The sequence below is a fragment of the Nuphar pumila genome, chromosome 4, assembly GCF_984573655.1.
Source record: "Nuphar pumila chromosome 4, dmNupPumi1.hap1.1, whole genome shotgun sequence".
Taxonomy (NCBI): Eukaryota; Viridiplantae; Streptophyta; class Magnoliopsida; order Nymphaeales; family Nymphaeaceae; genus Nuphar; species Nuphar pumila.
Window position 1 is genome coordinate 142,016,003 of NC_143252.1, and position 141,659 is coordinate 142,157,661.

Below are 141,659 nucleotides of genomic sequence, written 5' to 3' on the forward strand. Positions count from 1 at the left end.
AAAATTGTGTTGGGAAGACGTCCCATAGAATGTGTAGCAGCTGTAGTTGCTCAATAATTCAAACAATTGGCCTTATTAGTATCTTTGTGGAATTAAAAATTAGCAAGTTGGTAGTAATTAAGCATAGTTAGTGCTTATTAAAGCTACTCTAGGGATGTCAATGGGTTGGATGTAACCCTATGTGTCACACTAATCCAATTAGTCAAATTCAGTTGCATCAAAATCCGACTTCAAATCTGATTAAAATCCGATTAAGTGTAAATATTGGGTTTAAGATTAGTTGGATCCGGATTTGGTTTTATTTCTGTCTTTTTGTCCTCCGACTCTGAGTCTAAGTCCAAATCTGATTAAGTCAGATTCGGTAATGCCTATATCTCCAAATCTTCGTCGGTCTCTGCTGCTTGGTGTCCCATTTTTGGGATGAGAAAGGGAGATTGAAGGAGAGATGGCATTGTAAAAAGTGCGGATTTCAAAAAACTTCCTTGAAAGGCCTTCATTGAACTCAGGGATGTCAACGGGTTGGAAGCAACCCGATCTCAAACCAAATCCAATTAGTCGAATCTGGATCGGATTAAAAATCAGGTTCAGATTTGGTATTAATTTTGCATTGAATCCAAATCTAAATCCAACTAAGATCAGAATCTGATTAAGTGTAAATATCGAGCTTTACACTAATCGGATTCAGATTAAGATTTATCTTTTTTCATCCCACTCGGAATCCAAATCTGATTAAATGTAAATATCGGGCTTTACACTAATCGGATTCAGATTAAGATTTATCTTTTTTCATCCAACTCGGAATCAGATTAGGTCAGATCCAATTAAGTGAAATTCCGTAATGCCTATATATATATAGTGAAGAGGGATTGTCCTTAATATTCTTTTTGATAGGTCCCATTAGGATCATTCAAATATTGTACTTTCAAGTATAGTTTGTCTGATCTGAACTATTGGATGTGTTTTTCATTGTTTAATGTATTTTATTATGATTTTTTATGCGCATATGTGTATTTTAAAGAAATAAAAAAGTTAATGGTTGATATTATACTAAAATTTGATGGTAAAAAATTGTGATTTTTACATCAAATCAATTTGAAGGCCTTAGTAAATAAGCAATGATAAACACATCTGACGGTTCAAAACTAACAAAAAATTCTCCAAAGTACAATTTTTAAAGGCTCCTAACCGAACCTAATAAAAAAAGGAGCAGGACCATATCTCTCTCTCTCTCTCTCTCTCTCTATATATATATATATAGAGAGAGAGAGAGAGAGAGAGAAGAACATATTCAACATTACCAAAATACATCCAACCGAATATTGGATGAGAGAGGAACATAAGAGTAAGACAGCCACCATCTAGATGGTGACTGTGCACAGTTCAGAGTACAAGTAGATCCAAATCCCCGTCTCTACTATGTAATTTAAGAGTCAGATACACATCAAACATAACCCGCTGACGTAGCCTTCCAAAATTGAATTTGATGCCCCTGAAAAAGATATTGTTTCTTTCGGTCCATATCACCCATCATGCTGAAAACAACCATAGCCGCCACAATAATCTCCCTTTTTTTTGTTTCGTAAACTCATGGGACCAAACAAGAGGTCCCGAATAACAGAACTTGAACGCGTTTGAACCGGCGGTGCACCCCAAGTTTGAAAGAATAGGTCTAATACTACCGGGCAAAACCAAAATAGGTGAGTCGTGTCCTCTACCGCCTTCTCGCAAAGAACACACATGCTTGGAAACTGAAGCCCTCGTTTCCTGACATTAATCTGGGTTTGAACACGATCCAGAGCCACTGACCACGCCAATGCCTTTGCCCTTGGAGCGGGCCCCTTACCCCATATACAATCAATGGAAAACCAATCCATCCCGGATGGCAGCAAGGAATAGTAAACTTGCTTAATTGAGAACCTATCTCCGTTTGCGAAGTGTTTTCCGCCACTCCAACCAGATGGACGAATGACACACTGAACTGGTCGTCGAAAGAAGGGAGTCAGGTAAACTACCATATTTTTCCCTAACAAACGTAGCCCAAGAAGATGAAGATGTGGAAGCGACCCAAGCCCACTTCAAGACTAACACGATGCTCCTCTTTCTCAGAGCCGGAATCTCCAAGCCGCCTCGCTGCTTCGGGAGAACGATCTGTTGCCAAGAAACAAGTGGGTACTTTTTTTGAGACGCATTCCCAGACCAAAAAAAGTGCGAAAGCAAACGGTTAATCGTTCGTTCTACTGTCGTCGGTATAATGGACATGCTCATACGAAAATCTGGTAATCTGGCCAAAACATAGCGAATGAGCGTCAATCGTCCCGCAAAGGATAAATATCGAGCCTTCCAAGACTGCAATCTCCCTTGCACCCGCTCTATAGTAGACATCCAAGACGAAGTTCTCGACGGCTGCAGTGAGTGCAATGATAGACCCAAGAAATTAACAGGAAGGTCGGATATCGGGCAATTGAAGATCCTTGCAGCAACCGATTGGAGGAGCGGGTCAGCATTGAGTAAGACCAGAGCGCACTTGCTCTCGTTCAGGCGAAGGCCAGAAATTGCAGCGAATATTTTAATAATGAAGCACAACCTAGACATTTGATTAACATTCACATGACCAAATATTAAAGTATCATCTGCATATTGAATTATGTGACCAACAAAACCAGGAATGCCCAACAGATTCAAGAAACCAGTTTGTTCTGCCCTTTTCATGAGAATAGGTAAACCCTCTGCCGCGATATTAAAAAGGATGGGGGCTAGGGGACAACCCTGTCGCACGCCTCTAGCCAACTTGAATTTTTTTCCTCTCATTCCGTTGATGCACACCGACGACACTGATTTCGTGACCAGCTCCTTAACCCATGCAATAAACCGGTTGCCGAACCCCATATTTGTTAGAGATTCAAACAAAAAATCCCATGCCAGACTATCATAAGCCTTGTGAAAATCCAATTTTAACAAGAAGTATGGTGCTTCAGTCGACTGTAAAGAGTGAATAAGCTCAGTTGCACAAATAAATGACCCTTGCACACTTCGACCTGGAATAAAAGCCCTTGATTCGGAGAGACGAGTTGATCAATGACAGCGCGCAACCGGTTAGCCAACACCTTAGATATAATGCGATACAAAGCGCCCATCACCGAAATCGGCCTGAAGTTGGATATGTCTGACACCCCTTGCCTTTTAGGAATCAAAGAAATGACTGCCACATGGTATGGTTTAGGCAGCCTGGCATTACGATAAAATTCATCGAACAACTGGACCAGGTCGGCTTTAACAATTGGCCAAAAAGCTTTGAAGAAGTCTACGTGAAAACCATCAATGTCTGGGGCCTTCCATCCTGAGAGGCTGCTAATAGCATCTGAAATCTCAGCTTCGGTGAATCTAGACTGCAGAGGAACAGATTGGTTTGCCGCCAACCGCTTATACCCCATATCGCCGATGACCCCCCCAACGCCTACGTCAGTCGAATACAGCCTGGAGAAATAAGAAGTAATAGCTGGCAGGCAATTATGCTGATCAAACTGGCATCCATCGATCTCGATCGAGAGGAACCTGTTCTTTCTGTACTTATTTGATGCATTCATATGAAAAAAATCGTGTATTATCATCACCATTTGCCAACCATGCAACTCTGGCCCTCAATTTCCATCTAAGCTCATCTCGCGCTCTCCATTCTGCAACGAGGGCAGAGAGGGCAACGATACGCTCCTGCAATTGAAGCACTTGACCCTCCGTCACACCAACAAGATCGACCTGACGTTGGGCTAAGGAGGAGAGCTCAGCTTCCCACTGACCGATGAACCTAAACTTGTTCAGGTTGTTAACGCTGAGTCATTCCTTAATACAATGCCGAAGACGAAGAAGCTTTGCATGGATGCGGATGGCCACCCAAGATCCTAAAACCGGTTGAGCCCACGATTGACCAACCAGCTGCTGAAATTCTGGCACACGAACCCATCATTCCTCAAAGGAGAACTTGCGACATGCTTTAAAGCCTGCGTCCCAAGAAACAATTAGTTGTCCATGATCGGACATGGTCCGCGGCATCAGGCAGGCAGTGACATCCGGTACTGCGTGAAATAGATCTGGCGAGAGAAAAACATGATCTAGTATCCGTAAGCAAGGGCGAGACCTCATATTTGACCACGAGAATTGCTCCCCCACATGAAGTACCGAGTACAGCTGGTTTCGCTGAACAAACTCCTGAAACCCCCTAATAGAGGAGTTGAGAAGAACCGGTAGACTAGAATCCTGCGTAGACAATAGGCAATTGAAATCTCCTCCTAAGCACTGAAGAGCTCCAAAGGTAACCAAAACTCAGTCCAATTCAGCCCAGAAAGTTGGTTGCGAGGACGACACAACAGGACCATACACAAAGGTGAAGACGACATCTTGTAGCGACGGCAACACGTTTGCACAAAGAGAGATGGAATAGAGACCAATATCCACTATTGTCGCCTTAAGAGAAGCTTTCCAAAGAAGCAAGATGCCTCCAGCAAACCCAACGGCCGGTTTAAAAGCATAAGCTGCACCTCTCCATAAGTAAGACGCCACTGATAACGAAATATCTTCCATTTTGGTTTCACAAATTGCAACGATGTCCGGACTTTCATATCTAATCCAGTTTGCTAAAAACAATCGCTTACGAGAGCAATTCATGCCCCTAATATTCCAAATACACATCTTCATGATAAGAAATCAGGGAGCACCCTAGTGCGCCTTTGCCTAACTGAACATCGCACTGAGCTTGATCCATCTTCTTGAAACTGGGCTTGCGAACGGGCCAATGATTTTGCTCTACGAAGGCTATTTGCAACCCTGTCCGCCGATTGTACTCGGGGAACAATCTGCTGCTGGATCGAAGAAAGCTGCCCAGGTGAAATCTGCACTCCTAATGCCCGCGCAGCCTCGGCGAAGGACATACCCCAAATGACGAACCTGTCCTCGACCCCCTGTGCCCCACACTCCGAACGAAACAAATTTGGGCAAAGTTGTGGATGCACAGGTTGCGAGCAAGAGACCTCTCAGACCCCCTGAATAGGTGCTCCGAGAACCTCCACGGGACAACCCCCGTCTTGATCGGGCAGGCAGTCCGTTGAAAATAAAAATTGAGTTGGTTGCGACATGCAAGGAGAAATCGAGACCACGCAGGTAAAACCAAAATAATACATCGGGGTAGACCCCATGCAAACCAGAATGCCTTTATGGGGTAGGAATCTCAACAAGATACGACGGGTAGAATCGGCAGAACAAAAGATTCCACGATCATCAAAAAAAGAACGATCCTCGGATCCATCATGGTCGATAGATGCAGCACACCTCTCGGAAGCAAGATTGTGCTGGCGACTCAATAATCGAGGAGGCAAACCAGATGAACGTACGATGGATGTACGAACAGAGACCAAAAGTTTCTCCATGCAAGTTGACCCACACTCCATCCCGAGAACAGACGTTCTCATTAACTCGTTAGGGCGAATGTGACAGCTAGCCGACTGATAAGGACGCTTCTCGATGGTTGCTCTGATATACGAGCGAAAGAACTGCGGCGAACGATCGGCCTTGCGGAACGAACATACGGCATCAGAAATCTTCAACGGTACCCAGAGTGATCCGATCTTAACCGCCGAAAATGGAGAGGTGCTTGCCTCCAAAGCACACACTTGCGCCACATCACAGAAAGATACACCAGGTTTACAAGTAGCAGGTACCCGTTGCCTGGCCTGTGGTGAAGTTTTTGACATACGAGACTCACCGGCTAGACAAACAATACGTCAAATTCTCGAACTATCTGAGCCACACCTATGACAAAAAACTCTCGAACGAAAATTGCGATTGGAACACACATTACACCACCAGTCTCCCGGCTTTGCCCGACCCACATCGGCCCGTCGCCTAAGGTTACAGCAAGATGGTTGCCACGACGGCCTAACCAACTTCCACCCCTCTAGCACATCCTTGTTAGAGCACGGTCGAAAAAATGGAGCACTGAGCGACCCCTGAATCCCATTGTCTTCAAGAGCTTCTCTGCGAAGGGACTTAACAAACCCCCGAACGTCAGCTAAATCAAACGCTCGTCGACGCACGCCGCGGACCAGGAACCCGGCTAATGATATGAAGAATCCCTGAGACAACCTGAAAGGGACCCTAACGGGAGCCCCCCACTTACGGAGCGACACCGCCAAGGCCCAAGCATTAATCCCATCCGCCAACTCTCGAAGAGCCTCTCTGTTGCGAGAAACCGAACGACGACACGAGATACTCCAAAAACGATCGTGCCCCCATGACTTGTCTCTCATCCTCAGCAAAAAGAGAGAGAGACTTACTGTCTCCTTCAACGAGACCTTTGCAGGGAAGGTGGAAGGCCAATCTGAAGGCTGGAGACGGGAAACTGCTCGCCCAGGACTAGAACGGGGAGTTCAGCTAGGCTGCGTGGGCTATCTCTGATCTCAGCGACAACCCGAATAGTTTGGGGAGTGCAGACCATGCAGAACGCGGGAGGGACTCAGTTGGCTGAGCTCTGCCACATATAGTAGGGGTTGTCGCAGATGACTACCGCTGGGGGGCCAACGTTGGAGATGGTGAAGGCTGCCGCTGGGGCCGACGACGGTCGAAAGAGGCTAAAGATGGGCGCTGACGGCGGAGGCCGCAGAATGCTGCCTGATGTCCGACGATGGAAAAAAATGGCAGACCTCAGACGCCGACGATGGCTCAACGGCCAGATTCTTCCGAGGGAGAGAGCGTTGGTGAGAGGCGCCGGTCGGAGAGAGGGGCAGGTCACGGAGGACGCCTGCCGAAGAGAGGAGCAGGTCACAGAAAACGCTGGCGGAGGAAAGGCAGGAAACTCAGGAGCGTCGTCCGGCCGTCGGATGGGCGAAGGGTTGAGACCGCAGAGAGCGGAGGCAAAGAGGAGGCTTCCAGAGCTATGGAGCTCAGATCAGAGAGAGAGAGATAGAGTGCCGATGGGAGGGGAAGGCCGACGACAACAATGGGGGTGCGACAGTGGCAGTTGTTGCGATTGTGGGAAAACCAAAGGGGGGGGGGGGGGGGGGGTTACATCGGCCGACGGTGAGGCTCGGGTAGTGGCTCTTGCAATCAGGTAGGTGGTGGGTGTTGAAGGCCAGGGAAGATTCAGGCGACTGGCATGACAGAAGGCATTAGAGAACTGGTCGGACCAAAAGTCGTCGCTCTCCTCGAGCTTGAGAGCAAAGGAGACAGGGTCAGGTTGCTTCAATAGCCGAGGAAGTAAATGGCGGAGAAGACAGGGTCGGGTTGCTTCAATAGCCCAAGGAAGCGAAGGCGGAGGAGTCGGGTTCGCCGGAGAGCCAGTCCGAGAAACAGAGATTCAAAAGAGCCCTGTTGAGACTGGTGGACGGCGGGAGTGGGAGGGGATCTGGAGAATTGACGGCGTGATGGAGGTGCTCGACGTCTCAGGGGAAGAACAGGCGGCGGCGTGGTGGTGCTTGATGTCTCAGGCGGCGGCGTGAGGAAGGAGAAGGTAAGCTCAAACACGGAGGACCGAACCAGGGCTTAGGGATGGGAGTGAGAGAGAGAGAGAGAGTTGCTGAGAGGAATCGGAAGACGGGAGTCTTTGGGAAGGGAGTGAGCGAGAGCGACGACGCAGAGCTGAGCGAATATGAGCCGACAGAGAGATTATGGGGAAGTTGAGCAAATTTTGCCCTCTGGTGTTGGCCGGAGTGAGATTTGGGGAGGTTCAGAGAGCCGGAGGGATGGGAGTGAGAAAGAGAGCAAGAGATTGCAGGGGATGGGAGAGAGAGAGAGAGAGAGAGAGAGACTTAGAGCTCCTTTCCTTCCAAAAGTGGGTTCTAGGGGGTTGATATAGCTCGAGAGAGAGAGAGAGAGAGAGGAATGTGTTCGTTAAGCAAAAACGTTTGGTCTTTTCTTACGACTTTCTATGAAACTTAATTATATGCAAAAATAGATGTGTTTATTATTAATTATTTACTAAAAAAAATGTTTTGAAGTAAATTGATTTATTAAAAAAATACCTAATTCAATACATGTTTTCTCCTTAATAAATTACGATAAACACATCTAACGGTTCATATCAAGCAAAAAGCAGGTGTAATTGTTTTCTTTTCTTTTGTTTTTTAAGCATCTTAAATAGGAACTTAATAAAAAGGGTCCATAATAATCGCATTATCATGGTAGAAAGCAGGTACAGTGGGTGTGGTTTAGTGTATGTAATATGAAAACCAATTGGATTAGATCCGAAATAGTTTGGGTCGATCTGCTTGGGCTGTAAGACCGGATATCTCATCCTCTGTTTGTGTCCATCTGTTAGAACCAACTAGACCTGACCCGTAAGTCTAGGGATGTCAACCAGTCAGATTCAGGTCGGATCTAGGCATTACCGAATTCAACTTAATCGGATCTGACTTAATTGGATTTGAGGTCAGATGGGAAAAAGATAGAACTGAGTGCAGATCCGACTAGACTAAAACCTGATATTTACACTTAATTGGATTCGGGTTTTAATCATATTCGGATTCAGATTTCAATGCAAAATTAATACCGAATCTGAATCCGATCTTTAATCAGATCTGAATTTGGCTACAGAATCTGACTAATCGAATTCGGATTCGAGTTGGATATCGGGTTACATCCGACCCGTTGACATCCCTACTTAAGTCCATGTAATGCCAAGCCCTAAGAGATCAATTCCTCGGGTGGGATTGGGTCCACTAGACCCATTTACACTTCCACCACCGACCAGCAGTGTAGCAGGTGGTGCTAGCTACGAAGTCCAAGCCAAAGTTTGGTGGAAAATATAAATAAGCACCGTTGTGGTTGGTGGTGCTTGCGTCTAAGTCCGAGTCCAAGTCTGTTGACAATATAAACCGTCTGACTATGTGGGCCGAGTGGGGTCCACTTTTGATGAAAATCTTACCATAATAAAAAAAAACATAAAAATTTACAAAAATAAGTAAGTAAAAATTTTATAAAAGAAGAAGTGAAATCTGAGGGAGGGTGTGTGAAGACGCTCGAGATGGACACTGGATCAAATCCCATTGCTTACAATTTTTTTTTTTTATATTTACATGAAGAAACCACCCCCAGGATCAGAGATCTAACCGTGTTGTCTCTGCCTGTCGTACTTACGATCATTGTCCTCTATGGGCTAACCCTTACCCAAGAGCTGTTTGGGATTTACATTTTAAGTAAATTTATTAGCCTATTTAGTGACTCATGTCTTCTTTAAAAAAAAATGGATCAGATAAATTCAGGAGAATAATTTTGAAAAATACGATAAAATTTTTGTTATTTTAACAAAATTATTTTTGTTTGTTGAATATATATTCAGAAAAAAACAAAAAAAATTCAAAATATCGGCCACACTTGTTACCCTATCTTAACTTGGCGTCAGGATGGATGAATGGGACAAGTCAAGTTGGAGTTTTCTTTGGTTGGTGTAGTAGGTGAGGAGGAATAGGGTACCCAAAGTGCGTTAGGACCTCCTCTACCTAGATTAGAGTGGGGTCCACGTTATCTCCAATTCCTTAGTTGAACTCAGTGGATTCAGATTCAAATCCAAATCCAACTAAAAAGTTGGCCTAATAAGACCTTGCATGCAACAGGTTGGATCCCAAATTTCTTACCTAACCAGCCAATTTGCGACTACTCAATGACTTTGAGACTTGGTAAGATCTGACCGTATATCTTATAAGACCAACTCCATGATGCCCAATGGATCTTACAGGAAACTCATCGGTTCAGGCTTTATTTTTTATCCGAAATACCGAGACCTCAAGCTCTCACCGAGCCCATCAGTTAAAGGCACCTGCACATCTAATGAGAGTCGAACCTGAGACTAAAGGGTCAGCACCTTCTCTCCAAGTCCGCTGCCACTCCCCACCTAGGTAGTATCTTGTTTTGGTTCACAGATCCCAAAACTAGGCCGCAACTTTCAGTGACCGACATATCCAGATCCACGACAAGTTTCTGGAACTCCCATTCTTGGAAACTAATACCCAAACAGATGAAATGACAAAGTGGATAAGATCTGTTCCATGCGGATCTGTGAGGGAGTGGCCCCACACGCATTAAGAGTGATATCTGCTCAGAATTAGCCTGCAATCATAATCGATCCAGATCTGAAACCAATAGTTGGAACAGGAGGGTCCCAATTCAGGCCAGATTGGGAAGCTCAAACTTATCTGCATCTAATTTTCATGTCGTATAGACGTAAAACGGATCTTGCAAAAAATTGGTTGAAGTACTCAACTTTCCCTGAGGAAATCAGGGAGTGGACTGGATCCAATTGACACTCGGCCCTAAATCCAGAATACCTAAGCCCCAAATAGCGATGTGAACTGTAGAAATTTCGGGTCGGATGTGGCCAATGCTAGATCTGACCGATCGGATGTTGGCTTCGAATTCAGATGGTGAAAAGCTAATACCAAATGTAGATTTTTTTACGTGTATTCAGATTTGGATATCATATCCATCAAAGCCGAATGTCCGGCTGATTTGGTAACAAAAAATTCAAAACCATATCCACATTTAATGACGATTGGATATGGTTTTTTTGGTTACCAAATCTGACTAAACAAAGTTGGATTTGGTCAAATATCCGATAAAATCCAACCCATTAACATCCCTAGGCCCAATGAGGATTCGATTGAGGAAATTTGAAACTTACCAGAACCAGAAAACGTATCGGATCCGAGTCTGATATCCTACAAAAACATGATCCGTTTCACTTCACCCCTAGACTCACGAATCATGCAACTAAACCACGTCCCGATACATTCCTTCACTCCGCGTTCCGTCAGCTATAAATCTCCCCGTTTCATCTACCTTCTGCCCGCCAATTACCTCTCTCTCTCTCTCTCTCTCTCTCTCTCTCTCTCTGTGTGTGTGTGTTCGACGTACGCCGGATATTCGGCCGGAGATGGTGGTGGAGGAAGGGAGAACAGAGAGGCAGAAGGAGGCGGTGGAGGATCTGATAGAGAGAGCGGGTGGCTGCGCGGTGGTGGACGGAGGGTTCGCCACCCGGCTGGAGCACCACGGCGCCGACATCAACGACCCTCTCTGGAGCGCCTCCTGCCTCATCTCCAACCCCAACCTCATCAAACAAGTACTCCTCCTACTACTACTACTGCTACTCTGTGTGTGTGTGTGTGTGCTGATTTGTGTTTCTTTGCGATTGGAACGAAGGTCCATTTGGAGTATCTGGAGGCCGGTGCGGACGTTCTTGTCACTTCCTCTTATCAGGTGACCGCCACCACTGTCGTCATTTTTCATCGCCATCTTCCACTCTTTGGCTTCTTTTTGATAAATTTGGTGCATTACCATCTTTCGTTGTTGGACTTCTTTCGTTGATTTGATGAGTTTGGTGCATTACCATCTTCCTCTCTTGGGTTCTTTTATTGATTGGATTAGCTTGGTGCAGGCAACGATTCCGGGGTTTGTGAACAGTGGGCTGTCAATGGAGGAGTCAGAGGCGCTGCTTCGGAAGAGCGTCGCTCTGGCTCGCGATGCGCGGGATTCGTTCTGGAGCGTGGTGCAGAAGATCCCTTCTCATGGTTACAATCGTGCTCTGGTCGCGGCTTCTATCGGAAGCTATGGGGCGTACCTTGCTGATGGCTCTGAGTACAGGTGATGGTGCTTCTACCTTTTAATTGGATTTGGTACATGACATTTTCTTGATATATTTGGGAATCGATGCAGTGAGCTGCCCTGAACTCTGTTGCTGTGTGTATTTGCCAATGTCGATTTCAGGGATATATGTTTCTTGATTCGCGGTATTTCAAAATTTCCCTTCTTTTCTTCTCTCTGTTCCTTTTCCTTTTCCTTTTCCTCTATGAATCTACATGTTCTTCGATTCATCGAATGGTGGTTCTACTGTGTCATTCCTCTATGGTTAAGGTTGATTATTCAAATTGATTTCTACTGTGTCATTCCTCTATGGTTAAGGTTGATTATTCAAATTGATTATGGTTGCAAATGAGGGGCTTAAATCTCATTACGTTTTCCCTTATGAGAATTTTATCTGAATTTGTAAAATTGGCTATGTGGCCAGCGGACTTTATGGGCCCGATGTGACATTGGACAAGCTCAAGGATTTTCACCGTCGGCGTCTGCAAGTACTTGTGGAGGCTGGACCGGATTTGCTTGCATTTGAGACGATTCCCAACAAGCTGGAAGCTCAGGTATGTCTATCCTTGATCTAGTTCCTTTGATCTAGGCGGTTGCTCGAACTTGTAAAACTTGGGGAAAACTGGGATTTGGACCATTTGGTATTGGGAAATTTGTGATTTATGTGACATGCTTTGTATCTTCAAGTAAAGCATCCCCTGTTTGTCGTTTGTTTATTTCAGAAATGCATTAGATTTTTTAGCGTGGTACTTACTCAATTGCAGTCAAGCACATTCTGGTTGTATTTTTTGCATACAACTTTGTCGTCAGTTATCATGGTGGAAGGAAGGACATGGGTGCCCATTTCAATTTTGAGTCTAAATTTGCGGTTATTTACTATTGTAAGAATATGTGGGCGGATATATTTTCCTTGCTTTGAAAAACAGTCTGTAGAAGTTAGAAAACTAAAGTCTTGAGTTACCTTTAAGTGGTTTTTTGACATAGTGCTGGGTTCTTCTTGAAGAAATTGATTTACCTTTGCTAAGAAGTTTAACAAAAGATATAGGTTTCTGCTTGAAGAAATTGCTTTACCTTTGCTAGCAACTTAAAGAAAAGATATAAGCAATTTTTGGCGGTTTTGGTTTGTAAGTGTGAACACTAAGCATGTGGTTCCTTGGCAAAAGGATGGGCCTTGGGTTTGTCAGCCATGTTGACTTTGCTATCCGTCTGTGTGCACATTACTAAGCTGGCAACTCAACTTGTTAATAAATAGATTGAAATAAAACATCGGTCACATGACAGCCTTTGCTTATCTGTTAACAGATCGTAAGCAATGGGATCCATTCATGCAAGGCATTAGGATCCCTGTAAAAAGTCATGGATGGCCTCAAGGATATGATGCTTGTCTAAAAAAATAGAAACAAAAGATCTTGGAAGTATATTTTGTGTAATAACCAATCAGTTGTAGCAAGCTCTGGGTATAATCTTATATCTTTCTTAAATACAGTAAGAAATAGACAATTTGAAAACTAGAGCTCTTTTAGCATGATAACAACGTTTACTTCAACATTCAAACTAAGAATAAATTTGTACCTAGAGGATTTTGACCAACAAATAGAACTACTGACTTAATGAAATTAAATTTGTAGGTGCATGAGCTCGTCTTGCATCAGATATTGTGAACTTGACTGCTTATGCTGAATCATTTTGATATTCTAGATAAGACATTCTCCACCTTTGTGCAGTCATACCTCAGATGTTAGAGTTTCTGTCTCCAAATCAAAAGCTGGTGTCATTTACATACCATGTATCTTCTAACTCTGGGGTTAGCTTAAGAGGTTCCATTGATCTTTTATGCAAGGGAGCCTTCTTTATTAATTTTTATCTAGATAAATATTTTCTTTGTTTGTCATATCAAGTTTGTTGGTTCTAAAAAAATTTGAACTTGTTGAAAATTTTGATGGACCATGTATAATGTGGCTAAAAACTCACGTGCACCTAACGAGGAAATAAATTAGTCCTTAAAAGTAAATTATTGATCACCCATTTTATATCTAGGAGGTTAGAACTTCTTTTGAAATCAAGTTGGTCAAAGCCTACTACTAAAAAGATCTGATATTCTTCAAGTTGCATAACCAATACTGGTCATTTAAACATTTATTTATTGTGAACAATGTAAGGTGAGGCCCTGAGGCTTTCTTGTTATGATGTGTTGATTAATAATCTAAAAAGTAGAATTTTATTGCTTTAGGAGCTACTGTTATACCTGTCAGAGTTCATTAAGTTACCTTTTGCAGGCTTGCGTTGAGCTGCTTCATGAACAAAATATTTCCATTCCTTCTTGGATTTGCTTCAGCTCCATCGATGGGGAGCATACTGCTTCTGGAGAAAGTTTTGAAGATTGCATTGATATAGTAAATAAGAGTGAGGAGGTGCATGCTGTTGGCATCAATTGCACACCACCTCATTTTATAGAAAACCTTATACACACCTTTCGGAAGGTAAGTATCTTATATTTCTCATCACCCATGGATCAGAAGGCTATATGTTATTTTTTCCATTTTGGTGCAGTTAACGGAAAAAGCAATAGTGATTTACCCAAACAGCGGCGAGGTCTGGGATGGGAAGGCCAAGAAATGGCTGGTAAGTCGGATATCTTGTATTAGATAATTTTGCTCTTAGGGTTACTTGTTGAATAAACTATGTGAATCTACAAGGCAATATGGTACCCTTTCTCAGAAAAACCATTACTACAGTAATATATGACTTTGTGAAATCCAGATATTGTTAACAATCTTACTGACAGTTCTGCTTTTAGAAATGGGAAGTACTGGAGGTCAAGTCTCTTTTGATTTTGTGAAAAAAAAAATTCATAAGCTTTGCGTGAGTCCTTAGGAGTACACTTTTCATTCATCAGGATCGAAGACTTTGATGATGTGCAGTATTTTTTATGCTGTTCCCATAGAAATAAGCCAATCACATCCATGAGGATCTGAAGCCTGATGTATGTTCTGGAACTTGGTGTAAAGGACTAGGATCACATCACCCCGGAGTTACTATTCAGAAATTGAAAAGTGTGAAGAACTATGTAGTATACCTTAATCTGAAGGGATTGAATGAGATTGTGGGATGGTTAGGTCACACTAACATAACCAAGGGGTCTCGGGTTTGAATCCCACTGGGGTTTAATCTGAAGGGATTGAATGAGATTGCAGGATGGTTATAGGTCGCACTAACATAACCAAGGGGTCTCAGGTTCTAATCCCACTGGGGTTTATCCCCATCTTGCATGTGAGAGGAAAAAGAAAATAAAGAAATAAAAGAAAAACATTCCAATTTTTAAGGCAAATATTGTAGAGATATTTGATATTCTGAGAATAGTCATGCACATTTGAAGAGAGGTCAGCTCTGTGCTATCACAACCATCTTCTAATCTGGAGAGTATTATGCACATTTGAAGAGAGTCGAAGTTAGCACTATCATGACCATTTATTAATCCGAGCATGTTTCAAAAGTGTCCTCGTGGTACTGTATTAGCATATTGTGCTCATGTTATGGTTAGCTCAGTATATTGATGAACATGGTTTCATGGCGGCTATAAAAAAGGTCAGCAGCGGTTAAGTTGTCTTTTAAATATAACCAGCCCTTTTGAATACAATGCATTTGTTTAAATTGAACTCTGACAATTTACCTCAGCTGTCTTCTTATGAAAAGTTTAATATGTATGCACTCTCAACTAACTAGTGTCATCCCTTAACTGTAATCAGTGAAGGGCATTACATAAGACCTGCTTAACTTGGCTTCAGCTTCCAATCATTACATAAGACCTGCGTCATGTTGCATACCATGTAGATGCACATTCATCATAAAATTATAAAATTGTGTCTTGCCTTCAGTGGACATTTGTATTCTACTTTGTTCAGCACCCATCCAAGTGCTTTGATGATGCACAATTCAAGTTATCTGTCAAAACATGGCGAGAAGCAGGAGCTAATCTCATTGGTGGATGTTGTCGGACTACCCCTTCCACAGTTCGAGCCATTTCAGAAGGTCTCAAGGAAGAGAATTTAGTTCATTAGTACTTGCACAATAATCATTGCCCTTACAATTCATCCCAAAAGTAGTGCCTTTCTCCATGCTCTTCATCACAGGTTTCTCAGGGAGAGATCCATGTTTGTGTGTACTCTGTGCCAATATGGTTGATTCATGCTGTGTCATTTGGGATTTGGTATTAGGGCGATCTGGAAAATTTTGTGGTCTCTTATTGTAATCAAAGGAAAGCATTGTTCCTTCTCATTGTGTAACTTTGTCTCTTACCAAGTAGGTTCAGCTTAGGTTGGAGTGAAGGCTAATCTCCATGAGACTATGTAATGAGAATTTTCTCTGGCCCAATCAAATGCAGCTTGGAAGCTTAGTCTTTTAGTTTAATCTCGTTTCTGGTTATCTCTTCGCATAATTCACCAATTTGATTGCCACTATCTGATGCTACAAACTTGACTTGGTGCGTGTAAATACACAAATGTAAGTTTCATATGCATTAAACATGATCAAGGGATGCCCACAAGGCCTCTGCACATCTGGTAGGAGAAATTTGTGAACGTCACCAAGTTGACAGGACATCACTAGTTGGAAATCCATGGGGGCATCACTTGCCCCAAGGTCGAAGCCGAGTGTATTCCCCATCAGGCAGGTGAAACCTCAGGGCTTTTACCAACAGGTGGCTTGTCAATGTGAAGGATCCCCACAAGGCCTCTGCACATCTGGTAGGGGCAATTTGTAAATGTCACCAAGGACATCACGAGTTTGAAATCCATTGGGGGCATCACTTGCCCCAATGTCGAAGCTGGGTGTATTCCCAATCAGGCAGGTGGAACCTCAGGGGTTTTACCAACAGGTGGCTTGTCGATGGCTAGGTGTCCCTAGCCTAAGCCAAAAATACAAAAAGGATCAAGGTAAGCTCCCTTGAAAAATCCAACTTTGGTCGAACTTTTACTAGCCTGTCCTCTCACAACTGGAATGGAAGTGAAGCAGTGGGAGGGGAGGCAGTAAGAGAAGGACCACCCGCCCAGCTGGTACGGAAGCGAGGGATATGCCGGTCGTCCGGTGGTCGGAGAAGACTGAGCAGCAGCTGCAGCACAGCAACTCCAGTGGTCGGTGGTCACAACTGGTCGGAGGTTGATGAGGGGCGCATCACAGCAACGCCTCAGTACCTTGAGCGTGCGCCTCGCCTCTGAGGCGTACGCTTCAGGTACTGAGGCGTACGCCTCTCACAACACTGGTTCAGACAATTTTTTTTGTTTGAAAGGCAAGCTGGGGTTAGGCAGACCTTCCACCAGTTACACACCATTCCATTGGGTTTTGAACTTGCAACGTCCCCACACATGGTGACGTGCACTAACAGCGCCTACCAAACAAGCGGAGCCCCCGTTGGTCTGTCCCGACACAATTACTGTTGGCAAACATCTCTCCCAAATAGGGATGGCGGTGGACCGGGGCAGGGGACAAGGTCTCCACCCCCGTCCCGTTTCAAAATCCGAACCTTCATCCCCGCCTCCATCCCTGTTTCATGTCCTCCATCCCCGGTCCAAACGGGAGCGAGGCAGGGCCCCGTTTCCCCCTTAGTCTGTAGTCATCCCTTAAAGGATTGGGGACGGGGCGGGGACTGGGTGGGGCAGGGAAAGGCATAAGTCCATCCCCGCACGGGGATAGATTTTAACCTTCATCCCCGTTTCATGCCCTTCATCCCCGGTCCAAACGGGGTGAGGCCGGGCGGAGCCCTGTTGTCCCCCGGTCCACTGCCATCCCTACTCCCAAACTTGGGTTGCATCAGAACTAAAATAGCAAATCCACATTAGAATTCAACAGGTACAAAGTGTGTGGCTACGTCTCTGATCCTGGGTGCGATTACTCTGTGATAAACCCAGAAAAAACAACGTGCCTGAGAGGAAACATTGAAGGGCTATGCATTTCTGGTGGGCTTCCTAATTGGTTGGACATCGATGACCCCACCCTGAGATTACCCACTTCTGTGGAGAACTTAGTCACCAAAAAAAAAAAAAAAGAATTAAGGTAAAGGGTTTCCAAAATTAGAGCTAGAAGCATTATTTTTTCAGCTCTAGCTCAAGTCATTTTTCCTTTCTAATGAGCAATAGTTGGCAAATATCCTACTGTCACGTGTAAAAAAATGCTTACTTTTTAAAATATTTCCTCCATCATTTTCTCTTAATGACCTGCATATCCCTGGCCTGTGTCACATGACACGCCATTTAGCTATGACAGGTGACAGACACGCTGACTCAACCCTGACACGTATGAACATTGTTTTAATATTTTTATTAATATTTCAATTAAATATATTTATAAATATTCAATTATCGAAAAGGTTTTATTGATTAAAAATTAAATATCCATGTTGCCGTTTCGTATATTTTCCAAAAAAAAAAAAAATCAAACTTGCTTGAACTTATTCCCCACAAATACTTGATGTATTGCTTGAACTCAATTATGAGTGTTAGTATTTACATGCTATGTCACATTTAAGCTCGTTTTAAAGTGTTTTTGCCTATATCTTTTGAAAAAACACGTGAAATATTTATCCATCTCTTTTATTAAACCCTACATTCTATACCGTTAGTCTTTTCAAAAAGGGTAACTCTACAACAATTGCATGAACGTTCTAAGCGTCAGGATTATGCTGCCTCCTCTGTTTTTTTTTTTTTTTAAGACTAGTTGGGGTTAGGCAGAAACCCCACCACCACCACCACCACCACCAGTAAATATTCAATGTACCACTGGGTTTTGAATCTGCAACGTTCCACCATAAGGAGACATGCACACTGACAGGCCAATCATACCAAGGGGGCTCCTCTTGTCTGGCAGGAGCGGAAGCAGATCAGGTCATGCTGAACATGAGCGTTTTTGCTCATGTCGACATCCTGGCCGTCTGTTTGCATTTTGGATGAATGCCACGTGATTTTGTTGACTTTTAAGCTTTTTAAAATGCAAATCGGATGGCCACGATGTCAGCATGAGCAAAAACGCTCATGTTCAGCGTGACCTGATCTGGTGCACGTCACCTTGTGTCTTGTGTTGGGATGTTGCAAGTTCGAATCCCAATAGTATAGTTGTATAACTCGTAAGGGTCTGCCTAACCCAGCTCTCTGTTGAAAAAAAAAATGTTAGGCCAATCATGAGATTAATATAAAAGTTGCAGAAATGGTAAAATAATGTATCTTTGTGACAGCGCCTGGCTCTGAATGCACGAGTACAAAACATTACTGTTTTTTTATGACTAATAATCTTAGCCAAGAACCGGGTCACTTAATGAGCCCTCCTGTGAAGTAAATCCCGGGAGGGTCGCCGATACCCAAGCTTTTATGGAACCCACCAGTTAAAGGTACCCACACACTTGGTGGAAGTTGTAATTGAGACAAAAAAGTCAGCACCTTCTCTCCAGCCACCTCTAGCCGGGTGGACCCAAATGGAGTACCCAACATTGCTATCCAAAGTATTTCGCCCATAGGGATGCTGGAAGACAGCCGTTAGCTACATCGTGTGTTTGGGGGGTCTCAATGAGCTCCAAGTATGTAAGCGCATGGGGGCTCGTATCCCCATGTTTGTCAACATCAGTTAGCGTCGGAGTCCGGTGTGGTTGCAAAGACTTAAGTACTCTTTCTTGTTATTCTTGTCATGAAACAATGATTCAAGAAAATGATAAAAATGTCCTCCATTAAAAAAAAAAAAGACGACGGTTCAAAAAAAGGACAAAAATATCTTTCATCGAGAAAGTCGAGGATGATGTTAACTCTTCAAAGTCCAAACTGCGAAACAAACCTGAAACGCTCTCTCTTTCTTTTTCGTTTGAACTTTCCATCGTCATCTTCTTCTTCTTCCTTCTCCGTGAAACACTGTATTAAGAGAGGCAAAAAGCCGACGATCCGATGGTGATCGTCGTCCTCTTTCTGCTAGCAGTGGCCGAAATGATGCCCTCGTCTAATGGGCAACCGACTGCGGCAACCTCTCTACCGCCTTCGAGGGATACCTACAACGGAATCTTCCTCTAGTACACCTACAACGGAGTCTTTCAAAGTATAATCTGTCTATCTCTACGTCAGCAATACTTTCAATCAGAGCTATGCCTTTTAGGCCACCCTGACGCTACTCAACACGGGCGTTCGCACCCTCAAGTCTTGGCGAACATTCGTCGAATTCTAGCACCGTGTGGTCCTCATCTCGACCTCCGGCACCGTGCTCTTCGACAGGACCCACCTCTCTGCTAAATTAATGGCAAATCGCTATGCGATTTTCCTAAATCGCATAGCGATTTTCGTAAATCGCATAAAGATTTACGAAAATCGCGTAGCGAAAATAAATGGCAAATTGCTATACGATTTTTGTAAATCGCTAAATCGAGTAACGATTTATAAAAAATCGCGTAACAAAAAAAAATGAAAAATCGCTAAATCGAGTAGCGATTTACGAAAATCGCGTAGCGAAAAAAAAATGAAAAATCACTAAATCGAGTATGATTTACGAAAATTGCGTAGCGAAAAAAAATAGAAAATCACGAGAATGGGTGTTACGAAAAACTCGAGCAAGAAACCACTGAAGGAAACATATGAGCGCCACGATCAAATAAAATACTTTATTGCTCTTTTTCAACAGTTACCCATGCCGGGGGGAGCCCCCGAACCCCCTTTTGTAAGGGAAAAAACTCTGAATCAGGCTCCACAACTCATCAAGTTGAACCATGCTACAGTATAGAATCGTTTGCTGGATGTGCACAGAGGCAGTGTGCAGGTCAGTCGGTGCTTGATGGAGCAGTGTAGGATCGTCTGCTGGATGTGCATAGAGGCAAAAAGAGAAGGGAGAGAGTGAGAGAGGGTTGATGTTCATGGCTTTCTTCAGGGGGGATTTCTTTCTCGGATAATCCTGCAATGGAGGGACTGAGTCTTAAATAACCATCTTCGGGATACTTAAGTCTTTACAACCGCTTCTTTTCTAGTCGTTTTTATGGCACCAATGGAGGAAAGGGTGCTTAAGTCTTTGCAATCACACCGGACTCCGACGCTAATTGATGCTGACAAACATGAGGATACGAGTTGCACGTGCTTACATACATGACGCCTATTGGAACCCCGAACACGTGATGTAGCTACCGACCGTCTTGGGGGGGGGCATATAACCTGCTTTGTGCTCGAACTCACTCTCGAACAGACAGTAGAAAGTGATTGAGAAAATACACGAGACCTGATGAGGAAGTGAATAACAAATGCATGCACTTCCTGTTACAAAAGAAGCTTGCTTCCCACTATTAAGAATCATGGTTGCCAATGCTTCTCTAGGCATTTTAATCTTCTGAATTGTGCTTCTTAATTTCCATAGGCTTTTTGGGTATCTATGATTTTACATGATGTGTGAATTGAGATGACATAAGACGGCATGATATTACTGCAACACCAAACCACTCGGCCTATAAAAAAATATAATAAATAGACTAAGACGACCTTTGCAATCCAAAGAGCTTTCAATCATGGTTCTACATCATAGGTACATTAGACGGGACAAGATTTATCTCTCTCTCTCTCTCTCTCTCTCTATATATATATATATATATATATATATATATATATATATGAGAGAAATGGGTACGTGCCTGATGCTTTTTCTGCCTAGGATAGGGTTTTCATATTGTTTTTCAAAAATCCGACCCTACATATGTGTTCTGCATGATTGATTTGCTAGAAAATCACACTTAGATTAAGCTTTTGTTGAGAAAAAATTGATTTTTCAAGTATTAAATATTTTTAAAAGTATAGACCGTTGATTTTTTAATCTTCTAAAAACCTAACTTTGTGTTGGAGTCGGACGATCCAAAAGTTTATTCCCATAAAATCAAGCATGTAAATCACATCTATATAGTCCGATTTTAGAAAAAATAGAAACAATCTTTTCAAAGCTTGTTTGGCACCTGGTAGGCATAAAAAACGTCAGGCACCTACCCATTATTTTATATATGTATATATGTCTGTGAAATGTTTGTTATCCTGGTGGGTTCCAAATCCCCTAACGAAAAACTTTAATTATTTTTTTTAACATGTCTTTTCAGAACTGATTTACATGTTTGGTTTAGTAGAAACCAACTCTTGGATCATGCTTTTCTAGCGTGAATGATGAATTTTTTAAGAGTTAAAAACACAACCATCTATAATGTACTGAATTCAACCCTCAAAAAAACACATTTTTATATCAGAAAAAAAGGATCCAAGAGTCTGATTCTTGTTATTTCCAGTTACGGGTTTGAAATGCACGAGGATAGTCGATAGCGCAGCTTCAAACTGCTTAAATGTCAGCAGCTGAACAGTATTAAAAAAAAGACCTTTTAGTGGCAATTACAACTAAAGACCCTTTTTCTGCCGTTGGATCTTTACAATCAAATAGCGCTGACGCATCTGCTCACCATTCGCTGCTAAGGTGTAGGGAACTACACCCTACTCTACTCTCTCTCTCTCTCTCTCTCTCTCTCTCTCTCTATATATATATATATATATATATATATATATATATATAAGGTTTACATTTGGTACAAGGAATTGTACCTACAATCTAGTTTGAATCTCACTATGCCAGTTGTTTTAACACAATCTAACATCATAAATGTATTCAGCATGCTCTATTTAGTAGAAATCAACTTTTGGATCATTTTTTTTTATGAAAAAACATGTTTTTATGATTTCAGAAAAATGAATGCCTTCATAGCCAGTGATTTTTCTATCACCGTAAAAACCCGTATACAGGTCTGACTCTAACCATCCAAAAGCTAGTTCGACTAAAAAACCTGCAGATCACATCTATGGTATTAGATGTGAGAAAAAAAAAACAAGGGGGTTCCGCCCCCATATATATATATATATATATATATATATATATATATATATATATATATATATATATATATATATATATATATATATATATATAATTTTGTTTGCCTAATTATTATTTTAAGTATTCGTTTGTAAGGTCTTCTGTATGTAAGACATCATCAGCTAAACTAATTTATTCGGCTTAACCATATATGAGGTAAGGTAATGGGCCTAATGGCTGAGGCACCACCTTCATACATTAATAGTAGGCACAGTGATGACATATAAACCTAGAAAGTGACAAAGATGCTTAAAAGGAAAAAGTAATGCATAAAGAATTTGAGAAGATAATGAAATTCATTTCTGAGTGCACTGCATTTTTGCTTGTCTCCCATAGATAGCAGAATCAATCAGTCAGACAAATATTAATTTGGGTCGTATCCTTCATGCGCAAAAAGTAATGAAGGAAGAGAGAGAGAGAGAGAGAGAAAGAGAGACTTTTTATTAGAATAAGCTCCCTTTAGGGAATACGTAAATGATAACGTAATCTTCAACTTGGTTATCCTTTGAAATCATTGAATTTAAAGGGAAGCTGTAAAAAAAAATCAAAGTTAATGAGGTGCTCTTAATCAACATTTTATTGGAGGAGATGGGAGTTGTCCGTTAGGAAAATTTGACAATAATATCATGATTTGCAACTCTATGATTGCATTGACATCTTGGAGCTTAGAGTGCTCAAATCTTATAGAATATGAACTAATTGCGCGCTAACTAATCTCTTAGGTTCACTTTTGGTCATTGAAAAAATGCCAAAAAAAGGAGATGCACGATCGAGTCCAAGGTGGGTTCCAACTTTCACAATTTCCTCAATAAGATCCGCTTTTGGATGCTCTAAGATTGAAAGATCTTCCATATCCACAGGATTGCATACGTAAATGCATGCATTATGTTATCATTATGCAGAAGTGGCATTTACTTGCACTCAAGCATCAAGTTTTTTTTTTTTTTGCCTCAAGTTATGATGACGTCACAAACCAAACCGAGTTCATTGGATCATTTGAGATCTATATTTATAGTTTGGAGTTTTTGACATTTTTTGGTATTGTATCGTTTATAATAGATATTGGATCCAAGTAATCAATCCATATCTCATTTTAACAGTTTAGTAGGATTAAGATTTATTTTCCTAGTGCTTATACGGACAGGAAACCTGAATCATCTGAGATTGTAATATCTCATCTATATGGATGAGAGGGGTCAGAGTCCACACGAGAGAGTTGAGTTGAAATCAAAAATTGTTAATTTTTCAGTTTATTTTGCTTATTTTCTTCAACTTTCAGTTAATTTTCTGAAATTTTCTTTATATTTTCTGCTTTCAATTGATTTCCTATTTTTTTTTATATATATTACCTGCTTTGTAGATAAATTCGTAGTTGGTTAGATTCTTCTGCAAACCCGGTTTGAGGTTTGCATCAATCCCTTCCTGCAAGGTCAAAGCTAACGACTCCACTCAGTGAGTAGAGTGTCCTTTGGGACTCTATGTAAGGGCTGTCCGAAAACCGGGCTTAGAAAATGATAGTACGTACTGTAGGATAGGTTTCCATGGATTTATTTCGCGATTTGGAAATAATCTTAAAACCTGTGTTTAAGAAGATTTAGCAAAGTTGAGATTTAAGAATTGTAGTTCCATAAACTCAGATCTTTGAGTCTCGGATTGACTGCAGACTGTGAAGTCTGAGTTTCAGGTTAATTACACCCAGAAAGAGACTAAAACTCCTGTATTAATGGTTCTTTTCCTTGGTTATAAAAAAAATAAAAGTGTTGAGTGTGTCTCATTTTTTTCGATTTACCCATTTTGACAGGTGCATAGAGGGATAGGAATTACTCCGGAAGATTTTTTTTGCTCTCAAGCTTTTACAATTAGACTTGTTATTTTTAGTGCCTGATCATTGCTAAACGTCATAATATTGCACTGAAACTGATGCTATTGAAACAAGGATTATGATGCCGATGGATCACCAACTAAACATTAGAGAAAATTAAAATACAACAACAACTACGCCTTCATCCCAAAACAATTGGGGTCGGCGATATGAACCAAAAAAGAAAATCATTCTGGGTCTTTCACATGAATCCTTCTCCTCCAATCATTTCTATCCAATGCCATGTCCTCGGTGAGGTTCAAAGCATTCATATTCTTTCCTATCACCTCCATCCATGTCTTCATAGGCCTACCCCGACTTCTTTTAACTAATATATTTTCCCATTTCTCCATCCTTCTAACTGGAGCATCATTAGGCCTTCGCCGAATATGTCCAAACCACCGTAAACGATTCTCTCTCATCTTATTTTCAATGGGTGCAACACCTACCTTCTTACGTATCTCATCGTTCTGAATCTTATCTTTTATTGTATTAGAGAAAAGTAAAATACAAAATAATAATAATAATGATAATATTATTATTATTATTAAAGGTCCCCCGTCCGGTCACCAGGGGTGGTTGTGATGGTGCTGAGATTAAGGCTTCAGTTCAAACCCATTGGTGCACGAGTGTATCTATAGCTTTCAAAGGTGAGCCACGTAAGGTAGGGTGGTCGTCTTGGGGTTTCTCTCACGTGAGCAAGGGTTCTTCATCATCAAAAAAACAAAAAATGAAAAGGGGTGGGGCTTTTTTCCCATTTTGTTCTTGTCTAGTTAAATTAGGGGTGTCAATGGGTCGGATTTACCCGGATCAAAAACCCTATAGGGTCCGGGTATGGTGACAAATAAAAAGACTCGATTAAGACCCAGGTTCGGAGCTGAAGGTCCGATTAATACAATGACCCGGTATAATTTGTGAAATTTTATAACAGACTCGGGCCCAACCCGAGTTTCGATTAAGATACAATTTTTTAATGTAAAAATGATAAAAAGTATTATTTTACCGGGTATGGTCGCGGTCTGGATCATGTAGTTCTTATCGGGTCCGGGTATGGTTTCTCTTAAAGTAAACCGGATTAGACCTGAGTCCGAACCCGATATCATATCCGAAAATCTGTTGATCCAAGTCTGGTTCCACCTGGGTACGAACCAAACCAGACCCGTTGACACCCTTAAGTTAAATTACTCTTATATGGCCCAACAAGGAATTTTTTTTATCAATATTACAAAGTGCCAAATGCTATATTTGTTGGCTTTCTATATATAGCCTAAATGAAAATAAATTTCAGTTTGCTGACGTGGAACACAGGAGCAGTTAAAACCTAATATCAAACTGAAGCAGATTAGGTCATGCTGAACATGAGCGTTTTTGCTCATGCCGACATCGTGGCCATCCGATTTGCATTTTAAAAAGCTCAAAAGTCAACAAAACCACGCGGCATTCATCCAAAATGCACAGGTCCCAACAAGCCCAACCCATAAACTGGGTCAGGCTTAAAGGGTCCAGCCCCACCCAAGTTTATGTCAGACCCGAGCCCCATTATAACTGAGTCGGGTCGAGCTCGGGCATCAATATGCTTCGGGCTAGCCCGGCCCGATCGAAAATGATATCCCATACCCACATAATTTTAGAAATTTATTTTTATAAAAATATATATAATACTCGAGTCAGGTGGGTGCCAGGCAAAAAGGATGGGTCAGGTCAGCTCTATACCCGGCAAAAATCTTAACCCAAACCCGGCCTGCAATTGCTTGGATCGGGTTTGGGTCAACCTGAATATTATTCTTTAACCCGGCAAAAATCTTAACCCAAAGTAAGTTCTATTATGATTTTTTATTTTTTATAGTTAGAAAAGTTGTTATCATAAACGAAAGATTTTGGACTGATCATAATTATATTTAAATTTCTCCAAATTGGTGTACATTATTTTCGGGTTAGGGTTGGTTGTGGTGTCAAGTCAAATAAGGGTTCAGGTTTATTTACATGTTTTATATAACTCTTTGAGTCGGGTATGAAAAAGGGTTGAGTATGAAAAAGTTTTGGGTACAATATCAGGTTCGGATTCAAGGTATAAATTACATAGAACCAAAAGGTTCTGGTGATAAAATCGGGGTTAAGTCTTAATCGGTTTCAGGTATATATTTTTCATATCTAGATCCGACTAATTTTGAAACGGCTCTGGATTTTAGACATAACCTAAACCCATAGCTTGTCAAAATTAAGTTGGTTCAGTCTAATCGATTCAGGTATATATATATATATATATATATATATATATATATATATATATATATATATATATATATATATATATATATATATATATATATATATATATATATATGTGTGTGTGTGTGTGTGTGTGTGTGTGTGTGTGTGCGTGGGTGGGGGTGGGGGAAGGGGTGACTTATGGTGGTACACATCAAAGCTCCAAAAGCAAAATCTAACCTGTGGATGATATATATTACTATTTTTATGTATTAAAGGTGACTTAAATATGATGTTTTATAACATTTTAAAACCTTTATTTTTATGAACTATGACCCATTGATTTTTCAACATTAATGTGATGTATTAGACATGATAAAACCTTCTAACATAGTGAATAAGTCATGGTTAGATCTACCATTTGGTAGCTAGATCCATCTAAACAAAAGTGTCTACTACCCTAAGGTATCATGGTACAAAACCACCATATATTTTTCTTATATATATATATATATATAATGTATTAATTACTGTAAAAGTTAGCTAAAATTTTTCAAATTGCCAAATTAATCCATCTAAACAAAAGTGTCTACTACCCTAAGGTATCATGGTACAAAACCACCATATATTTTTCTTATATATATATAATAATGTATTAATTACTGTAAAAGTTAGCTAAAATTTTTCAAATTGCCAAATTAAATGTTGGCAATTAGCATTATTATTTGATGCTAAGCTTTATTATGTATATGTTTATTCATCATGTTTGATCTGTGTGCGTGTACTTGACTCATTTGTAAGAACAGCTCATTTTTTAATTTACCAATGTTAGTGGATGTCAATCAAATCAGGTCCAAGGGACCTTGGACAGTTCGACACCAGTGTACACTGGATGCCATCTATCATAAAAATGAACAGCTGCCAAAACACATCAAAACAGGGAGTCACTGCCTAGATGGGCCCCACAAATTTTCTTACATGAATGCCATCAATGACTGAAAAATGGACGCCTAAGATTCTTTCCAAACAAGAAGCTTTGTATGACAATGAACTCTCATGGGGCCCACCCCTTGTGAGGTAAGTCTCGTGTTGGGTCACCGACACCAAGCCCTTAATTACAAACTGTTAGGGAACTACTATTCGAACTACCGATAGATTGAAGAAATAAATACGAAAAAAACAAAACAATGAAGAACAAAGATTTTACCTAGTTTGACAAAAATTACCTACGTCTACAACCACACTGAGCCTTCTTCTTTATTGATTGAGAAAGAACCGGATTGCCTTCTTTAAATAAAAGTATACATGTTTTAGAAAGAATCTACTGGTAGTGTTGAATATAACAAGTAATTTAATATAAAATTATAGCACTACCTTCCAAAAAGGAAATTCAGGATTAAATTTATATCGGGCTCCACACACTCCTCCTAACACAAAGCTCACCAACTAAAGGCACCCGTACACCTGCTAAAGGTCGAACCAGGGATGAAGGGGTCAGCACCTTCTCTCCAGGCCCGCTGCCACCCTCGCAACTGGAGAAGGTTTCCCTTCATTTTTATGATGAACGACATCAAAGCACCTTGGACAGTTTTCTATCCATCGTGCGTCCCTTCAACCTGATCTGCTGTGTAGCAGCAATTTCATGTGTTCATAATGTATGATAGAGTATAATTTCTGTGAGTATATGGTCATTGAATATCCAGTAGAGTAAGAGATAGTGGCAGTAGGTAGTTGTGATAATTTTAAAGCAATGGGATTAAATCACTTGACTTTATATGATTTAAAGAAATGGCACTCAAACCATACGTGCGTGCATCGTTTCTTGGAATGGTGATTAGCTTTTCTTTAGCTAGACTTTGAACCCACTCATGCAAAATATATCTACTAGAACGGACCTGCTTTTTAAAATAAAGGTCAAGTATGCAATCATGAGGGGTAGGCATGATTTTTTAAATGCCTTTGAAATTATTAAAATATCGCATCCCCTGCTTGTGGGTGCCATTTGTATTGTTGATTTGAGACGTTGTTGTTTTTGTTAACTAAACAATTAATGTAACAGGAAGGAGAAAGGATGAGAGAGTAGAGAGCGAAAGATGATCCTTTTTTTTTTTTTTGTTTGGGATATCCTGTCTTATCCTTTCTTCCACCCATCATTTTCATTACATAGCATGTGATTTGGATCCCTTGTAATCAGCCAAGATTTGTCTGCTTTGCATCACAATCAAAATTGAACAGATAAACACCAAGAATGGGATTGGAAGCGAGATGTGTTGTGCCCCCAAAGGGGTTTGGCATAGTGGGATGGGGCCTAGGCCGATTGTCTTCAAATCTCATGGGCATCATCCCTTGCGCAAGCCAAAGCATGGAGATTTCATGGGGGGGAAAGGATAAGCCGACAGAGTTTTATGCTTTCAGGACAGAGACCGCAAGCACCACAGAAAGAGCCAGCGCGGCTAGGTCTCTGATCCTGGGGTGGTAGCTCCATGTGAATCTAAAAAAAAAATGAGGTGTTGTGTTTTAAACCTTTAGGATATGTTTGGATCGATTTTAGCTATTTGAATATTTTATATATGTTTCGGTTTTGAGTTTTAGCTAGGCATTGGATCCATCTTGGAGCAATATCAGAATTACTAGAGTTTACTTTTTTCTATAGTAGAGACTGAGTTCAAGGTAAGCGATTGATTATTAAGAGAATTTTCTTATTTTTTGCAATTTGTGTTTTATTTATTCTTATGTTTAGCCTGATTTAGCATCATAATAATGGCATGCATAGGTGATATTTAAAAAATATCGTGATATTAAAGCTTTAAAATAAAAAGACTATCTAAAAGCTAAAATATCATGATATTTTAAAAATATTAGATATCGTGATAATATCACGATATTATCGTAATAATATCATGACTGCCACCATTTAGGAAATATTCTTGATTTGCTAGTTTCTAGAATATCTTGTCTAATGCAGTACTTGAAAAAAAACAATTTTTTGAATATTTAGGTCGCCTATCATATTCTTTCCATCGTATTAGGGGTTCTTGGCTTAACATATATATTTTTCTTATTTTTTCTAACTTTTAAATTCTGAAATTTTCTCAAAATATATCGAAAAACATGGAATAACCCGAGATTTAATTGCCTCGCCGAGACCCGTATTTGTGACCATGTTTAGCATATAATATGTAGATCATAACTCTGTTCTTCATACCCCGCTATAACCCTGCATCAGTCTCCCAGAGAGAGAGAGAGAGGGTCATTCCTCTGTAAAGTAAGAACACCAACTGAGTTTATTTTTCATTTTTCATTTTCATGATCAACACCAATTTCTCATTCATTATAACATCTCATTTCTGGTGCCTAGCTAGAAGCCCACTCATGAATGCATAGGCTAACCTGTGAAGGAAAAAAAAACTCTAAAAAGTACAAATATAAAAATAAAGAAGAAGAATCATAAAGAGGCTAGCTCTATATATTGCTCTCTTCTATACATGCAGCCACTTGCACCCAGAAAAACCCAAAACTGGTTTAAAAAAAAAAAGGCTCAAGCCTTAAAGCGGTTTCAAGTAAATGTGCACTCCATGCTTAGGCTTCAAAGTGAGCACATAAACAGGTGCATGCCTGTAATTTTCTGAGAGTGTGAAGCTGAAGCTTGAGAGGAACATGGCTAAGACTATCTTGGCTTCCATTAGGGCAAAGGCCTGGCCTATGCAATTTCTAGGGCCTGCTGCAAAGGGCATGAAGTGCCTTCCAGGTGCAAATGATTTTCCAGCAAACCTTTCTGGATTGAACTCATTGACATCCTTCCCCCACAGTTCCTCACTGTGGTGAATGGCCAGCACAGGGATCCATATTGACAGGCCCTTTGGGATGTTAAGGTCACCCAGCTTTGTGTCCTCAAATGCTTGTCTGGGCAAAAGTGCAGCAGGAGGGTACAGTCTCAATGACTCGTTCAGTATCATGCCCAACTGCACATCAAAAGAATAATGTCACACGCCCCAACTACTGAAAAGCAATTTGGCCATATGCAGTTCCATCTCTGCAGATAGAGAACTAATAAATTATTTGTATAAATAAATAACTAAATAAACAAAACAAAAGCTCTCTCTCTCTCATACATTTTAAGTTAGGTTTTCAACAACAATTTAAAATTTAGGGGGTCCAATGATATAGCTGGATCATAGGTGGCACTATCATAACTAAGGGGTCTCCGGTTCGAATGCTATAGGGTTATCCCCCACCCGCTTGCAAAAAATTTCAAAATTCAGTGTTGAAATCATTGGAGAGGATTAGATGATACGCCTGATCACCATGTACTAGTGATAAAGCTTCGTTACAATCCATTACTGTCATCACCACCGTCATTGTAGAAATCAGTGGGGCCCATGGAACCTAGTGATATCACCCCTCATTGCTGCAATGAACATGAACGGTGGTAACCTACGTCATATCACCATCAAACAGTGATAAGGCTTATCACCTGATTAGCCTTTAAAATATTTGGGGTTTGCAAACTAATATTTTCTTTTTCTTTTTCGGTTAGGCCAAGAGAAAGCGCTCCTTTTGCACGTTAGCAGACTTCCTGTTGTTAAAACTCTTTAGGTTTCCCCTGCCTACTGAAGAGTATACCCAACTTCGACCTTGTAGCAAGGGACGTTCCCTAGGTTTTAAACTTGTGACATCCTGTCAAATTCTTTTTGAATTTATAATCCAAAGAAACGGCACCCGGCATGAAGACCTGGTCACTGGTTCAGCCTGCCATACTTACGGTCATCGTGCCGGCAGCGTAAAACTCTGAGGCTATTACGCCTGCCCCCGGGGCTTATGCTATGCATTCGCTTGGGCAGAGGGGCGACGCTCATGAGAATGGAATCTTGACTGCCTGTCTAGCAGCCAAGCCCCCCACCCTACTAAGCCAACTTGGTTGCAAATATACAAACTTTGTCTAAAAATAAAACTCTCGTTAAGAAAACAAGCTTCCAGCCAAGAATGAATTGAACAGTCTCCCTTAGCCCCCCGAAGGGGGAATCCAACTAACCTATCACATGAACAGATCAGAAAGAGATTGATAACAATGTGTCAATCACTTACTAAAAGCTAAAGATAAATCTCTGTATTGATCTTGGGGTTAATGGTTTAGGGTTAGTATGCAGCTCCCTCAGCATGAAATGACTTTGGATGTAGCAAGTATGTTTTTGTTTGACAGAATGTTGGTAGGAAAAAAACAAAATAGAAAAAGGACATTTGGGTCTTTTAGAAATCTCACCAAGGAGAGCTTTGAGAGATGATCTGCAGAAGGGGGTGACCCTTGGCATACTTGCAGTACTTCCTCTCTAGCCTTCTCTTGCCATGAAGGGTTGCAAGCAAGCAGCATGATTGTCCAAGTGAGAAGCAGTGCAGTGGTCTCATGTCCTGCGAAAAAGAAGGTCTTGCATTCATCCATGAGATGCTGTGTGGTGAAGTTGAAGCTGGATTTCTTATTCTCCACCTGTGCCAACAACAGCCCAAGCAGATCACTGCCGTACGAATCCCTTCTCCCTATTTCAACTCCATCACGTCTGTTCTGAATGATCTCCAACAATAGCTTCTCTACTTCCGCCTTGAGCCTTTTGATCTCTCTGTTGTATCTGCTAGGAAAAAACCTACAAAAGACAAAGTATAAAGCTGGATTCATTTCCTTTTCCACTGAAGACTTTTATTTAAAATTTTGAAACAAAAAGGTTGGTATATTATCAAAGATGTTGAGGGACAAAAAAGCCGACATACCTGCTACCAGGAAACCACAAATGCTGGGTAGCTTTAGAAGAGTGAAGCTGCAAAGATGTAACGAGATCAAAGATCTTCTTTCCCTTCTCATAACTGCTTTCAAATTCTGTCCTAGCTATGATGTCTGCTGCAAGTCTGTTCAGGTACTGATTGATGTCAACTTCAGTTTGGCCTAACTCTACTGTTGAACGCAGGCTCAGCAGTGTGCGCTTAGTGCACTCTATCATATACCGTATATGCCGCTGCCCACAAAAGCCAAAATCCAACAAACTCAGGCCTACGAAACCAAAAACCCAACAAAAAAAACTTGTGGGTGTCCTTCCTTTTATGTAAATTTTTACTCTGTTTTGCTTTTCTTACCTTGAGCTTGTCTGCTTGAAATGCTGGGGCTGCTATGTGGCGTTGATGGAACCAATCTTCACCATTAGCCATCAGCAAACCTTTACCAATTAAGTGCCTTGATCCTTGCCGTTGTAGCCATGATCTCCCATATATCTGGCTGTTTTTCGCAGATAGAAGCTCCTTGATCAGCTCTGTTTCTGATAGACACATCCTGGGCTCAACACCCCACCAATATATGAACCTTTTTCCTGCATGCAAAAACAAATTCAAGATCGACCATGTTGGTTTCTGAAAAAGAAAAGCAGAACCGAATCCATATTTATATATCTAGATAGGCAATTCTCTTCTGCTGTCTGTTATCAATTGTGGTTACCATATTGTTTAGACCATTGAACGTAATGTGGCAAGAGCCTGCCAACGATGTCATGGTTGACAAAGCTCGTGTCAGAAGAGGTTGTTTGTTGGAGCAGAGAGGCTATGTGGAAAAGGTTTCCAACTAAAAACCGTGGCTGAGGACCACTGACTCCTTGCTTTCCCATGAATTGCCTGATGCGTCTTGGAGTCAACCAGTAGACAGAGATGGTCTCCACTAGAGCTCTCATCACCAAACAAGCCACCAATAAAAGGACAATGACCCAAAAAGCAGCCATGGCTCTTCTATAGCCTTTGGAATATAAATCAAAACACTGCCTTGGCCACCTATATATACACCAAGTACCACAGTGGGAGAAGTGATCAGAAAGCACCACACCACACTCCTTGCTTTCTCATGAACTCTTTATAAACAATTGTTAATGGGAAAGTCTATGCACAGTAAACGAAGCAAAAGAATCAAATGCTTATCGGGAAGTGATAAGCGATAAATAATAAGGTAAAACGTAGTAACAAGATACACCAACTTAATTTAGAACGCAATTCACTGTGGGAAGCTGTCCTTTTCTGCTCCTGTATCATAACCTTCCTTGTATCCTTTGCTCCCCATTTAATCTCTTCTCTAAAATGTTACATCGATAAGCTTATATATCATAACCTTCCTTGTATCCTTTGCTCCCCATTTAATCTCTTATCTAAAATTAGGGATGTCAATGGACCCGATATCCGACCAAATCTAACTCTGTTTAGTACAATTTGGTAAGCAAAATGATATCCGATTAAAATCGGATGCAGATATGGTTTTGATTTTTTGCTACAAATCTGACAAAATATCCACATTTGATAGATATCCAAATCCAATTACATGTAAAAACCGGATATGGTATGAGCTTTTCACCATCCAATTTCGAATCTGGTATTAATGGCCACATTTGATCCAAATCCAAACCATTTACATCCCAATCTAAATTGTTAATATGATGAGTATCATGTTGTCTTGCTTTGGTAATTATATGTGGGCTATAAGGAATAATAATTTGGGTGGTTGTACCTTACCTAGTCATATACTAAGGGAAGTATATGGAAGGATCTTTGGGAGGTGAAAATGTCACATGTAGATGTTGCATGGCTGGTCTATTATGTTTCCATTCTTATTATTTTTACATGTAGATATTTAGCACCGCCCATCTTCTCCAGTTACATCGATCCCCTCCAAATTTGTCCGACATTGTTGTCTTCCACCACCCATTCAGAGAGATAGGTGTAGCAGAGGGTTGCTTCTGCTTTTGTTTCCCCATTGCATGATTGAGTAATTGGCCAACTATTGCATGTGCTCCTCATTAGTCACTAGACTATGCACCCCTTCCAAGCACTTATTTTTATTGTAGGACTGGATGGTCCACCACGTAGTCCTTGTCTGCTTGGTCACACATGCATCACATGTCCTCCCCACGTAACCTCCATCCCCATTTTCTCAAAATAATGCTGAACCCATTTAACTAAACTTGGAAACTTTTATTTTTATTTTTATGACGAAGTTATCGGCCGGAGTCGGCCGGTGATCTCCAGGGTAACCTGTAGGTTTATTAGGATCGGGGTGTGCACTGAAGGACTCGATGAGGAGGATTTAGGGAAGTGATTTATGGCCTGCATCAAGGGGGGTCCTTGATCGTCTTCAGGTACTGTAGAGATAAGGGGCTGGAGATTTTAACCTCCCCTGGGTAGCCATTATCCAGCCTACCCGCCTCATTGGATTCCTAAACATGCTAGAAATCCAATGTAGACTGGGCTCCACCATGATTCTGGTGGTGTATATCTTAATGGTCCACTAAGTGGGTCATTGGATTCTATGTGAGACCCATTTGGTCAAATCCTGTAAGATCCATGGTTTTAGTTAAACTTGTATGGAGATCCATATTAAAATGGATCTCCATACAAGTTTAACTAAAACCATGGATCTTACAGGATTTGACTATAATCCAAATCCATATATATCAAATGCCAATGGATCCATATATATCAAATGCCAATGGATCCGTCTCCGGCGACATCGACCTCGCCTGGCTCGTGGGCTCTCCTACCTCCAGCTCCTGCGAGGAAGCAGCAGCATCCCAATCGGCCTCGTCAGAGCTTGCCGGAATCGAAGTGAGGCGCTGGAGCTCACCAAAGATGTCGTTGTTGCAGGTCAAGCACCTGCAGTGTCTCCAGGTCAGAGAGGCGCTCCACCTAGTGGTTGATCTAGGGCTTCCTTTCGGAGGAGATCACAGAGTGCATCGAAGACGATCCGATCGTCAGGCAGTTCGCGCAAAGCTGGCCTCTTCTGAGAAGTCCTGCTTTTCTCTCACTGTTTGCCTGACCCGGTGCAGCTGAACAGGCGGACAGCTGAGCCCCCATGGCCGGAAACCACTCCTTTAGCACGCTGTAGATGACCATCTCCTCTGAGTCGCTATCGTTCAGCGAAAGCTTCTCTCGTATAAGGATTAGAAGAATGGGCTGACGATCCGTCGGTAGTGTGGGGGACCCGATACCTCCTCCTCGACGTCGATCTCCACGCGGGATTCTTTGATGCTGGAGAGCATGATCCCTAGGTTGTGGCAGACCCTTCGTCATCACCACAAGGCTATGGTAGTTTACCAACTGCTCCACCAGAGAATAGATAAAGGAAGGTTTTCTTTCGAACCCTTTTTTTTATATATACACTGGCATGACCACCCGACGCAGGCATTGATGCCTGATAGGAGAGTCTGGATTGACTCTGAGTTCAAGGGTCTCCTCCTCTGTTGTTGACAGCAGCGACCACCTGGTGGAGACCCTGACTCCAGAGTAACTCTGACTCTGATGCAGGGCTTCCCCTCTTCTGCAGCCGATAACTTCAGGTTGCACCGCCTCCTGACTGTTTCTAGTTTTTCGGCAAGGGGAGTCCTCCTCGGGTAACCACAGCGCACACAGTAACCTTGCTCTGATACCACTATAGGTTTATTAGAATCGGGGTGTGCACTGAAGGACTCGAGGAGGAGGATTTAGGGTAGTGATTTATGGCCTACATCAGGGGGGATCATTGATCCTCTTCAGATTGTACTGCAGAGACAGGGGTTGGAGATTTTAACCTTCCCTGGGTAGCCGTTATCCAACCTAGCTGTCTCATTGGATTCTCAAATATGTTGAGAATCCAATGTAGACTGGGTCCCACCATGATCCTGGTGGTGTATATCTCAATGACCCACTAAGTGGATCATTGGATTCCATGTGAGACCCATTTGGTCACACTAGATCCATACTAGGATCCAATATAACCAACACCCGAGCAGTTACGGAGTCCACCAGTTAAAGAAACTCGCACACCCAGTAGGAGTCGAACCTAGGACAAAGGGGTCAGCAACTTTTTTTCTCAGGCCTGGTCATTAATGTAAAAACCCTAAGTCTCCCTGGACCAACAGAGAGTACACCTAGCTTCTGCCTTGCCGCAAGGGACATGCACCTGTGGGTTTTGAACTTGTGATGTCCCTTCAGCTCGGTGACATTCATGAGTTACCCCTACGGGATGAGCAAATCCCTTATGGGCTAGTGATTTTAATTTTTTAACTCTTAAATCAGATAAATATTGGAGTAATTTTTACAGATACATAAGTACTTAAAGTTTAAACTATGTTATTTATATTTTGTTGTCAGTAGTGGTAAGTAAAAGACCCCATGAGTTTTCCACCATGGCTTTCTTAGTCACAACCTGCCAAGAAGAATGATCAACTTGGAAACCAATTTTCGTGGTGGTATATGTACCTGCGTTTGGGAGGATCGTAGCAGAGGAAATCTGAGGGTGTTGGAGGCAGTTACAGTAGTTTGATGAAACCCAACTTCTCTGAGAAGTGTTTGGGAGATGGAATTGGTGGTAACCGTGATTTTAGGTACATAATCAGGGGCTCCCAAATCCCTCTTTTTACTCTCTTTGAAATCCTCCACAATGAGGAGATATTTGTAACTCCTTGTTTTAGAAGGATTCCGGACTCCACCATGATTTTAAAATCAAAATCCCTATCGTCCAGTTCATAGAACCAAAGCTAGTCAATGTGTTCTTTTTAAACAATCTTTTACACAGTAAAAATCTGTTTGACCCACTTGGAAACGGTTCGGTCCTACACCCATATATATTGGATTAGATAAGATTGCCTTAGCGGGTGTTGTCAAATCTCAAGATTCACTCTATTGTAATGCATAGTACATTAAAATCCTGCGTTGGAACAGGATGCAAAAGTGATCCCCTACCAACTTGTAGGATCGCCTTCAAAGATTCACACCCATTTAGAAAATTGGCTGAAACAGTTGAGCTTATTTCACGACCAAAGTTGATTGATCCAACTTTGTGTCTTGGCACTCACATTCAGGCTTTTTGCATAACTTAAGACTGAAAGAGAGATCGCAGAGAGAGATAATGGCTAGGTATATAAAAAGGGCCGGTTGGGACTCTATAACGGCGATATAACTCTCACCATTAAAGTAAACCTATCACGTCGAGATCCAGATCTCACCGTTATTGATCAATAAGTGAGATTTTTTGGCTGTTAAAGCGTTTAACAGACATATCTAACGGACACAGCAGGTCTCACTGTTATAGAGTAAAACCTATAATAACAGATTTCGCCATTATTACTTGATCAGTAGGGGCGACATTTTTATCGATGGAAAAGAGTCGCCACTATTGACCCTCATCCTTGATCTATGACTTAAATATTAAGCATATTTAGTCGATAGCTTTAATTGCTCGAGCTTCCATGCTTGGATCCTGCTAGATTGCATCTCCTACAGGATGGTGGATAATAGCTATTGGCCAGCACCAGCTTAACCCAGGATAAGTCAGGTTACTAGTTCAGACCATAATCACAAACATTGCTGGTACTTTTATTTTTTCATGATTATATTGTGAGATTCACATGCCATAAACTGAATCAAAATTTTTGATCAATAGCTCTCATCCCACTATATCCATATTCTTTGCTATCAAAATTCCATGTTACGTCAAGTTGGTCTCCAAACAATCAAGGAAGCTGAAGGAATTGAAAGTCTGGATCCTTTACTAGTGCTTCCAAACAATAGAGGTATCCACAACTCACTTAAAACCGCTTCCGTTGGAATCCAATATTTGTACATCTCTCTACTTGTAAATCCCTCTAACACGGGCTCCCAAACAGAGCCTTGAGAATTCACAATGTCTTTCCTTACATAGATTTATTTTTTTAGACACTCACAACTAGAGGTGTCAACCGGCCTGGTTTACCTGGACCAAACCCAAAGCAAACACTATAGGGTATGGTGATAAATAATAAGACCCGAAGGTCCGATTAATACATGGACCCGGGTATAGTTTGTGAAATTTTATACCCGACCCGAGTTCTGATTAATACCCATAATTTTTTAATGTAAAAATGATAAAAAATATGGTTTTACTAGGTCTGGTTCATGTAGTTCTTATCGGGTCTGGGTATAGTTTTTCTTATAATGGACCCGATTAAACTCCTCTCCAAACCCGACACGTTGACACCCCTACTCACAACTGCTACAAAGGGCCTGCGTGTAAATAAAGCTAAAAGCCATTATGGATTTGAGAAATATATACGTAAAGGGTCTTTATCAGAGAAATAAACAATAGATAAAAGTAAGCCAATATGGTTTTGTTGGTGATGAAAACGAGTGATAGTACTGATACATAAGTTTGGATCGCAGATTAATGTAGAAATAATACCTTTTATTTTTACGGAAAAAATAATCCCATACTTATTTCTCATAGCATCATATTTATAATCGGTATCCATAAACCGAGCAAATTTTTTTTTAAAGGCAAGCTGGGGTTAGGCAGACCCCTACCAGTTATACAACTGTACCATTGGGTTTTGAACAGGCAATTTCCCAACACAAGGTGACCTGCACTAGCTGCTCCTACCAGACAAGCTGAGCCCCGTTGGCGGATACCAATTTCTATTACACAAAAGGTTTTGATTTTTTTTACTTGTACAGGAAAGAAACAAAATTAAAGAAAATAAAGAGCCAATTGTGCGCTTATCTGTTGAATATATATATATATATATATGAGGCCCACTTTTCTAGTTTTTTCACGTAGTTTGAAGTGTTTTATTTATTTATTTATTGTAAAGGTAAGCTGGGGTTAGGGGGTCTTACCAAAATAACAGCTGCCCCATGTGGCACAGGGAATCGATCCTAGGCCTTCAGCTTGACACAGGACTCCCCTTACCACATCGGATACCACCTCGGCATGAAGTGTTTTATGATAGATATGAACTGTTAGATGTGTTTAGCATGCTCGATTTAGTGAGAATTGATTATTGAATCATATTTTTTTTTGATAAAAAATGTATTTTATGAGCCAAGAAAAATTAATGCCTTCGTAGGCATTTATTTTGGAATACCAGAGAAACCCTTTATATATATATATATATATATATATATATAGAGAGAGAGAGAGAGAGAGAGCGAGAGAGAGAGAGAGAGAGAGAGAAACGAAAGAAGATCAACAAAATGTTGAACCCATAAACCGAACAAAATAGAAAACAAAACTAAAATATAGAAAAACAAAAGCTAAAGAAAAAGAAACTAGAGACAGCTAGCAACAAACAACAAAGCCAAGCTCAACCAGGATCCACTGGATTAGAAGAAACCACCGATGAGTGAATGTTGTTCAGACGGAAGGAAGAGAGAGAGAGAGAGAAAATAGGGGGATTGAACATTAGGTGCTTGTGATATGTGCTAGATAGGTTTTTCTGCTCTTCAGGTGTTTTTTCATGGTCGATTTATGAGGAATCCACCTGGATCATGTGTTTTCGATTCATGAGAGAATATGTGCTTGTGATTTATAGATTGAACCTGGATCATGTGTTTTCGATGAAAAAGATGATATTTGGAGGCTCCAAAATTTACAAAGATTTTGAACTGTTGAATTTTTGAACCTTATAAAAACCCACCCATCTGTTGGAATCGAACACTTCAAGAGCTTATCCCCATGAAAATCAAATACGTAGATCACATCTGTACAGTCAAAATTTAAAAATAAAACAAAGAAAAACCTATCAACCTCGTATAGCAAGCACCTATATATATATATATATATAAAGAGAGAGAGAGAGAGAGAGTAGTTTTGTAGATAAACGACAATACCAGCAACACAAGTGACTATTGGAGATATCCCACCTTTTCTTTTTTTCCTCATCCCTCCATACTACTCATGAAGAGATACATTTATTGTCTGGTTACTTACATAATGTATTTACTACAAATAGGTCTCTCAAATGAAGGACATGATGCCCCATTTCAGGGGCCATCCACCTCGTCCCACCACATTATGTTTCCCTATTGCTTTCTCTCCCGCCCCCATCTCAAATAATTTGCAGCCATTCTTTTTTTTTTTTCCTTTTTCTTGCTTAGGAAACCTCATGCCAATGCTAGCAACAATGATCATGACAGATATGTTAGATGATGATGAGGATGAGGATGGCAGTTCCCTACATCAACATATAAGGATGTCAATGGATCGGATTCGACCGAATCTGACTTTGTTTAGTTGAACTTAACACATAACAGATTATAATCAAATGTGGATAGCCTATAGGTTTTTTTTGCTACTAATCTGACAGATATGCAGATTTGATGGATACCGGAATTCGATTAATGTAAAAAAACCAATTTGGTATGAGATTTTTACCAACTTAATCCAAATCTTAATCTGAATTCATTTAGGCAACATCCGATTGGTCAGTTTACAAGGGGTGATGCCCATGGGATTTGAATCTAGACCACATGCCTAGCTGCCTAGGTCCGGTTTCATTAAGCCAAACCCCTTTGGGGCAGCATATATATGGCTTGTTCGAAGTAAGAAAGATTCACATATACCCAATGTTTGAACGTGTATGCATGTCCTTTGAGATCAACAACTAAAGAAAATGACAATGCTATCTACCCATGGTTTAGTTATTTTCAATAGTGCCACAGCAGCTATATCACTAATTTTCCTCCAAATCTTATTGGGCCCCGTTATTATGGAAAGTTGGATTGTATGGTTTTTTGTCCGATCCAAGAAGACAAGGAAATTGGGAAGTTCTTTTTTTTTTCTTTCTTTTTTTTTCCTTGGTGGATGGTGAATGGGTGATAGCATGGAGACAACATTGGTGGCTCATTGAAAAATAGAGCACTGATGTTTGGTTGCCATAAACGGCTATAAGCTTGTGGACATCACATCAATGTAACAGATACAGATTCCTTTGTGTTGAGTCCCTCTCTCACATTATCATCTCATAATTAATTGTAGTAACCCCGGTTACCATGTAATGCATTACATTGATGACTAAAATATTAATGGTTTACCACAGTATTTGGTACATGACAATGTGGCCTCAGTCTGGCGGTTTCAAGTATTAGCACATGATATCGCTTTACAATGGCTTGTTGAGAAGAGATATATACCTTTATATAATGTAACAGGACTGGAATAATTCATTTATTTTTCAGGAGTTAAGGCTTGACCAAATTGAAAGGACACGGGACACTGTATTCTTTAGCAGTTTATCATTGAGAAGAGGTATACGAGGGGACACGACACGGAGTAAATTGGAGGATCCATGTGACAGCTGGAACTTGGAGTACAATTTCATCACAGTAGTAACTCTCTCTCTCTCTCTCTCTCTCTCTCTCTCTCTCTCTCTCTCTCTCTCTCTCTCTCTCTCTCTCTCTGCTTTTGAATGCTGATATGGTACTTATTTCACGCACTTATTAGAAGACTCATGACATTATATCAGGTAAGCGAGCCCATTAAGTGACCCGGTTCTCGGCGAGGGTTTCCCTTAGTCATAAAAAAGATGGCAGACATCCGGCAATTAATACAAGAGATACCTGCTAAAACCTCTGTAATGATCCTTCTAATTTCCTTAGCAACAGGAAGTATCTATTATATTTACCTACATGTCTTGGTGTATTTTTGTCCAAATACGAATGCTGAATATATTTTATTATACCTTAAGCCAGGTTCTCCATAAGCCGAAATATTTGAAAAAAAAAACTTGTTTTTTCTCTTCCTAGTATGTGCATATTTACATAACTTTTAAGATTACAGTGCTCAAAATGAGTGGATCTTTCACAAAATAGATCAGACAGCCAGAGAGGATCCCACCCACATCATCTTGAGCCACCACAGATTATTCATAATACAAGAAAAAGGTACACTTGGTGTAATGATCTCACCCTGTGTGGAGGCATTTCACTAAATTATCCTCGACCCATGTTGCTATTGGTGGTAGGGCCAAATAATGCTGATATTATGGTATATTAACAATGCCAGATATCCAAATATACTAGCATAAAAAAAGTACTAGCATACCTGCAGAAATACTCCACTAAGCATCATCAATCATAACCATTCAAATTAGTCATTTGTATGCTAAAATTGTTGCATGGTGTAATACCATTCAATTTGCATTCTTAAAAGACATTTTCTTTATGTCGAGCAGAAACCGCCGTTTTTTTGGGTCATCAAGAGGTTCACGTATTACTGTGCCCCTGTTCTGGCATCCTCTCTGAGATTGCATGAATACTCCCTCCCCCTTGCACACCAAGAAAGCTTTCCCTTGTGCATGTAGTTGATGGTAACACTATGTGACATCCCCTTAGTTAAAATATAAAAGATCATTGTTATCACCATGATTGCATGAATACTCCCTCCCCCTTGCACACCAAGAAAGCTTTCCCTTGTGCATGTAGTTGATGGTAACACTATGTGACATCCCCTTAGTTAAAATATAAAAGATCATTGTTATCACCATGATTAACAGCCCATGGTATTGACCACGATCTCCATCACCGCTATCATCACTTTCAACGGAAGGTTCTGTTCTAAAGAAAAAGCAGTCTCTCTCTCTCTCTCTCTCTCTCTCTCTCTCTCTCTCTCTCTCTCTCTCTCTCTCTCTCTCTCTCTCTTTAACCGGAGACTGAGAACCACTGCTTAAAATTAGAGGATAAGTTTCCAACACCTTTTGTCCAACCCTTTCCACTACTCTTTGTTGGGCACAAATAGGGCTAACATTTGCACGTGTATCAATCCATATACATTAACATATCATGATTCCTTACAAAGCAAACTGTCGTGATACAGGAAAAAGGATTAGATTCTTTTTTTTTTATAGGCAAACTGGGGTTAGGCAGACCCCCACCAGTTACACAACATACCATTGGGTTTTGAACTTGCAACGTCCCAACACAAGGTGATGTGCACTAACAGCTCCTACCAAACAAGCAGAGCCCCGTTGGTAAGGATATAGATTCTGCAACCCCATACAGTGCCTAATTGAAACGCACTCATATTGGTCTACACTGCACAACATAACCCTCTAAAAAAATAGGCCTTACCAAGAATCACAGAACAAATTTTTAAAGATAAACCGAGAGTTAACTAAAAACTAGATATTGGCTAATGGAACTGGATATCATCAGATGTAGCACCAAGTTGGTAGATGGATGGTAGCATGGAGCCCAACATGCAGGACCCATTTGATCATAATCTCTATTGTATCACTGTATAATATTATGCATGAATGATTGAGCAGAGATTTAAAAACCATTGGCCCAAAACTCTCTGCAGAAAAGCGAAGACACGTGATATTGTCTTGATAGGAATCAGAAAAAAAAGGAAAAAGGAAAAGAAACAGAAAAGAATAATAGCCAAGCCTTCTTTCTGTGCCTCACTGTCTTGTTTGTTTAACGAGAGAGAGAGAGAGAGAGAGAGAGAGCAATGAACTTACTCCATTTCATCACCCGCCCTGTTGTTTGTTGTTCTGAGATGAAATGGGTGAAGTTGATACGTCCCTTTCGTGTTATCTGCACATGTCATTTCTGGTTAAAGTGGGGAGAGTGACACCACTTTGTCATACGAAAACATGGCATAGTAGACATTTAAGATTTTGAGTGCCCGCCCACGACCATCACTTCATGGGCATCACCATCATCACACCACCATCACAGTCATCCAAAGATCTAGAATCATTGCTATCGTCGCCCATGGTAACAAACAGTTTGCATTCATCAATCACTCTATCTACAGTTTCTTGTCAACTCACGTAAATCATATAGAACAGCAAAACGCTATCAGAAATGTCAAAACAATAACAATTAAGCAGGCTCCATAGCCAAAACGAATTGCCCACTTAGCAGCTATAAATATGTTTTACCAAAAAATTAGTGTGATGTTCTTGATAAAATAATTGAAGTGAAAACAGTGTCAGGAACGAACATCTCTCTTTTGAGGCTTAAATGGCTGGACACCGCTTTTACTTTCCTCAGACTGCCAGAGCAAACCAGATCATCTACTATGAAACAGAAGTAGAATTGCATTAGGACTGCCAAATTTACAAGGTTTGTATGTTATGAGCATTCAATTGGAAATTACCTGATCAAAGCAGTCTAGATAGCAAAGACACATCAGAAAATTGCATAATTGAGCTCTGAGGAATATTGATGTTGGAAGACTCCTTAGGATTGATACTACCTACAAAAAGGATTGTCATATGCGTAGAAGGTCCAACACTTAGTTGTCAAAAGCGCCAGTCCGCATCTAGGTGGATGACCCCGAAAAAGACTACTTGGGGGCATGGGTTGGACTTGTCAGCTAGGCAGGACCAAGAAATTAAAATATCAAGAAAAGTATAACATTACAATAAATAGTTAGATTTAGTAACAAAGATATGATTGTAATTATGATATATATATATATGTGGTATGAATCAAGATTTTTATAGTTTTTTTTTTTGCAAATCTAACCCCGAAGATGCATTCGGCGTGGTCTATTTGCTAAGAATCAACTGTTGGGTCATCGTAATCAGATCAAAAAATGTGATTTTTTATACTTGAATATTTATGAAAATTCTAAGCCATTGATTTTCAACCCTTAAAAGATTATTTTTTATACATCTTAATTGGATGATCCAAGAGTCTGTTCTTTAAAACCAAGCATCTAGATCACATCCGTACCGTGAAATTTTTGAAAAAACCTATGAAAACCTTGGTTCATACTATTTAACATATTTAGTTGGTAAACATATTTTAATTATATATAAATGAGAACTGGAAATATGGGCATTTCCAACACTTTTTTTGCAAATCCAACCATGTGGATGAATTGAATAGGATCAACCATATGATTTTGGAATGCTTGAATATTTATGAAGAATATGACTTGTTGATTTTAAAGCCTTAAAAAATCTCATTTATGCATCAAAATAGGATGATTTGAGAGTGTGTTCTTATGAAACCAAGCATGTAGATCACATCCGTACGGTTAGATTCAAAAGAAAAGAATTACAAATTCATAAAAATTGTGGTTCACACATTAGTTCTAATCAGTGTTGTGAAAAGGGTTGAGGCGTAGTGAGGTGCTCCACCAAAAACCAAGGTGAGGCGTAAAGCGTAAGCCTCTATTTTTTTCTTTGAATTTTTTTTGAAAACTTTAAAAAAATTATAAAAAAATATCTAAAAATACAAATAAATAAAGAAATGCTTTATTGATGAAATAACAACCAATAAGAAATGGAAAATCTCAAATAAGTACTAAAAAATATGAGATTAACATATAAAAGTAACTAAAAACTGATTACATAACTGAAAAATATATGAGATTAACCAAAAAAAGTTAAAATATACTAAGAAACTGATTACATAACTGAAATAACTGGAAAATAACCTACAAAAGTTAAAATATATGAGATTATTCTAAAAAATATGAGATTAACATATAAAAGTAACTAAAAAATGATTACATAACTGAAAAATATATGAGATTAACCAACAAAAGATAAAATAAAATAAGAAACTGATTACATAACTGGAAAATATATGAGATTAACCAACAAAAGTTAAAATATATGAGATTAACATATAAAAGTAACTAAAAAACTAATTACATAACTGAAAATATATATGAGATTAACCAACAAAAGTGAAAATAGACTAAGAAATTGATTACATAACTGAAATAACTGGGAAAATATATGAGATTAACCTACAAAAGTTAAAATATATGAGATTAACCTACAAAAGTTAAAATATATGAGATTAACCTACAAAAGTTAAAATATATGAGATTATTCTAAAAAATATGAGATTAACATATAAAAGTAACTAAAACTGATTACATAACTAGAAAATATATGTGATTAACCAACAAAAGATAAAATATACTAAGAAACTGAAATAACTGGAAAATATATGAGATTAACCTACAAAAGTTAAAATATATGAGATTATTCTAAAACATATGAGATTAACATATAAAAGTAACTAAAAAACTGATTACATAACTGAAAATATATGAGATTAACCAAAAAAAGTTAAAATATATTAAGAAACTAATTACATAACTGAAATAACTGAAAATTATATGAGATTAACCAACAAAAGTTAAAATATAGTAATATACTACGAAATTGATTACATAATTGAAATAACTGGAAAATACATTTGAGATTAACCTACAAAAATATTGTTGATTATGCCTTAGAAATCTTGTTGTAAAAAAAAAAATTGTGCCTTTAGGCACATAGAGCCGCACCTCAAGGCGAGGCATGCCTTTTGCACCTCGAGGCGCATTTTTTATAGCATCGGTTCTAATATTTTAAGTTCTCATATTCTAGTGACACACACACTCTCTCTCTCTTTATATATATATATATATATATATATATATATATATATATATATATATATATATATATATATATATATATATATATAATGTTAAGAAAATAATAGTTACAACTAGGTACAGTATTTACATATATAATATATAACATATATGTAACTATTATTTTTCTTAACAAGCGACCCCACCCCCCCAACACACACATATGTGTGTGTGAAAAACATGGGCATACATGTAAAGAACAAAAATAAAAGAAAAAAAACAGAGAATGAAGGGGGAGAGGAGTAAGAAGAAAAAGAAAAGACAGAGGTGAAAAAAGAGAGGGTGGAAGAGCAAAAGGAGGAAGAAGAAAAGGGGAGATAAAAATAAAAATAATAAAAAGGTAAAAAGAAGAAAAATATAAAAAAAAAGGTTTGGATAAGAGAAAGAAAAAATAAAAACAAAAAAAATAATGACAACCATGTCCCCACAGCCTAGTTGAACTAGAGAGAAAAAAAGAGCCTTACCACCTAGACTCATAAGCCTAGGCAGCCTGCATCACTTTTGACCATAGTCACATGTATCGTTAAAGGTAATTTCTCGGCGAGAGTATTTCTCAAAGAGATTTTTAAAAGTTGACAAATCTTGAGAATATATAGAGTTTAAAAATTTGGAAAAAAATTATAAATAATAACAAAAAAGCTAAAAAAAATAATAAGTTTGGCATTATTTTTCTTTCAAAAATATAAAGAAACATGTTTTAAAGGTTTTAAAATATAAAAGAAACAAAAAATAAATCTCAAAAAATATTGTGATATTATCACAATCATATTGTGATATTTTGTTTCTGATGATATTTTGAAAATATCACGATATATTCTCGATATTATCAGTTGCCTTGAAATCATCAATATTTAATATCGCAATGTTTTTTAAACATCGGCGATACCGGTGAGAGTGATTTTGACAACTAAGGTCCAACATAATGATCTCGCTGGAAGAAAAAAAGCATGCAGAGACTGACTTATGGCTATATTGTTGTTGGGTCACACTGGATACTTCTTCGGCCAAGAAACAAAACCTAAGCAACTTCGAAGCTGATAAAGGTAAGTAGCATCAAGAATCCTAAGAGCAATCATTATCCAAGAATGAAATACCAGTTCACTATTATCAGACACATAATCGCCACAAACCCATATGCAATATGCCCATTGGCCTCGAACACAAATGAATGGACTGTCCCATAGCATGCACCACATGAACCCTTTGTTTTTTCTTTTCGAGGATGCATGATTACCACCACCATTTATGTGTGTGTTCCAGCATCCACTCATATTTTTATATCATTGTTCCCAGAACCAACCCTAAGAAGCCAGAATGCAATTTTTTGTTTAACCTATTCATGCATGATTGCCATTAATTTCAAGTTTTTTTTAAGGGAGCCATTAATTTTATGTTGATGGCAGACAATGTTATCTTGCAAGTGCTCCAAAGATGCTGTCTAACTTCATGGAAATTTCCCTCCCAATCTGAATTGATCAAGCCAACCACTTTACACTTGTCAGGACTCGATGAGTAGACAAACACACCTGCTTTTTTTATATTATGTAGCACACGTGCTTATTCATATTTACCATAGTGGTACTCCCATTTTGATCATCTAGAGATTTCTGAACCACAATAAAAAAAATGGTTGGAGTTCTCAAGTACAAGAATAAGCAGTTTCCCTTTGCAACATCGTTAAAGACTTAACAATTCATTTGAAATTAAGCAGGACATATTCTGGTTTTATGCCAAATGACCAGCAGTGACTTTTGGTGCATATACTATTCCTGTGTATCTATTGGTGTTCCTGAAAACACTCAGTTGGAGCTCAAGCAATCAGGATGACAAATAGCATCAAATCAAACTCCTGACCTACTTTTTTGTATTTGTGAAATTATAAGCTAGCAGAAGGTGGCATCAGTAGACTTTATCAAAAGTGAAAATGAAATTATAAATAAAAACTAAGATATTACATGAAATATTCTATGATAACAGTACAGCTCAAAGATTAAACTTTTTACACTAATAGTCTGGGATGCATGAAAATCTATAGCCTTGGGCACCTCTCCATGAATAATATGCTATTCTTGTCTCATAAAATCCTGCCATAAGAACAAATCAATGACATCAATTGCCTTAGCATCCTGGAATTGCACCAAAACACCACATTAACACTTTTAAGAACTGTAATTAGATATTTGCAATAAAATTTAATTAACTGGTTATTTACAAAAGCTTCGGGCAATATTTTAACCATGTGAGATGGCAATCAGCAATCTACCTCTTCAGGCTTCAGAGCTTCACAACATCCATGAGTCAACATGAAGCCAGCAATTTCTGTCTATAATATAGAATACTGGTGATGTACATGTTTGAGCTTAACCTTCTACTTATGTAAGACTGGTAACAAGCCAAATTTCTCAGAAGAAGATTAGGCTTCACTAGTTTTCCTGTGCATTGAGACCTAGCTATTCAGCTGGATTACATAAAAAGCTTAATTGAGCACCAAGAGGCTCAGATTGATTCAGTCCCTACAACATGATACTCCACACAGCCACACTTACATTAAGGCTTTGTCCCTTGGTGATCATTATATCTGTGGTGACAATCAATGCGAAAAGCTACCATGGCACTTCAACTTTGGGTTAAGAAGATGTGGTGAACTTGTTAATGGCCGCTAATAAATAAATAAATACATATAATATATATATATATATATATATGGGTTAAAGTTTGCTGCAATCGCTTGTAAGTGCAAACAACTTGGCAAACTTCTTTTTTTGGGTCTACATGACCCCATGAATGCCATCTACATGCCGTTTTAAGTGGGAACCGGCTTTTGATTCACCGGAATCCGATCTGTGTACAGGTTTTTCCGGTGATGCAAAAATGGATGGTAGTAAATGCCTCAATTTTTCCTGACTCAAAAAAACATGTTTTTGATCGAAAAAAACATGATCCAAGGGTGGGTCGTTTCCCACTAAATCGAGAATGTTGAACGCATCTACGAGGTTAGATAGAGTCAAAACAACTTGCGTCGTGAGATTCCAACTAGATTGTACCTACAATCAGTTGTATTAATATAAACCCTATATATATATAGGCACAACACAATTAGAACCTTTAGACCCTTTGATGAACTACCAACCTTCACCAATCAAGCAACCACATTTCTCACAATTTTACAAACTATTATTTAATTCTTGAATAGTGAATAACAACAATATAAGCAAAAGAAATATGAAAAGTATATCATTTTCCATATATTGCTCATTATCTCATTGCCAAACCAACCACAAGAATGAATATGCAAGAATGGTGGTTACTTCGTATATGAAAACCTATATATATTGTCTATCCTTAAAAGGCACTTCAACGCATTGACTTATCCACATGACATTGATATCACTACCAAACACACGATCAAGTGGCTAGCCTGGAATGACAAAAGGAAATGTTTTGAGTTCATAATCCCTTGTTCACCACTTGTAAGGGTAGGGCACGACAAATATGCCTCCCACATCCACATTGATCTAAGAAGTTTGACTAATCACAAGTATGTCAAGGCAGATCCATATCCATCCATATCTGACCAATTTATATTTAGCATTATTTGTTTTTATAAATAGAAATACATTATTGTCAAAACACAAGTTTTATTAGGGTTGGGCATCAGGTCAAGCAGCCCACAAGCCTGGGCCCATAATTTTAAGCTTGGCCTGGCCTACTGTCGGCATGCTGGAACGTAGGATGACGTGCAGCCTGGAATGGGTGGCTCGGCCCGTATATAATAATATATATCAAATTTAATAAAATAAAATAAAAACAACAAAGAGAAGATATTAGTGTTGTAGATTATGGTTTAGCACTTTCCTTTGGGTTTTGGGCATTTGTAATCCTCTCTTCCCTTGGCCCTCCCTTCCAGTGATCGGCATTTTCTGGCATCGGCATCGGCATCGGCATCGTCTCTCTCTCTCTCTCTCTCTCTCTCTCTCTCTCTCTCTCTCTCTCTCTCTCTCTGAAGAGTTCTTTGATGTTGAGGAGTATGATCTGAGCATTTTTATTTTCCTTTTCCCTTTTGTTGGTATTTCTTTTTATGAACTATGCATTCTTAGTCCAAATTATGTGGAAATTGTGGATAGGAAGAAAGCATTTCATTCCATCTGAATCAGAAGATGGAAAAGAGATTGAAGCACAAGATTGCTCACTTGAGTATGATCTGAGCATTTTTATTTTCCTTTTCCCTTTTGTTGGTATTTCTTTTTATGAACTATGCATTCTTAGTCCAAATTATGTGGAAAATTGTGGATAGGAAGAAAGCATTCCATTCCATTCCATCTGAATCAGAAGATGGAAAAGAGGTTGAAGCACAAGATTGCTCACTTGCATGCGTTCAGCCCTTCACTCTAAAGTTGGTCGGTAATGTAAAGATTGGCAGACAGAAGCCAAACAGGATCTTAATTTGGATTGGCATTTAAAAACTAAATTTTATTTATTGAATTAATTAAAATTATCTTAATTTAGAACAATAAGACATTCTAGTTGGAGACATACAAATTTTGAAAACTTAAAACAAGTGTACACATTTAACCAAATTACTAAAAATCAGTTTACAATCCTTTTGAAACAAGTTTCCAGATATATTCACTCAAATTAGGCAACTTAAAGAGACAACTTGAACAATTACTCCAGTCAAGCATCCCTTAACTTAATGATTAAAAAATAACAATGAATAAGAAAAAACTAATCAGAAAACCAAATTTTCAAAGTATTAAAGAGTTAGTGGCCCATTTTGGGCAGGAAAGAATAATTTTGAAATTTTAAAATTTAATATGCAAAAAGTAAATACGCTAATGACACAAATAAATAGGGGAATTAACAGCTTTTAATAATATGAATATGAAATTGCTGAAAATTAAATATAAAACAAAAAAATATTAAATAATGACATAGGAAATACGCATGAAACTATCAAAATATGCATCTGACTGTAATTTTGTTTAATACTTTTGACCTACAAGCACTCAAATTTAGATTTTGATATAAAAGAGAAAATAAAGAACATAATCTTATAAATCCAAATGGATCAAAAATCATATAGATCAGATTACTAAACAGTGAGATCCAAGTTTCAAAAGATGACTGCACAATACATAGGCAAATTTCTATCCTAAAACTGAGCAAATTTTCCAAACTATTTCGGCCAGGAAATATCATGTCTCAGATCTACTCATAAAAGACTAAATGAACTTTAGACTTACAAATCCAATGAAACAAATTTCACTTCAATCCGATGTCCAACCATCTACAATCCGACTTCAGAAGACAGTTAGGTTTGTTGATCCGAAGCTACAACTTGCAATTAGCCTTTTGACACCACGATCAGCTGTTCCGGATGTTCTTGATTTTGTGATTGAACCAAAAAAAGATCACTAAAATAATAAAAGAATTGATCAACAAACTCGATTATACAATACCTTTTGGCATCCACCCACAGTTGGGAGTGGATAGGAACGAAGAAACTACACTACCTCTAAGCTCACCTCTTTTCTTCCTCTCTCAAACCAATCCCCATCCTAGGTGAGACTTAAAAACTGTTAAGATTAATGTAATATATATATGTAATATATATATATGTAATATATATATGTAATATATATATATATATATATATGTAATATATATATATATGTAATATATATATATATGTAATATATATATGTAATATATGTATATTGTTTAATACATATATTATGCATATATTGTAATAATATATATAATATATTATATATATATATTGTAAATATATATAATATATATGGGAGCTAGTCAAAGCTAGTTTGACTAGCTCCCAATGGCTAGAACTCTAGCCGTTGGGAGCTCTCTCTCATTCTTTAATGAGAGAGGACTTCCCCTCTCCATTCCACTTCTCTTATTCTCTCCTCTACTTTTCTCTATAAATATGGGTGGGTGGGTCTCTTTGTAAAGTGTGAGAGTGATGGGTAGTTCTAGATATTTTTTAGTGTTCTTGAGTGCATTTTGTACTGAGGTTTTCATGTATTTATTTTTATGTATTTTATTGTTCATTATGAATGAAATCATTTATTCACAAATCTTGTATTAGTTTGTATCTTGTTAGTATTCAAATGTATTTTGATTTGGCATTTGGATTACGAATGTCTTGGGTTCCGTGCCATTTCCTTACAAAAACAACATAATAGGGTAATTAAACTCCATACAATCATAGGGAACCTTATCTTAATGGTCTATCGGTAAACACATACACAAACAAATTAGTCATTGGTTCTAAAATCTTCAAAGTAGTCTTAAAATACAAAACCATTATATGATGCCATATACAATGGATCATAAAGAAAAAATTGAACTAATGTAGATCCAATTGGCCCAAAACCCATGTGCACCTGGGTTATTATAGAAAAATATAAAATTCAATAAAATCAAATGTATAAATAATTGGCATCGTAAATATAATGGCTAGACCTATAGCTCATTCCAGCCAGAAACATGCGTGAATACAGATCTTGAACTATTCAGTAATATGTCATGTGATTAATTCAATCACAAATGGCATGGACCAAGGTTCACACATGATCCATCCATTCAAGCTGTGCCAAAGATTATGAGTGATTTCAGATAATCTACTAACTTTTCAGGGTTTGATAGGACCTGAACTCAATAGTTTTTTTGAGGTTGGATCTGAGCATTCAAACATCAAATCCATGTATAAATTGTTTTTGTTGGATCTAAAAGACCTCAAACTTTATTCTGTTTCTTTTATAAATAGATCTTAAATCATGATATTTCATGGTTAGAACAGTTTGAGAAAGCTATTGTCAGTTTTCAAACAGAACTTTGCATTATGTATTGTGTGCAGTCATCTTTCAAAACTCAAAACTCAAATTTCATTGTTTGAGATTCCGATTTACACAATTTTTTATCCATTGGTTTCACGAAATTTGCATATTTCAATAGTTTCATCCACATTTCATAAACCATTATTAAATAATGTTTATTTTATACTTAATTTTCAACATTTGCATGTTAATATTATTGAAAGTTGTTAGTTCCCACATCTATTGGTGTCATCAATGTATTTGCTTCCTACATATTAATTTTTAAATAATCAAAATTGTGCTTTCTTGTCTAAAAGAAAGGCAACTAACTATTTAATAATTTGAAATTTTTGGTAGTTTTTAAATTAGTTGTTTCCTTGTTCTTTGTTATTTCTTGACCCTTAAGGGATGTTTGACTAAAGTCAATGTTAAAGTTGTCTCTTTAAGTTGCCTAATTTAATTGAATATATATAGAAACTTGTTCTAAAAAATTGGAGCCTCAATTTTAATAACCTGGTGGAACTTGTTTTAAACTTTTAAGTTTCCCGATTTTGTGTCGCTCCATCTAAAAGGCTCTATTGTGCTAAATTAATATAATTTAATAAAGATTTATTTTCAAATGGTAATCCAAATCAAGATCTTGTTTGGCTTTTGTCTACAAATAGTTATAGGTAATCCAATGTGAGTTCAGCTTTAGATCACTTTTTAGTTGGCCGATAGTCCAACAAGGTGAGTTATGTGTTATTGAACTGTTAGGTAGTTACTAAATTATCTAGTCCTCGAGTCTAGCCTCAACATCGTGAAGGAAATGTTGAGGATGAGAGTGTCTTCAATTCGCGTCATCAAGGTTGAAACACCATATCTTGGATAAGGGATTCATTGAGAACATTGTGGAAAGAGCCAAGCAAAATGGTCAGGGTCCACAGGCCAGCCTAGCTTGGCCTGACCTAGCTTAGGCTCATGGGCCTACGGATGGGCCATTGGCCAAGCATTTAGCTATGTTCCAGCCAAACCAAGCTTAGGCTTGACCCATCCATGAAACAAGGCATGGGCTGACCCATTGCACAGTCATGTTTTTTATACTGTTGGGTCTATTTTTCTCGAATTTTACTAGTCATCACATACACACACACATCTAAAATTTTCAGGCACAATAATATAAGAAATCTGATCAGATAATGTTCATTATTCTGATAATCTATGAACATTGTACTCATTTTTAAGGTTGTCTACAATATTGTCAATTTAAGCAGAGCTATCAGAAGCCATATAAAGGTGGAGGTGTGGGTGTTTCAAAAACACGAGACACCCTACTTCAAAAACATGCAGGAATGCACATCCTCCATGGCTTCCCCCTCCCCGCTGACTTCCCATATGCTTCCCATGTGCTTCTTCTATAATTCTCGAACCACCTTAGATAGTAATCATGATTCCTAGTTTTGGGAATCTCAATTCTTAAACCAAAGAGCTTTTGGCTTTTAGTTTACAAAAAGACATATATTAGAACATGTTTTAAAAAGGGATAAATAGAAACTTTAATTAGAAAGAGTTAAAAGTTAAAACTATTAGAGGATAAAATCAATTTATAGTTTTACCTTCTTCCCTCTTCTTTTTCTCTTTTCATCTGAACGTCCAACATTTTTCAAGTTCATTCTTTCCTATGAAACTTCACCAACTTCACGAAAAATAATGTTTCATTCAGCATTCTGACCATGTATTACAGGATTGGTCATGCACTCTCAAAAAGAAAAATGAGCCACAACATCAAAGGGCACTTTTGATATTCAGAAGTCAAAAGCTAAAACTATATACAATTAGTAGTGTATACTATTTAGTTATAGCATATACTATTTAGTCTTAGCAATTTTTTATGATGTTCTTAATTTTTTATACATCAATAACATGGATCATACATTTTTATTGGTTAAAACTTACTATCAATTTGACTCCTTTTTTGCTTCTGATTTTATTCTTATTTCATCTCATTTCATTCCCCTTTTGGTTTCCTATTAAATACCTTGTGTGCTTCTGCTTTGATTCTTGTTTCGCTTCTAAAATGATTCTTGCTTCTCGCTTTTTAGAAATTTTCAAATGTCTCACTTATCACTGCTGATTCTCACATTGCTTATCGGCTCTGCTTCTCAATCTAGCAAATCTAGCTAGTCTAGTAACTCTGGCTAAAGATCATGCAAGGCGGATCAAAGAAAAACAATGACGCCACCATCACAGCTCCACTTCCCCAAGGTGTGCAACCCCATTGTCTGATCTATATTGAGAATTGAATTCATAATGGAAAATTGTGGCACTTCAATCCCCAATTTTTCAGTTTTGCAAGCTGTTAATAGAGCGTACATGACTTAACTACATACAGCCCACAAGTTCCAACTTGGAACCAAAAAGACGTGATATTAACCTTGAGATGCTCAAGGAATTAGAAAATTATAATTGCCTGGTCTTTTGCTCAAATCCCTCATGTTATATACAAAGTTTTTTTTCTTTATCCTTGCTGAGGATTGACAATTATCAACCAATAATAGCCCGAACTTCTTGAAATATGTTGTAACATACAACTCTTTTTGCTTTACAAGGACTAACTAGCACTTGTCTCTCATTATATAGAAGTCTTCTATTGCCACATTTCCATGGAGGAAATGGTACAGCACATGGGATCTCCTTAGACTGCCATAACCAAAGCCAAAATTTCAATACAAGAGAGCAAGTCACCCCTAATTCAAACCATCACTCAAGGTTTAACTCACTGCATCTAATACCACCCCATTCCCAAGCTAATGGCACATCTATCTTTATGATAGACGATTACCCCTTAGAGCTCGAATGACTTCATAAATGCCACTATTCACTATCAACAGAATGGGTCTTCACTTCTACAGCCATCAAGTGCAGTCCAAAGTTGTAAATATCATGTCATTACCCATATTGGTCGGGCCCAAAGTAACACTGTATCATATCGTAAATGTAACGTAAATTTTAATAAAATTTTTCCAAAAATCAAGAAAAATCAGAAAAAAAATAGAAAAAAATCTAAAAAAATCATATTGCATGAAACAATGATGAATTGCACAAAATACAACCATAAAATCACATATAAAGCATTTATATCGACAAGAGATGCTATTAATGGCATGCATATCTCATAAGAAAAATGTAAAATGTGAAATAGTAAATAACAACACTAAGCTAACAAGTCATAAGATCCATAACAGTGTATGTTTACATAAAAAAAAACAAAACCCCCAAGTGTTTCTCAATACTTAAAAAATTTACATAACCAAATTTTTTTAAGTTCAAACAAAAATAAAGACTTCTTCTTATTGCAAGAAATCAAGCACCAAATCACTCTCAAGTTCTTTAGGAGTGAATACAAACTCACCTTAAGGAGTCTTCTTATATATTTCAAAACAAAAAAATGAATTGAGTGCAACATAAAATGCACTAATTGTGTATCGTAAGATACACCCTCCCTGTATCGGGGTGTATCTTACGATACACAATACACCCGATACAGGTACCATACACACCCATATCTTGATATGGGTGTGTATCATATCAATTAGGCCCAAAGGAACGATATGTATCGCTCGATAAGGTAGGATGCTTACAACACTGGTGCAGTCTACTGTAAGAAGAGATCACAAACTGTCTATCAGTAAGGTTTGCGGGCAGTACCAAAGTAGACGTAGAAGAGTGGAAAGGTGTTTGTCCACAGCAGTCACAAAGACCTCAGATGGAGGAATTTCATGCAAAAGCACAGGGCTTCCTCTATATTGCTCAGGTGCTACCTGAAGGGCCGGTCGGATATAGAAAAGACAGTCTTATCAATCCGCTATATGAATAGGCTTCATCCTCTGGTATGAATGCTCGGGTTGTATTTAAGGCCATCATGGTAGGTGTTGCGCCCATTGAGAATAAGATGCGAGAGAATCGTTTCAGTTAGAAGGTTGGAGAAATGGGAAAATATATTAGTTAAAAGAGGTAGGGGTAGGCCTAGGAAGACTTGGATGGAGATGATAGGAAAGGATATGAATGCTTTGAACCTCACCGAGGACATGGCGTTGGATAGAAATGATTGGAGGAAAATGATTCATGTGGAAGACCCAAAATGAATTTCTTTTTTGGTTCATATCGCTGACCCCAATTGTTTTGGGATGAAGGCGTAGTTGTTGTTGTTGTTGTTGTTTGTTTATGGTGGATACAAATGCTATAGCTAACTAAACTGCTACCTTCGAATTGAGCCACCACCAAACTTTCACCAATCTCAATTTTAATCCACCACATCCTAGTAAAATAAAAAAGAGGGAGAATCTGACCCTCAAGCAAGTAACAAACGTTGCAGGATTTGATAAAAAAACACCCTCCAATCACGACGCTGCCGCACCTCAACCATCCCTCCAACAATTCACGTTTGTGAAGCAGCACGCCTTCAACATGGTGAGAAGGGAATATCCTTTCAACCAATGGAGGATACCCAATACAACAAGGACAAATTGGACAACTCCACAGCTTTCCCTCGTGTCGAATCACCTCAACATCATCATACACGAAAACAATCAAGCAATAGATCAAACCATTGAACAACAACGTTGCAGATTGCAATCTGTCATTCGGAGTACCCCTCCCCATAAATCATTTTACAAGCCCACGACGATCTGAGATTCACAATCTCGATTTTCTCTTTAGCATCGAGATCTACTAGGAAGAGGCGATTCTTCCCCTACCCATCTCTACAAATCACAATTTTAGACATCACCAAGCAAGAAAAAAACAACACATGAACAACCAAGAAAAGCAGAACGATGGGAACGAATGAGAAAGAGGGGGGAGCGGACCAGGGAGGAAGGCGAGGACGCCGAGGGTGAGGAGGCCGTAGGCTTGGGAGGTGTCGCCGGGCATGTGGCCGGAGAAGATGAAATAGGAGAGGAGGAGGAGGAGGGATCCGAGGGAGACGAGGAAGAGGGCGAGGGCCAACGACTTCCACGGGATTCGATCCAGCGACCTCGGCGTGTACTCGAACCGGCGGTCCCTCCCCACCACTTCCTGCGCACCCGCCGACTCCTCTTCTTCGTCCCCGCGCAGCCTCGAGTAGCCAACGCGATGCCTCGCCTCCATCTTCTTCTTCTTCTTCTTCTTCTTCTTCTTCTTCTTCTTCTCTCTCTCTCTCTCTCTCTCTCTCTCTCTCTCTCTCAACTCTTCTGGGAAACTCCCATCGGAAGCAACAAATATCGGTCATATTTCAAAAATATCGCGATAAATATGAAAGAGTGATAAAATGTTTAAAACGAGGTACTTTTTAAATTTTCTTCTATTTTTAAAAATATCGTATTTTCGGTTCATCAGGGAGCCTAGCAGATGACTATAACAAAAGTGTATGATCCTTTGAAAATATTGCAATAGAATTGTGATATTTCGAAAGCCTAATATTCTTTAAAAAAAAGCCTAATATAACGTCAAAAACAGGAAATTTTCAAATTTTTCATCTATTTTCCCGCAAGGGCTTCGCTACTATGGTAGATGAGACTTGTGAATGTCACCAAGTGAACGAGACATCATAAGTTCGAAACCTGTGGAGAGTGTCTCTTGCCACAAGATGGAAGCTAAGCCTACTCTTTAACCGGTTGGGGGTGGATAGGTTTTTACCAACTGAAGGCTTGCCAAAGTGCAGCCAGTGATGGAGTTTTCCCTTCGCTTAGCCAGAACAAGTAATAATAATAATTTTTATAAATATTTGCAAATAGACCAATTTTCTTTTTATTATAAATAAATATATATACCAATATTTTCCCAAGAAATATCACTTTTTCCTCAACATATTGTGATTGTGAGAGTTTCCCTTGCAGATATTTTTCTAAGAACAAGATTTGTCACTGATGGAAGCAATGTTGTAAGTATCTGTATCAGTCTTGAATTGTTTTCAAAAAGAATAAAGGAATCGGCCAATTCCAATTATGACCTAAATCGATCTGAATCAGTCAGTTTTCAACCAACATATGATACATATCAGTAAAATATTAAATTATTAAAAGTATTTTTAATGATTTTTAAATATTTTTGAAAAATATGTCAAACCAGCCCTATTTCGTATTGATTTTTGGCCGATATGATAAGAATTGATCAATTAGGGATGCAAAATGGGCCGGATCCAGGTAGACAAAATTCTGGTTTTTGGTTGTTCCCACGACTTTTCTATGTATTCAGCTGATCTGAATCCGATCCATTTGCATCCTTACCGCCAATCAGATTGATTAGCAACTATATTGACAATTAATGTTGGGTGGAAGAGATGAATGTAGGAAATCTATGGACTCCAGGTCCGAGATAAAATTTGGGTCCTCCTCGGAAGCTCTAACCAGATCCACCTCATTTCACAGTAGTTGCACTTAAAAGTCTTTCTCATTAGGTGTGTGTCAATGCCATCAATTTCTCTAGAATTCATATTTCCTGCGGTAACATTGAAGATCCAGGAAATTCTAGCTTTTTGCTGGCATGCGATCGAACCCTTTGGATGCACCCACTTATGCAGATAAAACATGCAATTTAAGGAATTGCATTATATTCAATAATAGTGTTATCCCATCTCATTTATCTGGATAAGTGGGTGCATCCAAAATTCCAAATACCTCATGTACCTAGGGGTGTCAACGGGTTGGGTTTACCTGCACCAAACCCTATAGGGTCCGGGTATGGTGATAAATAAGAAGACCCAATTAAGATCCAGGTCTGGACCAGAAGGTCCGATTGATACATGAATCTGGGTATAGTTTGTGAAATTTTATACCAGACCAGGGCCGTACCCGAGTTCCGATTAAGACCCACAAATTTTCAATGCAAAAATGATAAAAAATATTATTTTACTGGGCATGGCCCGGGTCTAGTTCATGTAGTTCTTATCGGGTCCGGGTATGGTTTTTCTTATGGTGGGTCTGATTAGACTCAGGTCTGGACCCGATACCATACCCAAAAATTGGGGCCAGGTCTGGTTCCACCTCGGTCCAAACCAAACCTGATCCGTTGACACCCCTACATGTACCCACTGAAAATCAAGAATTTTAAAGATTTTCAACCAATATATTCAAGTGCCTGGCAATTGGTTGCACACGCATAAATAGTATGGCAGACAACACACGCTTGGGATGCCCACAGGCTTAAACACGGGTCTAGATCCATGCAGACCATACCTGCAGATAAAGCATACTCTGTTATATGTCTTAAACTTACATATGTTTTATAATTCTCTTATAGAAAACGAGCCAAGATCCATGCAGACCATACCTGCAGATAAAGCATACTCTGTTATATGTCCTAAACTTACATATGTTTTATAATTCTCTTATAGAAAACGAGCCAAGATGGAAAAAACGGGTCTAGGTGCGGATCTACTCATTAAACCCAACTTATACCCTAAGAAATAGTCATGGCTCATGAAGGCAAAAACCATGCTTCAAGGTTAAAAACCTGGTTGTGGATGTTAACCTGATTACACCAAGGTTCTCTTGAAACCAGGTTTTTGCAAAACTAATTAGAGACCTTACCCCCATGATTGATGCAGCACCGGAAGATTGCCCCTGTATACACAAGTCATGCTTCTAAACGACACACTTGACCAACCAATCAACTGTGAAATACATCATACAGCAAGACGAAGGGGACACATTCTAAGGTTAGTATGTGCATGAGCCTGGCATGCACACAGGCCAAGGACATAGGAACGTAGCTACCACGTTCACAACTCATACCATCATGGGCCATACCTTAGTTGATCACACATCAGGTGAGGTATCCCCTGCATGCTTAAGTTTAAATTCAATCTTCAACAAAAGATTGCCACGAAAACTCATTCACACAAACAAAAGTATGTACAATATTCAAATGTAGGAAACAACCATATATATTTGCAAGGTTAACTGTCCAACTACAAAAGGTTTTTATCCACATTACAAAAGAAAATACGGCTTAAAGAGGATCTAATAAAAGAAGGGAAAGCTCACAACTATTCACTCTTCAAATTCGTTGTAGTGATCCAGAAGATAATTAGCAGCCAACTGCTCATTCTTGTTGCATGCAAAGAAAACCTCCAGTACAATTGCCCTATCGAAACCCATCGCCTCCAGCTGCAAACAATATATGAACCAGAAAGATATGCAAATTTTTAGCATGGAGCACACAGAAAAGGTCAGCCACCTGAAAAACAAGCATCTGCATAACACCTAATGCAGCTTAGGGCTCTGATATTTCATATTTACATGCGCTATGAGCATATAATATGCATTATGCTGTCCTCATAACCTAACAGAAAATCATATCCGCCAATGCGATGCTGATGCCACATTTACAAGCCACAAAGTGAAAGTTGGATTTTGAGAAACATTAAGAAGGTATGATAGTGACAGGACCATGTATGAGAGTGACCGGGAAACAAGAACAGAACCCAAGTTCAAGCTAGCAAATGTCATGCTGTCATTTTCCATAAAGCACATTCTTGCTTTCACAGAAAATGTGCACACCTGGTAACTTTTTTTTCATATGGTGTTAGAAGGAAGGTGATTTCTGTGACTGAGCAGTTGAGCTTGAAAATAAGCTGATAAGCTCCAACTTCCCATTGCCACCTGTGAAGGTATAACAGCTTTTACCCAATTTATTGTTCAGACAATTCCATAGATGTCCTTTGTTTTTGTAAAACTAGCAGCATGACATTGTACACTCAATTTCTAGTTCTTCCAGCCACCCTATCACTTGTATTAGAATCACATTTATGCATAGAGATTGTTCTGTTGACACATGAAAAAAGATTGAATAGGCATTTTGAAATTCAATGAAAAGTATATGGCAAAATGAAAAGGTGGCGGATACACGTCATATGGAATGATGGAAGAGTTGGTTGTAATTGCCACGTGAACATTTAATGTGGTTTCAACATAAAACAGAAAAGAATACAAGTCATAATAAGAACTTCAAACAATTCAATAAACTAAGTCCAAAATATGGGCAAATCTACCAGCAACTTACACGCTCAATAGCTTCACGCTCCTCGGGAGTAACTTGCACAGCCTGAGGCATGCTTGCAGACAGCTGGGCGAGGAGATCACTGTTTTGCAATTTCAAATATCAGAATGAATAACCAACAAACATGATAATTGTGCCCCAAGGGGAGTTGGCAGTGGGGTGGAGCCTTGGCCCCTTGATGGGTGGTCAAGGTTCAATTTTTATGGGTGTCACCTCTCTGCGCAAGCCAACACCCAGCATAGGCCCCGGGGGCGGGGGTCCTACCTCAGAGTTTTATTCAACCGGCATGATGACCGTAGATATGGCAAGCTAAGCCAGCGCGACCAGGTCTTCGTGTCAGGTGTGGTTTCTTCAGGTTATAAATCAGGGGGAAAAAAACATGATAATCAAATGTTGGAGTTCCACGTTTCTTACCCCTCTGCCCCTTCCACGGGCTCATTAATGAGACGAAGAAAGTCAGCCTGATGCTCTTGAATGAGCCTTATAAGTTGAGGATTTTGTCTACCCAATTCTTGAAGCATTGGCTATCAAACAGAACGTGCAAAATTGGAGAAACAAAGCATGAAGTGGCACGTAACATCATAAAGTGAAGAAGAAAGCAAGAAATAAGGTAGAAGGAAATGGAAAAGACCTGCAAAATCTGAGGGTTCGCTTGTACCATGGCCCGCAAGGCTCGGAACTAAAAAAATTGAACAATGTAAGCTCATAATGTCATAATGTAAGATATATGTTGACATTTCATAAAGAGGTTTTTAGTTGCAGCATTCTAATACCTGTCGACTGTTCTGTAGAAAGTCTAAACTGCCACCCCCAACATTAGAACCCATGCTTGGAAGACCCTGTTGGCATAGGAAAAAGATAAAACAAGAAAAATAAAATTAGTACGACCCAAATTCCAAAATCCATCAGACTCAAGAACCTAAAACCTTCCAAGTTAGTACCTGAGGAAAAAGATCTAAAGGATTTGCATTTGGACCACTCGAAGGAACCGTTGGCTGAGCTGATGGTGGTGCAGGAACTGAAGGGTTTGTAGCTTGCCCAGTTGTAGGAGACCGAGCAACAGGTGGTGGTGGTTCTGCTTGCTCAGGAATGCCCTAACATGGAAAAACAAGAGTCAGCGAGTGTAAAACCTGGATAAACCAAGCTTCTGCAAACAACAGAATAAATGAAAGAAAAGCATGGAAATTGATAACAGGAACTAGTCACTACAAGATATAGTGACTGCATAGATATAGCTGTCTCTGACTGGAAACAGTAAATTCTTGAAATTTCTTTGCATGCACTCATCATCAATGATAATGTAAAACTAGAAAAAAAACTATATTCAGATTATTATAACCTTTTTTTTCAAAAGGTTGCATCACACTAAATTAAAAAAGAAAAAGAAATATTGCACAAAGAAAACAATGGTTGTTAACAAAGCTTGGTGTAACAACCCCCTATGAACACCAACTTTGGAAAGAGCAAACAAATTTAATATATCGTTATTATCTCCATTGATAGATTGAAATATCAGTTTGTGAACTCATTTGTGCAAACATTGCACTCAATTAGCCAAGAGAGCTTTTGCCATGACCATTCAAATCCATCAGCACGGTCAACCCCTGTAAACCATGAGTTAATTCCCATGTATACATGTAAAACATCATTTTGCAAAGTCTCTACTTCTGAAGCATTTTCTAATATGCCTTTTCCTAAGTATATTTTCAATAGAACGTCATCATACAAAATAACACTACCTTCCACTCCTAACCATGAAAAACAGATTCAAAACCAATCAGAACCACCATTCCAAGAAACATGGAAATCAGTGCAACTGCCAGAGTGAACTTGTCATGAAACCACACTTACCGAGTATAAGTACTCAACAGCTCTCTCAGGGTTGTTGTATGCAGCTCGCAAAGCACGCACAACTGTTTCCCTATCCCAACTTCCTCCACCCATGTCAAGAATCTGCTGAATGGTTTGTTCCAAGTTACTTCCAGCAACAAGATTTGATGCCGCTTGTCCATAAGTATCCGAATTTGGACTGAATCAAAGATTACCGACATTGAGTGAAAACATCAATGACCCACAGAACACTGTAAGCCATAGCATATGCTACAATAGCAAATGCAGTTGAGGGGAGAAAGAAAAATGGCACTTTGTCAATAACTAAAGTAGTTGGACTGAGGCAGTAAAGGAATTTATAGCAGGCCTTTTCATAAAAAAATGGAACAAAAAACATTATTAAGCAAAGGAAAGGACTTCAACAACCCAACCATCTAACTATGAAAAACAGAAGATGACAGCTAATTTATGTGCTAAAAGATGGCTTCTGAAATCTCGTAGGCAGAGTTTGTCTAGAAGCATGACAAACATGGCTAAGCAGACGAGTCTCAGTGGACAGAGATATTTGACTTTTCCAAATATTAAGGGCCTTACCTGAATGCGCATCATTTATATATGTTTGCATCATCGAGTACAAGTGTTCTTCATCTTAACCCAATGTTTTAAGATATGCACCAACAACCAACTAGAAACAAGATCTATCTACATTTTGACCTAAAACCTACAGCTAACTTACATTTCATTTAGGGGGTGTTTGATTCATGGACAATGCTGGACAAGGACACTGTGTTCTGTCCAGTTCTATTCTGACCCTGTCCAAGGCAGTTACATGGTGTCTTTGTCTAGCGTTTGCATCAACTGTAATGAAATAGCGGAAGTGGAAAAAACAATGTCACTAAGGGCTTACAAGGTTGCAATCACAAAAGTGCACAAGCACAAGCCAATGCCACTGAGGGCTTACAAGATCACACTCACAATGTGCACAAGCATAAGTCCACTATGGGACAACACAATTGCCAACAAAGGGCAAGCACAAGAGTAAAAAAATATAGTGAATGCTTAAGCAAAAAGCATAGAAGAATAAGGGAAAACACACCCCTATATATACAACAAAAGGATAGGAGGGGGCCATTGGAAGCTCCCAATAGAGTCGTTGAGAGCTCCCAATGGTTAGAAATATGACCATTGGGAGTCCCAACGACTCTATGGTCATTTTGACCATAGAGCCCCCAATGGCTCAACAAAAATACTAAAATAAAAAATAAAAAGAAAAGTAAACTGTTAAATAACAGTTTTATTACATGTGTGAAATGACTAAATTGTCCCTATAGGGTATTTACCTATATAACTATATATATGAATATATGTATGTAGAGGGAATGAAAACCTACACCCACTGGAAAAATTTTGGTGTTTTTTTCAAAATTCTGACCATACAGATGTGTTCAGCATGATTGATTTACTAGAAATCGACATTTGGATCATGAATTTTGGATATAAAAAATGGTATTTGGAGCCTCGAAAAATTACGAAAATTGTACGACATTGAATTTTAAAACTTATAAAAACCTATCCATGCATCGGAATCAAATGCTCCAAGAACTAATTCCTATAGAACAAGCATATAGATCATATCTATACAGTCGAAATTTTGAAAAAAATATCATAAATCCAATAGAACATGTGGTGGGTAGGTTTGGTAAGGTTTTTAGTTGGTAGATTTTCAAAATCCTATGTATGTATATATAGATATTTACATACATGTATACATATATTTTAACATCGACCATATTAGAACACTATTGTCCATATGTGTCCCATGCTTCATTCATCATCGTGGACAACTTGGGCACAAATGTTTAAAATTTGTGTTTTTTGATGGAAAAAAAAAAGTAAATTCATATTCTAAGCATAAAAAAATTTGGATCTAGCATGCAATCCAAAAATCTAAAGCATATCCGAAAATACAAAACCCCAAAAATCTAAAGCATATCCAAAAAAATCGGATTTAGCATCGTTCACTCAATAAATTGCAAAAATAGGGATTAAAATACAAAACCCCTAAAATCTAATGCATATCAAAAAAAAAATCGGATTAGCATCATTCACTCAATAAATTGCAAAAATAGTGATTAAAATACAAAACCCCTAAAATCTAAAGCATATCAGAAAAAAAAAATCGGATAAGCATCATTTACTCAATAAATTGCAAAAATAGATATTATAATACAAAATCCCTAAAATCTAAAGCATATCCAAAAAATCCGGATTTAACATCATTCACTCAATAAATTGCAGAAATAGTGATTAAAATACAAAACCCCTAAAATCTAAAGCATATCAGAAAAAAAAATCGGATAAGCATCATTTACTCAATAAATTGCAAAAATAGATATTATAATACAAAATCCCTAAAATCTAAAGCATATCCAAAAAATCCGGATTTAACATCATTCACTCAATAAATTGCAGAAATAGGGATTAAAATACGAATCCCCTAAAATCTAAAGCATATCCAAAAAAATTGGATTTAGCAGACCCTAACCCTAAAATCAGGTTAGGGTTCACTCAATGGCAGAGAGAAAGAGCACCTTCTATGGTGCCAGAGAGGATGATGTTGGTGGAAGGAGGTATCGGGGTTCTTCCCCCCCCCCCCCCCCACCCCCCTTTTTTTGATTTTTAAGGGTGTCCATCACCATTCGAACACCCCTGCTCCATTGGGGGGAAGAACGGTGATGGACAAGCCCACGTTGGACGTGCCCGGGGATGCAGTGTCCAGCAACCCCGCATATTTTGCATTTGTGTGCGTGTGGGACCCACGCTTTGAGGGGACAACAAACAGTGTCGTCCCGGCAATCAAACACCCCCTTATAGACCTATTTGCTAGGAGCTTAGCACAGGATGGCCCAGTCAAGACAAACATATCATAAACCTGATCCGTCTAAGTCCAGTGTTAATCCTTGGTTTGTACGTTTGACTCTTTCATTTCATATTTACTTGATATGAATGTTACACAGTTCATGGGAGACCTTTAAAAAGGACATCGAGATAACTCGATCAGATCTCAGAGAGTGAAGATATGTCCTATACCCTGAGAAGTCAAGTATGATTTGAAGTTTGAACTAATTCTTCATATCCAAGCCTTCCTTTCAATTTCACTTTATGAAAGAGAGAGTCCTTTAGACATAAGTTCACAACGACTATCTTTAAATCCTGTAAATGAACCAACAGAATCTAAGATTTCTAACCTAATAAAGAAAGATAGCAAAACAAGCTAGATTTAGAAAACTTTCCTAAACCGCCAATTTGCTGCCCATATTGCTCACCTAACATGCAAAATACGACCTACACAAGTAACCCAATTCCCAGAATTGCTCACCTTGTGGTGAGCAAAATATGGTTATTTAGTCAACCTGATGTGAACCTACAAATGACCATTCTGCAAATTAGCATCATGCAAATGTTCCACAAGTGACTAAGAAGAGAGACAACAAAATGTCAACATCAACTTCACCAAATAGCCTTCTATTGCCAAATTGCACCAATATAAACCTCTTAGCAAAATTAGATCAGCCAGCAATACTAAATGACTGTTAAATAATGTATCATAACCTAGGCCAACTAGGAACTTTTATTTTTTCCTTCTAGTTTAGTTAGTATAGGTTTTTTCCTTTTATTTTTAGTTTCTTTTTTATTGTATTTGACTAGTCAACATTTGACTAAGTCAAATACAAAGAGTCGTTGGGAGCCCAACGACTCTCTCCTCTTGCTCCTCTATTGTATATAAATATGGGGCATTGCCCCCCTCTTAAAGTATGTAATTTTTGTGTGGATCACCATCGATAATATTATTATTCCCCCCCCCCCTCTTAAAGTATGTATTTTTTGTGTGGATCACCATCAATAATATTATTATTTTTCCTCTTGTTGTTGAATACCCTTTTTTGGGTATTTGTGTATGAACCTTTCTTGGTTCTTGTGAGTGTCCATTTTGATACTTTGGTTGGAGCTCTTTGAGTATTCATTATTGGTGATCTAGCAAACATTCTTGAAGGAGCTCATCTTCTTACAATGACAGCATCACTTGATTTGATCACCTTATAGGAAGTGGTAAATCACAAGATGAGGGCCAAATCTCGTGTTAAGAATTCCATTTCTTGAATACTCAAACAAAATATTTAATTTGTTTCACCAAAATTAGATAATTACTAAAATTAAACTGTGTGCCCCTTTTTCCCATGAAAATAAGCTTCAAATAAAAACTTGAAATACAGACTAATAAATCATTAAAAACCAATATTTTTTTCATTCCACTTTTAAAAAAATGCTCATTTGAACCACCTATAGAAATTATTACACAGATTTCAGTAATGCAACAGAGCTCAGAATATCATGTGTGCAAGTGTTGTGCATGTGTGCGGGGTGTATGGGCATGAGAGAGAGAGAGAGAGAGAGCATAGACACATACTAGGAGGATTGTTTTGATTAACTAGGGAAAAAGGGACATGTTGCTATCCATTGTCAACAAAAGTGTACCAGACAACCCTAGCAATTGAAATATTACATGTTCAATAGTGGTAGCATATACTCATCAGTTTAAATTCATCAAAAGGAACAAATGGTACACAAAGGTTAATATTCTCCAGAAAGAGTAAATAACCACGTGAGACCTGGTTAGATGAGTGGGGCAGAAGGCTCGTAGTACATACTAGCAAAGCTATGTTGTGGAAGAGAAGGAGCCTTAGCCTGATCCCTTCTATATTTTTTTATTCAAGGATAATATTCACTTTAACCTTAAATATTCATGAGCATACAAATACATGAGAGAGAGGAGGAGGAGGAGGAGGGTGGTGGTGCAGGTTATACGCATGCTCAAGATGGCAGTTTCATAAATGTGTAGGCAACTACATGGTTGAAATACACATCCAGTCCTTTAGACAAGCTAAGATACCAACGATAATATTCTTGAAGGAACAAGAAACCTGTGGATGACAGCCCCCTCAAAGTTGAAATTATAATCACAAAAGAATGCACATCAATACAGTAGCCATATTATGAATTTGTTCAGAAACTTACGATGACGTAGTAGGTGTAGGTGTCGGAGCCCCACTTGCAGTTGGAGTTGGAGCGGTCACAAGTGGGGCACTGCTTCCAGTGAAAGAATTACAAAAAACAAAATTAACAAGCATCAACACGTAATAACATAATAAGACCTAAAGAAAATTGGAAAAATATCACTTACGGAGACGGGGTTGGTGCAGCAGCTTGAGAAGCTGCTGATGGCAAAGTTGAAGGATTAGAGGGCAGAGAACTTGCTGGAGCCTAAATAAATAAACATATAAATACATAGATAAAAGCCCCTGAATTTCATTAAACAGTATGATACCAATATTAATGCAAAACAATCAAGATATTATGGTTGCAAGCACAGAAGTGGGCACAGCCTAAAATGAAACAAGATGTGCACAATCACAATGGCAACAAAGGGCTACACAAGTGCACAAACACAAAAAGGTCTCTAATGGACCAATTACAATATCGTAAAAGACATACACAAGATCACAATCTTCACAACACAATGTAAAAATAAATAATTTTATAACTTCACAAATATGCTTCTAAGAGCATTGTATAAAGATACAAAAGGGGCTCTATTTATATAGCGTTACATAGAGGAAAGGGGAGGCAGTCCAATCACTGCTTCCCTGACATCAAAAACATAAAAATAAAAGGAATTTAGAAAGACTATACAGTCCCTGCTAGACTGTATTTATTACATAAATAAAAAAGACCAAAATACTATATATATATATATATATATATATATATATATATATCGGTACATTGTAATGTAACACTCCCTCCCCCTTAAACTTACGGTGAAATGACCAAAAGTTTGTTAAGAAGAAGAAAATATTGTGGAAGAGGAAGAGCTTTGGTGTCGGCAATCTGAAATTCGGCATATGGTAAAGTAATTGTCCCCTTCAAGTGTTTTTCTCGAACGTAGTGACAATCCATCTCGATGTACTTTGTTCGTTCATGAAATGTGTGATTGTTGGATATATATATATATATATATATATATATATATATATATATATATATAACTTTGAAGGTTATGAGACATCAACACTTATATCTGAAGGTAAGGATCTCATCCACACGACCCCGGTTGTTGTTGTAGCCATAGCCCTATATTCAACTTTCATGGAAGATAAAGACACCTTTTTGTTGCTTTTTGCATTTCCAAGAAATGTAGAAATCACCTAAAAACACGCAAAAACCCATAGTTGAATGTCGGTTATTGAGATTTTCTCCTCAGTCAGAGTCAATATAAGCAATAAAATTCAAAAATGAGGAAGACAATAAGAATAGCCCTTAAGATATAGTCTTTTTGATGTATCGAACTATTCTCAGCACAACACTTATGTGAACCGACGTGAGTGCATGATGAAACCTATGTCACAAGGATTTGGCTAACCAGGTGCCGCACCCGCGTCGAAGCAAAGTGACGCGGGTGCGGCACCTGGTGCGGTCAACCCGACCCTGGGTGCGTGATCGCACCCAGGGTCATTTATGTAAAAAGAAAAAAGAAAACCCCATCGAGGGAGGCTCGACTGAAGAAGAAGAAGACAACGAGGAAAGAGAGAGGCGAGAGAGAGCTCACCTGAAAGGGGGCCGGAGGTCGCATCACTAGCACAAGAAGGACCGGCGTTGGATGGCCGGAAATCCAAGGCTCGTCGAACGTGGAGCTTGCTTGCTTCAGGTGGCCGGAAAATGAACGGGAGAGAGGGAGCCTGCGGCGGGGGGAGAAGGCGAGTGAGAAGCGTGGGGAGGGTTTCTCGAATGAGAAACCCTACACTGTGTGCTTTAAATAAGCACGCAAGGTAGGTTTTATCGGGTTTGGATCCGGGTCAGATCCGAATCTGACCCGAGTCTGATTTTTTTTTTTTGCCGCACCCCCGCACCAATGTTTTTTTAAAGTGCCGCATCCCCGCACCCGCACCCATGTTTTTTTAAAGTGTCGCATCCCCGGACCTGCACCCGCACCCATGTGACATAGGATGAAACTGACTTGCAGTATGTACTACATGAGCAATGTCTGGTCTAGTAATAGACAAGTACATCAGTGATCCAATAAGTTTCCTACAAGGAGTTGGATAATCTAATAAAACTTTGTCTTCAGCTCTCATTTTGGCATTAATTACTTTAGGAGTGTCATCATATTTTGTTTTTGTGATTTTCGATCGTGCGACAATGTCAGCTGTAAAATTGAGTTTTTCAATTGGAGATTTGTTTTCTAAGATTTGAGAAGGTATTCTATTTATCAAATAGACTGTGGTGAGTTCGACTTCATCCCAAAATTTCTTTGGAGTTTCTTTTGAAATAAATAAAGTCCTAGTAGTTTCAATAATACAACGATGTTGTCTTTCGGCAATTCCAATTTGTTGAGGAGTCCTAGGACATGATTTTTTATGCAAAATACCATGGGTTTTTACGTAAGATTGAGCTTCATTTGAAAGAAACTTTTTCCCTGAGTCGGTGTGGAAGATCTTAATATTTGTTTTAGATTGATTTTTAACGAGATTATGAAAATCTTTAAAACATAAAAAAACTTCAGATTTGAATTTAAGGAAGTAGATCCAAGTATGTCTACTAAAATCATCTATGAACGTGACATAATATGAATAAACACATTTTGACAAGACAAGCGGGACACCATACATCCAAATCCACCAATTCAAAATTTTCATTTGTCAAGGAAGATCTAGATCTAAAAGTTAACATTTGCATTTGTTCAAGTATACAATCCTTACACACATATTCTTATACTTGGATGTCTAATCGTCTATGCCAAATATCTAAATCAATTTTTTGGGTATGATTACAAAAAGAATCCTTAGGTAAGACATAAAGAGTCAATATAATAAAAGTCTCATCTTCTATGGCTCTGCCCAATCAGCTTCCATAACTGGAGATCATGCACCCAAAAAGCCTTAGATGAGAAGAAGACCTTACACCCATAATCGAAAATTTGAGAAACCAAAAAAATGTTTAAATCAAGTTTTGGAATAACCCTAACATTTGGAACAAAGAATTTATTTGAATCATTTGTAGTTTAGTTAAGATTTTCTATACTTTTAACCTTTAAAGAAGTTTCATCCACGGTTGACACGTGAAAAATATAAATTAGTGTAATCGATTAGTAAGGACTTATTATGTGTCATATAAAAAGAAGCTCCTGAATCCAAAATCCAAAAGAACTTACCTGGAGGAGAAGAAGAAGAAATGGCGGGACTTTTAGGATTTATAAACGGCCTCTGCAATTTGGGCAATCGTCAAATCATTGAAGTTGCCTCATTTTCTTGTTTCTTGAAGTTCTTCACTTACCTCGGCCACCTTTTTGAGTTTGGGACAATCTGACATTATGTATTTCGGTTCTTTATAATAATGACAAGTAATTTTGCTTCCTTTGTATCGGGAAGGAAACAAGGTCCTTCAAAAAATATTCACCAAAACAACAAAGTGGACACTTAAAGAGTTCCACCAAAACACCAAAAAAGCATTCACAAGCCACAAAATGGGCCAACACACAAACACCCACTAAAGGGGCAAACACACATAATAAAAATTATATTTTATTGGACAAGAGTATGCAAGAGGCATTACATTTGAGAGGGGTTTCAACCCCTATATATACACAACCATGAGAGGCTCCACAAGAGTCGTTGGGAGGGTCCAAGTAGAGCCGTTGGGACTCTCTTATTGACTAGTCAACAAGTGTTGACTAGTTCAAACAAGACCAAAAAATAAAAACAAACTTAACTATCATAACCTAATTACTAGCCTAGTTACACAGACATATATATACATATATGTACATACATATTTATACTATATATATTTACATTTTTAACAATCCCCCTCAAACTTACTATTGGATAGCCGAAAGTTTGCCTAAGAGAAAGTGAAATCTGAGCAGCGAGAGGCTTGGTGAAGAAATTTGTCAACTAGTATTCTAAAGTAACATAAGGAAGATCAATAGTGTCATGTAGATATTCCTCTCGTACATAGTGACAGTCAATCTCAATATGTTTGGTTTGTTTGTGGAAGGTCTAGTTGCTGGAGATGTAGACGAAACTTTTGTTGTCACAACACATTTGTGATGCTCCTTTAGGCTAAACTCCCATATCTGCCAATAATCTTCTTAGCCAGACCACCTTCATAGTGGTAAGTAGTCATGGCTCGATATTCTGCTTCAGTTGACGAGAGAGAAACTTTTTGTTGCTTCTTGCACCTCCATAAAATCAATGAGTCACCAAAAAGCACACAAAGACCAATGATTGAGTGTTGGTTATTTGGATCACCCCCATAATCAACATTAGTATAAACAATTAAATCTGAAGAAGAAGCAGACAAAAAAAGTCATCGAAAAATACAAGTTTTGATATATTTAATAATAAGCAAAATTGCTCCCATGTGAACAGTAGTAGGAGCATGCTGAAACTGATTCACTATGTGAACTGCATGCGCAATGTCAGACCTCGTAATTAAGAGATATGACAGTGCACCGATAAGTTGCCTGTAAGGTATTAGATTTTTGAGTGGTTTCCCATCATCAATCTTCATTTTGACATTGACAACTTCAGAAGTATCAACCTTCTTATCATCTAAGATACCAGACCTGTCAAAAATATCTAAAGCAAATTTAGATTGAGTCAGCAAACACCCTCTAAAAGAATAAGCAACTTCTATACCAAGAAAATATTTTAAAAATCTCAAATCAATCATTTCAAAATGTGTTTTAAGAAGCCTTTTAATATGTTCAACTCTTTGTTTATCACTTCCAATGATGATTATGTCATCCATGTAGAGAAGAAGAATAATAATGTTTGCATCAGAAATCTTAACAAAGTTGTGTGAGTTAGACAAGATTGAAATCAAACATCAAGTATAACCTGATTAAACCTATCATACCAAGCCTTTAGAGTTTGTTTAAAACCATACAGAGCCTTATCTAACCAAAGAGTTTTTCCTTTAAGAATAATTATACCAAGCGATGCCTCCATATATACTTCTTCAACCAATTTTTTATTTAAAAACGCATTCTTAACATCCACTTGATATATAGGTCATTTTTTCACAGAGCCAAGGGCTACTACAGTTCTATCTGTGATCATCCTAGCAACTGGAGCAAGGTTTCCTCATAATCTATTTCATACTCTTGAAAGTATCCCTTGGCAACTAACCTAACTTTGTATCTTTCAAAAGTTTCATCACTCTTGGTTTTTATCTTATATACTCATCGACAACCTATAGGTTTCTTTCCTAGAGAAATATCTTGGACAATCCAAGTACTTGCCTTTTCTAAGGCATCCAATTATACTCTCATGGCTTCTACCCACTCAGAATGTTTCTTTGCTTTTGAGGGTTCTATATAGGAATGTATCAATGCAATATAAACTTGGTATTTAGGTAAAAAAGACTCATACGATAAATTTTTCAAGGGGTTTTAGATACTCTAGATGACCTAGTTTGTATTTCTATATGGTTTTCATTATTAGTACATTTTTTAGGGCACATGGATGTTCAAAACTACTATGTTGGGAATATTGAATACAGTCCAGATTTTGAGATTGTTCTTTACTCATCTCATTATCATGAGATTCTTCTTCACTTACCATATCATTTTTGATATCCTGATCTTTAGCATGATCAACATCACAATCGCCAAACTTTGGAATTAGATCCAACAGAAAGAATACCCAGTTATTTTCTTAGAATTTTCAAATTCAAAGAATTTTTCTTTTTCTAAGAAAGACATATTCTTAAAACATATAATTTTTTATTTTTAAAATCAAAGCACCTAGAGCCATTTCGGTTATTTGCATATCCCAAAAAGACAAGAAATAGTGTGAGGAGAAAGTTCATCATTTTTATCAGTGAAAACAAAACATTTGCACCCACATACTCTTAATCAGGAATAATCAAGACTAGCTTTAAAGAGTTTCTCAACTAGTGATATATTTTTCAAGGTGACAGATGGCATTATGTTAATAAGATAAACTGCAATCAATGTGGCTTCGACCCAAAACTCTTTAGGTACTTGATTTGAGATAAGTAGAGTTCTTGCGGTTTCTATGATGTGCCTATGTTTTCTTTCAGCCAAGCCATTTTGTTATAGAGTATAGTGACAAGATTTTTTATGTGTAATACCATTTGATTTCAAGTAATCTTTAAAATCTTTTGATAAAAACTCTCCTCCTGAATCAGTGCGAAAGATAGAGACATCGTTTTAAAATTTATTTTTGACCAATTTATAAAATGTTTGAAAATATGAAAGAACTTCAGAATTATGTTTAAGAAAATAAATTGTGTCAAGTAAAATCATCAACAAAGATAACATAATATGCAAACTCACCCTTAGATATAGCAGGTGTTGGACCCCAAACATCTGAATGCACCAACTCCAGCGGTCGTGTAGAGACAAAAGTTTTTTCTTGAAATAGTAATCTTTTCATTTTGCCAAGAATACAGTCTTCACATGAAAAATTTTCAAGATTACAATTTTTTTTTTCATATATAGAAAATGCTTGACTTTGGATACATTAGGATGGTCAAGTCTTTTATGATATAAATCAAATTCAATTTTTTAATATTACAACAAAAGTCATTTTTTGGTATTTCCAAAAAAACCATGTAGTATAAACTTCCTTCTCTATGGTTTTCCCCGATCAGCTTCCTTGACTGGCGATCCTTCACTCGACAATCAATAGAAGAGAAGGAAACATTATACCAAGATAATTGAGAGACATCTAAAAGATTTAGGTTTAGCTTGGAAATATATCTAATTTTTCAAAGTTTCATGTTCCCTTTATCTCAAGAGATGTCCCATCATATAAACATTTAACCCGCTTGAGTTATGACATTCGAATAAAATATCACAATTTGGTGTTATATAAAAAGAGACACTTTAGTCAAGAAGCCAAAGAGACTTACCGGGGTCAGAGATGCGAACAGAAGAAAACGTCGCTCTGATTAATGAAGCTCCTTTGAGAAGTGGTTGAAAAACCTCTACAAGTTGAGTTAAGGACATGCTCCCGATGTTTGATTCTTGTGCAGCTTTGAACTCACTTAACTCTTGTGCAACTAATGCTACCTTATTCTCATATGGTCTCTTTAATTTAGGACAATATGTCTTGTCATGTCCTGGTTCCTGACAATAATAACAAATAATTTTTTCTTCTCAAACTCATTGCTTTGTTTTCCATAGCGATCATTGTTAGGTCTCCAATAATGTGGTGGTTTGTAAGAATGGATTGGACATTGTTTTCTAGCCTAGAGACGGCTAGGACCGAATCATCATCATCTTTAGATGTCTTCTTTTTTAGTCTACTTTTCATATAGCTCTTCAATAGAGGGGGCTTTTCCTCTATGAAGAAGAGTCGATTTAGTAAACTCAAACTTCAGTCTTACTATTGATGAATTGATAGAAATGCATTGCATCAATTTATCTTTGACGGAGTTCTATGTCTTTGGGACAATGTCATTGTGGTTCAAGAAGAGCCAACTCATTCCAAAGGTTGGACAACTCACTAAATTATTCTTCAATACTTTTTCCTCCTTGAGTCATAATGTGTACTTTGTCTTACAAGTTGCAAATGTGGGTAATATCTTTAAGAGAATACATTATCTTAAGATAGTCTCATGCTTTATTTGCACGTTCAAATTTAGCTAAACTCGAGCACTTCCTGATATCAAAACTACTAATGAGCCAAGACATAATCTTGATATACCTTATTCTCCATTCTTTCCATTTTTTCTCATACGTGCCTTTATCCGTTTCGCCTCTGTAAGCGGTGCTTCTTTTTCTCATTCTATCTTAGTAAGAATTAGTTTGGGTTCCAAAACCGACCCATCCACTAATCCCCACAACCCTTTCTCTCGTATGAAGTGTTTCATGATTGAATCCCATATTACAAAGTTTGTATCATTGAGCTTGTTGGGTTTTAAGGTGACATTATCATTGTCATCCATGTTTACAAGGGCTAAGACAAATAATAAAAGACAGAGAGGAGGAAAAAGATGAGACAATCAAAAGGATCACGAGCACTCCACCACCACGAGAGCACAACAATCTCACAAGCACTTAAGTGGCATGCTTTCTACAAGACTTCATCTCTTCCAAATCTTGAGTGGCATGCTTTCCAATGCAATGAAAAAAAAATTAATCTCCAAGCTCTGATACCATGAAAGAAAACAAGGTCCTCAAAAAGATATTCACTAAAACAACAAAGTGGATACTCAAAGAGTTCTACCAAAGCACCAAAAGAGCATTCACAAGCCACAAAATGAGCTCCCACACAAACACTCACTAAAGGGGCAAACACACGAAATAAAAATAATATTTTATTGAACAAGACTATGCAAGAAGCATTACATTTAAGAGGGGTTTCAACCCCTATATACACACTGTTAAATTATGTATATATAAATATATATCTACATATACTTATATATATATATATATACATTCGTATATATATATAAGTATATATACGTATATATGTATATATACATAATATAGCCTTTTTATTTTTTGTATAAACCAAAAACCCGATAGGGGTGTTTTGGTAATTCCAAAATGTACCTTTTTCTTTTCCCCCTTTTTCCCTTTTTCCCCTTTTTCCTTTTTCTTTTTTATTTTTGACTTTTGCTTTTTGGAATCATAAAGGGGCCCCACCCATCTAGTCGTTGGGGCCCCAACAGTCATATTTATGACCGTTGGGGCTCCCAACGACTAGAAGGGAGCCCCCTTTATGGTTCCCCTTTAGTGCTTCCCTCCTCTATATAAAGAGGAGGTTCCCCCTTGTAAATGTATGGGTTTTTACACCCTTCTCTTCTTTTCTTCAATAACATCCAACTTATGACTTTAAGTCATTTTCTATATTTGTGAGTTTTGTGTGTGCACATTGGGTGTTTGTGTTCTTGGTTCTAGTAGTCACTCTTAAAGAGTGACTTTTGCTCTATTGGTGCTTCCGCCTCCTTTCATTACATGGTATCAGAGCTCGGTTGGTGATTGGGCTTTTTCTTTTGTCACCTTGGAACGCGTGCTTCTCAAAGTTTTGAAGGAAGGAAGTATATTTGGTGCCGATGGAACGTGACTCTAGAGTGGAGCTTTCTTTTAAGCGAAATGGGTCCAACTATCTCATGTGGGCCTCCGCTATGGAAAATCATCTAAGAGGTAAGAAACTTTGGGGCTTTGTTATGGGAACTACTCCCGAACCCTCTCTTGTTCTTACAAAAATTGAAAATGAAGTTGAAAAAGCTTTAGATGGTGATGAGCGCATCAAAGCCATTAGTGAACATCAATCCAAAATTGAGGATTGGGAAAGTAACCATGCCAAAATTTTGGCATGGTTTATGAACAACGTAGACCTTAAAAATTGTGCTAATATTGCCAAATTTAGAAGGGCCAATGAAGCTTGGTTTTTCCTTAAGGGTATGTATACCCAAAAGGATTTTGCTCGACAATTTTTTTGTCAAGAAAAAATCCGTTCCACCAAACAAATGGATATGAGTGTCCGGGACTATTTTAGCTTTCTAACCCCTCTTTGGGATGAGCTTTCCCTTCTTGAGCCTAAATGGGTTGCTCCACAAGATATTGAGCTAAGAAGGGAACAAATTGAAAAGGAGCACTTTTTTCAATTCCTTCATGGCCTTCGCCCGGAATTTGAACAAGTGAGGGCATCTCTTCTCCATAGAAGCAAAGCCCTTCCTATTGAAGATGCCCTTGCCGAGATATGTCAAGAAGAAACTCAACTTGGCTTGAGCATTAGAAGTGATGAAGTTTTGGCCGTTACTAGGCCCGGATCGAATGTTAAAGCATATAGACCTCCCCACTTTAACAAAAATAACAATGGGCCTAGAAAGGGAATTATATGCCACTATTGTAATGAACCGGGGCACATTAGACCGGTTTGTCCAAAGCTTAAAGGAAAGGTTGCCGCGGTTAGAGAAAGTTCTCCAAAGAAGGAAGAAAGTACCAAAGAAGGAGATATCAAAGAAACTCTTAATCACATCTCCGAAGCTCTCCAACACCTTCTCAAGTCTTCTCCTTCAACATCCGGAGCCGCCATCGCCTACTCTTCATCACCTCCAGGTATGTGGATTCTAGACTCTGGTGCTTCTTTTCATATGACATCTCATAAAAACTCTCTTTCAAATGTTTCTTCCGAATCCATATCCTCCTATGTTTCAACGGCCGATGGAACGTCATTAAAAATTGAAAGTATTGAAACACTTGACTTCAAAAACTCTCAAAACTTTTTCGTTCCTAAAGTAAGAATCGTTCCGAAAATTAATTTAAATCTCCTTTCTGTTTCCCAAATCACTGATCATGGGTGCCAAGTCTCTTTCTCACCTAAAGATTGCACCGTGCAGGATCTCCAGTCAGGGAAGCTGATTGGACAAGGCCATAGAAGGGGTGATCTCTATTTTATGGACTTTTTGACGCTTCCATCTAAGTCGTCTTGCAATCTTGTTAAAGACAAAAGTATTGGTATTTGGCATGAGAGACTTGGTCATCCAAATTTTGTAAAAATGTCTCTTTTCCCTTTTTTGAACAATACTTGTAAAGACAATCACATGACTTGTAAAGATTGCATTTTTAGGAAATCTAAAGCTACTCCATTTCCTCAAAGAAGTTACTTTACCACTCGGCCATTTGAACTTGTTTATTCCGATGTATGGGGACCCTCTCCTATTTTATCTAAAGGAGGTTTTTCGTATTATGTGGTCTTTATTGATGACTTCACTCGATTTACGTGGATATACTTCCTAAATCGCAAATCCGAAGTCTTCTCCTTCTTTAAAGAATTTCATGCAATGGTTAAAAATCAATTTTTGGGAAATCTATCTATCCTTAGATCCAATTCGGGAGGTGAATATATGTCTAATGATTTTCAAAGCTCCTTAAAAGAAAATGGAATTTGTCATCAACGTTCTTGTCCCAACACTCCGCAACAAAATGGTCTTGCGGAAAGAAAGCATAGGCACATAATAGAAACTACAAGAACATTATTGATTTCAAAAAATATCCCAAAATCCTTTTGGGCCGAAGCGGTTCTAACTTCAACATATCTCATCAATAGAATCCCTTCATCCTCCTTGAAAAATCTTTCTCCATTTGAAAAACTTTACAATATGTCTCCCGATTATAAAAGATTAAGAATTTTTGGATGTAAATGCTTTGTTTTAACTCGCAAAAATGATAAACTTTCTCCTAGGGCTATTGAATGTATTTTCTTGGGATATGGCGAAAAAACAAAAAGGATATCGATGTTTTGACATACTTAAAAATAAACTTTATATCTCAAAAGATGTCACATTCCTTGAAGAAGAAAACGGTTTTTCGCATCAACCAAGTGAAAATGTTGACTATTCCTTCTTATTTGACTTATTACCTCAAGAAAACATCATAGATGATCATATTGATCCTAGTGAACCTCTTAGTGAAGATCTTGTTGAACATCCAAATAATGATCAAAACTTAGAAGAAAATGCTTCAAGACAAATACAAGTCTACTCTAGAAGGCATGAAAGAAATCCTCATTGTGCCCTTGAAAGATTTTCTCAAAATGAGTCGATAGAAGAGACCTCTCAAAGAAGATCAAATAGCATTTCCAAGATACCAAATAGATTTGTTTCTTATGACTCTTTTTCTCCTAACTATCGAGCATGCCTACTTGCTCTTCACTCCTTTCATGAACCATCTCATTACAATGATGCTAAACAATATGCTCATTGGAATGAAGCTATGGAACTTGAACTTAATGCCCTTAAAAAGGCGCAAACTTGGGAAATCATTGATCCTCCCAATGGCAAGAAAGTCATTGGATATAGATGGGTGTTTAAAGTTAAAACTAAGAGTGATGGATCATTAGAAAGATATAAGAATAGGTTGGTAGCCAAAGGATATGCCCAAGAGTATGGGGTAGACTATGATGAAACTTTTGCCCCAGTTGCTCGAATGACTAGTGTTCGAGCCCTTATTGCTATAGCTTCTGTTAAAAAATGGTCAATCTTTCAACTTGATGTTAAGAACGCCTTCTTGAATGGTAATTTAAATGAAGAAGTTTATATGGAACCGCCTCCAGGTATGAATTTAAATGGAAAAGTTTTAAAATTAAAAAAGGCTTTATATGGACTTAAGCAAGCTCCTAAAGCTTGGTATGACAGGTTTAGTAATGTATTAATCAATTTAGGTTTTTTATCTTGCTATACTGACACTGCACTTTTTGTTAAAAGGACAGGTGACTCCATTATTATGCTTCTGCTGTATGTTGATGATATGATCATCACTGGGAATGATAAAAATGGAGTAAATGATATTAAGTCTATGTTAAAAGATACTTTTGATATGTCTGATCTTGGTTATTTGAGATATTTTTTAGGAATTGAAGTGGCTTATTCCGCGCGATGATACATCTTATCTCAAATGAAGTTAGCTGCAGAAATTTGTACCAAATCAGGAATATCTGATGAAAAGAAAGTTGAGACTCTCGAAGTTATCAATTTGAAACTAAGACTTGAAGATGGGGTTCTTCTTGAAGATCCAACACCCTACCGTCAATTAATTGGATCCCTCACCTATCTATCCATTACCCGTCCAGACATTGCTCATGCAGTTCATGCAGCGAGCCAGTTCCAGCACGCACCTACTACGGTTCATATGGTGGCTGTAATGAGAATTGTGCGATATATCAAAAATACCATCTTTAAGGGACTCTTCTTATCCTCTTCCTCATCTCTTGAATTGACTGCTTTTACTGATGCTGACTGGGGAGGTAATCCCAATGATCGTATCTCAATTACGGGTATGTGCATTTTTTTAGGTGAATCTCTCATCTCGTGGAGATGCAAGAAGCAGCAGAAGGTCTCATTATCATCTACAGAAGTTGAATATCGGGCTATGGCGATGACAACTATGGAAATTGTGTGGCTCAGAAGTCTTCTTGGCGACATGGGCGTTCCCATTTCCACTCCCACTAAGCTCTGTTGTGATAACAAGAGTGCGATATACATTGCCAGCAACCACACCTTTCATGAGCGGACCAAGCATATCGAAATGGATTGTCATTATGTTCGAGACGAGTATCTCAAAGGGACCATCACATTGCCATATGTCACTTCAGAGTATCAACTGACTGACTTCTTCACCAAGGCGCTCCCAACTCCACGATTCATGTTTCTTCTTGGCAAACTTTCGGTCTTCTTCCCGTAAAGTTTGAGGGGGCGTGTTAAATTATATATATATAAATATATATCTACATATACTTATATATATATATACATTCGTATATATATAAGTATATATACGTATATATGTATATATACATAATATAGCCTTTTGATTTTTTGTATAAACCAAAAACCCGATAGGGGTGTTTTGGTCATTCCAAAATGTACCTTTTTCTTTTCCCCCTTTTTCCTTTTTTCCCCTTTTTCCTTTTTCTTTTTTATTTTTGACTTTTGCTTTTTGGAATCATAAAGGGGCCCCACCCATCTAGTCGTTGGGGCCCCAACAGTCATATTTATGACCGTTGGGGCTCCCAACGACTAGAAGGGAGCCCCCTTTATGGTTCCCCTTTAGTGCTTCCCTCCTCTATATAAAGAGGAGGTTCCCCCTTGTAAATGTATGGGTTTTTACACCCTTCTCTTCCTTTCTTCAATAACATCCAACTTATGACTTTAAGTCATTTTCTATATTTGTGAGTTTTGTGGGTGCACATTGGGTGTTTGTGTTCTTGGTTCTAGTAGTCACTCTTAAAGAGTGACTTTTGCTCTATTGGTGCTTCCGCCTCCTTTCATTACATACACAACTATGAGAGGCTTCAAGAGAGTCGTTGGGAGGGTCCAACTGCTCTAAATAGAGTCGTTGGGCCTCCCAACAACTCTCTTGTTGACTAGTCAACAAGTGTTGACTAGTTCAAACAAGACCAAAAAATAAAAACTAATCTAACTATCCTAACCTAGTTACACACATATATATACATAATAATACATATATGTACATATGTATTTATACTATATATATTTACATTTTTAAGAGTATCCTCCATCATTTTAGTTTCCCCCATTATGTCCTCCTCCATTGTATTTTTTCTCAAAGTGAGGAGGTTTATAGGTTTTTACATAGTTCTCGGGTCTTGCTACGGCAAGAACCTCATCACTAGACTTGTGCATTCCAAGTCTAGTTTCTTCTTAACATATTTGAGCAAGGGCATCACTTATAGAAGAAGAGAAAGTTTTATGAAGTAAAGAGGACCGAACTTGCTTAAATTTCGATCTAAGACCATATAAGAAAGAAAAAAGATTTTCTCTTTCTACTTCTTTTCTCATTTCAATTGTCGAACCTTCCCACTTAGGTTCTAGAATAGCTAATTCATCCCAAATAGGGGATAAGAGACCATAAAAATCTCTTATACTTTTATCTCCTTGCTTGGTAGTACGTACCTTATCTTGGATATAATATAGTCGAGTCATATCTTTTTTAATGAATGTACTCCTTAAGAAAATCCATGCATCACATGCTTTCTTGAACTTGATGATATTGGTAGCAATTTTGAACTCCATGGTATTCATGAATCATGAGAGTATTTGAGCATTGATAGCCTCCCAATCCTTCATTTTTTCTTGATATTCTTGCAACGCTTTCTCTTTTTCTTTGTAGGAGAGAACCTTGATTGGTCTCCTTCCCTTCTTGTTAGCTTAAGTTGGGGTTCGTTAGTGGTTTTACTAACAAAACCCCGTAACTTTTTTTCTCTTGATATGGTTTTTCATAGCGGTAGCCAACATCAAGTAGTTTCTTTCGTTGAGCTTGTAGGAGATCACGTAAGAGAATTCTCTTTTACCCATAGTGGCAAGCACGTAGGAGATAGCTTGAGGATGACTTGAAATGCTTGAAGATGTTCACCACCACAAAGAGAGTACACTTAAGATGACTTTCAACATACCATAAAATGAAACAAAATGTGCACAATCACAATGGCAACAAAGGGCTACACAAGTGCACAAACACAAAAAGATCTCTAACGGACTGATTACAATCTTATAAAAGAGATACACAAGATCACAATCTTCACCAGAACACAAAGTAAAAATAAATAATTTTATAACTTCACAAATATGCTTCTAAGAGCATTGCATACACATAAAAAGGGGGCTCTATTTATAGAGCCTTACATAGTTGGACTGCTTCCCAACAGTCATATTTTGAATATGACATCAAAAATATAAAAGTAAAAGGAATTTAAAAAGACTATACAGTCTCTGCTGGAGATGCGTATGCTGAGATGGATGTGTGGAAACACAATAAAAGATAAGATTCGAAACGAGGAGATACGTAAGAAGGTAGGTGTTGCACCCATTGAAAATAAGATGAGAGAGAATCGTTTACGGTGGTTTGGACATATTCGGCGAAGGCCTAATGATGCTCCAGTTAGAAGGATGGAGAAATGGGAAAATATATTAGTTAAAAGAGGTTGGGGTAGGCCTAGGAAGACATGGATGGAGGTGATAGGAAAGGATATGAATGCTTTGAACCTCACTGAGGACATGGCATTGGATAGAAATGATTGGAGGAGAAGGATTCATGTGGAAGGCCCAAAATGATTTTCTTTTTTGGTTCATATCGCCGACCCCAATTGTTTTGGGATGAAGGCGTAGTTGTTGTTGTTGTTGTATACAGTCTCTGCTGGACTGTATTTATTACATAAATAAAAAAGACTAAAATACCCCTAATATACATATATATATATATATATATATATATATATATATTGAATCATCGATGCATTGTAATTTAACACAGCCACCCTTTGGCATGTCACAAACTAAATACAAATAACCAACTAAATAAGCTAGCAACAGGCCAGAGAAGATGCTTAACAGGTTTGAATAGTTAAAGAATTAGATCAACATAATTCAAAAAGTTTATGATACAGACAAGATGTAAAAATATTACAGGACTTGTGCAAAAAAAAGGGAAAAAACATTACTGGAGTTGTTGAAGCTCCGCTTGATGAGCCCTTGGACTGCACAAAAACACATAACACGGTAAAGGTTATGTTAGTTGAAATGGAACTGGTAACAGAAAGTCCAGAATATCATACAAATAGAGTAATTTAATGAAAATTGGAACAGACAGAACAGATATTTCAATACAACAAACCACACAATTTACCAGTCAAAGCCAATCAAAAAATATGTATATGCCATGTTCATGAGTGTACGTTTGAGTGTGTGAGTGTGTGTACTCCTTGCTATCAGCAAATCAATGTATGAAATGGAATTTAAATTCAAAAGACAACAATGAAGGAAAAAGATAATGATCTATCAAAGTACTATTCAAAGAAGAATAAGAGTATACTTGCCAAGCAATTATTCATACAATAGTAGTCCATTCCGATGTATGAACTTCAAAGAAAGACCAAAATTTTCTCCTCTGGTCACAGTTACCCATTCATCCAATAGCCATATGTAATTTCTGCATGCTAATGAAACATCTCTTCTGACAATAAAATTTATGGGATCATTGTGATCATATAGTAATAGAACACTAAAAATTATGATATGAACTGTTGTGTCCCTTTTTGTATGGCCCCCCTAGTGGAAGCAAATGTGGGGCAACTTGTCCCGACACATTGGATGCCTTGCATCCCAGTTTGTCAGGACAAAAGAGTCCCACCCCAGGAGTGTGACTCTGTTGTCCTCGACAACTTGCCCCATGCATCAAATGCACCATAAGGGCATGTTTGATCGAGCGTTCTGCGTGATGCCGCGGACGTGAAGGACGCAGCACTGATCAAACACTGGACACGGCGGACGCACGCAACGTGCATCCACCACGTCCATGGAACGGTGATTTTCCATTCCAACCTCCCCCCGTTACGCTGAGAACGGGAAATAGGGGAACTCACATTAAAAAATAAAAACGTCGAGGGGAGGGGGTTCTACCTCCGACACCCCCCCCCCTCTCTCTCCTGTGCAGCGGTCGGCCAGCAAGAGGCCGGCGATGGCACCCTACTCTCTCTCTCTCTCTCTCTCTCTCTCTCTCTCTCTCTCTCTCTCTCTCTCTCTCTCTCTCTCTCTCTCTGATTTGATTAGGTCTTTTTATTTGATTTTCTTTGATTAGGGGTTTGAATCAATTTTTTTGAATCAATTTTTGTTGTTGTTGTTGTTGTAGAGATTTTTATAGTCAATTTGATTAGGGCTTTTCTTGTATTTGTTTGGAGCTATTTTTCTTTGATTTTCTTTTATTAGGGTTTGAATTAGAGCTTTAATCGAATTTCTTTGATTAGGGCTTTTCATATTTAGTATGATTAGGGTTTTTCTTTTGTTAGGGTTTTGAATCAAATATCTTTAATTAGGGTTTTTTATATTTAATTTGATTAAGGCTTTTTTTATTTGATTAGGGTTTTTATTGTATTTTCTTTGATTAGGGTTCTAAATCATTTTTTTTAATTAGGGCTTTTTTCTTTGATTAGGACTTTGAATCAAATTTCTTTCATTAGTGCTTCTTATAGTTAACTTGATTAGCGTTGTTTTTCTTTGATTTTCATTGGTCAGTGTTTGCTCCTCAATATTCTTTAATTAGTGTTTGAATTAGGGCCTTTTATATTTAATTTTATGGTTTATTTATGGTTTGTATGATTTTATGTTTTGTTTTTCTTGGGGTTACCAGAAGCGCCTAGCTAAAAGGGGAAGCGCGCTTCCCCGAAGCGTGCTTCGGAAGCGCGAAACGTCGCGCTTCCGAAGCGTGGGGGTGAAGCGTCCCCCTTTTTTGGGAAGTGCGCTTCCCTTTAATGGGGGACGCGTTTCCCCTTAATGGGGGGACGCGCTTCCCTTTAATGGAAAGCGCGCTTCCCATCACGCTTCCCCCTCGCTTTCCCCCACGCTTCCCCCTCGCTTCCCCTATTTTTTTCAATTTTTTTGTATTTTTTATTTTTTATTTTTATTTTTTTCGCTTCCCCCTCGCTTCCGAGATGCTTCCTAGGTCGCTTCCGAGACGCTTCCTAGGTCGCTTTCGAGACACTTTCTGAATCAGTCCTAAGTGGTCCCACGCTTCCCCGCTTCCTAAAATTTTGAAAGTGCCTCGCTTCCCGCTCCCGCTTCCCGTATCGCTTCCCGCTCCCGCTTCCTCAACTGGCAACCATGGTTTTTGTTGTAGTTTAGGGTTTTTTGGTTTATTTATGGTTTATTTATGGTTTATTTATGATTTATTTCTTGCATTTTTACGGTTTTATGATTTATTTATGGTTTTTGCATTTGTATATAAAAAATTATGAGTTCTTATTTTTTTTCAAATTATCCAAAATTTAAACATTTTTTGTTACTTGGTTCCACATTGAGATCCATATTTGGGGCTAAAATTGATAATTTTTTTATACCTTCATAATTAGATCTAATATGACAATGATTAAAGCATTTATATATCAAAAAAATATCAATTGTTATTTTTTCACAAATTACCCAAAGTTTTAACATTTTTTGGTATTTAGATCCAATTCGAGATCCATATTCAGGACTAAAATTTATAATAAACAGATTAAAACACTCATTTGGTACAATCCAAACGAAGATATCCGACACATTATCCATATGTGTCCAAGCTGTCCACACACATCATAAAAATCAAATGCTGGACACAAGGAACATAGCTTCTTGTTCAGTCGAAACAAACACTGGACGTAGTACAGTTATAGAACAGACAGAACATGTGTTATGTCTGTTATGTTATGTTGTTTTGTCCAATCTTGGACAAGCAATCAAACACACCCTAAGGGAAGAGACAGGAAAACACAGCCAGCCGAGATCAACATCACACAAGAATATTCTCCCAAAAACTTCATACATAAGGTTTTCACAGAGAAATAATGATATTAAGAGCAAAACCACTAATGAAACAGTGACATTTGTAATGCTTAAATTATAACTTCCACCCTATTCAAGCCATAGACCAGATTCTACTCATCAAATCAACTCAACACACGTGCACTGTCTTCTCCACATATAACATTACCCCGCAGAATCTAATATCCCTTAACAATATATAAGGACTATGCTCCAAGAGACATTCCATAGCCAAACAAATGTGTCAGGCAATGCTACTCTCTTTGGATTGCATTAAGGACAACAGAATATTTATGTATGGTGTAACTGCAATAACCTCATAATTTGTCATGCCTTATCCACAAATAATTATTAACACATGCAGCAAAGGTTGAAATAAATAAATATTTTTTTACATTGAGCAATTTGGCATGATTACATGCAAATTATTCCTTGTAGAATTTCCCAACTGCAAGTCACAGAGTGAAGCAACAATTGACTGGACATGAAATTTTACCACCATACTTGCACAGTTTAAAATAGCATAGTGCTAGTCGAGGAAACCACACTTTCCAGTATTGATGTGAATTAGTGTGAGAAAAATCCTACTCAATACAAAACACTGGAAATTTGCATCATAATTCACAAACAAGCTGCAAGGTTTTAATTACTAATCTATATTCCAACATGGATAACTTTCATATGAAAATTAGGGGCCAAGGGTGCTTTAACAGTGCAATGAAAGCGATGAAGCTCTTGGCTATTCCTTTCTCTAGGACGCTTCATGAGACATTGCATCAAACAAGAACATCGACACAGGGTTGCCTAGAAGAAGCCATCCATATGAAAGAACCTGCAAGCTAAGGAAGGCAGATAGCTATAAGGTGTGTTTATATGGAATTGACTGCAATAGATATGCCCATACTTCTCAAGAGTATATTATTTCCAGACCAGACTTTCCAGCACAATAGCATGTGATGTTCCATATAGCTTGATGGACCACACAAAAGGAGGAAATTTGGATGCTACTGTGGCATTGAGCACTTAAAATGACATTATAATACTAATGGATGGCGAAGAACATCAATTATTTCAGGCAAAGGATATGCCAGAAAAAATGAACTGGATGAGGATAAATTCAAATTACATGAGACAAACCAGTCTGACTATAGGGATGAAAATCATGTGCAGCTACACTTTTGCCCCTAGGTGACTCTTTATCAATTTGGATGTCAGATTAAAAAACTATAGGAAAAAACCAAAAAAAAATGGAAAAGTGACTCCAGCAATCCAGCTGCTTGAAAATGGAACATTCCAGATAAAGCATGCTCCCTATGATAGTGGATGAGTACTTGGGACAGTGGAATACCAAGGCAACTACGAAAGAGAACAGGTGGCAGAAAGTGCATATGCCTAGTTCATCTTTTCTCCTATCGTCTAATAGAGAAGGTGGCCTCCTTTATGGTTTTCAACTGGTTAGGGTCCATTTCCTGGAAGAAGGCATTTCCAGCATAAAGAAGTAGACCTGAGGCATTTCCAAGACCAATGCATGCAGAAATGGCTTGCATCATATGAAATATGAAAGATACAGCTCCAAAAATCTGATACTGGTTTCTTGTTTCTTCCTTTAAAGAGGCACTTATTGTTTCTATTAAGAATTTTCACAAACACCAAATCCAGATTTCCAATGAATACTATTAAGGCAATATTTTCTTTCCCTTTCTTTATCAGACAAACAGATGAAAGCAACACCTCCATAACAAACAGGAATAAATAGTGGATCAAACCCAAATTCAATTATAACTGACTGTCAAAATCAAAAGTTATGATCACGATACAATCAAACATTAAACAGCCACCAAATATTCTAGCCAGATAAGAGAAACAGAACTTACTTTAGTTAACATTATGACAATGAAATTATTTTCAGCAACGTTATTGTCAACCAGTGTAGTTTCATCTTTAAGAACCTTTCCTTGATGAATAAGTAGTTGTTGAGCACATGGATAAACATCTTGACCATGGATGGTTTCTATGTGTTTCTTAATGGCAGAAACCTATAAAAAAAGAAGTATCCAAAAAGTCACAAATGTCATTGAAATTTGTTACATATGCAAAAAATAAAGAAGTGTTAAGTATGAAAAAGGAACAATTTAGCAAAAAAATGAAACAAACCAGCACTCATGAAAACAAACTATACTGAAGTATTGACATCAATCTATTATCCATATCAAATGGGGTATTGTCCCTATGAACCTGGAGAACAATATGTTTTCCATATTAAGTTCGGACTTTTCTACTGCTCAGCATCATGCTAGAGAAAGACCAATTACCCAACGTCACCCACAAGGAGTAACGTGTCAGTAGCTTAGCATATGAAAGTCACCGAGGAGTTCCAATGATTCAGAGAAAACATGGTTTCTATCTAAATAAATGTATCAGAAACCTATGGAAATACTACATGAAGACATACATGTGGAATGCCTATAGAAGGGTGCATAAAAAGATAAAATTCAAGATCAAGTTAATTTTCAGTCATTTAGATCCCTTCATTTATACGAACAAAAAAACCATTGTTATAACTCATAATAAAATCTGGTTTCACATGCCAACTAATAAGCACGATCATACTTAAGCAGTCAATTTCTCTAGAGACTCAAACACAACCTCCAGAACCAATCACAGAATTTTGAGAATCAAACGGAATAAGTTATTCTGGATGACTTACATTTAAGAGGATTTTTACAACAACATTTTCAAGGTCTATCATTCCAAATTTAACCATATTTGAAGAGGCCTACACAATAAAGTCCACATACAGTACTTTTACCTTGATTTCTTTCGTTTTGAAAGCAAAGAAAGTATTCATACAAAGGTCAAACAATAAAAGGTACCAGAATAATATCCAAATAGTATCTGGACTCACTGTTACTAAAAGTGGAGCACCTAAAGGAGACAGAGTCATACATATCCTCATAAACTCCAAGTTCTCATCCATGCATATCTTCATAGTTCTGATCCACAGCAAATTAGGGTCCAATCATTATGCAAATACAGCATAAATGGAGGCTTAAACGCATACAATCTTAAACGAACAGGCAGCATTAGCACCCTCCCCTATCATCCTCTGTTTTGAAAGATATTTTAAGAGGCATTAAAGGCATAGTTCTTTCACGACTGTTGCTACCATAAGCCTCAATGGGAAAAAAGGGGCACGTCTCTTTCCCAAAGATTGACATTTTTTGTAGGATTTAATTTTTTGGTATCTTCTTTCTTCAATTGACATTTAATTCCAAAAAAGTACAAATTATCGACCTTTTTATACTGTAAAAGTAAATAATAAAAATAATATGTGAATTTCTATCTTGATGTAACTGGTTGCGGTCAGCCTAACCCCAGATTATCAATCCCACAAAAAAGTAAATAATAAATGTAATATTTTTGGGCATTACATATATAACAAGGATTGGCTACAAAATATTTAAAAGTAGAAAACCAAAGTCACAGTTCGTATGGAAAAAAGACAAAAGACCAAAAAAATAGGAAAACATTAAAGAATTAATTAAAGATATTTATTTATATTTTATATTTTATATTTTATATTTTATATTTTATATTTTTATTTGTTTGTCCTTATGTATTTTAAACTAATATTTCCTTTGAACGAAAGGCAAATATAATTTAATCATTTTCTCAAATTCTAACTCACAAAACCATGAACTAGAAGCTTTACACACACACACACACATATATATATATAGTCTACCTGTGTGTGTGTGTGTAAATTTTATACGATAATACAAATAACCTTTCTCGCTTTTAATTTTTCTGTTTACTCAAGGCTGAATCGTTTTGCAGATCTTGACCTCAAATCAACATTTTTGGCGGGAAAAAAAGGGCCAAACTTTCAGAATTATATTGAACAAATAATAACCTCCACTATACTATTGAAATTGTATCATATTCATACCCTTCTTATTTTTCAGTGGTTAATATTTTATAATTGACACACTTTTTAATAATTGTAGTTACCGCTGCTCAAACGACACACTTGTTTTTTTTTTCGAGGTGAAGTCTGGCATTGGAGTCAAGATTTCCTATTTACCATGTATGATTCTAGAAAACATAAATACCACCCAAACCAAGTCTATCAAGCTCAGGACTTTTAACCAGTTAACGCTGTCATTTCATTAGATATAATGTAGAAAATGTAGCTTTCTTATCGTGTTAACACACACAATCAAAAGAACAAACGGAGACCAAGTTCAATCACAAGATCAACAAGAGCATGTGAAGGAGGAACGAAACGGCGTCCTCAATTTTTCTGATATTTGAATATATTCCACAAACACATCACAAGCTGATCAGTGACACTGGCCGTAGTAGAAAGGGGCACCTTAATTACAGGTACCCGATCGAACATCGAAAAAATCCAAATTCCCAATGAAATGCACGGTGAAGAGAAAAATCGTATAACCGAAATAACTGTACCCAAAATTCCAGAACAAGACACCACAACCAACAACAGCAATTGAAATTGCAATACATTAAGAATTTCTAGTAATAGCAGAGTTACGAATTCCTAAAATCCGTCATTATCTCAAAACCCATAAATCGAAGATCAAGATCCTCATAATTCACTGCAACCCCCACAAGTCAATTCAAGACAAAAAAACATCAAATTCCACGATATAACAATATGGTCGCGAGCCACAACCAACAAATCAACGGGAAAATTTCTGTCTTCGAATCAACGCACCAACGGAAGAACTTAAAGTCTTGAAAAACAAAAGGGATACGATGACACGATCAGAATTCAGCTAGGGTGCAAATCCCTCCACGAGATCAATTCAACCATCGATCCGCACAATGATGGCCCAATTCTAACGATCAAAACAATCGTTGCTAAAAAATAACAATCGAATCGTAGGATCCAAGAAAGAAAAAAGGGAGTGGAGTGGGTGGGAGATGAAACGGACCGTATCGGAGGGTTCCACATCGATCTCGAAATGGTTCCCCTTCAACGTCTTCACGAACACCTTCATCTCTCTCTCTCTCTCTCTCTCTCTCTCTCTCTCTCTCTCTCTCCGGATCTACGACAGGGTGAGAGCGTAAAGAACAAGTCCCTTCACTCTCTCCCTAACCAAACACCAACCTGGGCAAGGACTCTCTCTCTCTCTATCAGCCCACAAAACTTTTTATTATAATTAATATTTATCCACCAAAAGTGTTCTCGTCTTTTAAATTACTAGGACACTTTTGTCACATTTAGCGAAATGCCTCCTTATCTACTTGATCCATGGTCATAAATCTTGGTTTGGGGATTTTATTAAGAGATAATCTCGTGATATTATAAAATCTCAAGAAGATATTACAAACTATAATGAAAAAATATAAAAATGTAAGTATCACGTTAATTATGCAATAATATCGCACACACAAAATATTAATAGTTTCAAAACAGGCTATATTCTGAAAAACATTGATATTTTTTGGCATTAGATCAGGTATCGAGAAGATCATGATTTTTTCATAATATCGCCAATGCTTGCTATTACGATTTTGATCTTGGGCTAATGTTTATTATGAAGTCGAGATTAAAATGTTACCTCATAAAAATGTGCTCTTACTTTTAATTCGTTTTGCCTCCACTCTATTTTTTGTGTTGGAGATTATTTAAGCAATCAAGGGTTTTTATTTGCCCAAAAGGGCTTCACTCGTATGCTATGGGCCACTTGTGAAAGTCAGTGTACAAGTTCAAAACCCACAGGTGACATCTCTTGCCGCATGGTGAAAAGCTCTTTGCTGGAGATTTCAGACCTTCTGTCTTAATCGTGAAACCTTTGCTTGGAGGCTACCAACAATGCACTTTCTCAAAAGCGACACTTGTTCCACTAGGATCGAGTTTGAGTGCATAAGGGTCGTGCACAATTTCTCTTTTGAGATACAACCAAACCTCACTTCCTCGTGCAATACTATTCACCTTTGGCACTGGGTAAGCTAGCCACCACAACGCAGTCACCAACTTTACAATGGGAAAGAAGAAGAAAGAGAAGTTGAAAACCATAGAAAATAGGAAGAAGAGCCGGAGCAACTTTGCACTTCCTTTTTTATCTTTAAAGCTCATCCTTGCATCGTCCCATCAAGTGTGGCCACCGCCCAAAATTAGGTGCCAAGTGCACATGCCATCCCAATGTATCGACATGTTAAGGGTAAAGCAAGATATGCAAATCACACAAAAAAAATTGCAAACCATAATAAAAGTTTGGAAGTAGCAAGTCAAAAGAAATTTTGCAAGACATAAAGGAAATTCACAACACATGAAAGAAATTTAAAAGTCAAAAAAAAATTTACAACTCGGAAAAAAAAAATTGCAAGCCAAAGGAATTTCGCAACTCATAAAAGAAACTCGCAAGTCATAAAAGAAAATCACAAGGCACAAAGGATTTTGTAAAAAACACAAAGAAAGAAAAATTGTAAGTCAAGAGAAAGTTCACAACTTTATTTGTGAGGGATAAAAAGATAGGCCGAATCTAAATCAATATTTTAGTTTATTTGACAAACCCAAGATCTAATGCCCCTTGAGGGTTTTGCTATCTATGGCAAGTTCCCTCAATATAAACACTTAGAATTTCTTAAAGATAATAAATACGAGACCAAACAATTTTAATAAAATATATTTTTTTCTCTCAAAGTGTTTTTCTAAATAACTAAGCAAAAAAAGGAGATTATTTAGCCAAAAACCTTGGTTCCAAATAGGCATAATTTTGAGCCACCTACACTCCCCTCCCCAGACTAGGGTTTTACCAACCAAAGGCCAGCCAATGTTTGGTTGGTGATTAGAGATGTTTTTCTTGTTTGGATTATCAAAACAAAAGCTTTTTTTATTTTTGGATTAATTTTATTGCTTTAGAAAAAGAATCAAGGCAAGATTTAAACTAAGATTGTTTTAATAATTTTTATTTATTATACAAGAAAATTGCATTCAAAATTGAAAACCTAATCATGTTGATCTTTGGCCTCTTGTACTTACAGTTGCCATTCAGGAAACATAAAATTTTGTAAGCGCTCTCCCGCTTCGAGGCCTTTTAGGCTTTGTTTAGAAACCGAAGATGAGAAGGGAAATAAATGAAAATTGAAAAGGGTTTAGTCAATACCACCCACCCTCATAGGTATTTGAAAACTCTGTTTTGGGAGATAAGAATTGTGTTGAGAGTGGTGAATGAAGTAGAGATGAGTCATTTTCACCTTCATCCTTGCAAGAATTGTTTGACAACTCCAACCTCATCTCTCATTTTCTTCTCCACTCTCATCACCCCTCTCCAATACAGGTTCCCAAACAAAACCTTTACTGGAATAATTTCAATAAGTATAGATTTAACGGGAATTTTGTGTTGGCATTATTTGCTAGACACATGTTAGTTTGAGGTATTTAGAAGTTTTGAAAAGAACATGACCGGATTTATAATTTTCAATGAAAATTTTGGTTGTCATTTGCAAATCACCCATATTTCTACTTGTTTTGCTTATGGGGTATTGCTTGCACGCCTGACACTGCCCTTCAAACCGGTTGACTCAACCACGGTTAAACCCTTGTCCCCTAGAGGACGTATAAGATTTTATCATAAAGTGACACGTAGTGGATTAATGAGCCCTATCCGTTGGATTGTGTTTTTGTAGTCTCGAGCTTAGCACCGTGAGTTAGTGAAGATATACGATCATATTGCAAGTTGCAACAAGATATCGTCATCTGGTTGAGTCGTTGGTGCAAGTTGCATTTTTGGGGGGAAAATGTTTTTTTTTTTTTTTACTCTGAGAAATCGCCCCCAGGTCCTGGGTTCAATACTAAGAATCAACTTTTAAATCACATTTTTATGGACATAAAAATACAAATTTTAAAGGTCAAAAATTCAGTACATCTATAAGCTATTGATTTTTTAACTATGAAAAATCTGACATACATGCAAGAGAAAACATTATTCAAATGCCGCCAAATTTCCGTTAAACCAAGCATGTAGATCACATTTAAAGGGTCAAATGTGAAGAAAAAAAAACAAAACAAAATTCGTGTTTGAATGCCTGGGTGAGATCCGAGGATTTGAAGTTGGACCCCTCCCCCATCGGATTTCAAATCCATGACACTTTCTTCTATATCTCACAAAAGTGAATATCTCAAATCAGAAGTAGCCTCAGATTTGAGATCTATTGCATGTTTGGTTCGATCACATGAGTGAATATCTCAAATCCATGACACTTTCTTATATATATATATATATATATATATATATATATATATATATATATATATATATATATATATATATATATATATATATATATATATATATATACATATATATATAGAGAGAGAGAGAGAGACGCATATGCCCGGCCTAATTTGGATTACTAGCTCCACCTCTGTTGCTTCATAACATGATTAGGGGTGCCAATCAGTCGGGCTTGGTTCAGACAAAGGTGGGACCAAACCTAGATCTGATTTGAGATGCTGGTTCTTGGTCTAAACCCGGGTATAATCAGACCCACCATAAAAGAAAGCATACCTGAATCTTATAAGTACATGAACCAGACCCGGACCATACCGGTAAAATAATATCTTTTTATATTTTTTACATTGAAAAATTGCGGACCATAGTTGGAACTTGGGTTGGTCCCAGGTCAAGTATGAAACTTCACAACCCATACTCGGATCCATATGTTAAGCAGACCCTTTGAGTCTTACCCAGATTCTAATCTATCCTCCTTGTTTATCACCAAACCCTAACCCTTTACGCGTTGGGTCTGGGTCAAACATGATCACACCCCATAAACATGATTCTTTCAAGAGTGGATAGTAATTTCCTAAATTGGATCCATTACATATATTTGGCACTTGATCGGTTTGGTCTTTTTTTTCATGGTTAATAATAAGAGCTTTGAAGTAATGTATGGTTTACTCGAGACAAGTTGGCCCGTCCTGGTGGTCAAGTGGACTTAATTTGAATGGAACCAATGTGCAGGTGGGACATGGTTATATTGGTAGCCTGGGGGTGGTTTGGTAGTGCACATATAGGCTTGAAGTAGACTTAAATAATTAAGCTGTCACATGGTTATGGATGAGATACATGATTGCAACTGTGTGGCCAGCCAGGTGGTTGTGAGGGTGCTGAGATGAAGACACCGGATCAAACCTCACTGTTGACGTTGTGACATTACCTTTTTCTTCAAAATGTCAGTCAAGGGATCTCACCTTTACGATGATGTCTTGGCACCACCACTATAGCAAGGTGGTGTCGTCGATCAAAAAGAATTTACTAGGCCCAAGAAGGACCTTCCTTCAGGGACTTTGGTGGGTGGTTCCTACTTCTCTATGGACCAACTCGAGCTTTTCCTAGCTTGGGCGAGGGAGGGTTCTCATTATAAAAGAACAATTTGTATTAAAATTTTTGACACAATTGTTATTATATTAAAGGGATACAGTGCATGAGTAAAAAATAGAATAGCTATGTGATAGCGATTCCATAGGTAGACGGCAAGCATACTGTTATTGGATTTAATTGATCTAGTACAATGGCAGTCTCTATCTAGGAACTCATCGTCCAAAGGTGTTGAAAAAGAAATGGCTAAACTACAACACCAACAACAGTTTGGGAGAAAAAGATTTATAAAAAAAACATGGAACTAGCATGGCATTGATAATGTCAATTTCGCAAACCAACACCCATACATCCCGTGGCTCTGTTTGGGAACCCGTGTTGGAGGGAGTTGGAAGGAGTCAAGGAGAAGTAAAACTACTTGAATTCAAGAGAAATGAATTTGGGAAGAGTCGTGGACATCCTCTTTTATTTGGAAGCATAAACAACTCCTTCAAAGATTCAGTCGAGCAGCTACTATTTCTGGTTCCTCATCATGCTGGGAGTTGGGCTGTGGCTTGTATGTATATATATTTTCTATAATGTATACACACATATATATATATATATATATAACATAAAAATATAAGATTTATTGAGGCAAATGGGGTAAAATTTTTGAACCATCAAAAATTTAGGATCCCATTGGAATCCTTGTGACTTAAGGAGTTGCAACTACCTCCTTTTTTAAGAGCAGTTCAAATGAGTATTTTGGAGAAGTTGGAGTTTTTAAGATTCTCATTTTAGACCAACCTCATGAATTTCAAGTTCGATTTTTTTTTTGGGAGGGGGGGTATCAGTCTAGAGATCCTTAAATCATAGATCCTCGGTAATCAAACACACCCTACAGATCAAATAGTGACACATTGACCATGGCCTTATATTGTTTTCTGTCATGTAAAACCCAATTAAAATAATGTGCAAACCTTTTTTTTTACCAAACTCGGCTTGAACCACTTTAGGATAGTCCTGTAAACAACTCACGAGCCCATCCATGGGCTAGTGGTCCTCCCTTAAAGGAGGTGGGCTGTCTGCTTAACTCTTGATCCTGAAATCAGATCAGGTTATTTCTAAGTGCTACGTGTTTCACATTTTTTTTTTTTTTACCTTTTTCTTGGTTTTAGGCAACGGTCATTGGAAAAACATGGCAAAACTTGGTGGATGCCTTTAACGTTTTAAATGTTTAAAAATAATAATATCTTTTGGGGTCTCTCTCTCTCTCTCTTGCGCACACCCCCCATTAATGTTAGGAGGAATCTGTTCCCTCTCTTGTATGCAACTCTCTCTCTCTCTCTCTGGTTTTTGGGTTCTGTGGGATATATTCTTCTTATTCTTCTGTCTCTTTTTCTGATTTTTTTTCTGTAATTATTTTCAATTTTCTTAGTTTTGGGCAATGCACCTAGTATATTTTTTTGAGTTTTGATGTTGCATTTTGTGTTTTTTGGGGGGATCCGCAAGGATTTTCTGTTCGCATGATTTATGTGGGTTACTTGAGGTAATTATTTCTATAATGTGTGTGTATATATATATATATATATATATAACATAAAAATATAGAATTTATTGAGGCAAAATTCTATTGTTTACTAAGGTAAAATAAGTGAATATAGGATTTACTGAGGTGAATGGGGTAAAATTTTTGAACCATTGGAAATTTAGGAAACAATCAGAATCCTTGTGACTCAAAGAGTTGTAAATACCTCCTCTTTTTAAGAGAAATTCAAATGGATATTTTGAAGGAGTTGAGTCAGCTAGTTCTCACCTAAAAACCTCACCTCCCTCTAACTCCTCCCAAACATCAGCCAATTACCGATATTCAGTGTCATGTCTCCGGTTACATCTCAACTCCTCTGACTATAGGCTCCCAAACAGAGCCTGCAAGTGGTGGGAATCACACCCACACTGGCAGAGCCGGACCTGTCAAGAGGCCAATGAGACTTGAGCCTCAGGGCCCCTGGGCACAAAAAAAATTTAGGGGCCTATTTTTAATAGGGATTCCATTTTCAATAAGGGCCTCAAAAAATTGGAGGCGCTGCTCTGAAACTCTTACTATTAATAGGGAGCTCAAAAAATTTCGAGGCGCAAAATTTTGAGGTCCTGCCCCGAAACTCCTACTATTAATAGGGGGCCCAATTTTTCCCTCTGCCTCAGGCCCCATAAAACACAGGTACAACCCTGCACACTGGTCACCCATCGTTATTGTTTGGATGTCTCATTCATTTACAGGTGCGTTTGATTACCTCTGATCTTTGAGAACTGGGGTTTCGTGGATCAACCAATCAAAGGGGGTTAGGCTTTGATCCAACCTCCTTGCAAACAAAACTAAGGTTTTAAGATCGTCATTTTAGACCAACCTGACAGATTTCAAGTTCGATTTTGGGGGTATCAATCTAGAGATCCTCAAATCTTAGATCCTCGGTAATCAAACATACCTTACAAATCAAACCTTGACACGTTGACCATGGCCTTATATTGTTTTCTGTCAGTTAAAATAATGTGCAAACTTTTTTTTTTTACCCAGCTCGGCTTCAATGGGCTAGTGGTCCACCCTTAAGGGCAGGATGTCCGCTTAACTCTTGATCCCGAAATCAGTTATTTCTAAAATGAGTTTAAAACTCATCCGAGCATCGTGACCGTTGGTTACTGTTCCTGATGAGTGCTACATGTGACAATTTCCTTGGTTTCAGGCAATGATCATTAGAAAAACATGGCAAAACTTGGCGGACTCCGTTAACATTTTGAATGTTTAAGATAAATGAATAAATTGTACGGACCCTGCAAGATGAGGCACTTTTTGGGTCCCTTTCTCATATGGAACTCTCTATCTCTATCTCTCTCGTGTGCGCGCACCCCCCCATTAATGTCAGGAGGGATTTGTTCCCTCTCTCGCATGCAACTCTCACTCTAGGGTTTCTGGGTCCTGTGAGGTATATTCGCCTTTTTATTCTTCTCATCTCTTTTTTTTGGATTTTTTTCTTGCAATTATTATCTTCAATTTTCTTGGCTTTAGGCAATGCACCTAGTATATCTTTTTTTAGAGTTTTGGGGTTGCATTTTGTGGTTTTTTGGAGAATCGTCAATGATTTTGTGTTCTGATGATTTCTGTGGGTTACTTGAGGTAATTATCTTGGGTCTTGGGTCACCGATTGGAGTTTAATCTGTGTTTGTTGAGGTGCATTTGCTGTTTGGGGATGGTTTTATGGTACTAGTTTTTGTTTAGTTTATTGGGTGAGGATTGATTTTAGGGTTGTGGGTCATTCCCATTTATGTTTATGTTTCTTTTTGTCATTTTTATTGGATGATTTTGCATGGTGTTTATGTTTCAATGTTTTTTTTTTGTTTGATTAGTTGATACATCGTTGATTTCTATGAAAATGATAAATTTTCTTAGTCAAATTGTTTGAAGAAGCATTTTTTCTAGCATCATTGTTATGGAGCCATCTGTTTATTTTTCTTAATTCATAATGATCATCTAGTTCTTTTTTCTTCTTCTTTTTGTAATGCAAGCTGTTTTGTTGGGTTCACACTCACTCTTAAGTTGCCAACTCCACATCAAGTGAGATTATGTGCACATTCGGTAACTACATGGATGAAGGGAGTTAAAGCCCACATCAACTCCTCTTCTTCTTGGTTAAGGGTAAGAAGGATGATAACTACCCAACTACATTTGTTGGACTTGTAGTAGATTTGGTCAGATCAAATATTGTTACTGTTAGCCTTTCTTCTTCCATCTTAGGAACACTTGATGACTACTTGTTGAATGGGCTTATTGTAGCTCTTTTATGGAACGAGTTAAGGAAAAAGGGTGACACCCACCGATCTCAAGGAGAAGAGCTTCCGGCAAAAATTGATTCAAATCAAGAAAAAGGTAGATAAAAATCACATGGTCCTGAAAATATATCGAACCAACTTGAAACCCAACTGGAATTTGGGTTAGACATTTTACGTCCATGTCTGGGAACTGAAGTTCGGATCGGGTCTATTACACAACAGACCGACCCATCGACAACGAATATTCATCGCAAGATAACCGCCTTCCTGTGAGAGCTTTATCCAGTCTTCTCTCTCCATTAGTAGCTGGGAGAGGCGAAGAAGAAGAAGAAGATGGCGGCTCTACTCTCTTCCTTCACTCCTCCCTCGAAATTAAAACCCATCTCTCTCTCTCTCTCTCTCTCTCTCTGCAACCGTCCAACGTCCCTCCGGCAGCCAGGTGCTCTCTCTCCTTTCTTCCTCATGAGTCGCTTGCCGCATGTTTTTTGGGGTCTTGCTTCTGATCTCTCCTTGGGAGCAAATCGGAGGGCCCTCCATTTCATTCAGGATGCTCTTAATGACTGGGGCGCAGCATTCGCCCTTCGACGGTGGGGTTTCGATGTTGACCTGTCTTTCAGACTCAAGCATCAATTATTTTTCAATCTCTCGGATGTCCTTGGTTCATGCTTGGATGCGGGCTCTCTTCATATCTCGAACGTCAGAAAATTTATCCGTGCCGTTAGGAGAGAGCCTCTCGAAGCCTGTTCTGTCATGGCGCTGCTTGACCCGCCTTTCTTTTTTCGGGAGCTTCCGCATTGGGTCGCTGATCGGGGTTGGCAGTAGGTTCAATCTTCATGGCAACGCTCTTTTTGTGCCCTTCGCACAAGATCTCAATTGCGACGCGCTAGACCGGGAGACTGGTGGTGCGCATCATGTTTGTCTTTGAATTTTCAGAAACGCTTTGACTGCCATAGGTGTGGTTCATCTTTCCTTGCTCGTCGTCATCCTCTTTGGAAGCGAAAGTGAATAAATGCTCCTCACCAACATTCAACCAGGAAGCCTTTTGACTTCAACGAACCTTCTGTGTTGGGGACCCACTTTGCCTGTCAGAGTTCTAAGCGACCTTCGCGACGTACTTCTTTTTCGCCATGGGTGCAGATTGAAGATCTTCAGGAGCCGAAGATTTCTTTTCATGCCATTAAGATTGGGACTATCTGGGTCCCGGTCCAGTTATCACATGCTCTGCCAAGGCAGCTTACCAGGAAATCTTGTTCTAATACGGTTCCGGCTTTATCATCTACATCTTCGACGTTCGTTGCCAAACCTAGCACGTCTGCTCGACTTCTCGCTTTCAACGGCCGTCGAACGTGCTGCTGGGGAGCCCTAAGATATCTGCCGCAACTAGTTCTGAATATTATCCTACTGGTGATAAGTCTATCATTATTCCACATGCTCATGCCCATCATGGTTTATCTGTTAGTGACTCTGTGCCTTACACGACTAGCGCCCCTTCTCGAGGTGGATTGGCAACTCGGTTAGACAGTCATGCTAAAGGTGAAAATAGGTCAATTTTGTCATCGTCTTTCATTATTTTTCCATTGAGGCGCTTTGATTATATGGTGGTTCACATTATGGCGTTTAATGCTCGTTCGACTGAGGCTCACAGATGCATGATTATTGGTCTATCGGTTCCTTTTCCTTTATCGCCGGTCGTTACTGAGGCCACTATTACTGCATCTACCGTCACTGATTCTGTGTGTAGTTCTTGGAGGTGTGAGGCTCTCCCAAGTGTGGCTCTCCCTTCCTCTCCACCTGTTCCTCGACAGTCCCCCCCTCTGTCGCCCTTGGGTGTTGAGGTTGAAGAGGCAGCCCGGATGCTTGATATCTCTCTCTCCTCATCTCAGCTGCATCATATAACTGTCGATATGGTATCTACCATTTCGGTAGTCTCTACTATCCTAGGTGGCTCATTAGGTCCTTCACTTGATGTTGTCTCTGATCTAAGGGGTGATTCTCCCGATCCTTCGAGGGCTACTGAGCGTATGGGGGTTGTTCGGCACCGGCAAGTTAGCAGTGGTAGTAGAAGCAAGAAGAGCAACTCACTTAATGTTACGACTTTCGATGGCAGGTCTCCACGAAGGTCAGCGAGGTCACACCCCCCCCGGATTTTTCCAGATTGTGTGTCATGAAGTCTCTTTGCTGGAATATCAGGGGCTTGAATTGCCCCACTAAGCGTAGGTTTCTGGCGAATTGGGTTAGTCAGGAGAAGCCTGACCTGATTGCTATTTGTGAAACTAAGATGGATGAAGTTTCTCGCTCTGTTGCCTCTAGTATATGGAGGGGTGCTGACTATTTTTTTAAGCCTGCGGTCAACCATGCCGGTGGTATCCTTATTTTGGGGAAACAATCTTTAAATATTTCTCAACTGGACATGGGTCTGTTTTCTTTGTCTGTTGCCTTCACTTTGCAAGACAGTGGCAGGAAGGTTGTGGTCACTGTTGTATATGACCCTAATCACGCTGTCATGAGGCCTGCTTTCTGGAACGACTTAAATAGGATCGTCGTCTCAAACGGGGAGTACCATTTTCTTATGGGAGACTTTAATTGCCTTTTGTCTATTCATGATTCTAATAACCCCGTTCTTCCCAATCCATCTATGCGAGGTTTTCAAGATTTTGTTCATCGGCATCACCTTTACCCAATTTCTTTTAGTGGGGAGCGTTACTCTTGGTCGAATAGGCGAATTCGCCCATGCTGCAGAGTTCTTGACAGGGTTTTTGTCACTCCAAATTTGCTGGATCTCATTCCAGATGTCAAATGTGTCTTGTTGGCTCCTTCTATCTCGGACCATAGTCAGTTAATCACTACTTGAGGGGGTGGTTTTAATTCCGCCAGGAGTTTTGTGTTTGAACAATGGTGGCTCCAGGAGCCAGATTTTCATACTATTATTTCAGACTCTTGGAACAAGCCCTCTAATGAGCAGTGGGCAGCTATCCGGTGTCATGAGAAGCTGTCTCGTCTCGCTAAGGATATCAAAGCTTGGCTCCATAATCGAGACGTGGTTAAATTTCAGCAAATGACTGCTTGGGAGCAAGAGATTTCAGCATTGTATCAAACTATGTCTTCCCCGGAGTCTCTATCTGATTCACACTTGCAAAGTTTGCAGGCCAGATCTATTGAGTTATCAACACTTTTGAAGAACTGGAGGGTCAAAGAGGAAATTAGATGGAAGCAACGGGCAAGGGTGAAATGGCTTGCGGCCGGAGACGGTAATACTAAATTTTTTCACTCATATGCTTCTCATCGTCATAGGAGGAATGTCATCCCATCAATCACCATTGGGAATGTTTCGTTCCTTAATCAGCACGTTATTTCAGCTGTCACTCAGTATTTCAAAGATTTATATTCTGTTTCACTTACTGCGAATGGTGTCATTGGTCATGTTTCTGTTGGTTCGATTCGGCAAGATCAAGCTAGAATTATGCAAATGAAGTTCTCTGAAGATGAGATTTTTAGGGCAATCAAAGGTTTGTCAGGGTGGAAAGCTCCAGGTTATGATGGGTTTCATGTGGATTTCTTCAGAATTTTTTGGCCTTGTGTGAAGCCTGATGTTATTAACATGTTTGATGAGTTCTATCGCAACTCCAGATTGCCTATTCAAACCCACTTGACAATTATTTCTTTAATTCCGAAAGATGATGCTGCAACTGATATCTCTAGGTTTCGCCCGATTTCTGTTATGAGTGCCCTTTATCGGATGATTGCCAAGGTGTTGGCTAATAGGTTGAAGGTCGTGGCTCACCAAATTTTTTCGAACTCTCAGTTCGCCTTTATCCACAATAAGAGGATTCAACATTCATTCATCTTGGCCTCTGAAGTCATTCACTCCTTACATCTTAGTGGTCAGGCCTATTTTTCTCTTAAATTAGATTTTCATAAAGCCTTTGATTCTGTGCATTGACCCTTCTTATTTCAAATGTTATCCAATTTTGGCATTGGTCGTCGTTTTTCTGGGTGGGTGAGGGAATTGGTCTCTAATGCTCAGGCCATGATTAAGATTAACGACACTAGAGGTGGTCAGATCAAATTGGGGCGTGGACTAAGGCAAGGCTGCCCTCTATCGCCTTTGTTGTTCAATGTCGTTGCTGAGGGTCTCGTGGTGTTGCTCAAGTGTGCTGCGGAGAAGCGCCTGATAGATCCTCTAGATCTTCCGGATTTTTCGGATCATATTCTTATTTATGCTGATGATATGATTATTTTTGGGCGAGCAAACGTGCAACAAATGCTTAGATTCAAGCTTATTCTCCAGTTCTTTCTTTCTCTTTCTGGGCTTTCCCTAAATGATAGCAAATGCTCTATTACTATGTTCAATGTTCAGTATCCTATGCTTGCAGCGGGTCAACGAATTTTCAATTGTGAAATTTCTGAGTTGCCGATGACGTATTTGGGCCTGCCGTTACAAGTGAAGCGCCTCTCTTCCGCTGCTTGGGCTCCAACTATTCAAAAAGTGAAAAACAAGCTTTTTTCGTGGCAGGCGTCTTATCTCTCCATTGCTGGTCGTCTGACTTTAATCAGACATGTTCTTTCTTCTATCCCTGAATTCTTCATGTCAATGTTCGTGATGCCTGTGGGCGTGGAGAAGCAGATTTGTCGTTTAATGACGGATTTTCTTTGGTCTGGGTGTCAGCTTAAGAGTAAGCGCCATTTGGTTGGTTGGCGAACGTTGGTGTTACCTAAGCGTATGGTTGGCTTAGGTGTTTTTGCTCCAAGACAGAGGAGTATTGCTCTTGTGGCCAAGCAATGTTGGATGGCCCATCAATCAGGTTTTCCTTGTGCTCGTTTGCTTCATGCTAAATATGGTGCTCCTGATTTATCTAACTTTCGTCATGGAACCCGGGGGCTGGCGATCTCGCACTTGCGAAGCATGTGGCTGAGAGCCTTATCGTCCTTCAGAGATCAAATTGGGGATGCAGGTAATTATGATCAGTGGTTGCATTGGGCTATTGCACCAAATGGTGCGTTCCACACCCATAAAGTGTATAGATCGTTGCTCCCCCAGGGGCAGATTGGTTCCCTGAGTGTGCGTTATGGGGTAAGGGCCCTACCCCAAGATCTCAGGTCTTGGCTTGGTTAATTTTGCATGATAGGGCTCAGACTCACAGTTATTTAAAGAAGTTGGGCTTTCAGTTCCCAAGTTGGTGTGTGCTGTGTCAAGCTGCTGAAGAAACTACTTTTCATTTATTCTGGTCCTGCCCAATCTTCGTGGCCCTATTTAATAGCACGTGGAGATCTCCGAACGTAATTGTTAAAGAGGAGTCTTTTGCGCTTGATCTGCTCCTAGGCCCTATTGAAATTAGACGTTGCAAGCGGTGGAGACTGATCTGGAAGACTTGGTTGCTTACTACTTGGTGGTTTGTTTGGATGGCACGCAATGATGCTACTTTCCGTCAAATTCCGGTCATCCTTAACAATCTTGTCTATAAAATCTTGGTTGATGTATACGCGATTCTACGTATGCATCTTAGAGACCTATCCTTCCGTCTGAACAACGTTCACTCATCGGTGGTTCCTTCTTATCCAGAGGATCCTGGTTGAGCTTGGCTTTGTTGTTTGTTGCTAGCTGACTGTAGTTTCTTTTTCTTTTCCTTTTGCTTTTGTTTTTCTATATTTTAGTTTTTTTTTCTATTTTGTTGGGTTCATGGGTTCAACATTTTGTTGATCTTCATGAGTGATAATGTTGATCCTCTTTCGTCTCTCTCTCTCTCTCTCTCTCTCTCTCTCTAACACAGAATCTATATCGTAGGGAAGCTCAATTCCACCGTTGCCCACATTGGTTTTGAGAAGAAGCAAGGACCAACCTACCATTTCCGTTGTCTGCCAAGCCTCTTCTTCTCCCGTTGCCTCTGAAATGAGTGCTCCTCTCGGTGACTTACTCTACTGAGCTTGTTGGTTAAACTATCATAGTTTATTTTGTTGGGGTTTTCTTGGAAATGAGGATGGTTGTGGCTTGATGCTTTTGTTTCTGATGGTTGTTTAGTTTATAGGTAGGTTTAGGCTCAACAATTTGGGGCCGCAGCCTTGTTCCAGGAAGAGGAAGAAGAGGAAAGGGAGAGGTATTGCAGCCGGGCAAGGAAACAGCTGTGGGTTCGGTATGAGGGGCCAGAAATCCCGGTCGGGGCCTGGCGTTAGGCCCGGTTTCGAGGGCGAGGGCGGGCAAATGCCGCTGTACCGACGAGTCCCGAAACTGCAAGGGATTGCTGGGGGTATTGATTCTCTCCATTCCCATTTCCATCTCTTCATCAGTTTCTGCTAGCTTCCCTTTTGAATTCTACCATGCTTGGAAATCAGTGATTGAGTTTCATGATCATGGCATCAAGAAAGCATTAGAATTAGTGTCTATCCATCTCTTTCGGTGTGTATAATTGGGAAAATGATCTGGTTAGGATGCTATCCTAGTGAATAGTGAATAGACGCTGGAGGACATGGAAATGGCAGGCGTTTAGTTCAAACGTGTTTAGCTGTTACCACCTTGTTGCTTAATCAGTTAAAATTCTTGATACCATGTTACCAACTATCAAGAATTATTAGATCGCAACTCATGAAGCATGAGTTGTTTAGGCCCTATTTGGTTTCTGAAAACCATGATGTCTCATTTTGAGTTATAATGATCCGTAGCAACAATTCTTGTTATTGAATTATGATTGTAGTCACCAGCTTTGTGGAAACAAGGTTGATATCAGTGATTCTGCATGTTGGGTTACATTGTGAATCTGATAAGGACTGGTTACCAGCTCCCCTTATAGTGAATGTTGAATCCTAAATCCTAATATCAATTGTGATTGACCAAGAGCGGCTTTGGTTTTTGCATCTATTTTATGAGCACCTGACTGTCATGTAAAAGAAGCTGATATTATGGGTACCGTGCTGCACGCTGGAAATGCAAGACTTTACTGCCTACTTATCTGTTCTCATGTCCTCTATCCGTTAACCATTTGACTGAACCAGTCGTCCTACTTTATTTTACTTTGAGCTTCTGCTTTGTATTATGGATTACAATTGCTTTCTGTCTTATTTCACATGTATGGTTGAAATGCATCTTGATGACTTTGTCCCTAAGCCTTCTGTATGAGCTGTAGACAGTTCAAAGCAAAGTATCATGACAACTCTTCTATGATACCTGTGGGAGCCCTCAATCCCCATTTACCAGTTCTAATTGGTTCTCCTTAAATGTACACTGATACCATGTTTTAATATTGTTTGGGAGAACATTCAACAAATAGAGGAAGCTTAATATGGGTCCATCTAAAAGCCGGATCATTTTAGTTGAAGAGGAAATCACTGCCTAGTATTTCTCTATGCAAGTCATTTAGCAGACTGCTGATGATTCAACAGGTACCATGATGGAGTAACATGATCTCCCAACACTTGCTGACCATTCTCCTCCTATTGAAGGGATCAAGAATCTACTTCTAGTTTGATCCCTGAAGAGAAAAGATCCCTAGGATTGTGACTGCTTTCTTCAATATCTGTTTATGGCTTCATGCTTTGACTGATGGTCCAAAGACAGCTTACTCTGAACAAAAGCTACCATCATTTGCTTTTACACCTTTGTAACCGGATCCTCATGCTAAAGTTTTCCTTATTGGAACATTAGCTGGTTACTGGTGTGGATCGTAGCCCAGCTCTTGGTTTAATGCCAATAGAAAATATTTTGAGGTTTAGTTTCCAAAATTATGTTTCCATAACCATTATCTCTGTTAAGCTGTCTATGTCCAGCTTTTAATGCCAGCAGTTGGTTGGAGTTCTATAAATCATGATCATGACGCTGTGTTGTACTCTACCAATTAACAACAGTATGGTCTCTGGATTCTCTTCTTTGATCAGTTTTGAGTTTATTGGTATATTCTACTAGTGCATAAGTATCTTTGCATAAATTGATAATCCAATGCATCATTAGGTTGTATGTCTTAATGAACCTTCCTCAATACTTTCTTTACTTCTTTTCCTTGGTTATGGAAACCAGTGTAATTTGTTCGTGGAAGGAAATCAGTTGTTTCACAATGAAAGAATAGATTTAGGCATTCAAGAAGAATAATTCTTTGGAAGTAGCCTTGCCTGCCTATTTGGAAGACTGGTGTGCATCGTAGAAGCTGAATACACGTGGAGACTATATGTGAATTTAATTCTCACACACTTTAGTTAGTTATGACCAGTCTGCTTTTTCTGGGCAGTTCTTCTGGAGGTCAGGTAAAGCTATTTTATTGAAAGCTAATGCAGTTTTGCCACTGTTACATATTTTACAGTAACTTTAGTGGAGGAATATAGGAATGGATATATATTGGTTGAAATAATATCAATACCCCAGTTTTGGGAGGCAAAGTTATTTTACCTAATGCTCATGACACGGTTTAACCACTCTTCCATACTGGCATTTGAACTGTTTGTGTCTACAGTAACTATAGTAGAGGAATACAGGGAATACATATTGACTGAAGTAATGTTATGACACCAGTTTTGGGTTGAAAGACCAATATCTCCCTAGTTTCTCCCAATATCATAGTTCTAACTGGGCATTTAGTCTTTTTACCCAGAATAATCATGGAGGCCTATAATTTCCGAAGTGGGCACTAAGATTTTCATATAGAGGTGATAAATTTGCTAAATTGGACCCTTTTCCTCTTAGAAATTTATCAAAATATTTGGTGTGATTGGAAATTTGGAAATGTTGGTTCTGGCACGGTGAAATCATGGCATGTGATTTTAGGCACTGTTTTGTTTGATGTAATTTTTGCCATGTTTTGGCTTGTCAACATAATTGACAAATCTAACTGGTAACATAGCTTATCTTATGAAATTATCAGGACTTCTTTTTTGGTTATCTTGTTTACTTTTGCCCCAACCTGAAAGATTTAGCGAGAAACACACAGATTACTAGGGTTACTTGTCATTTGGATGTTCATACTTTATTGTCATTGATTTTTCATTAGAGTTGTTCCTTTATCATGATTTTGACTGCTGCTTTTGGTGCATTCCTTTCAACTTAATGATATTTTAGCTGAAAACTGCAACACTTCGTGAGTGCTTTGATCTCTTGCATATACAAAGATGTTTGGAAAAGTGACTGGTCTTCCATGATAAATTAGAGCATTATTCCATTTATTAATGTTTCATGTGAAGTCTCAATTATTATTCTGTTAGTGCATCATGTACAATGATATATGTTTTCTTGAGCATGTGGATGTATCATAATAGTGAATGTTTAAACCTGTGCAACAAGCATTGGAGACAGTTCAAATTTTATTGTGATAAGTTTGAAAAAAAAGAAATTTATGCTAATGTCATGATAAATTCAAATTATGTCATTCTTTTTACATACTGTTTGCAGTTATATGTGGATTTATTGGTCTTTTATATTGTATCAAGTTTTATATAAAGTTTCTCATTTGTGATATGTTTTAACTTTCTTTTTTAGTTTTAGATCCTCTGAGAATTTCCTCATATGCTCCCAAACCGTTTTTGTTCTTTTCACAATATCATGAGTTTTTCCTTGACGCAAACATTTCAATAATGATATTTGCAGCACCTTTTCTATATGTGCTAAGGATCATGTCCTATCTTTTGGTTTCCAGGTATGCATGCAGGCTTTCCTAAGTTTGTCCCAGTGAACTTGAAAGATATAGAATCTGCAGGATTTAAAGAAGGGGATGAGGTATCACTAGAGACCTTAAAGGCAAAAGGGTTGATAAATCCATCTGGTAGGGAAAGGAGACTTCCTTTAAAGGTATGCCGTTTTGGCTTTTCTTGTGCTTGTAGCAAGCCTATGTTGAAAGTTCATCCTTATGTCAAAGATTCAGGTGTTGATATGTTTATTTAAAATCCCCATAGCAGTTGGTTCTTCCTCCCTAAAGTTACTACTTGTTTCAGTTATGAAAAATAATAATTTGGTGGTTACTATCGTGTTATTATTTTGAGCCCAAAATAAATCATAAATGTGGGTATCGACATAAGGATTCATCTTTTATCATATATTCCAAAAACTGACCTGTGCTTTCAAAAGCAAACATTTTAAGGCCCAAACTTTTTTAAGAAATAGACGAATGGGGATGTAAGTCTTATTGACTGAGGTTACTGTATTTTAAAACTGAGTTGCCTATAGTAAAATTTCTAAATTGTCCTTCTACTGAACAATGAACATCAGTTTTTTTTTAAGCAAGGGTAAAACATATATAAATTAAGGTCTTTCAGTGTCTATGTCACATGGGTACGGGTACGGGTTGTAAGTATTCCTCTCTGACATAGTGACAGTCCATCTCAATGTGTTTAGTGCGCTCATGGAATGTCCGGTTACTTGCAATGTAGATCGCACTTTTGTTGTCACAGCACATCTTTGAAGCTTGCGTTGCTTTATCTCCCATATCCGCTAGCAATCGTCTGAGCCAAACAACCTCCATAGTGGTGGTTGCCATGACTCTGTATTCAGCTTCGGTGGAGGAAAGAGAGACTTTCTGCTTCTTCTTGCACCTCCACGAAATTAAGGTTTCACCTAAGAACACACAAAAACCAGTAGTTGAGTGTCTATTATTGGGATCACCTCCCCAGTCAACATCAGTATATGCAATTAAATTTAATGAAGATGAAGCAGACAAGAAGAGTCTTCGTGAAAGAGAGGATTTTAAGTATCTAATAATACGCAAAATCGCTCCCATGTGCACGGAGGTGGGAGCATGCTGAAACTGACTGACTGTATGAACCACATGAGTTATATCTGGCCTAGTAATGGAAAGATAAGAAAGAGCTCCAACAAGCTGTCTATAAGGAGTAGGATCATCAAGAAGTTCTCCATCATCAATTTTCATTTTAACATTGACAACTTCTGGAGTGTCTACTTTCTTATCATCTGTATCTAGACCGGGGAATCATACTCGTACTTACAAGCCGCCTCATTTTGGAAGGCAAAACGGCGACTTTGATAAAAGAAAAGTTATTTGTCATCATTGTCATGAACCGGGGCACTATAGGCCTCAATGTCCAAAGTTAAAAAGAAGAGAAGAAAAAAGAGTTGCATCTGTTGAATCTGAGTCAAAAGATCAAGATGCACCTGTGTCTATGGCTCAACTGATGGAAATCCTTCAACCTCTTCTCAAAGGGGTATCCTCCTCAACCGAAGCCTCAACTGGAGCGGCAGTTGCATCTTTCTCCGGTCCAGGTAACTTTCCTTGGCTTTTAGATTCTGGTGTTTCTTTTCATATGACTCTAAATGTTAATAGTTTATCCGAATGTCTTAAAAATAACTCAAGTGTGTCAAAGGTTTTTACAGCCGATGGCACATCTCTTGAAGTAAAAGGAATAGGATGTTTTGAAAATCTTCAAAAATCCATGCTTCTTAAGCATTTTGTTCATGAATAAAGTATTATTTATTTTTCAAGTGTTCTTCCTTTTATACCCTTTCAAGGGTCATGCTTGTAGTGTCTCCAATAGACACTTGTTTGTGAGTTATTTGTGCATTTGTTGAAGACCACCATTTCTTTACACGGGTACGCCATGGCAATTTCAAAAAATGTGGGTATGGGGACACAACTATATATATATATATATATATATATATATATATATATATATATCACATAAATACAAATTAAACTGAATATAATCTAAATATATATGCTATATCTAAAATATATATTATATTATACTAAAAATATAAAGTTATAAACTGAAAATATAATTATAAATTATAAATTGAATACAAACTTGTATGTGCGGACTCCGAAGGGTAAAATGGCCTGTCCAAGTGTTGTTGACGTGTGTCAACATGGGGACACACATTTCGACACGGGTACGGAGGGCAAAATGGAGTGTCTGTGTGACATAGTTCAGTGTCTATTTCTTGAAAACGATGGGCCTTCATTAATGGACAGGATATTATGGAATAAAGGCTTTGTCTGTTTGAACAGATTCACAATCTTTCATGGTTTTCCAATAAATTGATGAAAGTTAACAAGTTCTACTACATATGCCACGTTTCCCACCTTCACAGCCAAAGTACATGCACCAACTAGGAAACTTGATCTACCTCAAGGATACATTAACTACTAATACACGTAGGGGTGTCAAGTGGTGTTAATTTCTAATATGGCAAGCCCAGATTGAGGAGTAGATGCATACCGTCAATATATTTGTAATTAGATGTGCAAAATTTTAAAAGATGAGTTTGCACCCTTGAGGGGGGCATCCCTGTTGCTCAATGCAAAGCTGCAGTCTCCTTGGGGGAAAGGGGGATGGCCTTGGGGTTTTATGCTGTCGGAGGAGTAGCATAACTCGGTAGGAATCTCCAGTGTGACAGGTTTCTCTCTGTTGATGCAGTTTCCCTGCGTAGCAACCCATCCCCCCACCCCTAGGAAAAATAAAAGGGATGAAGTTTGTAAAAGATTCCCTTAAAAGTACAAACATGTAATGATTGATACTTCTAAACGAAATAATTTCAACTTGCATCAGAATAGTAATGCAAAATTACAATAAACTCTGTAGCCCGACATGTGAAGTAACTGCCCGTGTGAATGTAGCATATCCTGTTTCTGGTAACAGTTATTTGCCTGTAAAGATAATTGTAATAGGCAGGATCTTTATGGGTTGTGTGTGTGCAAGTGTTTACTGCCAAATCTAATTCAAACCAGATAAACAGATTTTAGGAGACGGTGAATTGAGTGCGAAGCTGCACGTGAAAGCCCGTGCCTTCTCGGCATCGGCTAAGGAGAAGCTTGAAACTTCTGGGTGCACTCTAACTGTACTGCCTGGACGGAAAAAGTGGGTGAAACCCTCTGTTGCAAAGAACTTGGCTCGAGCTGATGAGTACTTTGCGAAGAAAAGAGCAGCCTCGTCTGGAGCAGACTCAGCATCTGCTTGAACCAAATGTGAAACGTAAAGTGATAACCTTATGTCATCAACTCAACAGGCAGTCTGGCACTGCAAGAGGTACAATTAACATCGTGATATACCATTCACTTTTTGTTCACTCTGATGAATTCAAACGCAAACTACTGTTTTTTTTCACATGGCAAGGTTTAAATTCTACCTACAGATGAAGTAAGGATGGTGGTGCTTTTTTGTTTAGAGAAAAGGAAGAGAAAATCAAGCTTTTTCCTGCCTCCTCCGAGACATTTGTTTCTCTTGATTGATTATAGTTCTTTTGAATTGTTTTGTCTCTGTTTTCATGAATGGATGACTCGGAGTTCTTAAACCATCCTTTTGCATGTAATTATTCTTTTTTGTTCTTCTGTTTCTAAGACCTGGAAAGATTCACCACATTGCTAAAAGTGCTTGTTCTTTGAAATTTTGAATCTTTACTGGTGTCTGCTTATCTAGATAGCAGGATTATTTTCTTAGGTTCTCTTTCATAGGAAATAGGGCCTTTTTTCCTACAAAGGGTGAAACAAACGTGTTTATGTTTATGAGAAATATTATGGTGGGACCCACATAATAAATCCAACCTCTCTCTCTCTCTCTCTCTCTCTCTCTCTCTCTCTCTCTCTGAGGAAGCACTTCCCCTCCAAAGTGGCTCTTTCAAAGGAAAGAGGCTTCCCTTAAGTGGGACGTAGCAAAGGCCCCCTAGGCACTGGGGGATATCCCGCGTGGGTTTGAATCCGAAACCCGTTGGTTATTATAATGGAAACACTACCATCCAACTTATCTCATTCGACCCGTTTGAACTGAGGATTTTTGCAATATTCAACTTGAAGGAGACAAACATCATGACAGAAAATAAACCGATCCAAGAAGACAAGCAATGGTGATCAATGACAGAAAAGCTTAAACTTCTCATTCATTCCTGGAAGTTGGTCAGAGATTTCCATATATACTCTCCGGAAGAATGAATCGACAAAGTTGAAGATCATAAAAAAATTGTGGTGGCTGAACATGATGGTCACTCTTCATCCGTGGACCCAAAGTGGTTGCTCACATGGTCTCTGGATCGTGGATTGGGAGGTCTCTTCCTAGGGGTGTCAACGGGTCAGTTTTACCTGGATCTGACCCAGACCAAACCCTATTGGGTCTGGGTATGGTGACAAAAAAGAAAACCCGATTAAGACCCAGGTGCAGACCCGAGGGTCCAATTAATACATGGATCCAGGTATAGTTTGTGAAATTTTATACCAGAACCGGGCCTGACCCGAGTTTTGATTAAGACCCACAAATTTTCAATGTAAAAATGATAAAAAAAATATATTATTTTACCGGGTATGATCGGTTCGGGTATGATTTCTCTTATAGTAGACTCAATTAGATCGGGGTTTGGACCCAATACCATACCCAAAGATCTGATCCAAGTCTGTTTTCACCTGGGTCCGAACCAAACCTGACCCGTTCCTACCCCAAGTTCAAGTCCTTGTATGGCCGTCTCCCTTCCGCAAGGTGAAGGAGGCGCCCTGGGGTAGAAGGAGGTGCTCATGGAGTTTTAGGCTGCCAAGGGGGCGAGTGTATATACGGCTGGCTAAGACCAGCGCTGCCAAATCTGATCCTGGTTGCAGTCTCTCCGTGTAATACTATCCAGCTTACAGTGCTCAAGATAGGATGTGCATCCTTTTCATTTTCTTTTCTTTTTTTTTTTGAAAGGCAAACTGGGGTTAGGCAGACCCCTGCCAGTAATACAACTATAGCTTTGGGTTTTGAACCTGCAACGTCCCAACACACGGTGACGTGCACTAGCTGCTCCTACCAGACGAGTGTTTTTCATTTTCTTTTATATGGTGCGTCTACAGTTTCTCTAGGAAGTTATTCAATGTAAGCTCATAATTCGATGGCAGCGTGAGATGATCATTTTCTTAAGGGAAGGCATGACTTCACAACTTCTAGGCTAGAATTAGAAATGTGCTAATTTGTTAGTTTTCTCAGAAAATTTTGAAGACTAAGGGAGCGTTTGTTCCATGCTTTTCTTATGAAAGAAGCCCTCTTTCATAGAAAATACAGCCACTTTCTTAGAGAGAAAGCAAAGAAATATGCGATGGGACCCACATACTAAATGAAAAAAACAGCCTTCCTATCAAAATGGTTCATACCTCCCTCCATGGAACAAAGATTCCTTTTCCACGTGAACGCAGACATATTTTCCCAAGTGAAACTTGCGCCTTTAGGGGTGTTATCAAGCGGAACCTACTTTGGGAATGTCTTCCATCCTCAATAACAAATTAACAATCTCTCTCTCTCTCTCTCTCTCTCATCAAGAATAGGGTTTCTACAACCTCCATCCCACGTTATTTTCTTACCATTTTTAATGAAAAACAGCCTAGATTCCTCACCATTTTTTAATGGCAAGAAACAAATACAAGCTATCCATTTCCGTGGTTTGGAAACAACTTTTGATGTAAAAATAAGGAAAATCCCATAAAATAAGCAAACTTGCATAATTTTTTCTAACATGCACCACCAAACATGGAGAAAATTTTCTACGGAAAAATTTATCTAAGAAAAAAGAAGTTTGCAGGTCTACAGGCCACCCAATAGGTCAGAGGTACAAATTTGAATCCGATCAAGCCCTTCATCACATACTTTAGCTCCTGCACTCTTTTTTGTCCTCAACATATTGGTGGCCACACAAGTCCGGTTAATCAATTCCTGGCGTTCATTAGTTCAACTTGACTTTAAAAAAAAAGTTTTGTTCACCAAATGAGGACCCTCCTCCGAGCAGCTCAACCCCTACGCTGACAACCATTCATTTTAGAGATGGACGTTGTTTAAAGGATCACTTTCATATTGGTGGAATTAGGACACAAAATGCCTCAAATTTAAAGGCTATATTTTTAAAACCAAGTGGGCAAAAAGAGTTCACTGAACACATCATGTCTATGGCCATGAACACATAACATTTATGGCCATGAATGCATGATATCTATGGCCATGCCACTCCCACGTCTTGCTGTGGGGAAACCTCAAAATGCATTTCAGGTAGGGGTGTAAAAATATGTTTTTTTTTTTATCACAAATTTTCAATGCAAAAGTATGTTTTTTCAGGTTTGAAAATTTGGTACATAGGTTGTTGATTTTTCAGCCCTCATAAAATTTCAGTTTCTAGTAAAGTTAATATGGTAGATCATGTTGAGAAATTAACTCAGTGGGTATGGAAACTTGAGCTTGAACCAAGTGCACTCGGAGTCACACGTTAGACACACTATATTTTAAGCGATAGGAACGAGTATTTGTGCAATATTGCTTACAAGATACAACCAACCTTTCATCTATTTGTGAATGTCAGCCCATGCCCTACACTGGATGAGATCGAACAATTCGACATGAACCACCTTCAATAGTCTTTTAACTCAGTTAGGATTGGGCACACCCTAGGCTTACATTGACTCTTGACTAAGTCATAGCTTAAAATACCTCACTAGAGAGAGAAAAATATTAGGGAGTGACCGACAAAGAGAGAGAGGGAGGGTTTGAAAGCTCTAGGGAGCACGAGAGAAAGAAATTAAAAGAATGAAAGAGGGTTGGAGTATATATAAGCTTGAGTTCCAAGAACTAGCAATAAAGGGTTTGGTCTGGCCAAACGGCTAACCTAAAGACCCCAATGACCAGGAGACGGGAGGTTATGGGTTGGGCTAACTCCAAAGACAAAAGGATAGTTAATGGGACGTGGATAACCCTATCATGACCAAAATCATCCAGAAACCAGGGCGTGGTCAACGGTCAACTAAACATGGCGGTGATGAGATGTTGCACAATAAATAGGCTACATGCAAGAACATTGGGCTGGGTCAAGGGTGCGTCCAACAAAAGATTGATAGGGTCATGCTTTTAAAAGGTTTGGTCATGGCTCATAAATGGGTCAGTAAAAAGTTAAAGAGGGTCGATCTTGGTCTTAAGGATAAAACTATCTCAAGTACAAAAAAAGGATGGTTCAAGTCCAAGAATAACCATGACTAAGCCAAACCGAATCAAGTTGAGTTAGGTTGGGTTGGACCACATTGAACCGAAACCAAAACTCAAACCCAAACTCAAATCCAAGTCCAAATTAAGCGAAATCCAAATCCAAATCTAAAGTTTAATATCCAAGGTTTAAAGTCCAAAGTTCAATTGTCATACGCCAAATAACCTTTAGCAAGAGGTATAGGGTTTATGGTCGAAGGTCGAATGTCTAAAATCCAAAGTTTAAAGTTTCTTAACTTTTAGGAGAAGGAAAGTTATGGATTAGGCTAAATTCAAAGACAAAAAGACAATCAATGGGATAAGAATGCGGTTTTCATGATCAAAATCATCCAAAAACTAAGGCGCGGTCAACAATCAATTGAACATGGCAGCAATGAGACATTGGACAATAAATGGGTGGGTTAAGGGCTGCTCTAACGGAAGGTTGAATGAGTCTTGGCCTAATACGGTTTGGTCAAGGCTCATAGAAGGGCTAGTCAAAGAAGTATAGATCTTGGTCTTGAGGATAAAACCATTCCAAGTACCAAAAAGACTGATCAAGGTCCAAGAGTATGTATGACCAGGCCAAACCAAATTAAGCCAAAGCTAACCCAAATCCAAAATCCAAAATCCAAAGTTCAATTAACATATCCTTAATAAGCCTTACCCATAAATGCAATTCTCCTCTATTTAAACCCAAGTGAAGTTCCTCCATTCTTTATTTTAGGACTAAACTTTTAGGAATAAATGAAAACTCACTAACTTCGGTAAAGTAAAAAAAGTGAAGTGTATATACACGATTGGGAGTATCATAGACCCCCCCCCCCCCCCAAAATTGGACAGAAATTGGACACCCCTATCGCATGCCAAGTGTAGCATAAAAAGGGCTTTGCAGCTAATAAAACTCTTGGCGGAAGAAAGACCTTTAGCGATGGACGTTGCTAAAGGTAATTTTTTCTTTCATCTTTGCACACACACCGTTGAGCTGCATCCTGATTTTTGTCCAATTTTTTGGGGGTTTGATGATACACCAAACTATATATATCACTATATATGGCTTCTCAAGCAATAGGAGCAAGCCAGGGGCGTAGCTAGGATTCATGTGAGGTTGTGGGGGGGGGGGGGGCAAACAGTGGTGTAGCACAAAAAAAAATTGGTGTGATAGTCGGGGGTTGGGGGGCAGTGCCTCCCAAAAAAATTTTTTTGAGATAAAATAAAAAATGGCTACAATTATTAATAAAAATCTATTTCATATGGACAAATCAAACTATCTGCAGTCTTTCTCAACCTCAACAGAAAGTTCTTAAACATTATCTAATGGCAATATATAACACTGATGCGATAATTTGAAGTTCATAACAATGCATAAATTTTATTTATGACAAAATAAATCAAAATACAAAAGTGCCGCACCCATGTGACATAGATGAGGAGCGAAAACTCTTGGTTTATTGATTTATGTTTCATAGTTGCTGGAAATTCTTGTTTTTCTCATTTCCTTTTTCTTTCCCTCAGTTTTTTATAGAGGATCATTTTTTGTATAATTAAACTTTTTTCAACCTAAGGACCATCTTGCAGAAGAATAAAAGCTGAAAAGATTGCCAGAGATTTCTGCAACATGATGCCTTCTGCAAAATTGTAAACTATTCTAGCATGATTGCAAAGCATAAAGAGATAAACCCTTACAAGATCATTGCACAAACATGCGCACACAGAAAATGTACTCTAAAATAGACAAGCATAGTGGGTATTGTATCTAGATTTGCAGCAAACTATCTAGATTTCATAGGGAATACTTAATTAACATCAAAGAAATCGCAACCATTGACACCTCATATGACTGTGCCATCACAAGTGTAGATCCTTTTGTAGTCAGAATTATCGTTGCTTGATTGTACCAAATTTTTATAATAGTTCAAAATTATTGTTGTTTGATTGAAACAAATTCTGCACAGAATGATTGTTAAGCAAGTCTGACTTTCATCTCCAGTTTGATAATTTGTTTTTTCTTTGTAGATAATTTATGTTTCCATTAGCTTCAACATTTAACACAACTTGGTCCTTAAGATCTCTTTCATACTCGATCTCCTTGTTCTTCTCATCAATGTCTTTCTGCATTGACAGAACAACTGAATAACTAGGTATTTCTGCAATTGCAGTGCCACCACAAGGGTATTTATTTTTGTGATTCTAAGAGTTCCTGCAACTGGATAACTAGGTCATCCTCTGAGTATATATGTCTATTTGTGGACAGTATTGTTATAGATTTTATTGTTATTTATGTTTATATTGTTAATGTGTATATTCTTTAATGTTTTCACTATAATCTTTTATTATTTTCACTTTTCTTATTTTGCATAAGCCATAGCCCCAGTACTGTTGCTTTTACCGGTGACATTTTTTCTCTCCTCATCAGGGCTGGGCTAGGACTGATTTTTAATTTTTTTTTTTTAAACTGGGCCTGGAGGCAGGACTGGGCTTCCCCACCCCACCACCCCCCAGCTCCGCCTATGGAGCAAGTGCTTGTTCATTATACCAGCACCTAATCCGGGTATCTATCTTCATGTAGCGACAACTATCGATTGAGAGGTCTATTTGGGGATGATGGTACCGTTTGCTTTCCTTGTATTGGAACGGTTTGCCCAATATGAGACAGACATGGTGGTTTAAATCGAGAAGCAGGGCTGCTCTCAAACACCTACCCTTGAATTGGCAAAGACATTTCTGTTCTGTTATCCCTCTGTGGCTTGCCAGGTACAGCCATTGTTACAGGTATGGCATGACTGGCCAAGTGATCCAGGCTTGACTCAATTAGGCTCAAACTAGGTTAAAATTGACAGCCTAACTTTAGCCAAGAGCAGTGCCTGGACAGGTTTGGACAATTTCAAATAAAATTCTATTAAGCCCATTTGTACCACTCTATTTGTTGACGTTCCTAGGGTTTTCCATTCCAGCTTGCACCAAGCCTATGGCTTAGCCCGTTGGCCTAACATACTCATGGCCCCCTTCTCTGTCTACACATGGCAGATAATACCTACTACAAACAGCTATGTAAATTTGAAATTTAGAAAAGAAAAATCCAACATTAAGAAGCCTGATGATGCTTATGGGCCCCAAAAGGGTTTGGCGTAGTGGGATGGGGCCTAAGCTGCTAGTCAGGTGGTCTAGGTTCAAATCTCATAGGCATCACCCCTTGTGCAAGCCGAAGCTTGATGACTCCATCATGTAGTTTTACGTTGTCAGGACAGTGACCGTAAGTATGACAGGTAGAGCCAGCGCAACTACGTCTCTGTTCTTGGGGGCGGTTTTTCTATGTAAATATAAAAAAAATGCTGATGCTTATGGAGTGTCCAAGGCCATGCACGTCTTCCATTTTTGAAACTTGAGGGCAGTAAGGTTATTTCAGTAGGTTCTTGAGCTTTGAGCTTATCCATCAAATGGTAGAATTTCAAAGGGAGATAAACCATGGGAACATTTACCCCCTCCAATGCTAGAATTCAATGAGAAAGTGAGGTATTTGGATTTCTCCTAATAAAATTGCAAGGAATATTGGTAAGAAAAGATTTGGTCTAAGGCCCCTATGAGGGAAATCCCTAAAGCCAACAAGAATGTCATGCTTTGGAAACCGACACTGAGAGTAAAATAGTGCACTAACAACAAGATCCTATCCATCAAAATGCAATTGATAAAGAGGGGGAAGCAAGGGTACAACACTACTTGAATGCAGTTTGTCATATGTGTAGGAGGGGCACTGTTGATGTTAACATTGCCCCTTGGTTGTTGCCATACATGTGGCTTGGACTGTGCATGTTATTAAGAGCCTTTCCCCCTTGGTATGAGAGGTTAGGATACGTTTAGGTTTCTAATGGGGGGCCCTACCTTTTGACATCAAAGCCCCAAATCTTGATTCTCCCGCAAATCACTCTAAGAACATTTAAATTATTTCATCTGCAATCATTAACTAATTTATTTTGATTTTTACTGGGAGAAACCGCAATTGATAAAGAGGGGAAAGCAAGAGTACAACACTACTTTAATGCAGTCTGTCATATGTGTAGGAGGGCCACTGTTGATGTTAATAAAATTTCTGGAACCAAGGCTCATCTGAACCAAACTCATGAATCAAACCCAGCCCCACCACCTAATTTTAACCTTGCACATACTTCTTTACTACAATTAGGCTCGGTTTAGGAGCAGGAGTTGGCAGGGATACAAAAATGGAGATGAGGACGCCGATTGGTCGGCGGAGATGGGAGCGGAGTTCACAACAATATCCTGGCTCTGAGAACGAGAGCGGAGCATCCCAACTCTGCTCCAATCTCCTCTTCGCTTGCAACTACAACAAACCAATCAGCAGAGATGAGCGAAGATTCTGGAATTCCCCGTCTCTGCTTTGAACGCCCTGCTTCCAAACATAGCCTTAGTAGATCAAGATGTCATTCAAAAGATACTACATGATTGTGCAAAAACAAAGGCAAATTAGTGTGGCTCCTAAGAACATGCAGGTCTACGTTGGCAAGTTTCTTTCTAAGTGTTGTGACAAAAACACATTTTTCTTCTTTGATTGCAGCAGCATGTCAATCACTGGAACACGACATACTATAGTGATGGCGTGTGAGAGAGGTTGTGCCACCTCTCCATCTTGCCCCTTGTACGACCCAAAAGGCATGTATATATATATATATATATAGAGAGAGAGAGAGAGAGAGAGAGAGAGAGAATAATGCGTTCCTTAGGCTCTTTTTTTGTTAGGTCTCGTCACGCCTCTTAAAAAATCGTAGTTTTTGAGATTTTTTTTTTACGTCTAACAATGTAGATGTGATTTATAGGTTTTCTGGTGATCCAAAATCAATGGTTATGAAGGTGCCAGTTTTTTCTGGCTCATAAAAATATGTTTTTTAATAGAAAAAACATAATCTAAGAATTGATTATCACTAAATTAAGCAAGCTAAACACATCTAATGGTTCAGATCTATCATCAAACACTTAAAACCTATGGAGCATATATATATATATATATATATATATATATATATATAGAGAGAGAGAGAGAGAGAGAGAGAAAGCCATCTATCTTTTTGCTTCTTTCTGGTCCCTTTTGATTATTAATTATATTTTCTTCAAAAAACATCAAAACAAAAAGGTAATTCTAATTGTTTTCCAACCGGATTTGTTCTTCCCATGCAGAGGTATCTTCAAATGGTACTTGTCAAAAAGAATGGCGTGGCATTGGGTGATGTATGATGTGAAAGTGACAGTGGAATTGTTCTTCTTTGGCAATTAAAAAAAAATGAAATCAGATGGGAGTGACCATACTTCTATGGAACTCCTTACTCCTGTTTGCATGCATAAACAGCAGTCTGATATGAAAATTCTATATATCCAAAGAAAGCCATGATCAGTAAACAGGTCTTACTTTTCCATCTTGGAAAAATTGACACTATAGTTCAAAAGTATGTCTTGTTAAAGCTCATCAATTTGTTCCATTCATCATGAATTGAAATTATTTGGAGACTTTAGATTTCATGAATTAAAAATATTTGCATTATCTTCTTAAAAATATGTCCTTGTAGCGTAAGCATCCATGAATTGGCATAGAACTTAAGACAGCAAATAAGCACTTTTTCTAGGATTGAGGATCACCTATGAGAAGTCAAATCCCTAAATTCTCTACCTTCATTGGTTCTCCATTCTTCTAAGAAACATTTTTGGCAGTTTTCTGCTCATATCTATTCAATGCCATTAAATAAGGATTATTTGGTGGCTGCTCTTGTGTATTTTAATATTTAATGTTTTGTTTTTGGCAAAAGGATTTGTTTGATGGCTGGATTTGACATGTTGTTTGTGATAAATCAATGGTATACTTGTACCATTTGGGGTCTAAAAACAGACAATGTAGGCCCTCATTTTTGTTTAATTCAACCCTCGAGCAGGTCGATTGTAATTTGATTCAAACTCTTTGAGAACAATCTATATCTTAAATCAAATAAATAAGTCAGATTCTGGTTGTACATTTTCATATATATATATATATATATATATATATATATATATATATATATATATATATATATATAAATCACAAGGATATTTAGAAAGATGAAATCACATTTACAAACACGATACATTTTATTTAAGCATATTTTCATGATATAATTTTACATGAAATGCATAATAGAATCGAAAATAACTTCATGCAAGCATGGATAGTCATGTCAAATATTACAATACATTCAATCATTCATATCACAACAATGTTAAATATGTACCTGTAGCAAACACAGTACAATATCCTGCTAACTACTACTATGACTAACATGGAATCCGAACTACAAAAATAAGAGCACTTCTATTATCATACATTCAATTCATGCTCACCATGATCTCAAAACTTCAGCAAAACAATCCTAGAGATCCACAACTAAGTGAGTGTGTGAACAGGAAAGTGTTGCATCTAAGAAAGTAAATAACATGTAATACACTTGCATCATTTACTTACCATAGGTATTTACCCGATTTGTATGCTTTTGCATTTGCATTTTTCTTATTTATTTTTGCATGACATTTTAAGTTGTATGCGATGCTTAGCATTAAGCATCACGTATTTTGCTCTGCTACGCACCTGCAATGCACATTTATATACGAGCTAAAGATGCACATTTTGCTTAGCATTCTTGTATCCGCTTTCTCCTACCTTAGGGGTTTCGGGAGTTGCACACGTCTCGACTATATGAGCTAAAGGCCTCAGGTTGCGAGGCGCGTGTGACTCCATCGTGCGAGCTGTGAAGGCACATACATTAGCATGCTAAATAATAAAAATGAAATAAGAAGAAGGGGTAGGGGGCACACCCTTGTCAGACAGGAAAATAAAAAAGGGCAAGGGGCGAAGCCCTCGTGTCGAAAACCCAAAGGCAGCAAGGGGCCTCACCCATGCCTGCCGAAGGGATAACAGGGGCAGGGGCCTAGCCCCTGCCTGGCAAAAATTAGAGCAGGCATGGACCTTGCCCCTGCCACTTTGCCCTTGCCTGGCATAATACAGAGAGGCAGGGGCGAAGCCCCTGCCTATTGGAACTTTGAAATAGCAGGAGCTTCGCCCCTACCAAAGGATAACTTAAGATGAACGGTCGGGGTTGGATGCCCGACTGGGCTGTTAGAGAGGGAGGGTGGGGTTGTCGGTGAGCTGCAGGCCAACACGAGGGAAAGGGGTGACAAAGGGAGGGTGGAGTTGCCTGACAAGGCTACCGGAGAGGGAGGGTGGGGTTGTCGGCGAGCTGCAGGCCAACACGAGAATGGAGAAGAGAGGCAAGAGACGAGAAGAAAGAAGATGAAGAAGAAGACAACAAAGAGGGGGGAAGAGAACACCTGAGAGGAACAAACGCGGAGTGGGGGTCGCCGACGTTGGGTGGCCGGAATACGACGAGCGGGAGAGAGGGCTCACCCGATGGAAAGGGGCAATAGAGGGGGAATGACCGAGGGAGGAGAATGAGAGGTGGCTGGTGAGGTCTTCAGAGGGAGCTGTCGGTGGGTCGTCGGAGAGCGGGGGCGAAGATGGCGAGCAACGCGAGAGTGGTCAGCGAAAGAGGTGAGAGAGATAACAGAGTTAATTTCGTGCCCTAAATGGGTCATTTTACATCAAAGTTTTACGACGGATTAGCAAAAGAAAAATTTTGTGTCAAAATTCGTCGCTAATTAGTGACTGATTAGCAACAAAAAAATTCCGTCACGAAATTGCGATGAAGTTTAAGATGAAACATTTTTGTCGCTAATTCATCGCTAGTTAGCGAACAAATTTTGAGACAAAAAAATTTTGCCACAAATTTCGCAACTAATTCTAATTTTAAGAATAACTAATTTTTTCTCATTAATCTATCACAAAATTATGACAAATTATTTTTATCATAAATTTTTGTTGTTAATTAACATTTTTCTTGTAGTGATGTGTTTGTCTTACCTAGCATCAATTCTTCTTAAAATCACAGCGGTTTGCGGGCTAAGGCCTCCCATGTCTAATAAAAAGGGAGGCCCATTAATTGGCCGGATCAGGTCCAATCACCTTTCACACTATGAGCATGCCGCTGCACCTGACCACCCTCTGTGTTTGGGATACCCGGGGGGTTATAAAATAAATAGAGGTCGGATCAATTGCAGTGGGTTACTAATTAAAGTGTGCAATGTGATTGGACCTGAGCTGCCGTCACTTGCATGTTCCTCGTCATAAAAAAAAATACGCGAGGGAGCCCAAATCGCAGATCTTTCTAAAGCGAGAAACTATTGAATTTCTAGACTGGTGAATGCACGCATGGTCTATTCCCTTCTGATAAAAAAACATGACCATCCTAACCTGGATTCTTTCAGCTTCATGCATTCACCTTTCATGGATGTGGGCATGGAGGACATGTGCTATGCATCGTACATAGTAGCTTCTATCGATGGTACTGAAAATAGAAAGCAAAAGTTGGTGAAATTAAAACAACAATAATAATAATATATACAAGAAAAAACTGTGAGGGTCCATGTTTAGATTGATTTGGACCTGACTGGATCGTTATCCTAGTCCCCGAATAGAGACAAAAAGGATCGCTGTACATAAGGGGGCGGTGGAGGGGACCCCAAACTGAGTCTCTAATTCACCATCACCAAAAACTAAAGTTACTCATAGGGAAGAGCAGTGCTTCTCAGATTGAAAAGATAAAATTAGCCATCCCCACACCAGACAGATGTCCCAATAGCTCAAAGTCTTGGCTTGGTTTTGAATTTCAAAACTTGAGCTTGGTTGAAACCCTGCTAGGTCAAGGAACTAAACTGGGTAGCAATCCTCTTTGTCATTTTGGAGTTTCTCAACTCAACCACATTCAATAGTAACTTACCATCTATATTCTTTTTTTCTTGAAAAGGTTGGGGTGGGGTTAGGCCAAGGGAAAATCTTCACCGAAGGGAGTACACCCAACTTCATACCTTGCAGCAAGCGATGCCCGGGTAAGTTTCAAACGGTGGTCGTCCCATGTCAGGTGACAAACCATGATCATCCCTAGCTAGAAAGGCAAAGCCCCTGTGGGTAGGGATGCAAATGGGTCAGATCCTGGATGGGGGTTTTGCAATTCTCCGAATTCGACCGAATCCGATTCGCCCATGCACGTATTTAGCTGTTCCAAAACCAAACAGTTTGTGTCCATACTTGTGGGCATCTCTGTTATTTCTTATTGTTAGTCTGATAAGGCAAGTTGAAATATGCTTCAATTGCTATGCCAAACTGACATTTTTCTTGGTTCAATCCCATGCACAAGACCATGCTGAGTTTTCTCAAGTCTAGGACCTTTTTCCATTAATTAGGTCCGAGAAAAGCCTCAGTGAGCCCCTATGGTAAGCATGCAAAAGCATGAGCCAGACTGAACCCAGCCAAGTAGGCTCAGGTCGCCTTGACTTCAGTCATAATTGCTAGATAAGTTGTATATCATTCAACCGTTGAAGGTGAAATAAAAAAAGGGAGACCGTGAGGAAAAGGACACAAGTGAGATGTGGTCCTTAAAATGGAAAAGGACCCGGTCCCATGCGAAATCTGCTTAGAAAAAACGTCCACCAATGAGGTGCTCTTATTTTTGATGGACCTGGGGACATCAGCCAATGGGAGACAAGATAAGGCGAAGTGGGTCCCAAAGAGCCTCTGACCAACACGGATCCCATCATTTGACATAAGATGAGTTTCATCATGCGTAGATCCTAGCCATTCAGCAAAACCATCTGGATGGTTAGAATGAGTCCACATCCAAGTAAAAATGCAGACCAATCCTAGTCATTGATTGGATGGTTAGGGTTGAATCTACGATGAAACCCATCTTATTTCGAGATCCGTGTTGGCCTTTGACACACGCCAAAAGTGCAAGACCCGAGCCGAGGTAAAAGGTCGAGTGTGGGCCACCACCTCAGCAATTATTGGCCTTCTCCTCTAAATAAGCATTGCTGATATTTTGCACTGTACTCATTGTTTCGCCTTTCTCCAGCTGTTGTTTCCTCAAGCTGGTTCGTGTCTTCTTTTCTTCCTCCTTCTCGCTTTGTTTCCTATGAGTACCGGAATAAAAAATAAAATTGCCAATGCTGTTGGCGGCAAGACTGCCCGGCCGTGCGAAGACTGCCGCAAACGGCGAGCTCGTTGGTATTGTGCTGCCGATGATGCCTTTCTTTGCGAAGCGTGTGACGTCGTAATTCACTCTGCCAATCCTTTGGCTCAACGCCATGAGCGCGTTCGGCTCAAGACTTCATCATCCACTTCGATCAAGACCACTAGCGGAGATCTTTTGCCTTCATGGCACAAGGGCTTCACAAGAAAGGCTCGATCTGTTCGCCCGCACCCGCATGCTAAGGCGGTTAAGTCCAAGCCACCCACCAAATCAACTTTCTCGGCTGCGAACCCGCTTCTTGTGCCGGAGCTTGGTGATGAAGTACAAGAAGAAAATGAGGAACAACTTCTTTATCGTGTTCCGATATTCGATCCTGTGGTCGGCGAGTTCTGTGCCTCTGGATCAACTACAACTACCACAACCACCATCACCACCCCCACCACCAGTTCGGATGATCAGAAACCTTCACCGATACTGGGTTCTAGTGACATGGACCTGAACTATGCTTTAGATAATTTCCCTTGCTTCCTTCCCTCCGACATGGACCTTGCCGAGTTCGCGGCCGATGTGGAGAGCTTACTTGGTAGGGGGCTTGATGATGACTCCTTTTGCATAGAAGGGCTGGGTCTCTTGGACTCAAGAGAGCCTGAATTGGACTGCTTTGGTGGCAGGGTGAAGATAGAAGAGGCGGATGAGCCACAAGAGATGGCAATAGCCCAGGTCGAGGCCGACATGGCCTTGTCAAGGGACACCTTTGAGCTCAATTTTGACTACGACACCCCGACGAAAGGCGAGGAGGATGAAGAGAAGGTTCAGATAAGCAGCTCCAATGAAAGAGATGACCATGATGGGTTCGGGAAGCGGATCTGTTTGCGCCTCAACCATGAAGCTGTGATAACGGCTTGGGCTGGTCAGGGCACGCCATGGACGACTGGAGAGAGGCCGCAGCTTAACCCAGATGATTGTTGGTCCGAATGCATGGTTGGTATATTCTTGGAGAAGTTAATCACAATCAAGCTAATCATATGACCATGTTTTACTTTCAAGGATGCTAGCTCTTAGTGCAATAACAATGAAATACTTGAAGATAAGTTCTAGTTTAGCTAGTTAATCCATTGTGTGTGTGTTTTATGTGTGATTATATATATATATATATATATATATATATATATATATATAGAGAGAGAGAGAGAGAGAGAGAGAGAGAGAGAGAGAGAGTCAATTAATTAGGTCATTAAATGTTATTTACATATTTTTTTAATGAGAGAATGAAGCCTGGGGGCAATGTCATTTTCTGTGCGTCTTTTTTCCATGTTGAAACTTTGCTTTCAACCGCCAATATTTGTTGATGTTTTTGGCTGTTGTTGAAGGTTTTCATAGTCAAGGGTGACCTGTCAAGTTAGTGAAACATGATGTGACATATTGTACTCAATTGTTTACTAGATTTGAACATTAAATATAAGTTACTACAGTGAACTTTTTAACTTGTTTAATTAGTATAACCTTCTAAGCTCAACTAACTAATGAAATTTTGCAGGGGACGAGTGCAATGACAATGGGCTGCTATGGCGAGACCAGTGTGGTAGGGGTGCATGTGGGAATTGGGGATGGTGGTAGGGAAGCGAGGGTGTCAAGGTACAGAGAGAAGCGCAGAACGCGGCTCTTCTCCAAGAAGATACGCTATGAGGTTCGGAAACTCAATGCAGAGAAGCGACCAAGGATGAAGGGCAGGTTTGTGAAGAGAACACCTTTTGCTGGGGCTGCTGCAGCTTTTGCTTACTGAGGAGGTCTACTTCATCAAGCAAGTTTTTAGCTGGGGATGGAAATGCTTAGGCTTCACTTTGCTGTTTATTTATTTGTTTTTTAAAAGAGGGCTTCACTTTGCTGTTAATTAATAAGCTTTGTTGGTGGAAGAAAATTGGCTTTAACGGCCTCTCTCTCTCTCTTTTTCAAAGAAATGGCCTCTCTCTCCCTCTCTGGATCTTCTGATTCTTGTTGAACTATTTTGTGAGGTTTCTACTGACATCCCTCGTTTTATATAAATTAGTGTATATATATATATATATATATATATATATATATATATATATAATCACCATATATGGATGTATGTTTAACCTTGAGATAGGCCTCTGATGTTTACAAGGCATGTGTTACAGCAATAATTCATGTATTTGTAATCAGAGCAGCAGCCATGCGCAACGTCATCTCTCTCTCTCTCTCTCTCTCTCTCTCTCTCCTCTCCATTCCTCCATGCAGTAGCCACTACCACAGATCAAAAAGTGCATACAAACTTGGCAAGTGTAAGGTCTCTTTTAGGAAAATGGTTTCAGTTTATTGGTTTTAGTATGCATGCCCAGGTTTCTGTCATGAAAAAAAAATGCCCATGGGTGCACATGCAGCACATACTGAAAAATAACCAAGTGCTACATGTACTTCATGAGCAAGGGATGCATGCGTTATACACGTTTCCCTTCCCACGCATACGGGAGTACTGATAAATTTTGAAAAAAAAAAGAAAAAAGATTTGGCATTACCAACATGAAAGAACATGACACAGGCTCTGCTCATCTCACCAGAAGAACGAGCCAAGCTTGATCACCCTCAGTGTGTTCCGCTAGTTTTGTAGGCCTGCTCACAGGTATATTAAAAGCTCATCATATTGCAAAATCATGTTATATTGCATTGTGCTTTGGTCACAGGTGGGGATGAACAATCACAGCTTAGAAAGCAGAAGTGATTGTTGGTCACAAGGTCTATCTTTGACCAGCTTTCACAAGATTAAAGGTAAAAACAATCACAGCAGGAAATCACAATTATACCTTGTACTTTTTTCATATTTCACTAACCTTAAGACATTGTTGTGATTGTAATTTATAATTACAGGATCTTTAAAAAAAAATCTAAGAATCAAAAGGCATTGAAAATGTGCCCTGAATATTTATATTAAAAGGTAACTAAAGCGGTTGAAACTAGGGCTGGGAAACAAACTGAGCCGATTGCGGCTTGGCTCATGTTCGGCATATAAAAAGCCTGTTCAAGCTCATAAAATAGGCTCGGTAAGCTGAATATGAACAATAGATACTCGCTTAGCTTGACTAGCAGAAGCTCGTTAGAATAGTAAGAAAAATATTTTAGATATACTTTATAAATGTTTTACATGTATTTTTTTGAAATCCTATTTCTCCCAGCTCTAAAACAATGCAATTTTATATAAACAAGTCAGCTTGGACTCGACTCATTTAATAAGAGTTTATTATGAGCTCAAACTCGGCTTGACTCGCCACAAGAATGAGTCGAGCTTGAATACTTCAAGCTCAGATCGTTCAGCTAGTTTACTAGCCCTAGTTGCAACATTGACATGATGGAGCGACAATTAGCTTTCAAGACAACACAGTTTTAGAGTAAAGAGAAGTGTATGGAAATTGTGGTCGGAATCTATTGGTCGGAAATTGAAGTTTAACCTTCACTGATATAATGTCGACATTATGGTCCAAGATACTAAGATCTCGTCTACAATTGACTTTGAAAGAAATAGCACTTCACAATTCACAACATGAAAGGCACCTTGGGCCAATTATACGCTCATAAATAATAGAGTTTGTTCTGACGGCTGCCCAAACTTCCATCCACAAAATCCACTGGGTGGAAGATGATTGATCACCTTATGGTACCTGTAGGTTTACTTGTTGCTGTCAAGTGATTAAACTTGTGGAATGATGAACTATTGAAAGGTAGAGCCCACCGCTCATCGGGTAGGGTGACTTGTGAATGTCACCAAGTTGATGGGCCATCACAAGTTCGAAACCTATGGGTGGTGTCCCTTGCCGTAAGATCGAAGCTGGGTGCTCTCTCTAGTGGGCAGGGAGACCTCAAGGGTTTTACCAACTGGAGACCAGCTAATGTGTGGTCAGTGATGGGTTTTTTCCTATCTAAAAAATAAAAACTAAAAAGGTATTCTTTGTTTTTTTTATATTTACACGGAGAAACCACTCCCAAATCAAAGACCTAGTTGTGCTGGCTCTACCTGAAATACAACGTAAAACTCTATGGGCTTTACCCCTTGCCCCCAAGGAATCGCTAAGCTTCGACTTGTCAATACAAGAAAAATGCTAATTAGCGACAGAACTTTGCGACGGATTTTTTTTGTTGCAACGTTGCGACGGATTAACGAGAGCAAACCATCTGTCGCTAATTTCGTAAATATTTACGACATTAGCGACGGAAAACATTCCGTCGCTAAGTAGCAACGGATTCACGACCGAAGTTTTATGTCGCAAAACCCGTTGTACTTAGCGACGGATGTAGCGACGGATGTAGCGACAAATTGTTTTTCGTCCCTAGTTAGCGACGGTGTTTGCGACAGAAACATTCTGTCGCCCATTCGTCGCTAAATATCGATGTAAAATGCCCTAGGGCACGAATTCATTTTTTTTTTGCTCTCACCTGTGCCACTCTCTCTCTCTCACTCGCGCCACTCTCCGTCGATCGCCCCCTCCCTCTCTCCATCGAAACACTAGGCTGCCAGTGAATCGGCGACCTCCGATGAAGGTCACCCCCTGTCCAGAGGATGACCCACGATGAAAACCTCAGCAAAGGTAAGGGTTAGCACATTTTTTTTTCGTAGGGGCTGCTCCCTCCACCGACGATCAATCATGGTTGCCGGTTGCCAACTTGGGTAGTTGGCTCTGACGGTCGATCGATAGCGACGACGATCGCCGTCAGCCACCACCGACCTCCCAGCGGAAGCAAAAGGGAAGAAAACCCCTTTTGATGTTGTAAAAACAGAGTCACCGCCTTCTCGGTTGCATAAGATGGCTTCGGCGAGACCGATGGCTGCAACGATCGGTTGCAGAAGATGGCTTTGCCTTCTGTTTAGTTTTTTCCCCTTTTTTTGGTTTTAAGGTTGGGTTTTATTTTGACTCCTGTATTAGGTTCCTGTTAGGGTGTTGTGCCGGGAACAGAGGTGCGGAGTTCGTTCCTGAGTCTGAGGCTGATAGGTGGTTGTGGTGGTGGAATTACTAACGATTTGCATAAGGTAAGAAGCCTGATCGTGATTTATTTACATGGAAATTTCTCGTAGGTTTTGGTTTCTCTTCTTTATTTTGTGATTTTTCATTGGTGTGCATGGCATTTTAGTCTTGTCTCATCCTGATTTACTCGTATGTTGATTAATTGCTAGATATTGATTGTTTTGTGCTTCTATGTCTCTTCTTTTTTCTTTCTTTTTCTTTTGCCCCTTTTCTGTGAGACGTTTCCCATGTCTGGTACAGAAATTGAGTGCTACATGTTGATTTTTTGTTGGCTTATTTGCATTTCTTTGTGGTGGTTGTCACTTTGTGGAGACTGTTTCATGCATGGCTATCCCTGTCAAAATTTTTACCACCGCACATTGATGTGTTGTGAAGTGGTGAACTGTAGATATGACAAGGCTTGGCGAGCTTTGAAGTTGTATGGTCCGTCAATATGGAATGGAAATTTTAACTTAGATCAAAGATATTCTTTGATCAGTTTTTTAGAGTTTTATTATTTTCCTCTGTTTAATGTGATGTTCCACAATCTAGTGTAAATTGTTACCTTTGGACACACTGGTCTGGTTCTCAATTATAGTCCATCCTTTTCCATGAATTGTGAACTGAATCTTCAATCATGTATGAAATGATCTTGTTTAACGGTAGTATTTTCACAAGGATTTTCCAAAAAGATATTCTAAAAATATGCTACTAATTTTCTGTATTACTAAGTTTGGATTTGTTTAATGTTATGCTGATGTTCAAACGACATTCTTATGAAAGTATTCTCACACAACATCAAAATTTTGTGATATTTAAATTATTCTTCATTGAATGGTTAACTGGTTGTTGTTTTGATAAAGTATTGCAAGAACTAAGGGCCCAATATAGTATGTTGGTTTGCTTGTGAATCCTATTTAATATTTAGTTTATAGCTTTGAGCTCTAGATAAGTTGTTGGTGCACGATTAATTAAATCAGAGAACAAAAATGATAGAATCACATATAAGGTTTTTTTACTGCCTTAGAACACATATGAGCATGATAGAATCACATATAAAGTTTTTTTACTGCCTTAGAACACATATGAGCATAATAAAATCACATATAAGATTTTTTTTACTACCTTAGAACACATATGAGCATGATATAATCACATATAAAGTTTTTTTACTGCCTTAGAACACATATGAGCATGATAGAATCACATATAAAGTTTTTTACTGCCTTAGAACACATATGAGCATGATAGAATCACATATAAAGTTTTTTTACTGCCTTAGAACACATATGAGCATGATAGAATCACATATAAGGTTTTTTTACTGCCTTAAAATATATTTGAGCATGATAGAATCACATAAGGTTTTTTTACTGCCTTAGAACACATTTGAGCATGATAGAATCACATATAAAGTTTTTTTACTGCCTTGAAACACATATGAGCATGATAAAATCACATATAAGGTTTTTTTACTGCCTTAGAACACATATAAGCATGATAAAATCACATATAAAGTTTTTTTACTGTCTTATAACACATATGAGCATGATAGAATCACATATAAGCTTTTTTTACTACCTCATAACACATTTGAGCATGATAGAATCACATATAAAGTTTTTTTACTGTCTTAGAACATATATGAGCATGATTGAATTAATATGCAATTTTGACTGTTTTATAACACATATGAGCATTTTGTTTATATTTTGTTTATAAATATTAACAGTTTGGTTCTCTTGTAGGATGCCGAAGATGATCAACATAGAGGGGCTGATGGAGGTATTGAGGGAGGGGTAGATCAAGAAAATGAAGAGGATGATGCCCCAGATCTTGACGACGATTAGTGTCATGTATTTAATTTGTTTGACATACTTGTAATTAATTATAACTTGGCAAAGACTGTATTTTATTGTTTAACTTAGAACCTGTGTTAATTTTGTTTCACTTGTATATGTATTTTGTTTTTTATATGCAGGTTATATCAATTGTATTACAAGATTTTTTTCTCGAGTTTCATAATTTATTTATTTTTTATTTTTTTTTAAATTAGTGACTGATTGTATCCGCCACCAAGATGTCGCCAATTTCTATCAGGCGATGATTTGTGACGAACTTTAACCTGTCTCTAATTCATTGCTAACCTGCCGACCAAAAGTTAGCAACAGATTATATCTGGATATACTCTGTCGCTAGTTTGTCACTAATTAACGGCGACTTAGCGACGAAGTAAAGTCATCGCTAATCCGTCGCTAAATAGTGATGAATTAGCGACAGATAGCTATCGATAAATTTCATCGCAATTTAGCGACTATGATTATGCGAATGACTCCAACCATCGCGAATCCATCGCTAAATACGTTAGCGAAGGAATTTGCGATGGTTTAGCGGCAGATAGCATCCGTCACTAATACACTTTTTTGTTGTAGTGTGTGCAAGGGATGACGCCCATAGGATGTTGGATTTTAGGAACCATGGTGTGCACAGATTGTGAGGGAGGAGAAAAATGACAGAAAAAGAGGGAGAGTGGGAAAACTAGCTTGCTTGAAGAGGAATATCAATATTGGATTCTCTCCTATATTTTTTGTGCACAGGTGCTGGACACTTGAAGTCTCCCTTGTTGTAGCCGTTCTCAATACAACCTAACTATCACTTTAGATTCCCAAACATGTTGGAAATATAATGAGTTGTGGGCACACTACTCTTTATGTGACTCACAATTCAAGGGTCCATTATCGCTAGTCATTGGATTCTCTTATGAGATCCAATGACAAACTTTGGATCTAATATTTGGATCCAACATATGTATTAGTTATGGGTTTCATATGTGAGACCCTATATGAGCACATTGGATCCAATACCAAAATCCAACATCTCTCACTTGGCCATATGGGGCAAGCATCTATATTATATCATAAATGGTGCATCATATATTGCATATAATACTTCATGACAAAACATGCACCAAATAAACATTTACATTTCTTTGAGTTATATCAATATTTAAATATGATGTTTTTCTCACATGTTGTGGGTTATTTTTCACATAATAATGTGAACTTTTTTTATCATTCATTTTCAGGTACGGGGTTTTCACATATTCTATGCGTTATTTCTCACACAATCATGTGGATCTTTTTATCATTCATATTCAAGTATGACATTTTTATACATGCTATTGGTTATTTTTCACATAGCTATGTGCACTTTCCTTCAATTTCAAGTATGATATTTTTCACACATACTTTAAGCTATTTTTCATATAGCCATGTGGTCTTTTCAGCATCATATATATGAACCATGATTCTTTTCATATATAGTATGAATTTAATCATAAAATCATCAATTCATGCACTTATTTTACATAACTATATGGGTTTCTTAATTATCATGTCAAAATTTTAATCATAACTTTTAATATGCAATACAATGTGCAAAAATTTATTTTTAGTATTCACCATCCACTGCATCCTCAACAATACAATATAAAGTTATTGAGCAAACCATGGTAAATACATCATAATGTGGGTTTCACTTTCTTAATTATTTATGGGGTCGTTATAGCTCTTCCATAATTGTACTATAGGACATCATCAAGTGCAAATAACCTTACACAAAATCCACATGCACAATAGTGGAGTACTATGGATCTTTATCAACTCATAGATTTATGATAAAATATCATTTGTCGAACATAGTAAATACTCTCACTTTTAAAAAAATTATCATAAGTAATGCTCTCACTATTCATATGCATCATCATCATATATATCTAGATCCAAATAATCATAAGTATTACTAAAAAGTATGAATAACATCATGTTGCATACCATGCATAAGCTTCTAATGTATGAAAAATATCCCTTCATACATTCACACAAACAAACCATAAGAAGCATGACTTTTGATGATTAATCATTATCATATGCAAATAAATATCCACATGCAAATGTAAAATAATAATTTAACCCTCACTTTTCTAACGTATTACAATTAAGCAATATTTGTATATTAAGACATCGCAAACTAGAATCTATATGCATTAAAAGTAAAACATAAGTCATCATATCTATATCCAATTTGGATATGCACTAGATCCATATTCAATGAGAGTTAATCCATTATCATTTAGATATGCCAAGCATGATAAGCTCATTTATTTTTTCAAGGCTTTAAACATATCAAATATGATAATAAGCTATTAAACAATAAACATGTTAATATATAAGTTCAAGTTTATTATTAAATTCACTAAAAAAATCTATATCCAAATTCATTAGATTTGTATGAGTGAATATCCAAAACCATTTTGACATGTTATCATCAAGTCCAACATGATCGATAGAGAAAAAAAACAGATCTCATGCAAGTTTAGTCAAAACCATGGATCACTCAGAATTGAATATAGTCCAAATCTATATCCTTATGTTCTAAATTATCTAGCTTGATACTATCCAGGTTCACCAAAAAATTTGGGTAAAATCTGAATTCACCATAAAATAATTATCCACATGCAAATGTAAAATAATAATTTAACTCTCACTTTTTAATGTATTGTAATTAAACAATATTTGCATATTAAGACGTCACAAACTAGAATCTATATGCATTAAAAGTAAAACATAAGTCATCATATCTATATCCAATTTGGATATGCACCAGATCTATATTCAATGAGAATTATTCCATTAGCATTTAGATATGCCAGGCATGATAAGCCCATTTATTTTTTTGAGGCTTTAAACATATCCAATATGACAATAAGCTATTAAAAATGAACATGTCAACATATAAGTTCAAATTTATTATCAGATTCACTAAAAAAATATACATATCCAAATTCATTAGATTTGTATGAGCAAATATCCAAAACCGTTTTGATATGTTATCATCAAGTCCAACATGATCGATAGAGAAAAAAATAGATCTCAGGCAAGTTTAGTCAAAACCATGGATCACTCGGATTTGAATATAGTCCAAATCTATATCCTTATGTTCTAAATTATCTAGCTTGATACTATACAAATTCACCATAAAATTTGGGTAAAATCTGGATTCATAGAACATATCTGGCATTATACTTTTTCAGATCCATCACTAGATTCATCCAAATAAAAAGACCTAATAAGAAACTATCCAAAATTATCCATGCATCAAACCATATATATTTTCAAATGGCTAAGTTAAATAAACTTAAATGACATTACACTAATTTAGAATCACAATAGATTCATAAAACCAAACAAGCATATCCATAAGCACATGCAATGCAATCATATAAAATGTTCTTAGATTTCATATGAATCAAACTCACCTGTAACATGTACAAATTTTATTCAGACCATAATTAGGTACATATCACACCACAAGTTTTGAGTCAATATTGGTTCTAAAACTGGATCTCAATTTTTTGTTCAATGTTGAGTTGTTTTACTCAACACCCAAATAACCTCAAAACTCATAAGGTGACCCATTTAAGTATGATAATATTTCAAGCATGTTCAATGCCGTTTCTTGGATAAAAAAATATTCACTGGATCTATTTAGATCCATTCATGTTCAACCAAATCCAATATTAATTAAAGCATTAGATGCAATATTGATCTAAACAACATATCTAATAAAATCTTATCCAATTTAACTCAATCTACTATAAAAAATTGGACAAATACTAAGTCATACCAGATCCATGTATTAATAGGATTCGAGTATGCACAAAATATAAAGTATATCAAAAAACAATAATGCAAACACTCAAAACATCCAAGATCTAAATACATGCTAAAAAATCTAAATTCTCTTATATTAAGGTAGAGATCCAATCTAGATTATAATTGGGTCCAAGAAATCAAACCAACCATGAGTTTTTGGATCACAAAAATATAATATATCTAAATTTCATGGATATTACCTGAACTGAATATCAAACTCATGAAATAATTCACGATCCAAATAATAGATCTAAACTTGTCTAGAAAAAATACTGAGAGATATTTAACAAACATGAGATGCTTTTGTGCAAAATCAAAAAAGTAAGAAGGCAGTTGTGGGCAAAATCAACAAATTAGGACACTAAAACATATTTTTTAGGACTTTTTGAGTTAAAAAAAATGAGTGCTTTCCCAAAAATTTCAAAAAAGTTTGGCCGTTGTTCTAGAAAAACCAGAGATAACAAATTTGTCTTATATATTTTTCAAATGGTAGGCATGTTGTTGTAATTTCTCAAAAATAGAGGCCTTTATTCTATAAAATAGCAGGCATAGACAAAAAAATAGAAAAAGAACGAGGGCAAATTTGTAATCAAACTTAACAAAAGGATATAACTAGAATTAACAAAAAATGAAGGATCATAATAGTAAAAATACTTTTAAAAGTGTAAAAAATTGAAAATTTGTTTTTCCTCAAAGCATAACACCTATTCTTCTATTTTTTTCTTCTCCTTCCATAGTTTCCTCCGCGGTCGCCGCCGATTTTGGCATAACCGCCCGGGGGAGGGGGTCTCCACCACTTCCTGTCTTCAGCAACGACCATCTAACATGACCATCAATGGTTTTCCTCTACCCCTAATGCTGGCAGCGACACCACCCCTGATGCCACTGCAGAAGATTCTACTCTGCCCCTGACACCGGTAGCAACACCGCTCATGACATCACCACAGGGAGGTCTCCTCCATCCTTGACATCGATAGCGATACCCCTCACAATGAGAGTCAAACTGGTTTAGTTCATTCAATCCCTCTCATATTTCCTTTAAGCCCATCAAACAACCTGGTTCTTGTTATCCAAACTGGCCTGCTTAAGCCAACCTAACCCCTTTTAGACCTAAAACCACCCCCAAAACCCATTACATTATACCCAAATCAATTCAAAACCCCCATTTAACACCCTCAATCCTACTTTGAACCCGGTCCTACCTCACAATCCATTAAACCCACTCAAGTTGACCTAAATTCTTACCCAAATCTTAACCTAATTCAAGATCCAATCCAAGACCATTATCCATATATTATTATAATCCAATCAGATCCTACCCATGCCCAATCACCATCCTATACAACCCAATTAGATTCAACCTATATCCAGCAACATGAATACCCAGTTCAAATGAATCCTACCCAAACCAATCATCCTCTCAATTCAAGCCACAACTTCACCCAAGATTTACATTTGATTCAAACTCATTTTCTTGTACAAAGTAACCCACGGGTCCCAAGATCCGTTTCTATCAAGCTTCAAACCAAGTTTATTTATCAAGGTTTAATATTAGTGCAAGAATATATAAAAGAATTTTATAAAAAGGTACAAGAGACCCATAATTGTGAAACTGTTGACTAATAAATTGTTAAGTTTGTTGTTAGACTTTTTAGTTTCCTTTTTCTTAAACTATATGATGTCTTCGTCACATCCTTAGAACAAGCTTTTCAATGTGCGTTGGATTTAGAAGCAGAGCTGAAATATACTCCAAATCCCCCATTCATAGCCTGCCAAAAACCTGATATAAGACAAACCACTCTAGGCTTAAACTCAAATATGGTTGACCCAATCTCGAAAGAACCATTTTATGGATTACCTCTTATCCAGATCTAAATTTCACTTATACCCACATCACCTAAACCAAACCTGCCCCATAACCTGAGCTTATTTGGAGTGCATTATCAACGATATATAGAGCGCAAGTTGATAAATCAAGAGATCCAGATATCTCCTCATGACTTTATTCACATTGGATCAAACTGAAACTCGATCTATTTGATCCACTTGATTCAGATAAACAAAATGATGCAATTGAAGACTATGGATGGTTCAAGGAGATCATTTTGAGCATCCAAATACATATTGGAGTAGATCCTAATTGGTTGACATAGTTTCAGGAGCAGAAAAGTTGTTTAGTTTCATATTGTGGATCCCTAGCCCACAAAGTGAAACAAAATTGGAAAGAATGCAAGTGAGATCCAAGCTTGAGAGAAGTCTTCTCTAACCGGGGAAGAATAATGTAGGAGCAAAGTAGAAGACCCGGGTCCATAAGGATCCATTTGAAATCATTTTTAAATTTTAGAGTTTTTTTATCTTTGTATTCAAAAACTGAATCTATCCGAGGTCTA

At 38.4% G+C, this 141,659-nt stretch overlaps 6 protein-coding genes across 8 annotated transcripts; 3 read left to right on the forward strand and 3 right to left on the reverse strand.

The window, feature by feature from the left end:
• The first annotated feature begins 10,881 nt into the window (after window positions 1–10,881).
• HMT-1 (Homocysteine S-methyltransferase family protein) lies at window positions 10,882–16,024 on the forward strand. Its single transcript, XM_090004783.1, has 7 exons — window positions 10,882–11,098; window positions 11,179–11,235; window positions 11,414–11,619; window positions 12,044–12,173; window positions 13,896–14,099; window positions 14,170–14,241; window positions 15,522–16,024. The coding sequence occupies exons 1-7, from the start codon at window positions 10,913–10,915 to the stop codon at window positions 15,675–15,677; spliced, it is 1,011 nt and encodes a 336-aa protein (XP_089860909.1). The 5' UTR covers window positions 10,882–10,912; the 3' UTR covers window positions 15,678–16,024.
• Window positions 16,025–30,022: 13,998 nt separating this feature from the next.
• Window positions 30,023–33,345, reverse strand: LOC149841390 (cytokinin hydroxylase-like). Its single transcript, XM_090004784.1, has 5 exons — window positions 33,069–33,345; window positions 32,714–32,943; window positions 32,354–32,595; window positions 31,854–32,229; window positions 30,023–30,555 (listed from the first exon to the last, which is right to left on the reverse strand). Exons 1-5 carry the CDS (start codon window positions 33,343–33,345, stop codon window positions 30,139–30,141), a joined length of 1,542 nt encoding a protein of 513 aa, XP_089860910.1. The 3' UTR covers window positions 30,023–30,138.
• Window positions 33,346–48,698: 15,353 nt separating this feature from the next.
• LOC149841392 (uncharacterized) lies at window positions 48,699–58,832 on the reverse strand. Its single transcript, XM_090003809.1, has 2 exons — window positions 58,474–58,832; window positions 48,699–48,874 (listed from the first exon to the last, which is right to left on the reverse strand). The coding sequence occupies exons 1-2, from the start codon at window positions 58,751–58,753 to the stop codon at window positions 48,795–48,797; spliced, it is 360 nt and encodes a 119-aa protein (XP_089859935.1). The 5' UTR covers window positions 58,754–58,832; the 3' UTR covers window positions 48,699–48,794.
• Window positions 48,699–93,562, reverse strand: LOC149841391 (ubiquitin receptor RAD23c-like). 3 transcript variants are annotated; one of them, XM_090003807.1, is made up of 13 exons: window positions 93,349–93,561; window positions 90,265–90,426; window positions 85,537–85,572; window positions 69,717–69,796; window positions 69,551–69,619; window positions 64,496–64,673; window positions 63,586–63,738; window positions 63,418–63,483; window positions 63,276–63,323; window positions 63,059–63,168; window positions 62,648–62,726; window positions 61,630–61,752; window positions 48,699–48,874 (listed from the first exon to the last, which is right to left on the reverse strand). In XM_090003807.1, exons 1-12 carry the CDS (start codon window positions 93,412–93,414, stop codon window positions 61,636–61,638), a joined length of 1,164 nt encoding a protein of 387 aa, XP_089859933.1. In that variant the 5' UTR covers window positions 93,415–93,561; the 3' UTR covers window positions 48,699–48,874; window positions 61,630–61,635. The 3 variants fall into 3 exon arrangements, with proteins under 3 accessions (XP_089859933.1, XP_089859932.1, XP_089859934.1); XM_090003806.1 differs by lacking the exon at window positions 48,699–48,874 and having other exon boundaries at window positions 61,463–61,752; window positions 93,349–93,562; XM_090003808.1 differs by lacking the exons at window positions 48,699–48,874; window positions 90,265–90,426 and having other exon boundaries at window positions 61,463–61,752; window positions 93,349–93,529.
• Window positions 93,563–103,454: 9,892 nt separating this feature from the next.
• LOC149841393 (large ribosomal subunit protein uL15c-like) lies at window positions 103,455–114,713 on the forward strand. The gene is made up of 7 exons (XM_090005254.1): window positions 103,455–103,657; window positions 103,741–104,106; window positions 107,374–107,453; window positions 107,574–107,792; window positions 111,159–111,310; window positions 114,212–114,501; window positions 114,589–114,713. The coding sequence occupies exons 1-6, from the start codon at window positions 103,455–103,457 to the stop codon at window positions 114,431–114,433; spliced, it is 1,242 nt and encodes a 413-aa protein (XP_089861380.1). The 3' UTR covers window positions 114,434–114,501; window positions 114,589–114,713.
• Window positions 114,714–128,406: 13,693 nt separating this feature from the next.
• LOC149841394 (zinc finger protein CONSTANS-LIKE 16-like) lies at window positions 128,407–130,566 on the forward strand. The gene is made up of 2 exons (XM_090003810.1): window positions 128,407–129,524; window positions 130,081–130,566. The coding sequence occupies exons 1-2, from the start codon at window positions 128,487–128,489 to the stop codon at window positions 130,324–130,326; spliced, it is 1,284 nt and encodes a 427-aa protein (XP_089859936.1). The 5' UTR covers window positions 128,407–128,486; the 3' UTR covers window positions 130,327–130,566.
• Window positions 130,567–141,659: the final 11,093 nt, after the last annotated feature.

Coding starts and splice junctions, on each gene's coding strand:
- LOC149841392 (XM_090003809.1), bottom strand. CDS start 58,753: ATGGAGGCGAGGCATCGCGTTGGCTACTCGAGGCTGCGCGGGGACGAA. Junction 48,875..58,473: donor CGTCCTCGCCTTCCTCCCTG/GTCCGCTCCCCC, acceptor TTCTTATGGCAG/GATTTTATGAGACAAGAATA.
- HMT-1 (XM_090004783.1), top strand. CDS start 10,913: ATGGTGGTGGAGGAAGGGAGAACAGAGAGGCAGAAGGAGGCGGTGGAG. Junction 11,236..11,413: donor TTGTCACTTCCTCTTATCAG/GTGACCGCCACC, acceptor AGCTTGGTGCAG/GCAACGATTCCGGGGTTTGT. Junction 12,174..13,895: donor CCAACAAGCTGGAAGCTCAG/GTATGTCTATCC, acceptor TACCTTTTGCAG/GCTTGCGTTGAGCTGCTTCA.
- LOC149841391 (XM_090003807.1), bottom strand. CDS start 93,414: ATGAAGGTGTTCGTGAAGACGTTGAAGGGGAACCATTTCGAGATCGAT. Junction 90,427..93,348: donor ATGTGGAACCCTCCGATACG/GTCCGTTTCATC, acceptor CTTTTTTTATAG/GTTTCTGCCATTAAGAAACA. Junction 62,727..63,058: donor CCCGTGGAAGGGGCAGAGGG/GTAAGAAACGTG, acceptor ATTGCAAAACAG/TGATCTCCTCGCCCAGCTGT.
- LOC149841390 (XM_090004784.1), bottom strand. CDS start 33,345: ATGGCTGCTTTTTGGGTCATTGTCCTTTTATTGGTGGCTTGTTTGGTG. Junction 32,596..32,713: donor TTCAAGCAGACAAGCTCAAG/GTAAGAAAAGCA, acceptor TTTTGTGGGCAG/CGGCATATACGGTATATGAT. Junction 32,230..32,353: donor TTGTGGTTTCCTGGTAGCAG/GTATGTCGGCTT, acceptor TGTCTTTTGTAG/GTTTTTTCCTAGCAGATACA.
- LOC149841393 (XM_090005254.1), top strand. CDS start 103,455: ATGGTATCTACCATTTCGGTAGTCTCTACTATCCTAGGTGGCTCATTA. Junction 104,107..107,373: donor ATCGTCGTCTCAAACGGGGA/GTACCATTTTCT, acceptor GGTTTTGAGAAG/AAGCAAGGACCAACCTACCA. Junction 107,793..111,158: donor ACTGCAAGGGATTGCTGGGG/GTATTGATTCTC, acceptor TTTGGTTTCCAG/GTATGCATGCAGGCTTTCCT.
- LOC149841394 (XM_090003810.1), top strand. CDS start 128,487: ATGAGTACCGGAATAAAAAATAAAATTGCCAATGCTGTTGGCGGCAAG. Junction 129,525..130,080: donor ATTGTTGGTCCGAATGCATG/GTTGGTATATTC, acceptor GAAATTTTGCAG/GGGACGAGTGCAATGACAAT.